At 37.6% G+C, this 132,916-nt stretch overlaps 8 protein-coding genes and 1 long non-coding RNA gene across 14 annotated transcripts; 4 read left to right on the forward strand and 5 right to left on the reverse strand.

Moving 5' to 3' along the window:
* Positions 1-459: 459 nt before the first annotated feature.
* On the reverse strand, positions 460-6,550 carry nsun3 (NOP2/Sun RNA methyltransferase 3). Of its 3 annotated transcripts, none has more exons than XM_041994640.1 (7): positions 6,099-6,550; positions 4,928-5,031; positions 4,728-4,851; positions 4,331-4,631; positions 3,655-3,809; positions 2,865-2,986; positions 460-1,095 (listed from the first exon to the last, which is right to left on the reverse strand). In XM_041994640.1, exons 1-7 carry the CDS (start codon positions 6,207-6,209, stop codon positions 762-764), a joined length of 1,251 nt encoding a protein of 416 aa, XP_041850574.1. In that variant the 5' UTR covers positions 6,210-6,550; the 3' UTR covers positions 460-761. The 3 variants fall into 3 exon arrangements, with proteins under 3 accessions (XP_041850574.1, XP_041850581.1, XP_041850567.1); XM_041994647.1 differs by having other exon boundaries at positions 4,331-4,851; positions 6,099-6,151; positions 6,256-6,549; XM_041994633.1 differs by having other exon boundaries at positions 4,331-4,851.
* Positions 6,551-7,103: 553 nt separating this feature from the next.
* LOC121644811 (ATP synthase F(0) complex subunit C3, mitochondrial-like) lies at positions 7,104-10,997 on the reverse strand. The gene is made up of 5 exons (XM_041993028.1): positions 10,904-10,997; positions 10,538-10,630; positions 9,898-9,966; positions 8,542-8,741; positions 7,104-7,491 (listed from the first exon to the last, which is right to left on the reverse strand). The coding sequence occupies exons 2-5, from the start codon at positions 10,574-10,576 to the stop codon at positions 7,377-7,379; spliced, it is 423 nt and encodes a 140-aa protein (XP_041848962.1). The 5' UTR covers positions 10,577-10,630; positions 10,904-10,997; the 3' UTR covers positions 7,104-7,376.
* Positions 10,998-14,719: 3,722 nt separating this feature from the next.
* On the forward strand, positions 14,720-17,602 carry rrad (Ras-related associated with diabetes). The gene is made up of 5 exons (XM_041984821.1): positions 14,720-14,807; positions 15,055-15,445; positions 16,032-16,105; positions 16,228-16,432; positions 16,645-17,602. Exons 2-5 carry the CDS (start codon positions 15,073-15,075, stop codon positions 16,920-16,922), a joined length of 930 nt encoding a protein of 309 aa, XP_041840755.1. The 5' UTR covers positions 14,720-14,807; positions 15,055-15,072; the 3' UTR covers positions 16,923-17,602.
* Positions 17,603-18,412: 810 nt separating this feature from the next.
* Positions 18,413-49,857, forward strand: cdh16 (cadherin 16, KSP-cadherin). Its single transcript, XM_041990113.1, has 17 exons — positions 18,413-18,444; positions 18,560-18,658; positions 21,730-21,864; positions 22,120-22,276; positions 22,587-22,745; positions 24,644-24,840; positions 31,281-31,406; positions 32,934-33,084; positions 33,969-34,181; positions 35,308-35,384; positions 37,288-37,479; positions 42,660-42,901; positions 45,578-45,708; positions 45,861-46,100; positions 48,800-48,916; positions 49,424-49,540; positions 49,757-49,857. Exons 1-17 carry the CDS (start codon positions 18,424-18,426, stop codon positions 49,855-49,857), a joined length of 2,475 nt encoding a protein of 824 aa, XP_041846047.1. The 5' UTR covers positions 18,413-18,423.
* Positions 43,278-70,387, reverse strand: LOC121643002. The gene is made up of 3 exons (XR_006011021.1): positions 70,376-70,387; positions 62,121-62,127; positions 43,278-43,384 (listed from the first exon to the last, which is right to left on the reverse strand). It is a non-coding gene; the product is annotated as an uncharacterized LOC121643002 (long non-coding RNA).
* A 1,365-nt stretch (positions 70,388-71,752) lies between these two features.
* Positions 71,753-79,194, reverse strand: ca7 (carbonic anhydrase VII). The gene is made up of 7 exons (XM_041972998.1): positions 79,116-79,194; positions 78,461-78,658; positions 76,655-76,773; positions 76,342-76,437; positions 75,899-75,961; positions 75,644-75,799; positions 71,753-72,950 (listed from the first exon to the last, which is right to left on the reverse strand). The coding sequence occupies exons 1-7, from the start codon at positions 79,150-79,152 to the stop codon at positions 72,831-72,833; spliced, it is 789 nt and encodes a 262-aa protein (XP_041828932.1). The 5' UTR covers positions 79,153-79,194; the 3' UTR covers positions 71,753-72,830.
* A 1,839-nt stretch (positions 79,195-81,033) lies between these two features.
* On the forward strand, positions 81,034-86,475 carry nae1 (nedd8 activating enzyme E1 subunit 1). Its single transcript, XM_041993426.1, has 20 exons — positions 81,034-81,139; positions 81,545-81,648; positions 81,739-81,799; positions 81,937-81,967; positions 82,136-82,207; positions 82,466-82,545; positions 82,656-82,765; positions 82,913-83,022; positions 83,122-83,184; positions 83,309-83,372; positions 83,460-83,551; positions 83,661-83,720; positions 83,826-83,959; positions 84,118-84,193; positions 84,352-84,391; positions 84,907-84,993; positions 85,125-85,217; positions 85,660-85,774; positions 85,859-85,908; positions 86,034-86,475. The coding sequence occupies exons 1-20, from the start codon at positions 81,060-81,062 to the stop codon at positions 86,141-86,143; spliced, it is 1,632 nt and encodes a 543-aa protein (XP_041849360.1). The 5' UTR covers positions 81,034-81,059; the 3' UTR covers positions 86,144-86,475.
* Positions 86,476-107,801: 21,326 nt separating this feature from the next.
* si:dkey-56m19.5 (uncharacterized protein KIAA0754) lies at positions 107,802-112,746 on the reverse strand. Its single transcript, XM_041981351.1, has 2 exons — positions 112,574-112,746; positions 107,802-110,240 (listed from the first exon to the last, which is right to left on the reverse strand). Exon 2 carries the CDS (start codon positions 110,230-110,232, stop codon positions 108,346-108,348), a length of 1,887 nt encoding a protein of 628 aa, XP_041837285.1. The 5' UTR covers positions 110,233-110,240; positions 112,574-112,746; the 3' UTR covers positions 107,802-108,345.
* Positions 112,747-116,261: 3,515 nt separating this feature from the next.
* On the forward strand, positions 116,262-130,292 carry dync1li2 (dynein, cytoplasmic 1, light intermediate chain 2). Of its 4 annotated transcripts, none has more exons than XM_041984117.1 (13): positions 116,262-116,412; positions 117,213-117,286; positions 117,884-118,000; positions 118,120-118,350; positions 121,741-121,901; positions 124,284-124,377; positions 124,551-124,686; positions 124,865-124,976; positions 125,083-125,142; positions 125,860-125,904; positions 125,985-126,099; positions 127,112-127,243; positions 128,450-130,292. In XM_041984117.1, the coding sequence occupies exons 1-13, from the start codon at positions 116,327-116,329 to the stop codon at positions 128,497-128,499; spliced, it is 1,413 nt and encodes a 470-aa protein (XP_041840051.1). In that variant the 5' UTR covers positions 116,262-116,326; the 3' UTR covers positions 128,500-130,292. The 4 variants fall into 4 exon arrangements, with proteins under 4 accessions (XP_041840051.1, XP_041838431.1, XP_041840754.1 ...); XM_041982497.1 differs by having other exon boundaries at positions 116,263-116,412; positions 128,991-130,292; XM_041984820.1 differs by having other exon boundaries at positions 116,263-116,412; positions 128,996-130,292.
* Positions 130,293-132,916: the final 2,624 nt, after the last annotated feature.

The following is a 132,916-nucleotide window of genomic DNA, read 5'->3' on the forward strand; positions in this document are numbered from 1 at the left end:
AATGCAGTTCAACAATTGTGTGCAATAATGTCTGTTCAACAAACTTAAACATGAAGAAAATGTGAAACATTCAGCCCTTTTTATCCATGGCAAGCAGCAGAAAGCAATGTTGTTACATCACCACTGTGCGCGTAATATGCTAGCATGACTTATTACAGCAAAATGATGTGCAAAAACTGAGACTTTAGAGATATACCTTACTTGATATACAGTCCAGCTTTGCATGAAAATATTGTGTAAGAACAGCAGCTCTTCCCATCACTTGTACAAATGAAGTGGGTTTAATATTAATGCAAAAATTACCCAGTGAAAGATTAAATTGACTGAACAGCTAAATATGAGCTGGCTATAAAGACATTTAAAGTTAAGAGGATCTGATAAAAAAGGCAAGATTTTTTTCTAGGTATATTACTAAACGAAGTCCCTATTATAATGCGACTATGTTTTAATTTTTTTTTCTACACTGTTAAAAATATTTATTGTATGCATTCAGAAGACATTAGTTAGTAGGCAAGCATGAAACACTACAGCGGCAACACAAAAATCCTCCAGATGATTTGTGTAGCAGTGATGAAAGTGCAGAGAAGAGCATCACTCCTGACATTTATAAGGTATGTGTTGACACTGGCATGTTTATATCTGCATGTGTTAACAACTGCTGCCGCTACTGCCAAGTACATGACTTTGTATTGAGGTTATCTGTCACTTGCATTTTTATTTAATTTCATTTCACACATCTTCTCTGGATATAAAGATCCACCTCATTCCTTTCTTCTAATCCGAGACAAAAACATGGGTCCCCAGGTCTTGCCAGGTTGAGGAACGACTAGAATGCCAAGTCTGTGGTGATAAGCGGACGCAGCGCTGCTTTCTGGCAGCAGGGATGGGTCAGGACGTAACTGGCTATGACCAGGGTAAGAACTAAATTCAAAGTATTTTTTTAAGGAAATGGCAATCTCCTCCCATAGATCTTCGGGTTCAGCCTCAGGAAAGTCTTTTAGCACTGTCTCAACAACAGCGTAGTTCTCAAAGCTTGAAAGTGTGCAAGTTGAATAGACCACAACACCCCCCGGGCGCACTGCAGATAATGCAGACCTGCAAGGAGAAGACAAACATTCCTTCATAGCAATAGACTTTAAAATTGCACTTGATATATCTTCTGTTTTACTATCTAAGATGTTTTTGGGCTGCTCTGCAGTCAATGAAAAGCTGAAATGATGTTGAAATGGTTTACTTTATCAACCAACTTCAGAGCACTTTAAGCTGCAGGGAGACCACCTATGATTGACTGTGCAGCTCTCTTTACCCTGCTGTATGTTGACTTCTCTCTCTCCATCTATGAATATGGCATTGTAATTGTGTTTCAGTCTCTCTCTCTCTCTTTTTTCTTTAAGGAAAGGTCTGAAACACAAAGCAAGATTTCTGACTTACGGAGCTACTTTGAGCAAAAAAAAAAAAAAAGTACCATCCGTTAACAGATTCTTGTCCTGATGTTTTCTGTCGTGGACAGAAATATTTATGTGTGACACTGTAGCAAAACTGAGAGTAATTGACTTTAAATAAAAGTTAGATGGTCGATTAACTGACAGAAAATTAATCATTTAACTGTTATCTTGACAATCGATCAGTGTCACACATTTAGACATTGATTAAACTACAATACAATCTTGATTGAATGACATCTTTCCTGGATTTAATCTAGTGTTTTTGACCAAGCAACGATTTTAATCCCAACTAATCATCACTTCTGACAGGAACTCAGTGTTGGATTAAAACGTTCTGATGCAGATTTTTAGATGAAGAATGAAGGTAAATATCCTAAGCAGATGAAGTTGACACTGTGCCATCAATAAAGCTTTGCTGCTACAGCATAGCAAAATGTAGGCTTTCTGTCAAGTTACCATGGGAACCATGTTTTCAGTTTATGATCCAGAATAAGTTGCATCTTTCTGATTTGTGAACAAGTTCATTCTACTGCTGATATAATACTTCAAGTCAGAACTTCAAGAGCTTTGTGTAAACAGGCATGTAATCACACATTAATTACAACAATAATTTTCTGGCAAATTTCTTTGTCTGTCTTAGTTGCAGCTTTTCTGTTGTGATTTTTAAAGTTTTTGTGCTTCTTCATTCATATAACCTGCTTATCTCATAAATGATGGCCCAGGTATTGATGTATTGGTTTGCAGAAGAAGCATAAAATGATGAGCCTCAAAAAAGAAAACATCGTTAAGACTTGCCTACACAAATAAAGTATTCTGTGTTTAACATCCTTCATCGTACACCCTTCTAGTGTCCATTTTCTAATGTTACAGTGCTTGTTGATATCTGCCCTGTCCTTTCACAGCCAACCAGTTGAGGCAGATGGCCGCCTTTTCTGATTCTGTTTCTGCAGTTAGTCGCTTCCTATTAAAAAGGGGTTTATTAAGGGTTTACTGTTTTACCCCATTCATGCTGAGGAAGTGAGACTGAACCAATAGGAAGATTTGGTACAATCCATCGGTTCCCTTAGGTAGGCTGCTTTTTACGCAATAGCAAAGTAAGAATACAATTACAACGACTGCACTGACTTTAATTATAATGAAGTGTACTCCTCAGTTGAACTAAACTGGATTATAACAGGCAGGTCCGTTTCTACTTGGACTTCCATCAACTCATTTGCTTTCTGCTTTAAATTAACTGGAATCACTTGAATTGGTGTTATATGTAACCTGAACTGAATTAAATCCCACCCAACTAAATGTAATTCACTCTTGTAGCACCATACACATGTGCAGTGATTATATTAAGTGTATAATAAAGTTTTATTTAATTGCCCCATGTACCATATAGCAGGCATTTTCTATGTCTGGGACTGGGCTTACCTAAGCAGTTGAGCCTGTAGTACAGGCAGTCTGACTCTGTCTTTCAGCCTCTGCGCCACCTGCTGGCTGTTGCTAGAATACAACCAGCTCCTGTCATTGGAACAAGGAGCATCAACTAAAACCTGAAACATAAGAGTGGTGAAAGAAATGTAAGTAGTTTAAATGTATGAGTCTAAGAGTTAAAGAATGCAAAAAAAAAAAAAGTCAGAAATGTGAATGCTAATATTTAAATGGTCACAGCAGATTAAAAGAAAGATCATGGATGACTTTCCAAAATTATGGTCAGTCATGGTGGAAAAAGGATTTCACCCTCCTCAAAATCACCCATGCCTCGCACAGTTAATTAAATAGAAGACAACAGCTTCTGAAACTTTTACACCTCGGCTTACATTACCCTTAACAAATCCGTCCTTGAAATTCAAATCATTGCCAGACTACAGCTTCTGTGTGATCTGCCTATTGCCTTTCTCTTTATTTCTTTAATAATTCAGTTCATAGTAGACCCTCTCATTCTGAATGTTTCCTTCTTTTTTAATGCCCTGCTCCATTATCAGTCACTCTGAGTTCTTTGATTCTTTCCAGCCATTTGTCTGCCTCTTCTCGGCTCCTATTTTCAATAAACACTTTTCTTTTCTGCTGGGTTTATTAGCTTCTGTTCAAAGGCCTACTGTTCTCACTCATTTATATCCTTGGCCTTGGAAAACAAGAAGTGCATCACCTTAATTTGCTGGATGCTGAAAGGAAATTCAATCACAAGCGGCCATAAACATGACAGAAGTTCTTTGCCCACCTTGTCATAAAAGCCTGCTTCACTTTGCCCAAAAGCCTGTCCATCCTGTGCAGACACAACCACTCTGTTGTTTAGTGAGCTGGGCAGAAAAGAAGCTAGGGTTTTGCTCAGCCAGTCCCGTCTGTGAGGATCTGGTTCATTACAGCAGAGAAGCTCTGGAACATCACACAGAGCAGAAATACTTATTACTAGTGGTTAATGGGATCGTAAAAAGATTGTTCATGGAAAATGAAAATATTACTTTCAGTCATGTGAAGCAGCAAAAAGAGCTAAGAAAACTTTTTATCTAAGCTGCATCATTTTTTTAAAGTATAGCCAAACTCTTTTTGGCATATTTTTGTTAAAAGGTTGTTAAGTCATTTCATATAATCTGTGTTTGTGTGTATTGTGTGAGTGTATTATTATTTGGGGTCACAGGTTAAATGAAGCATAACTATTAATATTTATTGCACGATATTAGTAATACAAACACTTGAGAGCTGAGTATTGTAAACATAAAATACTAGTATATGGCATTTTACTATAAACTTATAATTTTTTTACTTCTTTGAAATTATTAAAGGTGAAATTATATTAGCTTTTTCAAATTTATCACTTGTGCAAATTCCACAGGCAAATCTGTTTTTCTAACATATCAATTCATTGTATATAAGACAGCTTAAAAGGATGTGTTCACCTGGAGTTGCACTCTGCATTATGGCTATGGCTTTGCCTCCAGGAGCAGAACAAAGATCCAAAACCTTGTCTCCATCTCTGATTTGCAGAGCGAGCACTGGTAGCAGGGAGGCAGCATTCAGGAGGTAGTACTGCTTCAGTTGCCCAGGTCTGTGAGCCTGAGAGGGAAACCTCAGTGGACTTGAGTGGATGTAACACTGCAGTGAAGTATGGGGTAAAGTAAGACAGGGCTTTGACTGAGAGCCCTGAGTGAGAGCATGAGAAGTGATGTATGGCTGGAAATCTGAGTCCTCAGGAGAGCCCTTGGAGGTGTGGTGACAAGACAACAGATTATCTTTTCCTTCTTTGTTATTGGAATTAGACACAGTGGAGGCACCATTACACATGAACTGTGACACCTGTGTTTGCGGCAGCAATGCTGAAAAACCCTGAGACTGAAGAATCTGCATGATGTCTGTCACAACACTGAAGCGATTGAGCATGACTCCATACTGCCAAGACTGAGGGTCCAGGAAAACTGCTCTGTGGGACAGAAGCAATCACAGTGAATAAGATAAAGAACTGCTGACTAACCTGCAGTAATAATTTCAAAGTTTACCTTGCAGATGTCCACAAGTCTCCAAGTTCTTCACTGTACTGCTGGTCAAAGTGACTGAGAACTGCTGGACACAAGGATCTTTCTGTTTTCTGGGTTTTTCTTACCTATTACAAAACATAGATATTCAACTTAACTTTATAATAAATTCAACATCAAAACCAAAAAGTATGACAAAAGTATCAAATTTCAGATAACACTGAAAAAAATTTTTTAAAAGACTTGCTAACATTTCAGGATCAACTTTTCTCAGCAAACTTTCTGAAAACACATAAATGCTTTATGAAATGTCTGTGTTTCATTTTCTGTTTTGCAAAACACTCGTGATTTTTTTTTCTTCTTTTTCTTGAACATTGTGTTTTTGTTGGTTTTGATTGTATTGTTTTCTGCAAAGTGATTTCTGAAACTGTCTAACCCTAACCCTCTCTGGATTTTCTTTTTTTTTTTGTAACATTCATGTAAAGTAGTTGTTTTTTTATACAGTATACACACACACACACACACACACATATATATATGTGTGTGTGTGTGTGTGTGTATATATGTGTGTGTGTATGTATATATAATTTTTTTCAGTATTGTTTTTGTGTTATTCTATCGTCATATCATGTAAGAGTTTATTCTAAAACTACAGCAATACTTTCAAATTTCAGGTTAATTTTCTGTTTAGGTTGCTTCACTCAAATTAAAAGGGGGAGTTTACTATTTTATACACCAGCTACCCCTACTGGATATTAAGTGTGAAAACACTCCTGATGGGAACAACGGGTTTGGGATGTAGATCTGAAACTGTTACTGTCTGTTTACAAATACGAGTCGGGTCAAGAAAACTACTACATTCCCTCAAGTAAACACTGTTCTATTCAGCAGGAAACTATATAAATAAACTGTTTTGACATAACTTAACAAAGAAATTAGAACAAACTCTGACTCAAGGTACTCTTCCCCTTTGGCAAGATTTTAATTACCAGGCATCAGCTTGGGAACAAGAAATTAAGAGAAAACAATGCTTATAAAATTCATTAAATTATAAAAGTACAACAAAAATTGTCAATGAGCTGAAAGCCAATGATATCCGCTGCATTAAAATAAATAAAAAAAAAAAAAAAAAAGAAAAAATTCGTTTTGTTTTTTGTTTTTGTTTTTGTTTTTTAAAGTCGTTAAGTTTGATTACCTCGTTATTCCGAGCCCCTTTTCCTTTAATCGGCTGTAAAACTACATTGGGTCCTGTGTGACAGTTAGACGACCATAAACACCATAAAAGCGTTGGCGTTAGCTTTTTCATTGCAAACCAGATTTTCCACGATTTACTGTAAAACTGACGCACCTACATCTGCGTACTAACATATCCGAATTTCACCACCTTTACAATTCCCTACCAAAAATGAAAAAACGCTTTGACATTGTTGAGTACGTTATTGAAATTCCTCCCCTCCACAACATGAACTGTGCTTTAGTTCCGCCAGAGGTCCGAGTGGGGAAAAATAATGTTTCGTGGAACCACGTACGTATATTCAAATAAATTAGAGCGTAACATTATCTGAACACGACAGCAGCAATCCCTGTTACGATGTTCTCGGATGGACACATAGGGTTCTTGAGCAAAACTGACATTGAAATTCAATGGGTCCTCCTCTTAAATAGTTTCATAAAGTAAATGCAAGACTTTTAAAAAAATGGCCAGAGTTTAATGTTTATATAACTAATGTTACTTCACATGCATATTCAACTCAGTTAATGACAAGATGACGTTCAATGGATTTTATTGTTTACGCAGGATTCTCACGTAATCTGGCAAGGATCCGGTTGGGTAACAAGGCTGGTTGGCCTTGTATTTGAGAGAGGTTAAATTTAAAAAAATACTTTAACATATTAATCTATTTGTGCCAAAACAGAAGATGTAGTTTTACTCCCTCAGTGGAAATTTAAATGAGTTTCATTATAAATCTGTGTGCATGTGTGTATATAGGTCTAAGGGAAGTCATTCTGCAGGTTACATAATTTCCTCTGGGATTAATAAAGTGTTGTGATTCTGATGTTTCAAAATATCTTTAAATGTTAAGTAAAATGAGATTTTCTTCAGCTTGTGCTCATAACGTGGGGGCACGCACAGTTCAAAAGGGCAAAGAAATCAAAGAGAAAAACACAAGGTCCAAATATAAAAACACCAGACTACAAATTTACAGACAAATGAAGAATTGTTTTACTTCTGTTATTGGTTGCATGTTTTGTTTTTTTCCTTTTGTTTATTAACAAAAACTTTTGATCAAAAATACATTATGGTCAAACCCATAATTAAAGTGATTTGAGTTTAGCAGAGGTCCTTACATCAAATTCATAATCTCTATGGAAACACTGACAAGAATAAGCAACACTCAGCTGATATTATCCTGCTATTCAAACTGCTGACTTGTTGACAATGTAATGTTTTTTGTACAACAAATGCCGAACATTACATGGCAAACAGAATAAGGAATGCAACCATCAAACAGAAGAGACCCATAGCTTCAGACAGAGCAAAGCCCAAGATGGCGTACGAGAACAGCTGCTGCTTCAGAGAGGGGTTCCTGTTGAGACAAGAGAGGCCAGATAAGACATGGTGGAGATCACAGTACTAGTAACAGTACAACTGCTGAAAGATTTTGAGGTTTTTCTAACAAATTCTACCGCAGTTTGCTTTAAGACATTGGTTATGGCTGATAATTAACAAGATATTTTTCCAGCTATATTTTCATAACTGAACTTATTAAGCCTGGTACACACAACGATTATTGGGCTGTTTTTGTCCCGATTTTGCCTCATCCCGACCTCAATCAGCAAACGCCCAATCATCATGAGATTTCCCTGTCCAATTATCATTTGGTGTGTGGTGCGTTACGAGCAGATTTTTCCCAATAATCCGCTCCAAAACGGGTCATAGCCGACAATCGGGAATATTGAACACGTTCAATATTTAAGCGCAGATTTCTGAGGAACGGTGACATGGTAGGGAATGTAGCCAAATAGAGAGAGAGAGCTGGCTGGGGAACAAGGAAGTAAGTAAAGTCCGTGTTCATGCCGTCTCCAATCTGTTATTTTTTTTTTTAAATTTCTGGCTTTTTCTGTTAACAATAGTCCCAAGACCACCATCATTCCCTCGTCCTATATATCCCCTTCCATGCTCTGTGTTGTGTTTTCCGATTATTAGCATGTTTCTTCTTTGTTTTTTGCCGGTTGTTGCTATGGTTCTTCTACATATCAACGTTTGTCCGGCTCGGAGGACTAGATTGTAGACTGTAGATTGAGGTACAGCATCATTATGTGTGTGTTGTTCTGTGATTAGATTATCGGCGCACACCACACACATTATGATCGAAACTGTTTAATGCCTGATTTTTTATCTTCACGTGTGAGGTCTCAAACCAATAAAAAAAATCTCATAAGATTAAAAAAATCATTATGTGTGTACTAGGCTTTAGTTGAGTATGTTAATATACCACAGAATATATGCTTGCCTAATCAAGTCTGGACCACTGCAAAATTTTGAAACATGCTGGCTTAACCAGCCCACAAATATAAAAAAGGCAAATGGCCTTACTTATTGGGGGAAGAAAAAGAAGAAGAAAAAAAAAAACTACCTGGCATATCCAATAATAAGGCTGCCAAACACAGTTCCAATTCCAGCTCCAGATCCAGCCACTCCCACAGTGGCAGCTCCTGCTCCAATAAACTTTGCGGCTGTGTCGATATCACGGCTCACAGCGCTGGTTTGGAATCCTCGCACTGCCACCTGCTGCTGGGAGGCTGCAGTACTTAGTGGTGCCAGGAGTGAAGCAGTCTTTATACAAATACAAAAAAATAAAATTAATTAAATAACCTGAGTACGTCTTTACAATGCATTTCTTTAAAGTTATTCACAAACTCAAGGGAGCATTTAGCCTGGTAAGCGGATTAAATAAAATTTCACTAACAACTCATAAAATTGATTTGCAGAATAAGTCTTGCACTCCCCGATATTTTAACAGATTTACTCTGACCTTTACTCAATCAACTACATTTATGCAACATAAGGCAAATTATTTTAGTCTACCCTTGATAACAGCCCTTCAACCTTGAACCAATTAAAATTAAAATCTTGCCAAAGGGGTAGAGTACCTCGAGTCAGTTTGTTCTAATTTCTTTGTTAAGTTATGTCAAAACAGTTTATTTATATAGTTTCCTGCTGAATAGAACAGTGTTTACTTGAGGGAATGCAGTAGTTTTCTTGACCCGACTCGTATTTGTAAACAGACAGTAACAGTTTCAGATCTACATCCCAAACCCGTTGTTCCCATCAGGAGTGTTTTCACACTTAATATCCAGTAGGGGTAGCTGGTGTATAAAATAGTAAACTCCCCCTTTTAATTTGAGTGAAGCAACCTAAACAGAAAATTAACCTGAAATTTGAAAGTATTGCTGCATTTCTTTAAAGTTATTCACAAACTCAAGGGAGCATTTTGCCTGGTAAGCGGATTAAATAAAATTTCACTAACAACTCATAAAATTGATTTGCAGAATAAGTCTTGCACTCCCCGACATTTTAACAGATTTACTCTGACCTTTACTCAATCAACTACATTTATGCAACATAAGGCAAATTATTTTAGTCTACCCTTGATAACAGCCCTTCAACCTTGAACCAAGAGCTGTAAGACTAGTTTGCATTTTAGCATCTATCTGGTAAAGCCAGGCTACAAAACATTAGTGCAGTTTTACAGAGAGTGTAAGGAAACCTCACTTACTGATGCAGAGTTGGCATTTGTTTCAAATAAAGCCGTGTTAACCTTCCAGTCTAATTAGCTAAATGTAGATGTGAATACCACGACTACTTCTGCAGAAAATTCCTAAATAAGAATAGGAATGCGAGCAGAAAAAGGAGACCAATGGAGCTGTAATAGCTTCAGACAGCCCCTAATCTCTGAATATGTTTACAGTATCTTGTGTTGGGTGCTCACCTCTGCTTTCCTGTCAGACACTACTGCTGCTGAGAGTGGTCTGTAGAGTGCCCGTGATCCAGCGCGGACCTGTAATAAGGGAAACAAGCAAACATATGGCACTCATGGTCTGATAAGGTGATTACCAGTCATTTAACCCCCTATATTTGTTACTACCATCTGGTCTGAATCAATGTATCTTGCTTAAGAAAGCACTGAAAGGAAGTTGTTTCATTTTTGGCAACATTCAGTTTGTCAATCTAAACCTGCCATAGGACAACAACGGTGTGTTGCTTGAGCTGTTTGAGTAGCTCAGTTCCTCTTAATAATAAGTCCTCTTATTAATATTCCTTACATTTAGATGATGTTTGTTTAAATAAGTTTACAAAAGAAAACTGTTGTGCTAATGCAATGTGCCGTTTTCTATTAGTCCTGACAGAAACTACAACGTCCTTGCAGGCTTGTACACCAGCTGACTTTAGCAGAGGGTCAAAGACGGCTACACGGCTCGGCTAACTCGGTGACAGCGTTAGCAAGCTACTTTGAAGCTACTAAAGATAGATTGGCAGCAAATAACATTTCTGTACTCTCTCCTGTTGTCGTCATGCGCGGTTTAGAGCTTGTAACAGTGATTATTCACCATTCATTCATATAAACTCACCAGAGAGGGCGTGGAGACGAACTTAGCACAGGCATACATTACGACTGGACGTTCAGGTCAGGTCAACTAGAGCAGCAGGTGTGTGTCCGATGTCTGAATAAACATATGGGAAAATGTTAAAGTTAGGTTTGCTGAGCCTGTTTTCTCCCATGAAAGAGTACAATGCATGCAAAGTTAAGTGGACAAATATAAGGTCAAGATCAGCTGCAAAAATCGTACAATGTCAATAAAAATTAGCTAGTTGAAAACTAGAAGAAGACTGCAACACTGCAGCGAATTAAAATAGGCCGATACCGAAAATATAGAAGCGTTAAAAGTCTATTTTTCACTAAAACACGGTTTGTAACATAGGAGGTTAGCTCTCACCGGTCTGCTGTAAAGGTCGAAAGCACGAGAGGTAAACGCATGCGCAGTTTTACTTATTGAGAGTGCATTTCCGGTTTCCTGGACTGTCATAACATGAAGGTTAAGCGTCTCTTCAATAAAGTTCCACCCCTGACGCACACTGAACTCTGGAGGTGAAAATATTTTATTCTTGTCCAAGAAGCAGCTTATCAGCAAGCAAGTTAAATCAGAACCAGACCTCATTTATTGATGCTAAACTGGGAAACTGCAATGTTACAGCATAAACACACACACACACAAAAATCCAAATCAAAAGTAGAAAATGAAAAGAAAAGAAAATACTATTTTACAATTTACAATTTTAAATTAATATCGAGGTTAAAAAAAACAATAAACAAGAGGAAATGGACTGTATGGAATATAAAATACGGTGCCTTAGGAAGAAAAAAAAAATAAAGAAGTAGAGTTAATACATAGGAATTATTTATAGACCACCTGTTACAGACCAGGTCATTATGTTTTTTGTATGAATACAATAGCATTTAAATGTCCTGGCATTCCTGGCCAAAATGTCACTGTGAACAGGTCAATTATTGGAAGATTAACTACAGCCTTTAAAATGGTCTATTGTTTCAACCTTTTAGCTCTTAAATGGCTTTTTACAAAGGCCCATAACTTTTTCATCTCAAGGGCTTGTTCATGATTATCATTTAGAGTGGAATATCTTATTAATAGCCTGTATTACTATTCTGCTTCTCAAACTTTGTCCTAACAATCAACTGCACTGGGCTCTTTTGTTGCATTACTGTGTAGCTTCAACTGATTGTCAGAAGTTATTAGTATGTAAACAAAACTGATGTAGTTTGATAATGAATACTCCTAACAACTTAATTAATTAATACTATAATAATAATAATTAGGGTCCGAGCCATACAAAGTATGGCAAGGCCCTATTGTTCCTGAAATGTTTATTCTCCTTCTAAGCGTTTCGACCCCAAATTTGACCCCCTAAGCACCCATGAAAAGTTGTGAAACTTGGCACACACGTCAAGTCCCGCGTAACTCGGATATTATAAGGTCCGCATACACTTCAATGCAAAATTGGCTCAACAGCGCCACCTAGACACCCCAAAATTCCCCTAATGAATGGGGTCCCAAAACTCTACTTCGACGTAGGAACACGAAACTCGGCACACATGTGTAACACCCCGAGTCGAGCAAAAAAGTCAATCTAACACCTGTTGCCATGGCAACGTGGTGCCCGCCATCTTGGCGTGTACGGCCATTTTTTTGCCATTTTTGGCACTTTACACACATCGTATTTGAACGAACTAGTCTGAGGGGATTCGTGCGACTGACTCCAAACTTGGAGGGAAACTTCCTGACAAGTTGGGGACCAAACGCTATTCAAATCTTTCTAATAGCAGAAAGCGTGTTACCGTGGCAACCGAGGGAAAATGACCTTCTCGCAATGAAACACGGTTTTCTCATATCTCCATAGAAAAACATGGGATCTGCACCAACCTTATCAGTATTCATATCTGTGACACCCCAAGTCCAGCAAAGAAGTCAATCCAACACCTGTTGCCATGGCAACGGGGTGCCCGCCATCTTTCATTTCACTTCTATTTGAACGAACTAGTCGGAGGCGATTCGTGCCACCGACTCCATACTTGGTGGGAAGCTTCCTGACAAGTTGGGGACCAAACGCTATTCAAATCTTTCTAATAGCAGAAAGCGTGTTACCGTGGCAACCGATGGAAAAAGCCTTCTCGCCATGAAACACAGTTTGCTCATATCTCCATAGGAATACATGGGATCTGCACCAAACTTGACAGGATTCATACAGGTTGGGTCCTTAACGCATTACACCACCTGTTGCCATGGCGACATCGGGTGGCGAGGTCCAGGAAGCTCGGACCCGATGGATGCCGCTTGCGGCTTTAATTATTATTATTATTAATATTATTATTATTAGTAGTAGTAGTAGTAGTAGTAGTAGTAAGGCAAGGCAAGGCAGGTTTGTTTGTATAGCACAATTCAATGACAGGCTGATTCAACGTGTTTTACAGAAACATTGAAACATCAGAAAATAAGAAGTATAATTTAAAATTATGAACAAAAGCGAAAGGGAAAAGAAAGAACATTAGATAAAAAAAACTATTAAAAACATCAAGTTTAAACATTTGAGTTTAAAAGAAAGAGTGCAGATTTTGACTTTTTTTTAAGAACTATTCAAATGCAGAAGAGAACAGGTCTTTACCTGGATTTAAATAAAGTGAGTGTTTCCAATCCCCAATATTTAGTATTAGTATTAGTATTAGTATTAGTATTGTTGTTTTTAATCAGGTATGTTATTTTTATTCACTTGTTAACATCATCTTAACTAAATATTATCAACTACATTATATTTACTGTTTCACAAGGCACCTGCATATGTTTGATGTTCAAACCATTTATTTCTTTACACAAATTCACTTCTGAAGATGACCATAGATGTATGTATAGATATAATGGGTGATTAAAATGTGAAATTCTTCTGTACTTTAGGATTTCTGTCATCACAGGTAATTCATGAGTGATTATTTGACTGCAATCACGCAGCACTTCTAATTTTTTTTCTTTTTGTTTTTTATTGTAACTAATTTAATTTATTATACATAATTTATTTTATGCTTTTTTATTTATCTTTTAATTTAGTCTTTAGGTCTTTGTTTCATTTTACTAAAACATGATGATTTGTCAATTTGACAAATAAAGCTAGTATCACAATATTTGCATGATATTTAGCACATCAGTCAGCAGCTTCTGTCATTGGGGTTATGTCCTGAAGTTTAAGATGTTTTCCTGTTGCAACGCACCTGCCTCAAATAATTGATCTCCAACAGCCTGTTGGAAAGTTTTGCACACGCCTGTTTATGACCCATTAATTTGAATGATGGCCACACGATGGCAGCAACATCACAGTCTATTTTAGAAAGTGGGAGAATCCCCTCTGGTTGTGCTGCAGGCCAGATTCCATGCAATGTCATAAAGCAAAAAAAAAAAAAAAAAAAAATGAAATAAGAGTAACACGAACTTGATCTGATATTCTTTCATTAACCTGCTACACAGCCGAGGTATTTTAAATATTTTAAAGACTTTCATTCCTGGCTTGGATCAGTAAAACCAAACCTTACCAAGATTAGATGAGTCAACAGAAAGATTGCAGCTACAAGGGTGACGGTGTGGCAGCGTCGTCCTCATTTTTGAAAGAGATGGGGATGAATGATAATCTGATGATACGTGTGTAGAATTTCAATGTTGTAACATGCTTGCATGTCGATGTCAGGTAAATGAATTGGTTTTTCAAAAGAGATTCCTCAAAATTTACCCATATACTCATATTTATAATAAGAGTAGCACATCATTTCATTTCCATTTATATTGTGCAGCGAGCTTCACCTAATTTGGCAGTGAAACTGGAAAGGGGTCAATATAAGTGATCATATTTAAAAGAAAAGCTTATGCGTAATTCAGGCTTTCTACCTATGAGTCGAGCGGGTTGATATAACACTGTTTAAACTTATCTTATTCTTATCAAATATTTATGATTTAGCTGAAAGTGGGCTTTCCCTGTTCATGGATTCATCTCTGGACGCCCCCTCAGAAGTGAGCTCCATTTGGCGATGCGGAAGGGAGATTCCTCAGCCCTTGCAGTCATACACCCCCTCCTCCTCTGCATGATGTTGCCGTTACGCACCACTATAATAAATGGAGACGTGACTCTCCGGGGCGAATCCCTACCGACGTCACTCTTGTTCTTTATAAATAGGCTGAGCTGCAACTCTGATCAGACTCAAGCAAAATCGTCATTTCAGCTGCAGCCACTTTTCAAACCAAGGATTATTGGATTGCCTTCGTTGGATTTAATTGCCAGCACCGAGTAAGTGTCTTTAATTCCAATAAGGAGATTTGAAGCCTAAGCTTGTCGTTTTTGTTGGACGTGTAATACAGCTTGTGGTCTTGTGGACAATTTATAGTCCAATTAGATGACTTTTGAAAAAAAAAAGAAAAAAACTTGTAAAACCATGTTGTTATTCTTCACATATAATGTGCCGACAATAATATCCATTCTGTAAATGTGATTTAACTTGAGATCACATTTTTACGCACGGCGCATCTGTCCACAGATCATCATTATAAGCACAATGACTTTGAACAAGGGTGACAAACTGCGGAATATGGACAAAAGGAGGGGAAGCGTGCCCTTTCCCATGAATCTACCCAACCTACACAGAAGAAGCATGCCCGTAGACGATCGGGACCTGCGCACAACGATCCCACAGACTGGACAAACCGACGAGCTGTCCAACTTACTGCGCTGCACGTCCTACTCCCCGAGCGAGCAGCACCGGGGCAGTTGCGCGTCGGACTCCTCTGATTCTGTGATCTCCACTGGCAGCGAAGCTGACTCCCAGGTGTATAAGGTCGTTCTCCTTGGGGAACACGGCGTGGGCAAGTCTAGCCTGGCTCGGGTCTTCGGAGGAGTGGAGGATGCCGGTCACGATTACGATGAAACAGGTAAATGGTGATGCTGAGAATGAGTCATCAGCCACCACTCATAAGACACATTGTATTTGAAGTAATTGTTTGATCATTTAAATATTATCTCTGGAAAAAGACACAATAAGACGATATTTTAATTCTTTTAAAAATGTTAAAGAAAAACTACATTTAAAGACAGCATTTTAAAATGACTGACATCTAACCATTTTAAAACCAAATCTGACCACACAAAACACACTGAGACATATGATTTGAGTATTTCAGAATATGCATATGAGAATGGGGAATGAATTTGGCTACTTATTTTAAAAGAAACGCCATTTTATTTTTATACATATGGACATGTTTGCATTTATTATTATTTTAATCTCAAGAGAAGCAGCCGTCTTGTCATCAGTAGCATACTACATCTGTCAGAAGCAAACCATTAGCATTACTTGAATAGAAAGTCTAAAAGGCCAGAGACGATTCAGTCACAGACAATGATAAATATATTGATTGATCAAAGCAGCAACACGTGTGAAAAACAAAAACTATTGAGAATAAAGATTCGTTGCTTCTCTCCGTCAGTATGTAACACAGTATTTAATTTTCTCACCAGGAAACACTTACGATAGATCTATTGTGGTGGATGAAGAGGAGGCTTCCATTGTGTTGTATGACATCTGGGAGCAGGTGAGAGATTTTTATTTTATTTTATTTTTTATAAGGTGTATGCTCGTTGACGTATAGTGCAGTTTAAAAGAAAGGTGTTTGGTCGTGCAAAAACTGAGGACCCTTTTTTTCTTGTCCTGAAGGATAACAGCCAATGGTTGAAGGAGCAGTGCATGAGGATGGGAGACGCCTATATCATTGTGTATTCAGTGACGGACAAATCGAGCTTCGAGAAGGCATCAGAGCTCCGCATTCAGCTGCGCCGGGCCAGGCAGTCAGAAAACATTCCCATAATCCTTGTGGGCAACAAGAGTGACCTGGTGCGGTCCAGAGAGGTGTCTGTAGATGGTAAGTTAGTTTTAATGAACTGGGAAATATAACAGATCTAGTTGTAGTTAGTTGAATTGGCTTTTTCTCAGATTCATGTTGGTCCTATACGCAAATGTCACCACAAGCTAAAGAATCCGCCAGTTTTCAAATTTTATCAATCAGGGCTAATATAGACTTTCTCAGTTGTACATCGCTCTAATGTTATCTTCTCCATGTTTTCTGGATTGCAGAGGGAAGTGCGTGTGCAGTGGTATTCGACTGCAAGTTCATCGAGACATCCGCGTCCCTCCATCATAACGTGCGGGACCTATTCGAAGGCATAGTCAGACAGATTCGCTTGAGGAAAGACAGCAAGGAGGAAAACGCGCGACGCATGGCCAACTGCAGGCGCAGAGAGAGCATCGGAAAAAAGGCGAAACGCTTTCTGGGCCGCATAGTGGCACGGAAGAACAAGAAGATGGCTTTCAGGCAGAAATCAAAGTCCTGCCATGACCTAACAGTTCTCTGAGCAACAAAATGGGACAGAAAGACTTTTTTTTTTCTTTTTCTTTTTTTTTTTGCTTTACCCTTTGGCCTCTGAAGACCAGATGCTGTGTGTGTTTTAACACTAATCCTAAAGGACTAATAGAGCTGTACAGAATATATTTTTGGTTTCTAGACATCAACCAAAAGCAAAAAGGATGTAGTTAAATGACGTTGTGAAGTCATATCATGATAATGGTGATAACCTGCATGAAGCTTTTCAAGCATTTTATTATGTTATATTGTTTGCCTTAAACATTTTGCCATCATGATTTTTTTTTTTTTTTGGGGGGGGGGGGGGTCTCATTCTAACGAGTTGCAAAGATTGCCTTGCTGGGTTGTTGTGCTCCTTTACTGGAGGAGATTGATGTATATACTATAAATATGAATGATGTTAAATGCAACATTCATCTCATTATGCTATAAGATCACATTACTAGGTCATCTAGGGTCATAATTACTTGAAATGCGGTGCGCGGGTTCGTGCCTTGGCCATGCTAATGAGGACTACTCAAAGCTTAGATAAAACTTCTGTCATGTGTTGCTCATCCAGTTCAGATTGTGAATGTATGAGTAAAGCAATAAGTTATATAAGTTTTGTGAACCTTGACCTTATATGAGAAATTCTTTGTTTACAATGATTTCTTTTTTCAATAAAATATAAAATGAAGCATTACTTCTTGACTTCTTTATTCCTGCAGCAACATATTCAGCAGAATGTTTATAGGAGAAAGTAGGTGTTGTCTCATGAATATTCATATGATCCTATCAGTGGAGTGGGACCCCACTAGCCATTGGTTTCACAGGAAGGAAACAAGGTAGTTAAGCATGTTTTTCTGAAGTTGTTAACCATTAATCCATCTAAAGCATACAAGTACACCATTTTCCACCCAATTTAAACTTTTCTCAAAGCTCCTAGAAGTAGCACACCTACATTCAGAGGAGGTAAGATGGAACTTCTTTGTTCAAAATTTTTATAGAATTGAATAGTTTTTGCTGTGTAAATGGCAACACGTGTTTTTTTTTTTATCATCATTACCATCTGCTTTTGGTGAGATACTATTTTCAAAGTTTGGTGCTGCACGTTGGAGGCTTGAATTTGTACCTAATGGAACATATAAGACGTTACTGTGACCACCAAACATTGCTATTCAGTATTCTTAAACAGTTTTATCTAGATGAAACTCGGCAGACATTAAGACCTGTATAAAATATTCTTTGCATACAACTTGATTTTTAATAAATATCATTTATATTTTTAACTCAAATTTTTCATTATTTGTTGTTTGTGCTGCTGTGGTTGGAGATGCTACTTTAAACTGTTTTGTACCTGGTTATTCATTTAAACTGTCAGATCTGTAGATATGAAAAAAAAAACAAGGTAGTGAATAAGTAACAAGACAGAATTAGTTGATTGTTGTTTTCTTTCAAACAGTGTGAGTGTGTCACATTTATAAGGACGCATGGCTGACAGAGGAGCTGCATCAATGCTCATCAAAGCCTTCATTGTAAGATGTTTTATATCAAACCAAGATATTTTATTTTGATCATTTGCAGGTTCAATGTACTGGATTATAAAAGGCATTTTAACTGAAACTAACTTTTTTTTATTCTGTTTCACAGTTGGCATTTCTTCACACATTTGTACCATGTTCTAGTGCAAATGTTAAAATTGGTGTTCCTGAAAATTATGATGGTATTTTCCCATGGTATCTAGCAAAGGTAGGCAATTAGTTTATTTGAAATCAACAAATGAATGTAAGTCTTGCACTTATAGCATTTATCGAAGAGATTAGATGTTTAATATATTGATATTTGTTTTTTCCAAATTCTACCAAAGTAATTAGTAAATGATAAAAAAAAAAAGAAAAGTGAAAATGCAGGTTGACAATAACTGTAAATGTAAATTACAGCCAAGCATCAGTAAGCTTAAAATTCTCATGACTGAAAAAGTTTAGATTAAACCATTAAGATAAAAAAAACCTCTTCTCCCAAAAGTTCTTTTGTAAAAAGGAATATGATGAAAAACTTTTTACTTTTTTCTTCACTCAAGGTTGAAGCTGTACGAACATGCTGCCGTCACCATTACTCTGTAATTGGCATTTTCACTGTGCTTTTCTGGCATCAGACCCAGACTCTGCTTTTAGTGCAGCTCGGAGGCAGCTGGGGTGTTTTATTCATATATGTCAGTCAGACGCGTCTGGGTTGTGCAACAGATGAGTGTATAGCTTTTTAATTGGCTTTATCGTGATGTAATTTTTGTTACTTAGTCATATACCCAGTCTATTTGCCTGACCCAGCGACAGCGTCATTAACACATCATGATAATAACGAATATGGAGGATAATAATCCCACTTTGTGTTATAAATGGAATGGACACAATAATTGATTCAGAGATGTTCAAGGTAAAAACCTATTCATGGAGCTCTGTTCGTCAAAGAAGGGCCCACTTACGAGTTCTCCTATTTAGATTTCTTGAATGAGAAATTTTTTCAATTTTGTACTTTAGTAGAAAAGCACTGCAGATGTTTTTAGCCTACGTGTTTTTGCTTTGAAAAGACCTTGCATCAATTATTTGCACTCACTTTTATCCTGTTTGGGTTGATGGGAGCCTTTCCAAATTAACAGTAGGCAAGAGGTAGGCTAGATCATAGACAGGTCACCAGTCCACCCCTTGTTAACACAGAAAGATGCGTGTTCACACTCATAGCTGCAGTATTTGGAATCAACCTAGTTCTCAGACCATCAAAACAACACTACTTAACTCAACAACCTTAAACCAACATGTGGCTTTGACTCATTTTGATGGCACACTGATATTAATTATGTACATTCCTGGAGCTGTCATGGCCCTGCAGTGTCCCCGAGCTTAGAAACCGCACTCCACAACATTTTTTGTCCATCCTGGAGCATCACATTACAGCTGCATTTTGCTTTGGCACCACATCACGTGGCAGCAACTGGATATCCACACACTGTCCATTTTCAATGTGCACCAGGACAGATTCAGCAAAGAAACACAAGAGCACATTATTGGATGAAGAAAGAGAAAAAGAAAGAGAGAAAGTGACAGAACATGAGATAAGACATGAATCAACATTGAGCTGCCTGTCACTGGCTAGAGAACTCAGAGAAGAGACAGGATGCATGGTGGATGCAGAATTGACCATCATTAGGGGGTGCCAAAGTGTGAAACTCTGCCAAAGTTCAGTAATGTGGCTTGAAAACATTTCAACTTTGCAGGTCTGTAATTGTTATGTTGATAATTTGGACAGAATACAGGTTCCGTTTCAGGTTCCAATAACATCTAAAAAATTATTTGATGTTTTCTTATTGTCAGCCAATATCACAAAAACACTAAAACAAATTGTTTATGTCTTTGTGTACTTTTTAAATATCTCCTGCACACTGAGAGATTTCAGTTATCCTCAAAGTTGATTTCAAGTCAAACAGTGCAACATGGATCTTACAAACATGGAATACGATATCATGAATTGCTGGTGGAAAACACAATCATAACTCCTGACTTGTCAGTTGTGATGCACTGCTGCAATTCCCCAGTTATTTATTCCATTATTTTTATTTCTTTGGCATAAATACGACCACAGCTACAATGCACATCAGACCAGAATTTCTTCTTGGATGGAAACCTAAGTGTTTAGTTTAGCAATTTTTACCTCTGACTCCCTAAAATGACATGATGATGACATAATGACAAGTCGTTGGCCCTATGTGTTCACATTCAGGGCATGCACTATTCAAATTAGTATTGTAGTAGTGGTAAACAGATCACTCATGAACTGAGACCTTGTTTCTCAATGAGATTACCCTCTTTAAATAAAGTTTTAAAAAAAATTAAAAACTAATTAGTCAGTCACACTTTGTCTTTTACAAATAATTCCCTAAATATTAAACCAGCTGGACACAATCAGAAAACAGCATTTGCTAATGTATCTGGGATTATTTCTAACAAAAGATTGAGATGGTGAGTAAGCACATTTCAGAGAGCTATGAAACCCGAGTCTCTAGGTTCATACTTAAGAGACTCTGATTCAAAATCATTTAAACATTTTTAACGATTCAGTTCAATAAAATATAGTTTTGGGGAGAAAGGTCTCAGCAGTATGTTGAGTCTCATATGCAGAGAATAAAACAAAGAGCATTGCTAATCTGACACCAAATTTATGCATATTTCTTTACAAGAGCAGAAAACAATACACAAGAGCAGCTCATTGGCAATAATAAACAAAAACATGGTCTGCACATGCCCCAATTGATTGCCCTCCAACCAAATATTGATAACAGATAAAGTTACAGCCTGTTCCAAACCTCAGTATGCAAATTCAAAGTCAGTAGGGTGTTCTGAATTAGTTTTATTGTAGCATTAAATATTAATGGATTTTCAAAACCCCTCAAGATCTACATTTACTTGAAATTGGTCTCCAATCTTCTTTGTCATGTCAGAAAGGAGAGATCATCTATGACTGCTTTTGTATAAACTCTTTAAACATTTCACTACATGGAGTAATCAAGTTTTAGTTTAAAAATTTGGCTTTTGAAAAGAAAACTACATAACAGGAAGGACAGAGTACCAGTAACGTAAAATGTGAAAGAATAAAGAAATAAAGGAAAAAGTTTTGCTGCTGCTGTTAAAATTGTGCTTTAAATCAAACCACTGATGCTCGTGCTGACAGCCATGTTTTATTTTCTGCTTACTCGTCCTCTGCTTTATTGCTCTCTACTTGAAAGCTACAATAACTGATGAGTCTGTTTCTGTTTTTTATCTGTACAGCTCCACGGCCTGCCAAGTAATTACACTGACCTGCTGTTAACAGGAGACGATGAAGGGATTTTTGGGGTTGATGCTCAGTTTCTGTATGCTATAAAACCACTGGACAGAGAGAAACAGCCATCTTACTCTCTGCAGGTAGCATAATATCGTGTTAGCGATGGCAGTTTTTTGTGTATAGCTAATCAGCACATTCATTTACAATTATTCTAATTCATATTCAAAATTTACATATATTGTATTTATGTGTGTTCATATTACAGTCATTCATATGCTTAATATTCTATAAATGTTTTCCCCTCTTTACATTGTGATTAGATTGATGTGTGAAGATGCAAACTGATTCCTGCAAGGTATTCTAGGGAGCTCATTGGTTGTTTCTGTATGCTGCAGGTGTCCTTCAGACCTTCAGGTGTCCTTCCAAACATCAGAACTTCAGCACATCGACAGAGCTTCACTGTTGAAGTGTGTGTCATCGACAAGAATGACAATGTACCTACATTCATAGAGGAGAGCATGAGAGGCAGTGTGCAACTCGGGCTTCTCAAAGGTGCAAGAACCTTGAGCTCTGATGTGTCACTTTTATTCTATCTACATCACATTTGTCCTGATATGTCCAATACAAACAAAAAAAAAAAGAAAAAAAAATATACCCAGCATTAAAAAAAATTCACAACATTCAAAATTCAAAAACTGCGTTCACTTGCACACATCAGTCCAGGCACAACCCATGTTCTGTTTCGACTGTTTGTATCCAGAAGTTAATGTATCTTGTAGGGGATTTAAATTTTAAAAAGCTTAGACTTCTTTGATAGATTTTATTCTGTTGTTTTTGTCTCTGTGTCATCTGTTTCTTTCAGGCATCCCATTTATGCAAGTAGAGGCGCTGGATCGTGATGACCGTGACACTGCCCACGCTGAGCTGCGGTTCAGCCTGATGGAGCAGACACCCAGGATTCCCTCCAGCCAGATGTTCTTTATTGACTCCATCACTGGAGAAGTTTCCCTCACTGAAGAAGGTTGGTCCTAGTAAACTGCTGAAGGGGAAAATTTAGTATTATTATTTTGGTTTAGTTCAGTTCCCTCAAATTGTTACATTACCTTAAAGCTAATGAGTATATATGTTAAATAAATTCAACTGAAAGTGCAGTGAAAGAGTAAAACTTGTAACGGTATGGAACTCATATTTTTATTGGTTTATATTCAGTTATATTCAATTGATTGATCAGTGGGTGAAAGACAGTCAACCTTTTACCTTTTTTTTTTCTTTTGTTCTTTTCCCTGTATGTTTAGCGTTTGGGTGATGCAGTGGTGCCATGGTTAGCACTTCTGCAAGGCATTTTGTGTTTGAACCTGCTGGGCACCTATAGCCTTGCCGTGTGATAATTTAGTCTTCTTCTTCATACCATAAACATACTTTTTTTATTTTCTCTTTTTTAAATTCTTTTTACAACCTGCAGCTTGGCCTGTTAGCAGCTTGTAGTAAATCTCCTATGGTTCTGTTCATGAAGCCTTCTCTTGATTGTTACCGTGGAAACATAATTATCTTCATCCATGTTCACCCTTCAAATTATCTGAACTCTTTCCTTTAAAGACTTTGGTCCACTAATTTATTTGCACTTTCTATTTTTCTTACTATTCTTTCCTATTCATATTATTGACTGGAAACATGTGCTTTTTCATAATATTGATCTCATTAATACCACTGAATGTTGGTAGATTTTCACATTTTGGCACCCCCTAATAAAGGCTAAATCAGCATCATGTCTCTTCTCAGAGCTTTCTCTAAACCATTAAATTCAGTTCATTGTTCACCCTTTAGTTATTTCGTGTGCTCTGTCACTTTCTCTATTTCTATTCTTCACTTACTCCAGAAATGTCATCTTGGGTATTGGGCTGAATTTCAATGAATAAAACATTTTGGGGTGCCATGTTGGAGGAATAAGCAATCATTTTATTGATAACAGAGAGGATTTCAACCTATAATAGGATTTGGTCAAATTAAGAAATATCATAAATACATATAGTGTTATAAATCCACCATTAGTCAGACTGTTATAAACACTACACACAAAAGCAAGCTTGAGGCTAAATCTGGTTCCTGAATGTGTCAACATAACCTACAATAGGATATATATATATATATATATATATCCTATTGTAGGTTAGGTTATATATATATATTAGTTATTAGTTATAGGTTATATATAACTAATCACAGACAGATTAAAATTAAGAAACCAAGCCTCAAAACAAAAAAACTTTAAAAAACTATCCACTAATTAGTCTTGCAAAGCCCACTGTGAGACTGTCACATTCAATCTTGCTGCATTTTATAAAACAATGAATCAGACACAATTAATAATATTACAATTAATATTTAAGATGCAATGCTAAATTTAATGCGTATTCTTTTAAAACAAACAGGCACAAAGACATTACAAATAAATACAGTAAATTTATGTGTGCTGGTGCTATTTCTGTAGCTCTGGTATTTCCCTTTGTCACAGTTAGAAAGGAGCTGGATGACTTTCCATTTGGCCCAGATTACTGCTGATTTCCAAACCATAAGCTTTTCATGTCATTTCTTCATTAATGTAATAAAAGCATCCACCTTGTTTGCACTTGCACTTTGCAAGTATGAAAAAGTTCATTTTAATACGTTATTTGTGGTGACACATTTATCATCTGGGATGATTAGCCATAGATCTTTTAAGTTACCATTAGCTTTTAAATCATTTTTTTGTGTATTTGCATGTCTTTATTTACTTTTGTGTTTTTCAATTTTTTCTTTGCTGAACTTGTTTCTTTCAGACTGATGTCATAAAACATGGAACATCCAGATTAACTCTGAAATTCAAAACAAATATTTCTGAATTAAAGTATTCTTTTTCATTCATTTCAATGTGACCACCAGGAGCTTCTACTCTAGACCCTGAGATGTGTGGCCGTTACAAGCTCTTGGTGATGGTGAAGGACATGGCTGGGAAGGTGAATGCTTTCTTCACCACGGGCATCGTTACTGTTGAGGTGACTGGAAACACCTGGGCATCGCCTGATCCTGTGCGACTTCAGGAGAACCTCCCAGGCCCTTATCCCATACCCATATCGCAGGTGAGGCTGGGAAATCTGATCACCATCCAATAATTTCCTATGTTAATTTCTATTTTCTTTCATGATTTTTATTTTTATAACTTATTGTTTTAAATAGATTTTCTCAAAAATACTTTTGCATTTAACTTCTCGTTCATCTAAGTGTACACATGATTATTCTTTTTGTTATTTTTCTTTGTTTATTTTTCTTTTTACAAATTAATTTAATCAAATTACAGTAAAATAACCAATTGTAGTAGTCTATACTGAGCAAAGTGGCATCACTTTGCTATTTTCTGGTTTTAGTATCTCTCAGGACCGCCTAAGTGACCAGATCTAAATTATTGATGCTCTTCAAATGCTATGACTCAGACTGACTCCTGACTGAGTCTCTTTACCTCCTGCAATCACTCACTCACTACGACTCATTGTGAAGCATATGTTACAAATTCTAATGTGTTTGAATCTAAATCAAACAGTGTTATTTTAATCCTATTGTAAAACCCAATGTAAAAGGGGGAAACCCCTTTCTGGTCCTATTCAATAACAATGGCTTTTTATTAATTACTTTCAAACATGTCATAGTTGCTTTGGCTTAAAGCACAACATACAGCAAAATGTTAAAATCAAATTTCCTAGGCTCCAAAATCATTGAACACATATGTTTGCCTTTTTAAAATTACATGCTTAGATTTTGCATCATGTGAAACACTGTTAAAACTGATAATACACAAATATTATGTTTTCATTTCTGTGTGAGTTGCAGTTGGTTTGGATTATGTGAGGAATATTGTAAAATTTGGGTTAGATGGTAATAAATCAGTCAGGTAAGAGATCAAAAACCACATGGTTCAGTTTGAAAATGAATAAATACTTGGTCAATGTTTATTGTGACTATCTTTGGAATTGGAGAAAAAATGCATTGTATACTTGCAAGACTAGGATGATCAGACAATTTTTTTCTCTCAATTTTTGATCAATGCAAAAACAACACATTTAAGCTCTGTCAGCAGCAAAACGTCAGACATATGAAGGTATCACCCAAGACTGTGAGGGGATTTGACAAAAACAGTCATCTGACTTTAACAAGCTATATCAAAAACTCACTAATTTAAAAATAAATGGCAAATTAATCAAAACTGAAGAATAATTTTAGTTGCCTGTTTAAATAAAAAATGGTAAATTGATTACACCACAGACGCTGCAACAGTTTCCATTGAATTTCAAAATTCAGTTTATAAAATTAAATTTGATACCATCTGCCCCTTGAGTTACACTAAAAATAAACATTTTCTTTTTATAGATTAACTGCCCTCTACAAGTGTGGCAATGCAATGTGAGTTATGTGTAAAGCTTTCAGGTTGACTAAGCTTGTGTCTGTCCCTGGTCTCACTAATATTAGTCATAAGAACCACATTTCTATAAATAACTCAAAAGCCCTCCGAGATTTTATAAGACATGGCGAAATAAATCACCTTGAGGTAGGAGTTGTTCTTTTGAAAGGAAATTTCTAAAAATTTACATATGCATGGTGAAAAAAAAAAACAAAACAAAAACAAACAAACAAAAAAACAACAACAACAATATATATATATATATGTGTGTGTGTGTGTGTGTGTGTGTGTGTGTGTGTGTGTGTGTGTGTGTGTGTGTGTGTGTGTGTGTGTGTGTGTGTATACTCTGTTGTTCAATAAACAAATGCAACAAATGCAGGTTATATATATATATATATACAAAAAAATGCATAAATGCATTGTGCCGATTCTGATTGTCGCTGTGGCCACAAGGTACTGCACAAAACCTCCCCCACCTCCTGTTTCTCCCACCTCCCCCGCACTCGCCCTCAGCCTCTCATCTCTCCTGTTCTAACATCCTTTTCCACCCACTGAAAATGTGTGGATTCACAAGTGTGGGCACATTCAATCATTTTTGCGAATTAAAAACTACAACAAATACAACAAAGAACCTTTTGTTGTATTTGTTGTAGTTTTTATTTGGTATACATGTTTATTTTTATAATTTGAAATTAAAGAATTTTCTTCTGTGTCTAACTATAAATAAAACTGTCTAGAAACACAGATTTTCTCTGTATATTTGCTTTACTATCTAAATAAAAGTGTTTTAAAAAAAAAAGATAGAAAAAACTGTCCATTGATATTTTCAAAAACCAGTTAGTTTACAGTTTCCCAGCAGTCTTCATTCAGAATCTTAATCACACAAAACCAGATTAGCTTGATATTGTGCATACTTGGGGGAAGCCTCATTTTGCCCACACAGTGATTGCACTGCTGTGATCAGTGGGTGGTGGGACTAACTGCTGTTATGACACATGCAGAGATAGTCATGTTCACAGAACCACTCTGTGGATCCCACCTCCCTCACTGTCTAGTATAAATGGAGCAGTTATGTGCACATATCCACTCAGCTGAGACAAATGTTGTATCTTTCTTCTCACACCATGCATGGTGTTTCAGAGGCTGAAATCAATCTGATGCTTTCCAGATTTTCTGCACCTTCCGGAGGAAATGTCAGAAAATGGGTCAAGTTGGCTGCTCTGATCATTTTTCTTGATTATTCAATCAAATGAATAAACTACAAAAATCCCTGGCTGTATATTTTAAATATTACATCCAGGTACATGCTATGCTTTAACATGGGCCTATGGACGGTAATTTAAGTCTGTCACTTTTTATGTGTTTCTGATGGTCTAAAACTTTGATGATGCAATGCAACCAGCTTAAAGACTTAATACAGTGTATTGAGGCTTAGTGGGTGAGGGACGTCAGTGCCTGTGAATGAATGAGTCAAAGCTTTTAACTGCATTCAATTGTCACTTATGCATTTGTGTGAAATGTGATTATTTTGTTGTGGATTTAGTTTTAGCCTGACTAGACCTTCGCCAAAGCCTCATGAACAATGCTCAGTGTTACTTGTGTCAACATGGCACTTCAGGAGACATTAGTCATCAGAGGTGATGTCATTTTATTAATAGCAGCATAATTAAATTCAAGAATTACTTTATGGTAACAGTTCACCAAATGCTCATATTATATGAAAAGCTGTCTTTTGTCGTGACAAATCAGTAGAAAATTATTATCAGCTCTGCAGAGCCTCTCAGCTTCTTACAGCTCAGACTGGTTGCAATGACGCTTATTAGTGTAATATTTTTGCATAGAACAATTTTAGATTGGAAGAGTAAGGAGCATGATGCAGGAAATTAAGCACCCCAAGAAATTTGAACTCTGATAACATTTACTTAATTAGCTTATTTAGACCAATAGACACAAACTTCAAAACTATGATTCCTCAAACTAATACCTTTTATCTAAGCAACAACTCGGTTCATCAAAGCATCAAAATAATTTATTCCACCAAAGCAAGTAAGAAAGAGAGGAAAGAATTATCAGGTGTGTGTTTCTTCAGACAATAATGCAGTTTAAAAAGGGAAAACATTGGTGAGGAGTAAATCCCAGTGGATGGGTACAGTCTTCTGACTTCAAATCCTCATGCAAAAGAAAAAAAAAGTGGACATACCAAAAGAAAATACATGAGTGCGTGTACAAAATCAATCAATCAATTAATCAATCAATCAATCAATCAATCAATCAATCAATCACATTTTATGTAAAAAGCACTTTTCATACATGAGTAGCACAAAGTGTTTTATATATTAAATACAACTAGGAGTCACCATGACTACAGAGGCTGCCACCACAGGAACAACCCAGACCTGTGCATGCCGGGGGGCACACACTCCTGAACCCCCCAACCAGACTATAACCATCCCCATGGCAACAACCCTGCAGACCAAGCAGGCAAAGCTCCTGGCATACAGGATCCTCATGAGGAAAACACTGGAGCTGAAAATGTTACAAGTGGGAAATCAAATAAACCTAAAACCAATTAGCACAAATAAGTGTAACAAGGGTGTAAAAATAAAGGCATTAATGAAAACAACGTGCTTTGGTGAAACAAAACCATTAAAAACAAAACTGAAAAAGTTACAAAAATGTGTGATTTTTAAATTATTAAGTATATGATTAAATTAATAAGTAACATAAATAAATAAAAATAATAAAAAAGAAAGATTGGGAGATTTTTCTATTAAGAATAGGTGAAAATAAGCTAAATAAATGGATGTAAAACATGCTCATATGCTGTGATATCTGACCATGCATGGTGCCAAAATATTTGCTTCGGTCAATCTTTACTCTTTTTCCATCTTTGATCTTGTTTAGAAATTTAAAGATATAAGCCACCTCTAAGTATGTGGCCTGTAACTTTCACTTCTTAAGGCATATTGTTGTATTTACAGATTGCGGGTTAATTTTAAACCCTTTCTTTCCCTTCATTTCTGCTGAGATACATCTAATGCCCTGCTGATCAGACAAAACACACTGAGGCTTCCACCAGTCTCTCTTAGTCAGCAACAGATGTTACTTGGAGATTTGTTTAATGTTTTCCTGAAGCCAGTAGAGAAGCCTCTGCTTCATTTCAGTGTTCATATATTGTCTACATTAAAAAAGACTGAATTATTAAATGCTGATTATTGTCAGTAATTATTTTTGTTGTTTCCCATTTTGTAAATATTATTTCTATAAACTGGTGAGTTGTCGTTTATAATCTATCTGAAGATTATCTAATCATCTTAAATTTAATAATAAAATATTTTTATTCATACAACAAATAGATTTATATTCTGCTTTCATATTTCAAATGTCTCTGAAGTTGTGGTTTGATGCAGGGCATTGTGGTGATTTCTGTAATCCAACAGTTGATTCCCATCCAGCTCACAGTGTTCACAAGCTCACGCACACATACAATCTGCTGTTTACATTAGCTCAAGCTCCGGCTATCAGGGAGACAGAACATGCTCTTCCAACTAAAACACTGCAAAGGCAGAACAGATGATTTCATAGATTTTTTTTCTGTGTAACTTTATATGGAGTAGTAAGTGAGCGTTAATCTAATTTCTTTGAAGTTCCAAAGTCTGAAAACACACCATAACATTGAGATGCAACCAGATGTGTGGAGTGCCTTTGTATATATAACAGTCTTGCATTTGGGCAGTTAAATCTAAAACAAGGTAGGGGGTGTGTGTGACACTTACATGAGAAGATTCATATGCATGGAGTGTGCACCAGCTGTGCTACAGCTAGGCTCTTATCCTTGTTGGGTGCTGTTTGCTGGCTACTTGGTTTCTTCTGCTGAGCTGCACAGCTTTCTGTCAAGGGTTATAAAGCTGAGTGGAAATTCCCCTTCAGCCTGCATCGTTAGTTTTGGCTGTGCTCTCTGTTCCCCATCAGTGTCATAGCATTTAGCTGGCTTTCTGTCATGTAAATAAATAGTAGTTTTGCTGTGCTTTCTAGGTTTATGTCATACTGTAACATACTGGGCCTTCTCTCAAAATGAAGTAGCCTGGATGGGAGCATCGACTGTAAAACTTTTATAAAGCTTACCTTTGTTCACTTATGTGTAAGTTGCCATTTCCATAGGCAATAATGCACCTCCATGCCATCAAAGTTGAAGGCTTTGGAAGTGAGCTGAGTGCTGATAACAAGCTAGATGTTCTCTCTCTACTTAAGTCTAGTGGACGCAGTCTCCATGATTTCCAAAAAGAATTTCAAATTTTGAGTTTTGGTTTGTTAGTTGTCCGCTGTTAAAAGAACTTTGGCCTGGTGAAAAAATGGTTTTTCTGGATTGTGTTCGCACACAGCTTCATCTTTGCATGATAGAGCTTTAACCTGCATTTGTTTATGGAACAAGAAGTTGTGTTCACACACACTGATTTCTGGAAGTACTCCTGAGCCCATGTAGTGATTTCCAGTAGAGAATCATGCCTTTTTTTAATGCAAAGTTGCCAGAGGGCCCAAAAATCATGGCTATCCAATACTATATTTCATCCATGTCCCCTGAGACCACAGCAGTCTCCAGATTCCTGAACTCATTTGATATAGTTTGTTTGTTTTGAACTAAAGATAATGAAATATTCAGTCTTTCCTATTTTACACTGAGCATGTTTTTTTTCCCAAAAATATTTCTACCCATCTTTAAATCTGAGCGACTCTACCTCACTAAGGTGCTCTTTCTATACTCAATCATGTTACTGACCTGTTGCCAATTAAACTCATTAGTGGCAACATGTTCTCCCACCTGTTTTTTTTTTAATTATTACTATTTTATTAATTAATTAATTAATTTATTTATTTATTTATTTTTGCATGCCACTTTTGTTGCCCCCATCCTAGGTGTTTTTTGGACGTGTTGCATTGAATTCAAGATTAGTTTTGTTTTTTTCATTAAATAAAATGGTTTCACTTTCAACATTTTTTTTCTTTGTAGTGTGAATATTATAGGTAATCATATTTATTTTTTATTTACAGCTTACAGTGTTTTTTTTTTTTTTAACTGGGGTTGTGAAATACATCAACATGTTTTGATGTGTGTCTGTGCTGAATCAGGTCAAATGGAGTGGAAGCCAGGCAGAGTACAGTCTGGATGGAGAATTTCCAGAGATGCTCTTCACCATCAGCCGAGAAGGAGTCATTTATCTTAACGCTCCTCTGGACAGAGAAACACAAGACCAGGTCTGTACTATCATTGTAAGCTAAACATCTCCAGTACCTTACAATAAATTTAAATTCAAATCCCACTGAACCACTGGGATGTAGATACTGCACTGTTCCTTTAAGAAAAACTGAATTAATTATTTTCTATTTTTAACCTCTGTTTTACTATGTTTGCTCAGCATATGATTTTTCTTTGGATAAATTTAACTGATTAAAAACTCATTACTGTGTGGTTTTTAAATTATTGACTGAATTAAAACCAACAGAAGTAAAGCCATTACTTTGATTATCTCTCTTAACATGACTAGCTTTCAGTTGAAGAGATCCTGGTACATCTTGCTGCTTAAACGCTGGGCACTGAGCACTGGTTCTATTTTTAAAATGAACAGAGGTAATTAAGAAAACAACCCAAAACCTGAGAAACACAGCTTTGTTCCTTGAACATGTCTTGCCTGTGGCAAAGGATTATTGTTTATGGCAAGGGCTCCAAGGCAAAATTTTAAATCCTGCTCACTTGAAGAAGGAGTGTGTGTGCGTGTGTGTGTGTGTGCGTGTGTGCGTGTGTGTACGAGAGAGAGAGGAATACAAATTAAAGTCAATTTGTTCGCATTTACACTCTTGAATTGCACATAACTTAAGCTCCTGAGAGCTATGAAGGGGTCAGTGAACAGTACACGATGGCACAAGAAAAGCACAGATAGACTGCACAGGTAGTTGTGAGGAGTGTTAAAACACATGCCTGTAGCACTTTGAATTTTGTCTTCTTCAGTGACCTTTTGATGGAAGATTACAAATGCTCTATCAGCTGGATGCCTTGTGGGTTTAGTTTCATCTGTTCTTGACAGGAAAACAAAACCAGATGAAATGAGTTCTGCCGAAAAGCGGTGCTACTTCGTAACACATCGAGACTGTGTCATGAATTAGGTGTTTTGAAAGGTGCACTTAATGACACACACACACACAAAAAAAACAAGACCTAAAGGGAAAGGTGAAGGAATAAAAAGCTTTTGGCCACTTTGTGACTGAAAGGTTGTCGATAGATTGCTACCATTACTCCAGAAATGATGATGAATCTCTGGAAGTGTAGTGGACCCACTTAATGTCCAAAACCTTTAGTCTCAGTGCAACTCCATGAGTTTGTGATGGTGCTCATGGAGCCTATTTGTGTGAAAGTTTTGTGCCTCTGTCTGCCATAGGCACAGGAAGATGAACAGGGAAATGTTCGTCCATCTATCTACCCTTCCAAGCATACATGCATGAAAATATGCATGCATATTTTTCTTTGACCAATGTGCCTCTGCTTCCTAAATTTACCTGATTATACACTGTTCAGGCCCAGAACTTGCACTGCATTCCAGTGTACAGGGATTATCTTCCATTCTATATAGATATAACAGGAGCTATCGAGTTGAACTTCATGGCCGACCTGATCTTCAGCCACAGAGCGAGAGAGTTTACTACTTTCTAACTTGTAGAAAATATGTTTCACATGGTATTTAAATTATATGCATATTAATAATATGTTTCTATTTTTGTTCTCTTCAGTTCCAAATCAGCATTGTGGTTGAGCGTCCAGATGGCAGAGAAATTGCAAAGCCTGTGGAGTTGAGGGTGATGGTGGGCGATGCCAATGATAACAGACCCACCTTTCCACAGGCACAGTACCACACCGTAGTCAAGGAACTGGCTCCTCGGGGTAACTGACTGCTTTTCAATATTTCAGAAGTCTCAAAAGATATTTCCAAATGCTATGTTGTTGTAAATTTAACAACTTAAATTTCCCAGTTTCAGACATGTTGGTTTGTATTTGATTAAATAAATGGTTAAAGTGATTAACAAATCATTGCAATTACAAAATTCTCTTAGAAAATTATTTAACATGAAATATCTTCTTTTAAACACATGAATCACTGATGAAATGATGGATTATTCGTAAAACACACTAATATGACCAATCCCTTTTCAGATTTATGTCATTTGAGAATATTGTTTTACAGCATTGTGCAGGAGCCACAGTTTTAAACTTACCATGATAAAAAGCAAGTGCAAAATACCTTTCGTAAAAGCCTTTTGGGATTTTTGCCAGGAGACAGGGGAAGCACCCTCAGTCCTCCCCATGCTCATAAAAAGCACATGGTGTGTTGTGACATATGAGGTCCCTGCATAAAAGCCTTCTTGTTGATGCTTTTAGAACGATTTGATTCTGGGAAATGAACTAAACCGAACAATCTGTTAATCTAAATGGAATCACTGAGTGGGGATTAAATGAGAGGCGCTATTGTTATACCCTTCTCCTCTTATTCTCAATCAATATGCAAGAGACTGCAAGTTATTACAGAGAGAAAAACATTTCAGGTTGTTTAGTTATATTACAGAAACAGAAATATACAAGCATTAAGATATAAACAAGCTTATATGTTTCAGATTGTTCTCCAGTGTAAATTTCTAGATAATTGAAAACTGTAGTGAAATAAAGAATAAAATTGTTTTCCAAAAGGATCTTATGACAAATCAGTTAGAATGTTTTGCCTTTAACAGATCTTACTTTTCCTGCACTTTACTGGTGTCACGTCTCCCCAGGAACAGAAATCCTGACAGTGCAGGCAGCTGATAATGATGATCCCAAAACAGACAATGTACGGATCTTCTACCGTTTAGTCGGGCAGATTCCAGAGAGTCCTCGTGCCCTTTTCCGAGTGGACCGGGACTCGGGTGTCATCTCTGTCCAGGCAGACAGTATGGAGGGTACAGCACCACAGTACACCCTGACCATCACTGCTGAGGATGCCAAAGGTGAGTATGTGTTTAAAAAAAAAAAAAAATACAGCCCTCCTTATACTGTAGTATAAGGCAAAAATGACAACTGTGTAACCTACTTTGGTTTTTGCCCAAGAAGAGTTTTATGTTGAGAGGGAAAAAACATACAAGATATAATGTGTGTGTGTGTGTGTGTGTGTGTGTGTGTGTGTGTGTGTGTGTGTGTGTGTGTGTGTGTGTGTTTTATCATTACTAAAACTGCAGTATAAACAAGTATGAAAACTGTAACTGGATTCTTTAACAGTTTTATTTACATATTTATATGGTGACGCATAAAGAAAAAACTACAAAACTAAGAGAAGTATTTATCATGTTAGCGTTCATTGTGCAGAGTAAAGTGAGCATGTTTAGGAGTTTAAAAGGTCTATTTAAAAGGTTTTGTTAAGGACACTTTTATTTGGTCTACACAGCTCTAATCAAGCACACAAAAACTGAATAAATTCTTGTAAAACTGTTAATAGACTAATACATTCTCTTTTTGACTTCTTTCACAAATTGTGATTATTTAACTTCTTATAAGTAATATTAACCATTGTACGTTTATTTTGTAACATATTTTTTGTCAATACAGTTTTTAATTAATAGGTGATTTAATGTTGCTTAAATGATGACATGATGACTAAATAATGACAAAAATTTTAATATTTTCATATGTTGAAAAAAATCAGAAGTGGGGAAAAAAAAAGCAAAAAACAAAACAAAAACAAAAAGAAAGCAGCAAAGAAAAGAAAACAAATTATGTCTGTTCATGAAAAAGAAATCGCTGTCAGTTAAGCAGCAAGTTGTTAGAATAGCGAGCGGTGAAAAAACACTTAATCCAGTTACTGGTTCAGTTACAGGATGATCACAATGAAAATTGCAGACTGTCACAAATTTTATTAGCTGTCTGAGCTAGTGCGTCAGTAGCTTCGCTGATGTGTTGGGTCAAACGGATGTATACAGGTTAGCCTCTGGGGGGACAAGTTGATGTGGTCTGCATGACTCATGGATTCAGGATGTGATGGAAGCAAGATGAGGCACTTACTGTTCCTTAAGCATATTTTATTTGTGTAAAGGGTTGATCCTGAGTCACTAACAGAAGCTGTGATGATGTCCCTGGCAGGTTTAAACAGTTCCTGCACTGTGGTTGTGACTGTGCAGGATGAAAACAACAACCCACCAGTCTTCTCCCAACATGAGGTACGGCAGCACATGTTGATACTGACACAGCCCTGATTCATCTTCTTGAGGCTTTATAAACATTACCTTTGGAAGAAAGGCAGAGTAAACATCATAAGTGGCTATTGGACTTCAGACTGTGAGTGTGTGCTGAATGTCACTGATCTAATTTTCCTGGCAGGGAACAAGATATGGCTACTAATCTCAGGTTTATAGTCTTTTGTGCTCTAAGTGAACAGTGTCTTTAGAGTTTAATCTGATAAAGCTTCTTATGTAGACTAGTTTCCACAGATTTTTTTTATAGCTAAACTTGCATCATAACTAACGCCATCCATTAACATGACAGGAAATTTGCAAAAACCAATGAGACTATGGCAATGCAAACACAAAGAGATGCAGAAATGGTATATAATATAATATGTATATATATATTCATTCTGTTCCTGTCTTTATGTCATTCAGCAAGATGTTATTACTGCTGTAGCTCCAAGCCCACTATGAACTGAAGCAGTGGTTTCCCACTTTTTAGTGTAGTTGCTAGAGTGAAAACAAAAAAATTTACAAAAAAGCCAGTTACAGAAAATCCTTTCACTTCTACCCACATGTACTGCATAATAGAGGAGAGGACAAAAAATCATGACGGCTGAGAATTATGTGGGAGAGCCATCATGCTGTGATAATTGTGAAGCAGTCTCTTGCTGTTTTCTGTCAGCCCAAAGTGGCACTAAAAGATGGCACAGGCATTATAAACTGTGATGAAGCATTTTATGTTAAGTGGGAGAGAATGCACTTATTTGAATTTTAGTAGTGGATAATGACTGGAGAGCTCAAGCATGGATGTCTAGACTTTAGACTTTATTTAGAATTTGTATGTAGCCACCAAGTCTGAAAAGTAATGTCAATTTAAAGTCACTGGGACCACTGGCACAAAAAACTGTTTCTTATTAAGATGCAGTCAGTTTAATTCACTTATTCTTATTAGTGTGTTTTTTGTGTGTTTGTTTTGGTTTTTAATAAGTCCATAAATTAAATCTTGTTGATTCAAAGGTCATGTCTCCATAGCAGCCCAGTTAAAGAGGGCAAACCAGCTACTTTTTCACACCTTTGCTCTATCGAATGCGTGTCCCTCAAACATCCTAAATGGTCATTTTCACGCGGTTAAAAACAAATGGACACTTGTTCAGATAATGGTTACCACAGCCGCGCTCATACCCACATAAACACAGAGGTGGAAAATGCTCTTGAGCAGGTCACGCCTGAGGAGAGCAGCTTTTTCCATGGCAATGTGAAGGCTGTGGGGGGTGATGTGGGAGGTGAGTGGTGACAAGACTGGGTTCAGCAACGCTGTGGATGGGGCAGCCAGATCACAGGCATGGCTGCTTCACTGGAGGACATCTGTGAGTGGCAGATTAAATGGCTGTCTAAACACACAGAGGTTCCTGGATAAAGGTCAGCTAGCACTGGGAGGGCAATAGGGGGAAAGCATATTCTCACATGTGAAGTTACATTCCATCTCAGCAGAAAATTGGACAGTCAGTCATCTGTGACTTTTATTGGCAACCACAATATTGTGTACACAGCTCACTGGCAAAACCTACAGTGTACACTGTGGGGAAACTGAAATAGATATTATAATTTGATGCTTAATGTAGCTGTTAAAGAAGAGAAAGTTGATAATAATTTTATTTAAACCAATTATGCATCCTCCAATACATTGTGCATCTCTTTGTAACACTAAGAAAACCTGTAAAAATATGGTCAGAATCACTTTTGTGAATTTATTTAAAAATACAAGTATTATTTTTTTCATAATATCCTTTGTCAGCCTGTTATTGTGAACACAAACTGTATTTTACAGAAGAGAGTTATTCAAGTGAGAGCTTTCTGTTCAGTGATCACCTGTTTTCTTTTTCCCTCTTATCAGTACGGACCCTTTCACATTCCAGAGGATGCACCAATGGGCACCACAGTGACAGCTGTGCTGGCAAGGGATGCAGATGTTCGAGGTGGAGACAGCTGGCAGGTGGACTACCGTTTGGAGTCTGGAAACGAGGAGGAGGTCTTTACATTAGTGACAGACAAGCAGACTAATGAAGTCTCGCTTGTGCTCTCGAAGGTGAAAACCACACATCATCTTGCAGCCTCTTCCCACATGTTTGACCTCTTTAAATTATTAACTGCCACATATACCAAGATCAGTTAATAACACATCATTCTTGTCAGGGTTGAACTAAATCTAGAAGGTAATATCTCACCTCCAAGGTGCAAATGTTAAAATCAAGGACATGTTTCAGGACATTGGCATGTATTTGTCCTTGATGTGTGTGCAGTCCTAAGACATTCAATGGTTGACCATGTCAAAATAGCTGTCATGTAAACTCGTCATTTTATGAACATAACTTTAGTGTGACAGCGTGATCACTTGAGAGACTGAAAGAAAATATTCTAATGTCAGTCTGTCATTCTCACATGCCTCAGTTAAAAAAAGAGTCCTGATGACAATGGCATGCTTTCACCCAATAATCTCCCCATGGCGCATTAGTCTTTGCCTGCCTCCCTTAATCATGCAGCCGTTGTAGGGACGCTTGTAGGAATGAGTGTGTGTCTCTGTGTTTGTGTGTTACTCTAATAATCTACTCTGTGTAAGCAGACAAGGCTGGAGATAGTCTATTATATTCAGCCTCTCTGTGGGAGAATAAATGTGACTAAACTGTTAGTTGCACATGCGCCTTTGAAATAAAGCAGATGTCCAGAGCCTAAAAATGGATCTTGATGTATTATTTGAGATTGACACACAAGGGGCTTTTTCTTTTTTGTTTTTTTTTTAAGAAGGAAGTTTTAGAGTTGCTGTGTTTGATGCTCATGTAGTGACCTTGTAATATATCACTATAACAAACTGTTAGGCTTACTGTATTAAAAAAAAAAATAATAATAAGTCATGCTCTGGTGGATTAAAATGAACTTGAGCAAATCCTTTAATTTATTGAGTTATAGTGTGAGGTCAGTGCCTGAAGGCAGACACGCTTAATCAGTTGAATTTCACAACACACAAAAAACAAGAGAGCAAGTCGAGTATGTGACCACACAGACTAGAGAGCAAATATATAATTAACACTAAAAATTTGTGGTATTTGACTTTATGCTAAACAGCAAAAATTTTATTAGAGTATGAAAAAAAAGAAGAAAATGGGAACGTCTTTCGACTGGACTGATGACATCACTAATTACTTGGACTTTTTCTGTCTTTATGATATTATACTGTGTGTTTATGCACCATTACAATATGCCATATGGAGCGATACAAAAACACTACAGTCATTTTTTAACTACCTAGTAATATTGAATTCACTATACTTATGAACTCCTGTGGTGTTTTCCTAAAACATCTGTCACAGATGAACTGTACATTAAAATGGTGCATCTTCAAAACATTACATACTGAAGTGCTGCAGCTGCACCAGTCTAAACAACAACCAAAACCTGCCACAGCTTCATCTTTCACAGCCAAACAGAGCAGTAGGAGCACAACCAGCTGTTGGACACTGTCACAGATCAGCCTTTTAAAATGAGTCATGAGCACTAAGTGCATGGTGTACAGTGTAATATTATATCTCCTTTCCATAATGCCCTTTAACTGACAGTGTAGTACAATGGAACAACGCTCTGACCTGCTATATAAATCAAGAGAAATGTAGAACAAACTGTAAGAGAATTTTTAAAAATGGGTGAGGAGAAAAGCAGGAATATCTCACCGTGATCTAGAAACTAAATTTGGAGAAGTAAATTTTAAATTGCCAGATATATCTGTCACTTGTAGTGACAACATGGAAATCACTGCTGTTGTCACCATCATACAGGGAATTCTACTTCTGGTTCCTGGTGCACCTTGGTGTTGTTTTGGTCCATCTCTGTGCTTCTTTATTGAGACCTGGCAACCACGGTTACAGCTTAGTACATTTCCAAAGCGACCAAGCTGCAGCCATAAATCTGTGGAAAGGAACATATTTACAAGCAACTTTACAAGCAGTTGATGAAGAAACACTGAAATTCCAAGATGGGATGGAGCATGTGAAGGAAAACAGCTGCAAGATCTTTTCTAATACTATTCCAGTAGTTTATTGGAGTACCAGACCAATAAGATAGTTAAATGAAATGAAATAAAATTAAATTAAATTAAATTAAGGCTGCATGGGGGTGTGGTGGTTAGCACCACAGCCTCACAGCAAGAAGGTCGCTGGTTCAAATCTTGGCTGGGAGGAGGTTCAAACAGCAAGAAGGTCGCTGGCTAGAGGCTCGAACCAGGGGGAGGTTCAAACTGAGGGGAGGTGGCCTTTCTGTGTGGAGTTTGCATGTTCTCCCTGTGTATGTGTGGGTTCTCTTCAGGTTCTCCAGCTTCCTCCCACCATCCAAAGACATGTGTGTTAGGCTAACTGGTCAGTCTGAATCCTCTCAAGGAGTGAGTGTGTGTGAATGGTTGTTTGTGCCTATCTGTGTTGGCCCTGCGATGGACTAGTGACCTGTCCAGGGTGTACCCTACCTCTTAACCTGTTAAAATGCTGGGAAAGGCTCCAGCTTACCTGCAACCCATAATGGGCAAAGCAGTACAGAGAATGAATGAATAAATAAATTAAATTATTAAATTATATAAAAAAAATAATGAAAAGAGGTAAATATGATTTGCATTTAGAAAAAGACTGCAAAAACTCCAGCATGGCTAAAGTCCTACTCTATATATCCTAAAGTTCTACTCTTTATGTCCTCATGTATAAGGATGTTATGTCCTTATTCATTAGATCAAAAATCCACTTTTGCCTTTTACTCATGCCAAATGGAAAATGGATCAAATTAGTCTGTCTTTCTGCATCTGTTGGAAGTTAAACTTAGTTATATTATGAGATATATTATTATTACTCTGAAAAAGATTGTGTACAGTTTATGGAACTATGAGTACTACAATTGAAAGATATATATGGGATAACTATATGTATCGGACACTTTGTTTTGTACCCCTGTTCAGTTGCTTGTTTGCACAAATAGCTAATCAGCCAATCACACAAAGGCAACTCAATGCATTTAGACATGGTCAAGATGACTTGCTGGCGTTCAAATTGAACATCAGAATGAGAAAGAAAGAGGATTTAAGTGACATCGAATGTGATGTGATTGTTGGTGGACTGGTTTCAGTATTTCAGAAATTTCAGATGTACAGGGTTTTATATTAACAACCCTCTTGAGGGTTTACAGAAAATGATTCCAATTAGAGAAAATATCCACTGAGCTGCGGGTGTCTGGATGAAAATGCCTTGTTGATGTGAGAGGGCAGAGGAGAATGGTCAGACTAGACAAAGATGATAGAAAGACATTTTACAACAAAGGTAAGCCGAATACCATCTTTGAATTCACAACACATTCAACCTTGAAGCAGATGGGCTACAGCAGCAGAACACCATACTGGGAGTGTTCTTGTCAGCTAAGAACAGAAAACAGAGACTACAATTCACACAGACTCACCAAAACTAGACAATAGAGAACTAGAAAAATGTTGCCTGGTCTGATGAGTCTCCACTTTCAGATGGTAGGGTCAGAATTAGTTATGAATAACATGAATACATGGGTCCATCCAGCTTTGTATCAATGGTTCACGCTATTGGTGGTAGTGTAATGGTGTGAGGGAGGTATTGTCTTGGCACACTTTGGGCTCTTTAATTTCAATTGAGCATAATTTAAACGCCACATTCTACCTGAGTATTGTTGCTGACCATGCCCATCCCTTTATAACCACAATGTAAGCTTCTTCTAATGTCTACTTCCTGCAGGATAATGCACCATGTCACAAAGCTCAAATCATCTTAAACTGTTTTTTTAACATGAGTTTACTGTTCTCCAGTAGCCTCTACGACCACTAGATCTCAATCCAATAGAGCACCATTCTAATTTGGTGAAACAGGAGATTCTCAACATGGATGTGCAGCTGAAAGATCTGCACCTGTGTGATGCTATCATGTCAGTATGAACAACGATATCTGAGTAATGTCTCCAACACCTTGTTGAATCTTTGCCATAAAGAACTGAAGCAATTATGAAAGAAAAAAGGGTTTGAACCCAGTACTAGCAATGTGTACCAAATATTGAATCTAAATTAACTGAAATTACAATTAAAGCAAAAGAAAATAAAAAATAAAAAATAAAAAATCTGTGAGGACTTATGTTTCAAATGACTGACTGTAGCCAGCAGCAAGTCATGTTCTGATAAAATGACACACACTGAGTTGTTGGATGCGTCAATTTCATTCAACAACAGGTTTCATTTATCCTCCAAGGTTTGTGTTACTTCTCCTTGGCAACAGAGACACATCCAGCCTGAGCAGCATGATGCCAGACAAAGCCAGTTTTTTTAACGTTTTGTTTTATGAGAATACAGCACATACTGTTAAGCCTGACAGCAAATGCAAACATCAGAGAAGGAATCAGAAGATTATATTTGACTAATTTAATTAGACGTTGCTTTCATCTGCATTCTTTTTAAGCATGAGCCAAGCATTGAAATCACATTGTTACTACTATAAAACCAGAATTTTTACTTTGCAGATTCACAATGAAACTATAGTTTTAATCCTTCAAAAAAGTCCCCGTGCCACTGTTATTATTAATGATATTCATATTACTCTACTCCTATCACCTGAAATATTTTACTCCCAATTTTACTGCATCTGGACTTAAATATATTGCATTCTGTATATTTTAGAGATGTAGAAAATGTGGTAAGTTGTATGAATAGATTTACCCTTTGTTCTTTTTGCAGTAAAGAATTTAAATAAAAAACATTGCCGTTTCAACAGTTTGTCCATCTTGTATGGAAGCATTGTCATGTAGCAGCTGCACACATGCAGCATCATGGAAAATGTTTCATCAGTGACACAGTGAATCTTCAGCTTTTCCCCATGACTACAGTGTCTGGTTCTTATTAAAAATACATCAATGCCAGTAAATCCATATTTCTTGGAAATGAGATAAGCAGAGTGGACACAGGGGACTGTACTGTGTCCTTCTTCTGCTGCTGGCCACATGCTGTTTTTTAAATCCCTAGAAATTCCACCAGATTCTTCTTATTTATTTTAGATGTTGCTTCTGTTTGTTACCATTTCTATTGAGAAGACCCCCACCCCCACTTCTAAACTGTAGAGAAATCAATCTGATCTGATATATCTGCATTTCTTCAGTCATGTTTTGTGACTGTGTGTGTAATTGTATTTGATTGTGTGTAATCCTGTTTGTGACTTGTGCATGTTTTCACAGGTGTTGGACTTTGAGCGGGAGAGTGAGTACATCCTGGTTCTCAGTGCCCAGAATCCAGTTGCTTTGGTCCATGGCCGGTACGGCCCAGCATCCACAGCAACTGTTTCCATTTATGTTGATGATGTGAATGAGGGTCCAATTCTGTCTCAAAGCCATTATGAGGTGACCGTCAGAGAGGGGGAAGAACCAGGCAGAGTCATTGCCACCATCCGAGGTTATGACCCTGATTCTCATCCAATAAGGTAACAAAGGAAGCATAATTCTTTAAATTCAAAAAGAGTTACATCTTCAGGCTTCAGACAACTTTATAATCCCTTTGGGAGGTTCCCTCAGAAAAACTGAAATTCCTTTACACCCCACACTGTTATACTATCAGGAAAATAAAAATAAGAAGAATATCATAATGTGAAAGTATAAAAAAATATATGACAAGTATATATGTAAGGGATAATGCCCGAAGAGGTGGCCATTATCATAAATTAATGGATGACCCTTCGCTTCGGGCGGTTCACAAATTATGATAATGGCTTCCTCGGAGGGCATTATCCTGCTTATACCATGGTCCATTAAGAAAGAAAAAAACATTAAATAAACTATTCATGCGTAAATGTTGTTTTTTACCCATAAAATCCTAAGTTTTTCACAAGAAGCGGCTGAGTGGACTATTTCATTGTGACGCGTTACCAAGGTAACCAGCTCTGACACAGAACCTGCAGCTCAGTCAGCTGCAGTTATGTGACGTGACACAAACATTTCAGAGGGCAGGTTCAGCTCTTATAGCTTGTGTGTCCAGAGGATGATGTTACATTTTGTTTCAAACTGTCAAAGTCCACAGGCTGCTTTCATAGGGACGCCCTGTCACAGACGTGATCTGCCGTGTCTCCAGCGGCGACTCTTAACCTGCTGTTCAATTAGCCTGCAGGCTGCTCTGGCATCTGTAGCCCAGCGTCTGAGTTTCTGTTGCCATGGTTACCAACTACCGTTTAGTCAGCACAATAATCTACAACAATAAGTCTATTTGACCGGAACTTCTTTCATAGGTGCCAAATATCACTTTTTAATGGACACCTTCCAGCCGATCAGAATTGAGTATTCACCCAGACCATGGTATAAATGTTAGTGCTGGGCATGGTAACGTGTTAACGCACGTTAATACAACGCTTAATTAATGCCTTTAATTTTTTTTTAATCGTGCGTTAAGTTGTTTTTTTTTTTTTTTTATGATGGCCACTAGCTTTGATGACAGAAATATGGCGTCCATGTCTCCCTTCCCTGCTGTAGCGGTGCATCTGATGTAATCAGGAGAGAGCAGGTTTATTAAAATGAAGAGACATTTTCTGTCTGGAAGTAAAGAAAGAAGAAGAACCGACAATTATCTTTGTCTATCAAAACTCATGCAGATAGCAGAGCATCGTGATTTTTGGACGGGGAACTGCTCCCAAAAGACAATGAGAAACTTTTTAAATCTTTTTTTAAACTTTTTTTTTTTTTTTTTTTTTTTTTTTAGATATAAATGCGGTTTTAATTTATTCAAGACAGCAAAGGAAAGCCATGCTTTCTGACTTTTACAAGCGTAAAGCATAAAGCGAGCCTTCTTCTGCCTCTGGTTCGGTGAATCTTGGTCATAACGAGATGAAACTTCCAGCTGTGGAATCTGTGAGATGTGAGCTTTCAGTAGAGGAGTCGTTTGTCAGTGTTCATGCCATCGGGTGGACACAGGGAGACATCATCTGTGTTTACATATTTTTTGGACTTTCTGTACCTGGTCTTTGAATTGTTTGTTGTCTTAACTGTGTTTGGTGGACATAGAAAGGATTTTGCTGAGCTGTCAGCTTTGATTCTGGACTTTCTGGACCACACATGTTTATAGTTACATTTATACATCTGACGCTACACCCGGAAACGAGATGTTAACCCCTTAAATCCCGGTAGCAGAGGGTGCAGGTGCAGTCAAGCTAAAAATGAAAGTTTAGAGAATTTATAGGCCAGAAATCTGGATGATGAAGCAGTGAAGGTGCATGGATGGAAGTTATTGTGCATATTGGGAATATTTATCTCTCCTCACCATCTAGAAGCTGTGAGATTCTAATCCTGCTTTCTGTCTGTTCACCTGATGCTGATATTCATCACATATTGTTCCTTCTGTGTTTAGAAGGAAGCAGCTTCACAGCTTTAAATTCATCCTGCTGACTTTTTACCTTTTAGTTAGTAAATCCTGAAAATTTCATGCTTCTTTCTCATAAATATTTGATTTTCTAAATATATATGAAGACATATTTAACTGTTGCTATTTCAAGAGAAAACTGCTGCAGTATATATATATATATATATACACACATGTATATACTGTCTTCTTCTTTTCCTTTTGGCTTTTCCCTTTAGGGGTCGCCACAGCTAATCATCTGCTTCCATCTATCCCTATCCTCTGTATCCTCTCACACCAACTACATTCATGTCTTCCCCCATAACATCCATAAATCTCCTCATTGGTCTTCCTCTAGGCCTGCTTCCTGGCAATTCCAACCTCAGCATCCTTCAACCAATATATACACTATTACTCCTCAGTACATGTCCAAACCATTTCAGTCTGGTCTCTGAGAACCTCAACATTTTAGTCTCTGCAACCTCAAATTCTGCCTCCTTTCTTTTCTTTAGTTCTACTGTCTCTAAACCATACAACATTGCTGGCCTCACTACTGTCTTGTTCACCTTTCCTTTCATTCTAGGTGATACTCTGTGATGCTATCATGTCAGTATCATTCATACACACATATACTGCACGCATACAACATGCAGGCATATATGTGTGTGTACCTAACTGTTATATATATTGCACATAGTTTTCGTGTTGTTGTTGTTGTTATGTTCTCTCGGGGTTGGGCAGGTTTGGGGGTTAACACATCTGATGTTCTGTTTAGGTATTCTCTTCAAGGGGACACCAAGAAATACTTCTCAATTGGGAAATATTCTGGTGAACTAAAAACTGTTCAGGCTTTGGACAGAGAGGAAAACAGCACATACACCATGGAGGTCATTGCAGTGGATGGACGTAAGATCATTTATATAATAAAACTAAAAAACTAAAAATTTTAAATGTTTGTTCACAGATTGTATAGTTACATAGAAACAAACTATACAGAGTATGTTGTTATTAGGGGATGTGAATTGAACCAAACAACTGTAACTGTATGTCCACCCAAGGAAACTCCTCCCTATCTGCATCTACCCTGGTGACTGTCCATATCCTGGATGTGAACGATAACAGTCCTGTGCTGGTTGGAGACTATTCCTGGAAGTACCTATGCACGCCTCGCTGGGAGGACCAAGCTCTGGTTCTGGCTTCACGAGACAGCGATGGACCGCAGCATGGAGGCAGACTTAATTTCTCCCTCCGCAGTGATACCATAGTTCGGCGTAACTGGAAACTAACACCTATTAATGGTGAGGAAAATGTAGTTACAGTGAACTGAATTTAAAAACATAAGCCTATTCATTCATATGATAAGGCAAGGGGGAGATTAACCTACTTTTCTACATCAGTTTTAATGAAAGTAGCAGAAGTAAAATGCCTGCCCGTAACAACTTGTTCTCACTCCCATCTCATCACATACAGACTCTTACATACAGAAAAGAAGCTGCTTTGTCAGTTTTGAACAAATAGTTATTGCATAGCAATGTTTGGATGTGCAGTGTTTTCCATGCTGGTAACAGTTTCTGGACATCTGCAAACTAGAAAATGTCCACAGAAAAGTTGATTTTTGTTTAGCATTTTTATTCCTTAAAATGATGCTTTTTGAACCTAACATTCATTTTAATGCCACGCATGAACAAAGTACTTTTATCGTCTAATCTGACTTGAAACTTCTATCTATCATCTAACCCGGTACTTCTTATACAAACTGAAGTGTGACAGTAGTAGGGCAAAGAAAGTAAAAATAAAAGTTTCTAGGCGACTGTGGTTTAAAAGTTGGACTTGAATGCAAGACACAATTACTCCTCCACTCCAACATCCTTACAGCTTGCAGACAAACAGCCAATCTCCAGCTGTAGAGTAGTTCTTTATATGTTGGAAACTATGAGACAAGTTGGGAGTAAAAACATGTGGCTGATCTTTATCAAAATCATGTTCTAATCATTTGTTAAAGTTGATGATTTTCAATCAGGTCATGTTTTAATTATGGCCAGGTAGTGTCACAAAGCCAATAAAAATAATGCTAAATAGGTATTATAATCAGCTCAAGTTAGCCAGAAAAACGTTCCAAAATCTGGTATCCATACTGTACATTATGAGCCAAAGCCCTGTAAGAATTAATGTGTCTCAAAATGTGTCTCCAGTAATAACGAGACAGAATTTCACCTTCACTCTCAAAGGTTCTGCCAGGTAAACATATTGGGCAACTAATATGACATGACACGGTTTTCAATGTTTCTGCAGTATACAAAATTACATTCACTGACCTGAGCGATATAACAGATTAACACCCAGATCCGTCTGAGTCATGTTGGTAATATATGTATATAAGACAAATATATAAGATATGTTATGTAATAGATTCTATTATTTTTTCCCTTTAAAATGAAATAAATTTATACAGTGACCAGTGCTTTAATGATATTTAAGATCTAAAATCTTTGTGTTTTATTTTTTTATTTATTTATTTTTTTAAACCAAGTAAACTGTGAAGCTGTTCTTCTGAAAAATAATGATTTTAACAGATTGTTGCCATCTAGCCACAGAGTCATGCAATGTGATGTTACTGATAAATTGATTTTCACACTGAGCCAGTGGACACATATCATGCCTGCCACGGTGTACTGGATGTTTTGAATTACCTTGACTGAAGCAAATTCATGAAAACCTATAATTAAAGAAAGAGAGTGATCCGGCTTCTTTCTGCATCTTTTCTCCAGTCCTGAACAGAAGATATAATCTAATCATGCTTTTTTTGGAGTTGTAAGCTGCTAGTGTTGGGTTCATTTCATGACAACTATTTACAGCTATGACGTCTGAGTCAGTCAAACGATAAAACTGCTTCCCTCTCAGGTTTTTTTCTTTTTCTGTTTCTCTTTCACTCCCCTGTTCCTGTTGGTATTGATTGAGCCGAGCTGTAATTATATCTTCTGTGTAATTTCTTTGGCGTCACCACTGGTTTCCTGACAGCTAATGGGAGCTAAAAGAAGCCTCTCCCAGAATGCTTTGCACCTGGTCACAAGCAGTAATGGCTGTACTTGTGTCAGTATAATTTGCTGTAGAGTTGAACAGTTTGTGTGTCACAGCCACAACCTCTTATGAAGAGAACTTGTGTGTCTGGGTGTGTGTTTGTGACTTATCAGTATTCATCTTTCAGGAACTTGACTGGCAGATCTTTTTTTAATGCAGAATCTCAATTATAATGTGGTAAAATGCTCTTATTTCTTTCTTACTGACTTTTAATAGCATCAAGGGAAAAACATGTATCCAGTTTGCATGTAGGTTTAATGACATTTAAAAAGAAGAAGAAAAAAAACACTTCTAGGTGGGTGGACACACGTCTATCATGTAAAATGTAAAGTGCATTACCATTGACAGCCTCTATAGAAAGGCTGCTCAGGTTATGTTTCCCTGAGTGGCAAATGGAACTTGAAGGGGGGTGATGGTTAGGTGCAAGTGCAGCATTAAAGACCCTCAGATAAGGGTTCAAACAGCCTGATAAAATGCTTCTCCTCGTAGGGCAGGGTTTTGTACGTCATACAACCAGGCTTGTATTTTAGACTGATTCAAAGTGATAAGATAAAGAGCCACAGGCTCCAGACCATTCCATCCACAGCTCCATTAGTCTTTCTCTTTCTGTTTGCTGTGTAGCTATGATGTTATATGGGTGTGTTTTTAGCAGAAATTGTAAAACCCATATGTGAATAATATGAAGGATACTGTTATATGTCTCTTTTTTACCATTAAATCCAAGTATTAGGCAGTGCATGCTTCCTTTGATTAGTTATCTTATAATGCTTTTATGGCAATTCATCATAAAATTAATCATAAGTCACCATGATGAGCTCTACTACAACAAGCAGGACAAGAAAATCTGTTTTTCTTCTGTATAAATCTGTTTAATAAATACAAATAATACTAATTTTAGGTATTACTTTCTAACATTCAGATACTCACACCAACCTGTCATTAAACATCCCATACCTGGCCCCTGAGGTCTACACTGTGCCTTTCACCATCTCTGACAGCAGCTCTCCACCCAGGAGCACCTTAATAAACTTGCCAGGTAATGCTGACACTTCTGCTCACAAGTTGTAGCGAGTGCAGGGAGGTTATTGGGCAGGAGCATTGGAACAATCAATAGAGATCAACCTCTGCATGCCAGCTTGTCCTAGCTGTGTTCTTGTTTATTAATGATGCAGTGGGGCTTTACAAATGATTTTTCCAGGCTTGTGATTACGCAGCTCTCTTAAGACTTTGTTCTGCCTGATGCAGCCCGCTAACCTTTTTTTATAAAAACAGAAGAGGACACCTTCTTGTGCACTGGTTATGGCAAGGAGAAAAAGGTGTGGGTGCAGAGTTTTGTCTTGAGCCTTGAGACTCTATCTACTTAAGATATAACATTAAATATGAGTGTTTGGTGTTTTTAATGGGAGTTAAAATTACTTGTTATTTATTTTTATCTTTAAATTCCAAAACGGTGCATCGGTCGTAAACATAAAATGATCTATGATATTACTGATTTCTAGACTGGAAAAGATTGAGTGCCTTCGCTTTTTTCCTCTTCTGTCAGTGACAGTTTGTCCCTGTAATGTCAGAGGGAACTGCAAAATGCCAGCAAAGCCACTGCAGGGAATGCCAACTATACAGTCTGCTGTAGGAATTCTGCTTGGCACCTTTGCAGTCATAGGTAAGCAGAGTGTTTTTCTTAAACACTTTAAATCTATTATGACAAATTCTGCACACCCATCCAATCTAGAATGCATTGTATGCTTCATTACAATATGTACAGAAGTACTTAGATCATATGTGTTGCAGGACCTTTGGGTTATTATGTGTCTATACTGTGAACCAATAAGTAATAAGATAGCTTTATTATTATCTATTCATTTATTTTTAATTTCAGGAACCATCCTCATTGTTGTATTTGTCAGGCTGTCATACCAGAACCCCAAACAGCCGAGCAGAACTAACCAGGAGTGGGTCCCTCTGAAGATTTCAGTCTGATTACCATATATTATTATTATTATTATTTTTAGTAGTAGTAGTAGTACTAGTAGTAGTAGTAGTAGTAGTAGTAGTATCTACCCATCTATCTGCACCACTGCAATGTTGCTTTAAGTGCACTTGGATTTTATTTCAGTCATTTAATCATAGCATGTAAAGACATTTTAGGTCAGCCTAGTGTTTGCAGAGTGCTCAGGCCTGTGGCTTAGACATAATGTTTGCTTGTTTTCAATTTTGCCTTTTTTATTACCTTGGAGCTGTTAATTTGTGTTTGAATGTTTTATATATTTACCACCACAGTTAGAACCATGGTATGGAAAAATGTGAAGAAAAAAAATAAATAAATAAATGCATGTTAGGAGTAAATCTATGGTTTTTAAGAGAGTAAAAAGAAATAATAAAATTTCAACAGTTACAACTTTTCTTATTAGTTTTGAACTTTTCTTTCTTCTGTTTCTTTCTACTCTGCCGTTTTTCAGACTGCATGCACCTGTTAATCATTTAAATTTCACACAGGTGTTAGGTGAACTAGCATTATCATGATTATGTTAAGATGCTATAAAAAAAAACATCGTTTTTACATAAAAAAAAATGAAAAATCATCCCTGTAAATGATGTGATCTGATGTAATTTCACACATCAGTAGAATTAAAACACACTGAAAGCAGCGGCTGTAGTATTTCATTACATTTGCTTCATTATGTTTGTTGTTTTCATTCATTCTACCAAAAGTAATTAATGTATTGTTGTTCTGCAGATGTGAACTTCTCACCTAGATCAGTAGATCACGATGCATTCGCTGCAGCTACCTGCTTTCTCTACGTACGTACTAAAACACTTTACTCTTAATCTAATGATTCAGCCTGAAATACGTAATAGCATTAGCAGCGTGCTGCATTCTCCAGATTAAGGCTTTTCAAACACTGACCCAGACGACCTAACCACCAAGCAAAGCTATATTCAGACCAAAGTGTTGCTATGAATAGCTCGCAAACTGAAGGTCCACTGAATGACATTCATCCAACTGTGTCCAATGAAGTAATCACCTCTCAATGATAAAAGACAAAACTTCATTAATTGAATAAATCATTTTATAGCAAAAGTGTAATTCATTTTTATAAACCTACTCGTGTAAGGAGAAAAGAGGGCAGGCACATCAGGATGCTACTGGCAAAATTGTAACAGTTTCTATGCAGGTAGATGCAAATAATTTTTGTCAATAAATGGTTAAATGGTTAGCAAATGAAGATGCTGACAGTTTATTAAAACAAAAATTAATTTAAACCCATATAGGTCAGTCAGACAAACTTTTACAAGACATAAAACATTCAGTAGGATGAGCTACTTTGCTCAAAAAAAAGATCCTGAAACTAAAACAAATGAATGGAATCTGTTCATGTTAATATTTACACATGACCAAACTTAATGTAAGCTACTTGTTCTTCTATCAAAACAACAGTTCTTCATAGAACAGTCCTGATTCAGATCATTTTGAACATAGACTCATTGAAACAAGATGATATGAAAAGTCTCCACATTAGTAGGTCTCTTTTCTGTAGTAATGACAGCCTTCATTTTCTATCTCCCAGGTTAGAATTTAGCAGATGCTTCTTGCAGAAAATTAATGAGCAAACACATCTTCAACATTAACTGAGAAGGGTAAAGTGACTCAATGGAAAATACATGTGCGTAAAGATCGAATGCTTACTAAACTGAACGTTTTCAATATGCAATGACTGACTCACCACCACCACATCTACAGACAATGCAGCTGATGGCCTACACACACACTGCCCATTTATATTAGGCTATTTATATCTCTGGCTAACTGTTCCAATCAAAGCAAGTTCCAAGTACAAAAAACAGAATACTGAAAAGCACCCTGAGGGAGATGAGAGAGCAGTGGGGAAGGGATTAGCTTATGACATGGGGTCAAATGTTACATTTGGGAGGTAATACGCCTCCAACTTCCAGCCTTGATGTGTTCTAACAGACCTTGAGAGAACAGTTATGGTTCAGCTGGTTCAATTGGGGTACAAGGTCATAGAGACAATTGGGAGTGAAATTTGCAATCCCTTGAACATCTTGGTAAATGAAAGATAACTCACCACATATGGATGGATGCTAGGGGACGGGAACAGTTGAGCAGTGACCGGTTTTCCCCCAGTGGCTGGTTTTCCATTGCTCATTTACCAATGCAGAACAGTGTTTTTCCTAATCGCTGCTCCCTCTGGACTGAGTTTCCCCACAGCTTTGTCTATTTTTAAGCTTGTTTTAAGATTGCATAGTTTCACTTTGGCTCCAAACTTGACAGTTCCCCCACCAGATACTGGAGTCTTACTGGGTAGCACTGCTGCTATAAGTCATTACTGAGACTTCTTCTCTTATAAAAACTTTCCACAACGATTCATCGGCCTGACAGGATCCGCATTTCCACCTGAATTGTGTTAGATAATTTAGGGAATCTTGAATTAATATTTTAATAATAATATTTTTGTCATGTGGGGGTGGGTCGCAAACACCAATTTATGTTATTCTGGGGGTTAATGGTTCAAAAAGTTTGAGAACCTCTGTGATAGAGGACCTATGACATGAAAAGCAATCACACCCCACCAGAGGAGATGGGAGAGGGGGGCATTGTCACCATCTGTTTGGGTTTTAAAGAGTTCACTTAAGTTCAAATCAGTTTGCCTGAATGAAGTTGTAGGGATAATGAATTTTGCTTTACAATAATCATGGATGTTCTTTGAGAGACTATCACCCCTCTAAAATAATGCTAAATGTTTTGGTCCACACCTGCAGCAGTCTGTTCAACTGAGTTACACACAGAACACAGCCAAACAGCCAGAGGAGAAATTTATGTATTTCCCAAAGAAAGTGAAGTCTCGATGACAGAAAAGGGAAAGAAAATAAACACAGAGTAATAAAATGAAGTAAGCAATAAAAAACTGTTCTGCTTATAGATTTTTTAGCACTTTCCTAGTGATCAATCATGTGCCATGAATCCGAAAGTTGCTCAGCCTGCATGTTACAAGACACAGAGTAGAATAAGTTCACAGTATGACAGGAGGTACAATAGAAAACATGACTCATGTGTTTTTTGGTGTAACCTAGCAAATGGTTTATTGCATAACAATCCTATATTTTGAACCTTTCAGCACCACTTTAACATTGTAACATCAGTATTAGCAAAGCTTAACATCATGAAACCCATGGTCCTCAGTTTCAGACATAGCAGAAGCTGCAGGTCCATCATAATCCAGATGATCATCGAGGACGTGATACAAGAAGAGCTCATGGAGGCAGTTAAGTTTTTTAATTTAGACACAATCATCTTCAGTTGATTCAAATGCATTTTATTGTATGTTCTGCTATAAATAAGTTATGATAATCTTGTATCTGTCTAGCTTTTATGGGGTCTGTCCTTGTGGCAGAGAGAACAAGAAAGAGAGCTAGAAGATACAAGTGAAGAAATGGGGAGTGAAGGTTGCTCTGAAGGTAGTGAGGAGGTTTAGGAGAGAAAAGAAAAGGAACAAAAAGACAGTGCGAGGATGATAATTGCAGAAGTCTGCCAGATGAATCAGGAATATGGCCAGAGAAACTATTTGCCATTTAGAAGTTAAACTAAGGTGGCATTTATTACCTCTGTTTGAGGACTATCGATCAAGTCGACATAGATGGTTTGTACATAGGGCCTATAATTTTGTACTACACCCCTGACCTTGACATAACAGCTAGGACATAAAAAGGACTTCTGCATTCCGTTAATGTTGTTTAAATGGAAAATGAATGAGTTCAGGATTTCCCACTAAAATAACCTCAAGGAATGCGTCATTAAGCTTAGTTCTTTCAACATGCTTACCAAGCAAACTGTCTTTGACTAATGTAAAGTGCCTGCAATTAAGGGACGGTTGTATAAGGCTAGGGTCTGAAAGGGTTTTCCCTTTGCACGCTAAACAGATTCACTAACAGGAATGGTGCTGCAGTAACATAGTGTACTGGTGAGTTGTGTTGCATAATTGTGACTGATATACTCCAGCTGTCCAACATTACGAGAACTGCACTTTAACAGTTGATTTGGCCAAACTCCTAGGTTAGCTGTGAGTCCAAACAAGAGGGGCTTGTCATTTCAGGGGTTGTTTTTTCCAGCCTTCCTTCAACTGTAAAAGTGGGTTGAGTGGTGCTGACTTGTGATTCCAGGAGGTTGCAAAGCTGTCTTGTTTCAGATAACACTAATCACTGGCAGCGTGAGAAACCATTAATTCGGTATGCTGCAGCTCTGATCCAGCAGGGGTATAATGTGATTAAACACATGAATTAAAAAAGATTTGAAGTAATCAATTAGATCAATTACTATTTGTTTCTTAGCATGTATTAGCTATAGTGCTATATCTTGTATGAGATACTGTTGTAGATCATTGGTACAATATTTCACAATTCTGCCACAAGTATGAAGAGACAGCAAAGCTGTTCTTCGACATTTTGTTGACTTGTGTATATATTTATATATTTTTAAAACCATTTTCAAACTGATAGAATTACATAATTTCATTTAGTGTAAAGTTATTTATTAATTTATCATTTTAATTCCCTTTATGTAGTATCCTCTCCTCATAGAATTATACAGAATATAGTAAATTCCTTCTGGGTTTTTAATATGCTTTTTTATGTGCCACTGTTACACCTAAGTACTGGTATACATATTAACCTCCAGAACTGCTATATATATGTGTTTTAGGTAGAACATTTTATTCACCTTCTTTTTTAGGCAAGGCAAGGCAAATTTATTTGTATAGCACATTTCATGTACAAGACAATTTAAAGTGGGTGAAGAGAGGGGCGGAGCTGTCAACTGATCACCACCTGGTGGTGAGTTGGCTCAGATGGTGGGGGAGGATGCTGGTCAGGCCTGGCAGACCCAAGCATGTTGTGAGGGTGTTAGCCTTAGTGGCGGACCACTATGACATTACATGGCCGAAACAAAGTCGGAAAAAGGAACTGAAGTCATTAGTGGTGGCAGGCTTGGTGGAACGGCAGGTGCTTCAGGTGCCTGAGGTTGCTGGGAAATCAGAGGATTCTCCTGATGAGGCTGTTCCCTCCACCAGTGTGGGTGGGGTGGAAGCTGAGCAGAAGGCTCAGCTGGGTCTGGTCGATGTGGATGAGGAAATTGAGGACGGTGATAGGCCTGAGACGCCTGTCACGCTTCCCCGTTTTGATCCTCTCCAGTTGAACAGCGACTCTAGTGCCTCAATGCTGAGTGCACGTTATAGGCTGAAGCTGGCCAGACTTTAAATGGAAACCCAGGAGAAGGCCCAGCAGTGACAATTTCAGCTTGAACTCAAAAAGCTGGAAATTGAAGCCGACAAACCTGTGCGCTTGCGGCAGGTCAAGCTGGCTGCCCAGGCCAAGGCCACCTTACCGTGGATCTCTGCTGCACCTTCAGGGTCTCAGAGTCCCATGGCTCCGTATGACATCACAAAGTTCATTCCTTTTGTTCCGGTGTTTGGTGAGTCAGATGTGGACAGCTATTTTTTAGGCATTTGAGCGCATTGCGCTTGTGCTGCACTGGACTAAAGAGTGTTGGCCATTACTGGTACAATGCCGGTTAACTGGTAAAGCTCAGGAGGTAGTAGCAGCGCTCCCTCTTGCAGCAAGCCAAAATTATGAAATTGTGAAAGCCACGGTTCTCAAAGCGTATGCGTTGGTTCCGGAGGCATACAGACAGAAGTTTCGCGCCCATAAGAAAGAGTCCTCTCAGACTTTTGTGGAGTATGCGCAAGAGAAGAGCACGCTCTTTGATCGCTGGTGTGCTTCGTGTGATGTAACAACTTTTGAAAAACTTAGAGAGCTGATTCTGGTTGAAGAATTTAAGAGTCGGTTACCAGAAGGGTTGGTGGTGCATCTTAATGAGCACCGAGTGGATAATGTATCCTCTGCGGCCACCCTAGCTGATGAGTATGAGGGGGACATAACACCACCTCAATCCCACCAACACGTCTTCTGATGAGGAAGCAGAGTCTGGGGTAGCTGGTGCTGGCTCTCCTGTCTCTGGGGCTGAGGTCGCTGAGGTGGTTAAAAAGCTCCTCGGTGACAAGGCCCTGGGGGTGGATGAGGTCTGCCCAGAGTTCCTTAAGGCTCTGGATGCTGTAGGGCTGTCTTGGTTGACACGCTTCTGCAGCATCTCGTGGACATCGGGGACAGTTCCCCTGGACTGGAAGACTGGGGTGGTGGTTTCCCTCTTTAAAAAGGGGGACCGGAGAGTGTGCTCCAACTACAGGGGGATCACACTCCTCAGCCTCCCCGGTAAGGTCTATTCAGGGGTGCTTGAGAGGAGGGTCCGTTGGATAGTCGGACCTTGGATTGAGGAGGAGCAGTGTGGTTTTCGTCCCGGTCATGGAACAGTGGACCAGCTCTACACTCTCTTCGGGGTCTTTGAGGGGGCATGGTAGTTTGCCCAACCAATCTACATGTGTTTAGTGGACTTGAAGAAGTCATTCGACCGTGTTCCCCGGGGACTCCTGTGGGGGGTACTCCGGGAGTATGGAGTGCCAGACTCGCTTGTATGAGCTGTCCAGTCCCTGTATGACCGGTGTCAGAGCTTGGTCCGCATTGCCAGCAGTAAATCAGAATCGTTTCCAGCGCGGGTTGGACTCCGCCAAGGCTGCCCTCTGTCACCAATTCTGTTCATAACCTTTATGAACAGAATTTCTAGGCGCAACCGAGGTGTTGAGGGGATCCGGTTCGGTGGACTCAGGATTGGGTCTCTGCTCTTTGCGGATGATGTGGTTCTGTTTGCTTCATCGGGCCGTGATCTTCAGCTCTCACTGGAGCGATTCGCAGCCGAGTGTGAACCGGCTGGGATGAGAATCAGCACCTCCAAGTCCGAGACCATGGTCCTCAGCCGGAAAAAGGTGGAGTGCTCTCTCTGGGTCTGCAATAGGGTCCTGCCCCAAGTGGAGGAGTTCACGTATCTCGGGGTCTTGTTCACGAGTGAGGAAAGGATGGAGGGGGAGATCGATAGGCGGATCGGTGCGGTGTCTGCAGTGCAAGGTACCCTCACCTATGGTCATGAGCTGTGGGTAGTGACTGAAAGAATAAGATCGCGAATACAAGCGGCCGAAATGAGTTTTCTCCGCAGGGTGGCCAGGCTCTCCCTTAGAGATAGGGTGAGAAGCTCGGTGATCCGGAAGGGGCTCAGAGTAGAGCTGCTGCTCCTCCACATCAAGAGCCAGATGAGGTGGCTCGGGCATCTGGTTAGGATGCCTCCTGGATGCCTCCCTGGTGAGGTGTTCCAGGCACGTCCCACCAGAAAGACGCCCCGGGGAAGACCTAGGAAACGCTGGACGGACTACATCTCTCGGCTGGCCTGGGAACACCTCGGGATCCCTCCGGATGAGCGGGTGAATGTGGCCGTGGAGAGGGAAGTCTGGGCTTCCCTGCTTAGGCAGCAGCCCCCGCGACCCGACTCTTGATAAGCGGCAGAAAATGGATGGATGGATGTACAATTCAAAGTGCTTTACATAAAACATTACAAGCATTGCAGCAGGGCGCAGGAAGCAAAAACAAGTTAATTAAAAAAACAAAAAATAAAAGAATTCAGTTAAATTAAATTAAAATGGAAAAAAAGCTCAAATAAAATAGATAAAATGCAAGAAATAAAGTTCCATTGTAGGGAAAATCAGTATTAAAAAATGATCATGTTTCAAAATTCAAGCTTAAGAGAAACATGCAGATTTGAACTTCTAAATAAAAACTAGAATGCAGCAGAGAACAGGTGGGTCTTTAATTTGGATTTAAATAAACTGAGTGTTTCAGCTGATCTTTAGCTGTACTTCCATGATTTTTCCATTGTAGTCTAGACTTTACACATACTTGACTCAGTTCAATTTTTGCAACACTGTCTGCCTTCTGATGACAGGATATTGCTGATGTTTACACCACTGTAACCTCCAAATAAGGAAAATAATGGTTTTTTGTATGTAACACACATGGGAATTAAAATGCATGCACATGTATTTTGTTATTTATTAAATGCAGTAATTTGATGTTCTAGACAGGAAAACAGCTTAAACTGCTTGTCAACTAAAATGGATGTTTGACAGAGTATGTGCGTCACTCCTGCTATTTATGGCATTTCAGAAGCTGCAAACACCCGTACATTTCAGAGTATCAAAACAGGAAGCTGGAGATGAACAATCTCATTTAAAAAGCAGCTGGAATATAAACATGGAAGTTAACTAGAATCTATCACGTTGCAATGTTTAGGTGTGACTTTGTTATATTCTAAAAGCATCTGAATCTAGTTCAGTACAATCAAATTATTATTTTTAAAACTGCAGTATTGCTACTGATGGTGTGTGTGAATATATATTTTAAAATGCTCAAATAAACAACATAAAATAGCTGCAACATTAATATATCGATTTAAGTAAATGAGTTGGATTTGTTCTTTTTTTAACATAAACTGTCCATTTGTATATGTGATTGATGATGCACAAACAGAATTTAGTATTCAGACAATCTACAGCCGCAATTCAGCACAATTTGGCACAGTGCAAGAACATGCATGCCTTCAACCCCCCCTCCATGACATTCTTTAGACAGCGTGCTAATGAAATACATTTATTTAATTAGCACAAATCACCTGCTCAATAACAATGAGCATAATATGACAAGCTAGCAGCAGATGTTAGCTAACAGATGCATACAAAAGATATGTTATTGTCTGTGTTTTCAGTCAAAGAAAATTAATAAATACAAAGGTACTGTAAACTCCAGAAAAATGGCCATTCCATTTCTTCTGGCTTGCTTGCTCTGCCATCAACACCAAACCAGAGTCACAAAGAAATAATTCAATTTATAAATTGGCTCAGTCATTTTGTAATGCAGCTGAGGACATCAGTTTCCAGCGAATGTTTCAAAAGGACTTTTGTTGCAGACTGTTTTTAGCCCTGGATTTAAAGCACTGTTGAGTACTTCCAGCAATAGAAAGCTGGGTCTGCAATCATTGCACTTGTGAAGAAATTATGTGTTGCCCAGAACCGCTCTGTACAATTAAATGAATTTGTCAGTGGGATCAAATAATTTTTACATCTAATGATTTTATCTGTTAGCAAAAGCATTAAATAACACATAGCTTCTCTCTTTTTTATCAGACACACAAACCAAACTAAAACCACCATTTTGCTTGGGGCACTTTTGATTAAATCATGAGAAGTCAGAAATGCTGTTATTAACAACAGCAGGGAATCATGAAAGTGAGGATGCAAAAACTTCACCAGAGAAATCAAGGCATTTGCTGATTAATAAGATAATATGAGGTACTCAAAAGAGCTTCATTCAAACTATTCTTTAATCCTGAAAAAGCTTCTCATGTCATCCTGGACACCACGTGTGAGAAAATGGAAGGACATGTTACTGATGACTCAAATTTCAATTGTAACTTGTAAGAATCTTTTCTGTTTCTAAATCCAGGTACTGCTTATACTGGCCTGTCAATGCTTTATCTACCTATGATAATATAATTTGTATTTTGTTAAAAAATAATAATAATAATAATAATAATAATCAATAAAAAAATTACAATGCATGATTTTAATGATAATGGAATATTAACAGTCTAATCTTTCTGACATTTTTATAAATGATACCCCGACAAGAGATTTAAATGTTTAACTGACTGGTGTTTTGTAGCTTTTCTGGGACCTTCTATGACATCCGATTTATTTATTTCATGTAACCTTCAAACTTATGTTTTCAATTGCTTGACTTTGAGGTATGAACCGTCATTATAAAAGATATTCACATAACAGTGCAAGATTGCATTTTGTACATATAAAGAAGAAGAACATCCTCAGTAATGAAATGAAAATCTTCCAATCATTCATTGCTTTCATTGCATTCGTCCCACACAAGGCATTTGCATGATACCACTCCTCAGACTAAGTGCTGGTTTAAATCAGGCATTACTAATAGAAATCATGACCAACTATTTGTTTCATGATGCAAACCTAATAAAATCACTAGAAGACCTTTAACATAACTGCTCCAGTCATAAGAGCAAAAAAGGCCCACAAATGTAGACATAAACACAGTCCACCTACAACATCTTTGTTCATTGTGAATCTGACTTCTGCCATCAGTCATGAACTGAAGCTTGAGTGGGACGAGGCCTACTGTCCATGTGTGGGTAAACCTGCTCTGAGCTATACTTGATGAAACACATAAGAGAAGTGCTGGACAGAGAAGAAGATGAGAAAAGGTTTTGGCAAAGTAGTAACACACTCAGTTTTTCCACTGGGAGGAATGCACTCTGTCATTCTCCTCAAAGTTTTGTTTTTTTTTGAAGTAGTGACAGATGGCATCTCCCAGGAGAGTTTTAGCACTACCATAGTCCCAGCTATGAGTGCTGCGTCACCATTTCACTCATTTACATTTTATTTACACTGTATTACAGTATGGCCATAGTAAATCAGCAGGTTAGTGGGAAGTTCTTAAACTTTTCTGGCCTTCACTTTTTAATAAATGGACACACCAAAAAAAGTCAAATTTTAAGCTTTAAGATATGATCCATACTATCTGTAAATACTATATTCTGCCATCATTCTTCTGATACAAACAATTTAGTTTAATTTAGCCAAAAATAACCTCTTTTTCTGTGGGCAAATAGTCAAAGGGGTTAAAGAAAGATGGTAGGAGAAATCTGAAAAACTTGAAAGACTATCATCCTGCAATGAAAATCTGACCACATTTACACTAAACTGTGAAGTGGCTCTACGCCAAATTAAACCATTTCCATCATATGTATATCCATATAATACAGAAACACAAAAACAGTAATAGGGGGCAGGCCTTGTGTTATGCCCACACCAGTCTCACACCCACTCCTTCCCTGCATCTTCACTGTCAATCTCCTGGGTACTGATCATCCACACCTGTGACCAATTTACCTACCAGGCTTTATAATCACCAGCGCCACACACACTCTTCGTTGGACCTCGTTTTAGTATTGATGGGCCTTCCTTTTCTCCCCTCCCTGGCTCCGACTCACCTGGTTTTCTAAAGCAATGGTTCCCAACCTGGGGTCCAGGACCCCCAAGGGGGTCCCCCAAGAGCACAAGGGGTCCACAAGGATTTGAACATTCAGAGCCATTGTGATTTATGTACACACATTGTCCCTTTATTTGAAAAAAGGAAGGTTACATGTTGTTATTTTAACTTAGGCCAGGGGTGCCCAAGTCCGGTCCTCGAAATCTACCATCCTGCAAATTTTAGATCCAACCCTTCTCCAACACACCTGAATCAAATGACTGGCTCATTACTAGGCCTCTGCAGAGCTGAATGACATGCAAATGATGTCTGATTTGAGTGTGTTGGAGAAGGGTTGCATCTAAAAGGATGGTAGATCTCGAGGACCGAACTTGGGCATCTCTGGTCTGGTGTATCCCATGCCAAAGGAGATGACGGAAACATTGGAGCTCCTTTTCTTAGAATATGAAGATTTTAAATAGCTCTTGTCATGGCTTCAAATTGGATACTTTCGAGTCCTTTAACTTCTTCTTTTTATGTTTGTTTAGCAAATCCCACAAGACCAGAAAACGTGAGTCTAAGATGTGACCCCAGATTCACCTTATCATTTAAACCCCAAAACTTGTGGAACATTACCCAATGGAACAACAATAAAGTTAAAGTGTCAATTATCGTGTGTAACAATGAGAAAAATTTGTGAAGAAAGATACAAAATATTTTTCATTGTGTAGTAGAGAATCATTTTACACTATAATGACCATATTACTACCATAAATAGCACACAGAAGAAGAGCAGTGCTTAAAAGCCAACAAAAAGTAGGAGGACCAGCAGTTTTGTGAGAAGTTTGAGGGCATGTAAGGATCATATTTAATGCATAATTCAAGAGGAGGCAACAGGAAAATAATAAAATACCTAAAAGAAAGAAAAAAATATTAAGAGGTGAACAGAATGTGGGACAGAAAAAGTTGAAAGGCATGATTAAAGGTTGGTGTAGCATTCACAGATGGAAAACCAATAATGAAGAAAAAAAGGCTTTAGTAATATTGAATGTATTTGATTTCTCTCATAAAGATCAATAAAAGCTATTTTTTAAGCTTGTGGACAGCGTGTGAGATGGATGTCGAAAATTCTAAATTGTTACTCAAATCAATCAAAATTCTTTCATCCTTTTAATTTCCAAATGTATCTTTTCTCAATTGATCCTGTGCTTTAAAAATGTCTACATCTATTTAACCTATTGTCTAAGACTTCCAGCAGCTGCTAAACACATTCAATCATCAATTAACTAATTATCTTAAAGAAGCACTGCTTAACTTAAGCAGAATTTCTCAGTCAGGTACCCCCGAAAGATGGATAATTCAGCATCCATCTTGCATCCTACTTGTATTCTCAGCTCTCTCTCTAATAATTAAAAATCAGTTTGTTTGTGACTCTTGTCTTATCTCTTGCTTTGTCCCTTTCTTCTTTCTTTTCCTCTCTTCCGCTAATAATGTCCTCTTAAATTTCTTTGATGAATCAGCCATGGTGCACGTTCAAAATGGCCACTTTGTTGATATCCAGTTGCTGGCATGTGACATGGTGCGTGAAGCAAAACTTCCAGATGAAAAAGTTGTGAAGTGCAGTTTCTAAGCCTCAGGACGCTGCTGGGCAATGGCTCCATGAATGTACATAATAAATGTCATTGGGCCATCAAAACAAACATGAAACAAATTTTTAAGGTCAGAAAGGTGCATAGTGCTAATTTTAATTAGTGAAAGAAATGTCAATATTTCAGTTTTATGGACATAAAAAAAGTTACAAAAACTGAATGAAATAATAATTTAAATTACATTTATCATTTCGAAAGAACTGTAGTATTATTACTATTCTTCATTATGCTTCAGCTTCAAAGTGTATCAGAAATACAAAAAGTTTATATTTTGCTTTTTCTTCTGTGGGTTTATTCAAATTTACTTGGATAATGTTTGCAGGAGTACTCAAACTCAAACTGTGACCACTCGAAGTCATTGACTCAGTTTGTCAGAAAGAGCATGTAAATTAAATTGTGTACCTAATAATGAAGTCAATCAGTTATCCCGTACGTAGATAAAAAAAAAAAAAGTCTCAGGCCTTAAATCTACCAGGGTCCAAGTTCTACATTATAAACTAATTATGTATTAATTTGTGCATTTGATATATTTCCAAACTGTTTACTGGGTTAAGCAACTATTAATAGCTAAGATGCATGTTGACAGTCTACCATGCACCTATGTATTTAATATTTGTTTGTATTGATCCTGCATTTTTTTACAGGATTCTGCTTCTCATTGTCCAAGCTGAAGAGGCTCCCACTGAGAAAGCCAGGGTTTATATTGTATGAATAACACAGATCTGCAAAAGAAATGTGACATACATTAGTCAACTAAAGCTGCAACTGCATACTTATCTATTTTTACTAGATGTCATTTCATGATAATTCTTGCACATGACAATTATAGTAAAATCATGCCAATCATCTTTAAACAATAGTGGACGTGCTTATCTGCCATCAGATGAGAGCTCCATAAACACTAAGTAGATGGAAAGAATCTGAGGGCAAGAACCATCAAGCCGTTAACTCAGCAGCTGTGGGGTGGTTTGTTTCTCTAAGGGATGCAGGCTTGCCAGTGCCATGGGCTCACTGATTACAGTTTCTCTCCACGGTGATTTCCAGCATCGGGCCGAGGCCTCGGCACACATGTGACGGTGACTGGAAAGCTTTGCAAGTGGTGCTGTCAACACTAGGACATAAATAAAGCTAAAGATAGGGTGATGTGGCTTTAGCTGAGGTTTCTGGTCAGCCAGATGCTTTTTATAGAAACACTCTGATTTATAAAAGGCAAACAGAGACTATTTTTGACCCACTGGACCTGAGGGATAGGGACCTTTGGAAACTTGTGACACTTTTGGGTGCATGACTGACCCCTCTGACTCAAACGTGTCAATGGTGGTTGGTTGTGGGAATTGCAGCAGATAACAGATGCGGCAGGGATCAAACTGGCCAGAGGCCTGTGATGTTTTTGGAGTCAATCCAGAGGGACAGACATAGAGATGATCACACGGGTCTGTCCCAGTTAGACCTGTATAGTTATTATCAGACTGCTTTTTAATGGGGCTGTCTGGAATAAAGTCTGGCAGATTAACTTTAATTCAAATTTATTGGATGATAAATTTATCTTCTTGTTATAATAAATATGTATTAAAGCTCTTTTAATAAAGAAAGCTTACATGTCCGAGTCCCTGTCCATTTTATCCGCATGATCTCTCTATTTGGGGTGTATTTGTAACCTCGCAGAAGTGTTTTATAAGTGCCATGTTTGCTGTTTGGCTCTGGAAATTACAAAATCAGTCCACAACTAACATATCCAATCAACTAAACTTAAAACAAAAAGAAAGGAAATCTGGTTGATTATTTCACCCCTTTATTAATACCAGTTGGTGTTGTACTTCACATCATTGGAAAGCCTGATTAGTCACCTTTACACTGAGGTATAACTTGTTAGAATTGTGCTTTTGCGAAAATGAACAACAGAGCTAAACATGTGGATTGTGCTCACAAATAAATGTGCCAAAATGCCCGACAATTTTCTCCCATTGATATTCACTCTTGTTTTGAGTTGCTTACTGAATTGGATGATTACAGTCTCCCACAATAATATGGAAAAAACAACACATATTGGTCATTTTCACACTTTATTCATTTTACACTGTCAGACTGTAGAAGATCCATACACAGCCAGAACAGCTTGGCATATCCTCCTCATGCTGGTCCATCGTCTTCACTCCCAAACTTTGGAGGTACTCTGTGATGATCCTAACTGTGTGGGAGATCATTGTCATCTGGGACGATGGAATTTTTTTTTCAGATTCTATACATATGGGATCTCATTCCGATATGTCTGTCTTTCAGTTAGTTGCCAGTAAGATTGCAGTCAAACAACTGTAACTGGCACACACTCGGCAGCACTTGAATCTCAAAACAAATGAATATTTAAAAAAAAAAATAAAAATAATTAGCCAAACACTAATTTTCTTACTTCTTGTGTCAAGTTTAAATCAAATCAGGGGAGTGCCTTAGAAATTAATGTTGATATTCAATAACAGTGGATTATTCCCCCTTATGAATTTAATTATCTTCTTATTGGACATTTCCTTCAGTACTAGCATGATTTTAACACATATTGAATTTTCTATAGTTATTTTAAGCAGATCATGTTAACTTAAATAAAAATAAGTTTGTCATTTTTTCTGAAAGTGTCACTTTATACAGACTGTAATGTACACAGAATTGTGAATATAATCAGCTTTCTTTGCTCTTATTGCTTCTAATCAGTTTCTGTAACTGCCTCTTCACTTGTTGCTATGGTTACATACCTAACTTTACAATACAGATTCTTCTGCATGAAGATGGGGCTTATTTATTGTCATGAATTTCCTTCTAACTAATTTCATGATAATGAACCTCTGGGATAAGTGACATACATTAACTCTATCCTCTGTGACTGAAATCGCTTCACTAACTTGATTCCTAAGACTACAGTTGGTTTTATGTATCTTCTCTATCAGCCAAATGTTTATGACACTAATTTTAGACAGACGTGCATGAAATAAATATGGGTTGACTAGTGTAGCACTGACTGTGTGTTGCTGTAGAGACTGTGCAAACACTAGGGCTTGGATGTGCTCAGTGCTCTTTACAGGTCAATGAGTAATGAAAGTTGAGCTCCCTGCAGACTATGTAGGAGTCTGTTTCCCCTCAGAATATGTCATGGCTCTATGATTTGGTAACCCTATACTGGCAAGATCAAATGGCAGGGGTTAGGGTGACCACCATTACCTACATAGTGACTCTTTGATCGAACATTTACTGATTATCTGCGAAGCAGGACCAAAATCAGACACCAAGACTAGAGGAAACTGTTATTTCTAATTAAAAGTTCCACAGATTAAAGCCTTTAAGGAATTTTAGCTGACAGACAAGGACTGAATTACAGATCAAGACCTCTGTCCTTTGAAACCAAAGCTCTATTTGCTTCAGTTATCGCAACAGACCACCAACAGTGTGGTCAAGGAGAACCTCATCTTTTTTTCTGCTGTGACTTATAACACACCCACTGAATCAGAGTCACTTCCTGACAACTTTAATGCTTTTGCTGTAAACGCATAACCCATAAGATCTGTATAATATATCTGGCAGGTTTTGATAGTTGTTACCTCAAACTTGACCCTGAACCAGAACAAATGCTACATATTATCAACCAAGAAAGACTGGTGGTGTGTGTATGTAATGTAAGAATAACAAGATCACAAAGTGCCCACACAAAACAGACCTAGATAACACAAAGCTAAATAAAGGTCTGCAATAAATGGAGAAACACACACGTGTCGCTGTGACAGGAAGGGTCTCTGGGGGAAATAAGCATAAGATATTTTTGTAGTATAGTTTTATTTTCTGACAGGGTGATGGCGATGGATCACTGGCTCATAGACAAGTAGGGGAGATATGAGCTGGCCAAGCATTTGTTTTGCAGTGCATGTGCTGTTTGTATCCATGGCAACCGCACCATGGCCATGTCCTCTGATTGCTAGATTGAATCACTGGCCTTGGTAATATTGAGATTTTTAAAACGATTTAAAAATTTAGCATCCTGTTTTTCAGATTTAATGCTGAAACAGAAAATGTGACTTACTCTACGTGGACTGTGGCATCATAAATCAGATTAGAAGGTTAGATTTAGTAGTTTGGGTCAGAAGAAGCAGTTACTGTGGCTCAATAGCTGACATGGTTTTAGCCTTTGTAGCTGCATGGTAGTGAAAAAAAATTGATTTTCTACCAATCAAATTAATTCATCAACAAAATAATTTTATTTAAGAATGAAATAAGATGATTGCACTGCTGAAATGCAAACATTTAGCAAAGGCTAGTCTTTAGGGTTCAGAGCGTCACAGTAGATATGTTACAATCAGAATGATCAAAATAAAAGAAGTAGATTTCTTGGGGATTCTTTTGGATCAAGCTCCAAAAGAATCCTTAACTCCTGCACTCGGATGTAGGATTTTTCCATCAATCTCCATGATGCTGTCTGTGATAGAAAGCAATTAAATAATGCTCTAATGTACAATTCTAAAATATATATCTAAAAAATATTTTTAACCTTCAGATTTACTTAAAAACTAGAGTTACGAATCACCAGATTCTGTTGCTGTTTATTGATTAATTTCTCCATCACTTAAAACTATTATGAATTATGGATGAAATAATAAAGGTGCATTCATGTGTCACAGATATCAATCGAATACTTCACAGATAATGATTTCCGTAGCAGCTCTTATGACCTGAAAACTACTTTTTAATATTTCAAGTACACATTTTCTAAAGAGTGAGATTTCATTTTAACATCACATTTCTTTTTTTAGCTCTGATGTAGATCAATAATTTATACACCAATATTCAAGACACTTGTAATAAAATAAATATACAGACATACTCTACGCTTGACCCCATGTGGGTGGCCACCTCGTAGTTTAATACAACCCTAGCTGTCTCTAGATCACATTCTTCTGGACAGAGATGGTGTTCCTGGTGGAACCAGCTTTCTGGTTTGGAGGTCATGACCACAAGTGCTCCGATTACCTCTGGCATCACTGTTGCCTTCATTTCACACATCTCTTAAAACTTCCTGTCTGTATTTTTAGAGCTTCCCCTAGTGATCTTTACTTGTATGTGTGGTGACAGCTGCTCAGGTAGTAGCGCAGGTCGCCGATATGAGAAAGGATAGCGGATCAATTCTCACTCCCCCAGTGTCCTTGGGCAAGACACTTTACCCTCCCTTCTTCCAGTGTTGGCATTGAATGAGGATATGTAGATAAATGTTTGGTGGTGGTCGGAGAGGCCGTAGGCTTGGGTTGGCTGCCACGTTTTCATATAAATATATATATATATATATATATATATAGAGAGAGAGAGAGAGAGAGAGAGAGAGAGAGAGAGAGAGAGAGAGAGAGAGACAAATGGCTGCATTTCTTAAATACTATTTAAAGAATTATGCTATTATATTTGCAGAATCATTAAAAAATGTGTATAACATTACTTACATTTGCCTTTTTGATAGTCAAATTTTCCTACCTACAATAATATTAAAAGCTTCTCCATGACTGACATTTTGGATTTCTGAGTTTTCTCTCACCAGACAACAGAATAATAAAAAAATCTTTTTGTAATTTTTGTAATCAGAAAATTTTAAATGACATAATACAATAGTAATAGTATATCTTTGAAAAAAAATGTTTTGTTTTTTTTTTTTTTGTTTGTTTGTTTTTAGGGGGAGTTGCTGAGCAGTATTCTAAGATGTAAATAAACTCATAGAAATTCGCAAACATTACTTAAAAGCTAACACAAGCTAATGTTTGTGATTCTATGGGAGTTTATTTGAGACTAGAAATACCGACAAGTTTAGGTATATTTTATTTATGTAAAATATCCAAGTTGTATTCAAGTTGTAGCTGGACATGTCTGGAACTGATAAAATAACTGTGTTTTATAGCAACAAATGAGGCTACCTTAGCATTTTCTCCTCTTCTAAAACTCTGCGGTATGATTGTCCTGCAGGTTTGTATTTCACAATGTCACTCAGATATTGCTGTGTCTGGAAAAAGAAAATCACTACAACAAGCAAGTAGATATCCCAGTCCTAAAAATACATGTGACTGACTATTTCTGAGTCTGACTGTAAGCTCATATTACATGGCACATTGATTGTGGCTGAGCATGAAGCACCTACTCAGGTATTCTCAGTCTTAATAAAGCTCACTGATACTATTTTGGAACGATTATTTGAGAACATATGTTATATATACTTCACACATCCACAATTATTCCTGATTCATTGACCCACACACTATTTTTTTTCTACTGATATCAGATGCAAATGCCACCAGACAAGGTAATGTAATCTCTACATTTAAGCAGGAGTTTCAGACAAAGGCAAGGTCAAGTGTAATTGATTGAGAATCCAAAAACAAAGCTGCCAGTTGTTTGCAAGTTCTGTTCCTGTCAGCCATAATGCAGAGATAATTTAATTTCTTAATCTCCTCATCTGTTTCTGTGTATTGTTATAGCTTGTTTTTGGTTAGTTTTTTTTTTCTGCAAACAAAATTACATCTGGTACACAAAAAGCTGCTCACACTGTAAATTATACAAAAAAACAAATACTGCCACCTACTGGATGATCAACACAAAGGAAGAGCTTCAAGTATAATCATGCAAAAACAAGTTTACATGTCTAATGTGCTCAAACATTATAAACATTAATTAATTCAGTTATTATCATTCTGATGAGGGATATGCAAAAAGTAAGGGAATTTATATGGAAAACTGAGACTGCCAAAATAAAAAATAAATACAGAAATATAAAAATGCCTCAATAAACAAATTGATTTACCAATAAATTACACAAAAATCTAAAAAAAATGTTCTCATTAAGAAACTTGTAAAATGTGACATGTATATATTTATATTGTCATTTTCAACCGTTTTAATTAAATTTTGTGGTCTCAGTCTGAACGGTCATGTTGCATTTTATCCAACTTTGACATCATAGAAGTGAGAAAAACAGCAAATACCATTCACACTTAAGTGTGATGAAGGCCACATTGAAATGATAATGTCAACAACCACACAAAAAATTGGGATTTTGGAAGAAAATATTATTTGAGCCTTAAGACCTGCAGTGTGAACGTAGCCTAAGTGAAGGGGGGAGGTCCGCCCCAGCTGCTGCTGCTGGAAAAAAGCAGCTCCCTCTGATTATGAAGCCTTTCTTAATTCTGTAATCATATAGGTTTTCCTCACTTATATATTACAAATATACAGGAAAAATGAACGTGTTTGGTGGTTATTTTATTTTACTAATCAATACAGCTCTCATTTAAAAGTATCAGCAGTCACAACAGGGCTGACTGACTGAATGCAGTGACCCATTGCCGGTGGCATCCTTCAGCTCTTTCCTAGCCAGTCAGGACCATCATCTCCTCAGTTTTGTCCAGTCTGTTTCAGGTCTACATGTCTCAGCAGCGTTACCCAACCATCCATTATCTGTACTTGTTTTATGGAGTTCAGTTAAGGGAATTAAAAATAACTCGTTTGTTTGTCATGACCACTGGTACTTAACAATGAGAGCTGTATTGAAATTTTTTAAAGTGAATATTACATGGAAAAGTAAATAAATAGGAGTATTAATACAAAGTTAAAATTAAACATTTTAAAATGACAGAAGAAATAAACATTTGTCAGGTTGTATAGGTTTGTCAATAGAAAAACACATTTTGTATAATTTATTGGCAAATCAATTTGTTTATTGAGCCATCGTTATATTTCTGTATTTATTTTTGATTTTGGCAGTTTGAGTCCTCCATAAATATTGAGGTCTTCCAAGATGTTAATTTTCTCTGAATTAAACTCACACATTGTTTTACATTAAACCTGGTTAATTCAGTAAACTACCTTTCATTTATTGCATCTCATTTTGATTAATAAAGTTTTTTTGTAGCCCTCCCCCATTAAGCCATTTTTGTTAAAGACTTTGTCAGACCCTCTGTTTTTTTTAGGATTTAAGCTTCTGGCTCTATGTTGCCATCTGCTGGACAAATACTGCACCACATAATTTTTACAATCATGATTAGACAGTCGCAAGGATATTGTTTTACAAAACCATTTCCATGGGTATCTCATTCTTTTTTTTATAATTTATTGAAATAAATCTGCCTCTACTCAAAAATGTTGTCTTCCAGTCTTATTTGGAAGTTTAGACTTCAACTAAATTCAGTTTAATGTATTCACAAAAACAACTTTGGTCTAGTAAAATATGGAAACTTGAAAGAAAGATGTTACACCAAACATTTACCTATTTCTAAACTGTAGAGACTTTCTCACCAATCTTTGTTGTATTAGATTTTTCTTCCAAGCATTTTGCCTGTTGGTAAATCATTGATAACAGTTCATGTTACCTTCCTCTGTCCTGCAATCCTTGAGGCTAAAACCGGACTATTAATTACCCTGAATCTGTCTTGCTTCTTCTCATCAGCATGTGCAGTTAAATATTTGCTTGAATGGCTCCGTCTTCAAAAATGTGCTGTGCAAATGAGAAATGAGGTTTATATATAGAAATGTGCACTAAAAATAAAAATAAATAAATAAACTTCTAACTGTATTTTATCCATGTAAGGGTTTGCATGTATTCAGCAGTTTGCTTTTTGCCTGTCCTAAAGCTAAGTTTGGGGTTGACTGCTAACAGACCATCAATTTGTCACATATAGGCTGGGCTAGTGCTATGTCATCATAGCTGATCTATCAGCTGATCCACAAGCTGTAGCCAGAGTACTACTTGTACTGTCAAAAGACATCACATCTCACCAGTCTGGACATTCTACACTTGTTTCCCATTAATTTTAGAGGTGAATTTTAAAACATTGCATTCAATGCCTTTAATGGCAAAACTCTGGTCTGAGAGATCTTATCTATTTGTTCCATAAATTTCTGGGATTATAATAAAAGGCAATGTCTTCAGTTTTTAGGCTCCTCATATCTGGAAGCAGCTCTCTGCTTGTGTGCAAGTTACACACAACTTCTCTTTATTATCTCTTTCATCTGATTTTGTTTGTCATTTTTATATTTTTAGTCCTTTTGATTTAAATTTGACTTTTTGTTTCATTTGCCAGCAGAATTGCTTTTATAACAATGTCTTAATTTATAAATACTTTTTCTATGATTACCCACCTTTCATAGTTATTAATCTGACAATTTTAGCACCCACTCATACACATTATGATATATTTAAATATATGAAAAAGTCAAACAATTAGAATTTTATTCTATTAAGCAAACATTGCAAAAATACAAATGCATTACAAAAATATTCAAAAGACCAATAAGTTACATTCATAAATCAACAACTAAACTATCTGTGATATCAATGTTCATTTGTGCGTTGTTCTTCCATGTCAAGCAGCTGTGTTAGTAAAATACCAGCCCATCTACATCAATGACCAGCATTACACAAAGCTGCCATAACTCACCCAAGTGCAGCACCTATGTCTCTGATGGGCATTAATATGAGACTGTGCAGAAATGAGCTGCAAATTTAAGTGTGAATTACATCATTAGATCCTGCATAGTAGGGAAAACCAAAAGAAAAAAATACACTTACTCAGAATGCATAATTTACAGGACGCATCTGTTAGAGTGATTTTGCTGAAAATTTACTTCAAATTGTGACTGCCAAAGTCAAATTAACACCAAATACCCACCCTGTTGTGAATTAGGGGATGAATATCTCTTGAGCTTAAAGGACAAGACATTTATGCCCTCTGTCGTGGACAACAAATGAGTTAAGATAAGAGCAACGCTAATCTGACTGCCTTAAGGGCTGGAAATCCACCAGCAGTAAGGCCAGCAGAAGGGTATCAATGTGAAAAGCAGCAATAAACCTGCAGTGCAATGAACTAATCAGATGCATATCACAAATTGAAGACTGTTGTTAAATCTTGTTGCTTTGGCTATGCATGTCTTCCTTAAATAACTATTGGAGCCTGAGCAAATCGAGCCTTCAAATCTTCAGTTTATAGTTTATAATACTAGAATAATGACAAAAAAATCTATCTTCTATTTTTTGATCATTTATCGTAATATTCCATTATGATTACAATGGTTCACAAATTCCCTTTTATGCATCATGAAATCATCAAAAAAATAGCTTGACACTGACTTCTCTGACCAGTAGAGGGAAACATCTAAGTTTTCTAGCAGAGAACTTTCCCCTCTCTTCAGGACAAACTACAGCGAATGTAAAAGCACATTCCCAGCCACTTAATGTATTCACTCTTTTTTTTCTTTTTTTTTAACCTATGACTTCATGTGTCTTAAAAAGTTATATTAATTGGAGGAACGCACTTTCCTGCCTTTGAGAGGCTGTGGAGGTCTGAAGTTGTTCTCCATGCGCATCCTTTGATCTTCTTCCTCTCCAGAGAACAGGAGCATTCTGAACTTTCCTAGCTGCATTGTGGGAGAGAGAAACAAAATCACAGAAATAAAAAGAAGTTAAAAAAGTATTTTCGTTTTATTAAACAAGTTCTGTCCTCTACCTCTTCTTTATATTAAATATTTTAACCATGTCATAGAATAAAACTACTAGAGTAAAACTAACAATACACTAATAAGTTGGCTTACAAACCACAAGCCCATTTATTGCTGCAGAGTAAATAATTAAAGTAATTTAGTTTCAGTATGACTTGAGGGTAACACACTTAGCTGAACAATGTCTATGGAATTAACTCAAACTACAACCCTGATGTATTTTGCAGGTAAAAGAGTCATTTTTCTCTTACAAATATGTGATTGATCATCAGTAACATCTCTTTTTTTGTGTGTGTAAAAAAGCTGTAACTTTTCTTTACATTTTCAAATGTTTCTGTTCATTCCTACCATGTTTAAGAGCTTTATTACCAACAGTAAATTGAGAACAGCTTATTAGTCAGTAACAAGTCAACGGTTAGAACCACCTGATTCAGATGTGTCTGCTATAAATACAGGGAAAGGCTATAAAAACCTATAAAGCAAAGTCAATGTGCTTTCAAGAGCCAATGATCTAGCAAACCATTATCAGAGCGTAAAAGAAGGTCCACACTGGAAAAACATAAAAAGATGTTGTAGGAAACCAAAACTGACCGCTATGCTGACAGGATTGTAAGAGCAAGAGGCCAAAACAATCAATAAATGATCAACAAAAATAGATCAGCACCGAGGCCATCCTGAATCTCTGCAACTATGATACAAGCATCACAATTAAGACTCTACAGTCATCACTTCACAAAACCAGTCTCTATGGAAACCGCTGACTTGTTTGCCAAAAGGAAGAAGGCAAAAATCAAAACCAAGAACAGCACCACCATGGTAAAGCATGGTGGTGGGAATGCAATCCAGTCCTCAAAGAAATGTGTCATTCAGCAGGTTTAACATATTTTAGTGTCCCAGCAATAGTCAGGACCTGAATCCCATTAAGAGTCTGTAGAGGGAACAAAAGAGCAGAGTAATGGCAAAGAAACCCTCCAACCTTAAAGAAAGTAAAGATGTGAAGTTCAAAAACTCAGTGGAAACTTAGTTACCAGCAATTTTAAGAACTACTGGTTCGCTGTGAGGGAAAATAAGTCATTATCATGTCAACTTTTATGGCAAGATACATCAGTGGAATGAAATTTGCCCCAAATCAAAATGGGTATGAATAGTTTTGGGCTTAACTGTACATCAAGCCAGGATATAAGAGAAAATAAGAAGTAGTGGGATAATTTACTAAGTTCAATGATTTAACATAATTTGTTGACAATTACAACAATTAAAACACTACCATTAATTCAACAATCAATACACCTCCAAAACTCAAAACAACTCACATTTTCCCTCTTAGTACCATGGCTACCATTAAGTGAGAAAAAGACAAAACAATTCCCCATAAGGGCTGTTCCCTGCTAGCACTTCTCAGTTAAAGCCCTGCATCAACCCTGTCATCCATGCATCAGGATAATCAGATGGAGGGGATCAAAGGCTTGTGGCTGGGTTGTTCAAATTGTACCTCACATCCAGCTATTCCACAGATTTACAAACAACTAGACCATAAGAGATCAGCAAATAGTGAGTGTATAATCCAGAGACTGGCAGCAGTCACCACAGGGGCAGCTCACCAGGGGACCTGGTCTGGATGTGCTGCAGAGGTCTAGTACATCAGCTTAACTTGTTGACAACCTGGAGTTATCAGACCTTGATTTTCTGATTAAATTCAGTGCTAGCAGGGATGGGTGAACTTGACCCAAACATGGCATCCATTATGAAGGAGTTTCTACACATAGAAATGTGTGGTAAATACAACCATCACCCCTTTTGGCACACTGACCCACTGATGCTGAATTGTGGTTTCACAACAAAAGAGGCTATGAATCCTTGAAGCCAAGTGGAGCATAGCCTCATATTATTTGCAGGTCAGTAGATATAAATTTTACAGATGACTAAGCATCAGAGTTTTAAAATCCGCTGTCTTATAAATTAATAAATATTAAATTTCTTTTGTGCAACCATATACTTTAAAGCACAGACAATTTAGAAATTCTTCATATTTTAAAACAGAATTTTGTTTCTGTAACACAAAATCACACTTAGGATGGAAGAAATCTGACAGCAGATAAATGCCTGTGACAGCTTATAGTAGTGCACATATACGTATTAAGGGATCAAGAAAATATAAAAGCAATGTTCACAGACTTTCTAGCTCAGTTAAAAAAAAAAGCGCCAGTGCCAAAGAGGTCTCCCATATATGGGTTGCAGCCAAGATAGTTAGACTGGTGTTAATGCTCAGTATGTGTGGCAGTGCCACGTGACTTGGAATAGTGTGCAACTACTACAGATAACACAAGATGATAGTGTGGTTTGAAGTTCTACCATAACATAAAAGGTGGAAATGGTTGGTGACAAAACTAAAAACACAACGCTCCCTTTGTCCCTCTCACTTCAATAAATAAATAAACAAGTTATGGATGTTTTCTTACTAAATTAAACTGCTGAAACTAATTTCTTTTATTCAACCATTGAAACTAAGAAACTGGCCAACTTATCACAGCAGAATGAACATGATGTTGTTATTATGTGAACTAAAAATAAAAGCATCATGTCTGAAAGGTTAGCTAGGCTGCAGCTCTCACCTGTTTTTCAGACACAGTGATTGGTTCCTTCAGAATGATCCAGGTGACACTCTCATGTAAGGGAGGTGTGGTCAGAGAGCCCAGGTAGGTCCAGTAGTGGAGGCTGCTGGGTAGGAGGCACTTAGGGTTGAAACCTTTAAAATCTGTGAGACTGCCCTGTAATGGAAACAAAGACAAAAACCTTTCTATAAAACAGCAAATATACAGAGAAGAGGTAATAAATATGTGTATTTATAATCAAAATCCAGCATTCACCTTATATTTCACCATGTATAGAGAATCTGTTATCATGTGGAGCAGTCTGTGGCCATCACCTGTCTTACATGACAAATGATATGAGAGATTTGGAGAGAATTCACACATCCTTTCTTTACACAGCATAAACACACACACGCACACAAGTTTATTTGTAGCACTTAAAGGGGAGATGTTTGGCCTGTGAAGGAAGCAGCTTTGAGCTGGACAGCTTTTACAATTTATCCAGATCACTCTCATAGATTTATTCCTTTTTAATCAAACAGTAAATCTAAAGAAAAACTTCAACCCGAGTGCCATGTCAGACACAAAAGATATCAGTGGTGCAAAGAATTAAATGGCAGCTTAACAAAAATCTGAATTCTTCCTTGGCAAATAAAAGAACTGCTACTGAAATATGGAGGAAGTGGGCAGTGTGATAGAAAATGCACTTGGGACATTACCTCTAAGAAAATACCAAGAACAGCGAGACCATCAGGAGCTGTTGATGCATCCCCAAATGTCTTGTACTTGACAGCATTCCAATGAACTAAATGGAGCTAAAGGAGGAAAAAGGGGGGACACATGCTTCTGATGATCAATTAAATGAAGTCATGTACATTATATTAACACATTCTAATGTCCTGTAAAAAGCATTTACTTATGTAGAAAATAAATATGGGCAATATAATACATCTATCCAGCTCTCAGCCATATAGTGCATATCTTTTTGTAGAAAAGTATGTATGAAACACTACTGTGATCCAAAATACAGACCTCCGATGCATAGCCATTTCCTTCAACAGTGTGCTCAGAGCCATCACATCCCTTTCCACCCCAGTGGAAGTGAAACTGTTTCAGTCTGTAGGGGTTTTCAAGAGGGCCTCCCTGGATCACTGTGCAAAAGAAAACCAGAAGAAAAAATAAATATATAATTCAAAAGTCTAATGCATGCATCTACTACACACCCCATTTACTGTGAAAACTGTTTTTAATCAATGAGCATTCTGTGAGTAACATCATCCAAAACAGCTTGGCATCTCTCATATAGACACCACAGGATGAGTCAACATGTTATCACCCAGCAGACTTCATCAAATTTCTCATTAAAAGCTGAGACACATGCAGACACACTGCCTGTCTAACCAGCAATCAGATCATTCAAAAGCTTTAGTTTAAGACGCAAACAAGGGTGCAGAATTTAAGAGAGGAATGTTCCTACTTTTGTCCAGCAAGTATTGAACTGACCCTGGCAATCACTTTGAACAGAAATTTAAATGTAACTATTTTAGTTGGTGATTGCACTGAATGGGTTGACAGATTTAATTCTCTTCTAGGTGTACCACCTGACTGACGCAGCATCACTAATAGGATTCCCTCTGTTGTCACTCACTGTGTGAGAGGCAGTAGCTAAATCAGGTTGTAATGAGGGCCTAAGCTTCATCAATCATGTTCATAGAGGTGAGGTGGAGAACATCTTCCTAACAGTTAATCCACTTCAAAAACAAAAGGAAGAAAAGACACTTAAAGACTCTACACTTAATAAAAAATCTGCTAAGTAGTGTGTATTAGGTATGATGGCTTAGCATTCTTTTTGAGGTGATTAGTAAAGAGTAAGACCTGTATATGCTGTGCTGAATCAGGTAGTCAAAGTCATATTGTTGTAAATCCTGATCTTAGCAGAGCTAAGATGAATGACTGCTGCAAGGAAAATGATGCTGACATTAAATAATAATTATTAGTGTGACTTAGATTCAGTCAGATCTTTAAAAGTAACACTCAAATAGCTCTTGATGGAAATTATTTTTCCCACCTTACATTTCTTTCCAAAACAACTGTAACACGTACGAGTGTTGACAAACATCAGGATACCACATGAATGTCTCTTTCTTTTTATTAAATCAATTATTTCCAGGGATGTTTGCATGCTCTATGAAACTCATGGAGCTAAATTGCTCACATTTCCAAGCTTATCCTTCATAATAATGGCAGGGTGGGTAATAAGTATCCACCCAGTGATAGAGACAAATATTGTCACAATAACCACTGAGATCATCTACAGGTGATTACATCTTTGTCCAGCAGACAGATACTCATACAGGTAAGTGTTGGATGCACTTTCCTGCAGCATAATCAGGCATTTACTTGCAACCTTTTATTACGGTCAGTTATGCACAAGGTTTGCACTTTCCAAAAAAAAATAAAACTCAAAGTAAACTCACTTTTTACAAACTTTTAGCCCAGATTTCCACTGCGTGTGGCTGGCAGCAGGTATGACAGCTGGATTATCTCTGAATGGTGACCTTTTTCAAAAGTTAAAAAGCAGTCAATAAGCATTAAATAGTGTAGGATTCCATATCAATGAACACTGGTCACAGCCAAGACGTCTCTACAACAAATGTCTGTTTCACCACATCTTAACATAAGTGTGAGCTCTAACTGTGCTCTAACTCTAAAACCAGAGTATTAAGCTATTTAAAATGACTGGCTGGTTTGTCTTTTTGAAAGATGTGTCATTGTTTTCTTTAAAATAAAAAATAAAAACCTGACAAAAACAGAAAAAATTGGACAGCTTTTTCTCACCTGAGCGGTCATCAGAGTCATCGAACTCCACAACTACAGAGTGTCCATTATTGGAAATGTTAATGGAGGTACAACGATCATAGATCAGAAGAATGGGGCCCAAACTGGGGTCACGGACAGCCTGATGAGGGACAATGTCAATCGGGGACTGCCGATTGCCCTGTGCAACTGGATAGTTTCTGTGCCACGCTGAAGGACCTTAAAATGATAGGAAAAATAAAATCATAAATAAAAGGAAATTAAGAGAATATATATTTCAGTATACACTAAATGTCTGATAAAATAATACATTTTCAAAGCCAATTTAACAACAATCTCAGACAGTGAATCATTATTGATAAATGCCCCCCCCTTGCAATCACCTCCAAATCCACACCAAGTCTTTAAGTACATTTAAAACGTTAAATACATTTGACTAAAAGACAAAAAAAATGACACAATGGAAATTTAACACAGCCAATCCATCCCGCCTACCCATTCCAAGACAAACGTTTAACATGACAATCGTCATCCCTTTAACCGTAGAGCTAATCTCGCATTAACAAGCATTCCCATTTTAGCAGGAAACACACGCAGCGCCTGTCAGTTCCAGCCAATCATCTGCTCCCTCCACGTGGGGAAACAGCAAATATTTTATCAAGTGTTTGAATCTTACCGTCTTCTTCTCCGTACCCCCAGTGATGTCCCGTCATTGTCCTGGTTCGCAGTTCTACTCGGACCAACTTGTCCGTGTAGCTCCGTGTCGCGGACGTGAAAGGCGATCACAGATTGATGAGGATTATTTACCTCAAAGGGGAAGGACAATTATTCCTGCTTGACACGCCCCCTTTTCACGTGTACATCTACTCACACACGCGCGCACACACACACACACATAATATAACTTATACGGTATATATGTTCATTTTGCCTATGCCGGTTTTAAATTTTGCCTTATTTAATTAAAAAAATGTGTTAAATATGTCATTTATAAAAGGCCACAATAAGCTCACCGTCTCGCTCTATATGCCATTAGATTATTTTTCACATTGGGTGTGCCCTGCTAATCAGATGAAAATCATCAATATAGTTAGGTGCAAATACTTAAATAAAACACATCTAATAAACTCTTTAAAACACTTCTTATTTAATCTGCCCACTTGCATTTAGCATGTAATGTATCACCTATGTACTGCAAAATTAGGCTATAGTTGCTATGGGCCTTTTAATAACTGTAAGTGAATGTTGTTTGTTCATGTGAAATGCATTTTTGTTCATGTGTGTTGTTATTTTTGGTTTAAAACATCTTATATGTACATATACCTGACGTATAATTAATACACTGCATTTAACTCATTTAGTTCTACTCATTTTCTTTTGGCATATTAATTTATATATGTCCATGCACAAGTTTGGATTTGCATATTTTAATTTAGTCCAGCGAGGCAAGGCAAGGCACATTTGTTTATATAGCACCTTTCATACTCTGAGGCAATTTAAAGTGCTTTACAGAACAAGAAAAAAATGATAAAAAGACAAAGAGATAAAAAGAGATAAAAATACATATGATTAAAAAGAAAATGAAAGAAAAGCTATACAGGTGAAACCATTCCATATTTGAAGGTGGCTAGAGTCAGGGCATATTTGAGGTCATCAGGAAGCTGGTTCCATCTGTGTGCGATTTGGTTATGACCTTGATATGACTGGTGAAGTTCAGGTCTGAGTCAGTCATGACCCCAAGATTCCTAACTTGAGTTTTTGTCTTTATACCTCTGGACTCAAGCAGGTAATTAACTTCTGTCCTTTCCTTATTGTTGCCAAAAACAATAACTTTGGTTTTGTTTTGTTTAACTGAATGAAGTTTGATTGCATTCAGCAGTTTACTTACTCTAAGCACTGAAAGAGCAAGTCTAGGGGACCGTAGTCACTCAGTGCATAACTATGATAGGCAACATTATTGTCATGTTTGACCTGAAACAGGGGGAGCATGTACAGGTTAAATAGTACAGTTAAATAGAATCTAACCCTGGGGGACTCCACATTTCACGGTAATCCGGTTAGATTTATGATCGCCAATGAAAACAACATAGCTCCTACCTTCAAGGTACGATCTGAGCCAACTGAGGGCTGTACCTGATAATACCACCCACTTTTCCAGTCTGTCAAGGAAGATTTTATGGTCCACAATATCAAAAGCTGCACTGAGATCAAGTAGCACCAGAACTGATGTTTTACCCAAATCCGCCTTAAGTCTGTATTGACACAAATGTCATTTAACACATTTGTCAATGCAGTCTCAGTACTGTGATGTTGTTTAAAGCGAGGGCCACAGTCCTGCAGGTTTTAATGTTTCCTGGTGCCAACACAGCTGACTCATATCAAATGGATCTGTCAGCGTGTGTGTGTGTGTATATATATATATATATATATATATATATATATATATATATATATACATATATATATAATTTAATACTAATAATAAATAATAAATATAAAAGCAGTTTTATTTTTAAACGTCTTTTATAATCGCAGTTTGTAGTATAATTTATAACGAAAGTGCGCGCGTGGATTTCCGCGTCGCTACATTTGTGTCGAATCTGGAGTTGAGGTAGTAAAAATGCGTTCAAAGACGTCACCAATTGGAAAGATGGCAGCAACCAAAGCCTCCAAGGAACAAAAATACGACAGACAACTCAGGTAAAACTAAACAATATTAGAATTTGGGCAAAGAAATTATATTAATTTAGCTAAAAAATAAAATAAAAAAACGAGAATATTTCATTTCAGAGGTTACAGCACAGACATTTTCGAAGCCGCAGTGCTAACGTTAGCTAGCATTAGCTCGCTAGTAATTTCACCTAAGCATCGTTAGCTTTGAGGTTGATGGGGTGGCTTGCTCATACCTGTTTCGAGTTTGCTCGTCTTTCAGAGCTCCTAGTTTTTGCATTAACACCCCATTTCAGACAATACTGGTTGTGTTTGCTGTTTTAACAACAGTAAGAGCACAGGATAGTCGGAGTTATCAAAAGTGTATTACTGTTTATGTAAAGTGCCTCATTGTGTTGTTACACCGGCTAATCAAGGAGATTTGAACATTTTCAGATTGTGGGGTGACCATGGTCAAGAAGCATTGGAAAATGCACATGTATGTCTCATCAACGCCACAGCAACTGGTACAGAGTTACTGAAAAATCTAGTACTACCAGGCAAGTAGATGAGGTTCTGTGTTGCTGATAGTGCTGATGGAGAAAACATGTCTGATTGAGTGAACTGAGTTTTTTTTTTTTTTTTTACAGGGATTGGAGCATTCACCATAGTTGATGGACACATAGTAACTGGGGAAGATGCAGGGCACAAGTAAAACTGTTTTTTTTTTTTTTTTTTTTTTTATAGATGATCTTTGTCTAAATAATTAGTCACTATTAGTTTTATTAATAAACTCTCACTATTATTAGTAAATAATTAGTTTCCAACCTCTTAATCTCGTTTTGCAGCTTTTTCCTCAGCAAAGACAGCATTGGGAAAGTAAGCATTCCTGGATTTTTACTAATCAAATTAATCTTGCTTGATCTTGGTCATTTCTTTTTGACCTCCATAGACAGTAACGCAATGACCATGCATTTGTCCATACCTGTTCATCATTTTTAATCTCTTTTAAGTAAAATATATTGTGTCTTTGGTGTTATGATGCAGAACAGAGCACTGGCTGCCACTGAACTGCTGCAAGAACTGAACAGTGATGTGTCAGGAAACTTTGTTGAGGAGGTTAGTATTTCTTACGTTTTGATCCACTGCAGAAGAATTTTATTAGAAATGAAATCATACAACTCCTTTATTGCCATTTCAGGTCTTTTGTATAGATAATAGAAAACATATGAAAGATACTCTGCAAGGTTGAAGGACCTTTTAATCTATAAATGCAAGATATTCTGTGTAAATATAAGATGAAATCCTCGAAGATGATCACCAATGTGATAGTGACAGAAATTTGTTTTGTAATCTGTCTCATTTTATTTCCTACAGAGTCCAGACAAGCTTCTTGACAACGATCCAGAATTTTTCCACAGGTTTACCATTGTCATTGGTGTCCAGTTGCCAGAAAGGTATAAGATAATCTATCTGCGCTCCTGCTTTTGATCCCACTTAAGTTTGGTCAGCTTCATTTGTTATGTTTTCTGTAAACACAAATTTTCCCTTTTGTAATATTCCACAGCATGTGTTTGAGGCTTGGCTCAGTCCTGTGGAGTGCCTCTGTACCTTTTCTAGTCTGTAAATCTTACGGCCTCATAGGCTACATGAGACTGGTGGTGCAGGAACACACAGGTTGGTGGCTCCAGCAGTTTTATATATTTAAACTTTTTTTTTCTGTTTAGTTATTTCACATTACCAAATTTCTGACATTTTATAAATGTAAGTAACATGTTAAACATTTTTGTATATGTGTTGATGTTTTCCTGTTTTCCTCATCAGTGGTTGAATCTCATCCAGACAATGCTTTGGAGGACCTAAGATTGGATCAGCCTTTTGACGAATTTAAGAATCACATTGAGTCCTACGATCTTGACAGCATGGACAAGAAGGTTTATACTTTATTTGAGCATACAAACTTCTACAGTATTTTAACTGTTGCATTTGTGGAAAACTAAAATATTCCTCTCCATTTTCCATTTAATCAATAGGATCACAGTCACACACCATGGATTATTATCGTTGCAAAATACTTGGAAATATGGCTCAGTGAGGTGTGTGTGATAATTCTGTTGGCTTTCTAATGACTAGATGTCCATCAGAACATCTCATCACTTTTATTATTTTGTGAGTGTTATTGTTTACTGTTAATAATAATGGTCTTGTTTTTTGATGCAGCACAATGGTCAGCCTCCAAAAAATTACAAAGACAAAGAGGCCTTCAGACAAATGATTCGTACAGGTATCTTTGCACCTCTGGATTGTTATTGCTTTATTCCACTGACTTGATGGTGCAATTTATCTTAGATTTCTTTCCTCAACCTTTTAGGGATCATGAAGAGTGAGAATGGTGTCCCAGAGGATGAAGAAAACTTTGAGGAAGCTATAAAGAATGTCAATACAGCTTTAAATCTAACCACGGTGCTGGATTTTAAATGCTCTCTCGCTTTTATTGTCATTTTGTAAATCAACTGCTCTTCAGTGAGTCTGCTCTTCTTCTTGTAAAGTCTCTTTTTTTTTTTCTCTGCAGATTCCAAATACTGTTGAAGACCTCTTCAATAGTGAGCAGTGTAACAACATCACTGCACAGGTTGTGCTTATATTTATCATATTTATGTAAAAAATATATACCTAGTTCTTAATTTTTAGAAAAAGTTTTAACAGTAGGGGATTTTGTTTTTGCCCTTTGGTGTAGAGTTCACCCTTCTGGGTGATGCTGCGAGCTGTGAAGGAATTTGTTCATAATGAAGGTAGTGGAAGTCTTCCTCTTCGTGGAACCATCCCAGACATGATCGCAGACTCTCAGAAGTTCATCAACCTTCAAAATGTGTAAGTGGGAAATATTAGCATACTGGCTAAGCTATGTAGATGGGTTTGTTGGGTAGTATGTGAGTAACAGAAATGGACATTTCTCTCAGCCAATATTGAATCTGATTTTAGCTTTCTTGCAGGTGAATTGTGGTTTATTTTTGTATGTTTTATTGCAGTTACAGGGAAAAAGCCATGCAGGATGCTGCATCTGTTTCTAAGCAAGTAGAATATTTACTACAGTCTGTTGGAAAGGTATGTAGAACCCCCAAATCCTCTGAGCAGGATCATTTGCATGTCTTTAAAATATAGGTCATATATATTTTGTTGCATTTATCAAATGGTAACAGTTTGCTGCTCAGAAAGTTGATAAATAAAAAAATTATCCCACAAATTATTGTTTTTTTTACTAGTCACCAGAATGCATCTCAGAGAAGGACATCAAGCTGTTTTGTAAGCAACACTTTCTTTAATTAACTTTCAATATATTCTCTATACATACATCTGATCTGTAAAAACTCAGAGGCCTATATACAGTGTGCCTGTGTGTTTTTTGTAGAGTTAAGTCTAACCACATTTTAAACCAATTTATGTGTTGCGTTTTTAAGTTGGATAAATAACCTTTATTTAAAATATACAACAACATTGGCTAATATGTTCATGACATTTTATGCACTGTGCATGTAAACAGACCCACTGAGGACCCTTTTTGAGGGAGATGTATCAGGCAATTCAGCTGCGCTTGGAAGCAACATGTCTTTCATGTGTTGCCCTCATACTGCAGCACTTCCTTTTCAACATCAAAGTTTTAATTCATGCAAGTTTTCTGCTGTTATGTGTAATGGCTTCATTATGTGCAAACTCACCAGAGCTGATGAATCTAGACCATGATGTTCTTTTTAATTAGGACTGTTGTACCTGCAGCAGATTTTTTTTCCTAACTGAGGCCTTTTATTGCTTGTGTCCAGGTAAGAATGCATCCTTCCTGCGAGTGGTACGCTGCAGGTCTTTGGCTGAGGAATATAACGTGGATTCAGTAAATAAAGATGAAATCAGTAAGTTTTCAGATTAGATTTTCTGTTCAGCTTTGGTCATTTTTATTGTGTATGCTCAGGCTATCTTTAGTAGTGCTTGTTCCGTTGGTAAGCATGAAGCACTTTCTCCTCTCACTGCGTTGTCTCCTCAGCCTCATGTATGGACAGTCCAGACAGTGAGATGGTCTTCTACCTCATGCTTCGTGCTGTTGATCGCTTCTATCAGCAGCACTCTCGCTACCCTGGTATGACTTATTTTTCTGAGAAAGATTTGAACTGAACAGGATGTGAATCTCTTCCATTTAATGTCTCACATCTTCACAATATTACAGTGTCTTATAAGTTAATTAAGCTGGACATTTCCCTACTTTTCGAAGATTTTTGGTGATTATCATGCATAGTAAAAAATGTACTGTTATTAGATATGTTAGCAATTAAAAGATGCACGGTGATGTGACCAAGATGAGTAACACAAAATTAAAATGAGTAAAAAGCTCTGAGGAGAATGCAAGTTTGTATCATTAGAGCTGGCTGAGGTGTCAAGAGAAAATACTTTGAATTGCCACATATATAGGAAAGACTTGTTAATTCACACCATAATATGATGACTTTACCTCCTCTGAAGCAACACACAGAAGTGATAATTGTCTCACTTATTTTTTTGTTTGTTTCCCTCTTTCATGACAGGAGTGTATAATTACCAGGTCGAAGAGGACATCAGCAAACTGAAGCTGTGTGTGAACAGTCTGCTGCAGGAGTACAGCCTTAATGTCAACATCAAAGACGACTATATCCATGAGTTGTATGTCCTGGTCACTGCTGGATTGACTGATCAGATTGACTATTTAAAATTGTCGAATAATCTGTAACTCTTTTACTCCTGCAGCTGTCGGTACGGTGCAGCAGAGCCACACACAGTTTCTGCTTTTTTGGGAGGTAAAGTCTTAGTACTCATTACATTCATTGATTCCTGATATTTAAATACCTCATATCCCTCCTGCTAATAATGTATCCTGCTAATAATTGAAAAATGTCTGTAATTTTTTTTTGTGTGTGTGTAGGATCAGCTGCTCAAGAGGCTATCAAGATCATCAGCCACCAGTTTGTGCCGTTCAACAACACTTTTATTTATAATGCAATGTCACAGACTTCTGCAACATTTCAGTTATGAATACTATCAGCTTGTCAGCAGATGCATCTAAACTGTCCTTGAGATTTTGTAAACAATGTATTTAAGTGCTTCTTGTGGAAAGGATGGTAGGGAATCACGCACCCATGGTTGTTTTCTTTAGTGTTTTTATTTTTCCATTCTTGTTCTAAACAAACCTAGAAATGAAACTTGCAAATACATAACCTTCATGTAGTATTTTCATCTGTGATGATATATTACAAAATAGCAGCACTTTGTTTCCTTTCTGTCTTTTATTATTTTGTGTTTGGAGCAACCTCTGTAAAACATGTAGTGTTTAACTGCCGTATTAATATAAAAGATTCAAGAATTTACCCGTGTTTGTTTTATTTTTTAAGTGAAAGGGGACACCAGCACTCGAAACAGAAACTGACCTTGGCTCATCTGCCAGTTTTACCTCTGCTTAATTACACTCGGGCAAATCAGCTGGAGAAATATTTTACATTTTGAAATTTGTAATGTGTAAAGTAGTCATGAACACTCATCTTCCCTGCAGTCAGTGCTCAGAGCTCTTTTAGTTTCATCAATTGGGGAGAAAGGGATGAGGCTGAACTATGAGCTACTCAGACAAGTGGCCACAGAAGCAACAACTCAAACCTAAAAATTATAGCAAATTTGACTGTCAGTTTTTTAAACAAATATTTAACTATCACAATTTCTCAGCAGAAAAACTACCTTCTTGCTTAGCACCTTTGTGTGCACAGTAATATGATATGCTGTCTAAATAACCCTATAAGCAGCTAGGAGTTATTTAGTATTTATTAGAGGGCACAGTTATTTATTCTTGATAAATTATCACTGAAAAGCACATGTGCTGCTTGGGAAGCCTGTATTGTGACTTTTCTCTTCATCTGACACTAGAGGGCACTCCTCCTTTACTATTTGGTGATCAGAGTCCTACACAGTGACCTATGAATGTTGACTCGTATTCATGCAGCTTTTGATGTAATCAAGCAAAAAAACTTGGAATGTTAACTATTAGCCAGCACGCTGTTTCTCGGCAGCACCGAGAGATACTGTTTGCTCTTCATGATGAGTATGGTGGGATGTGCTGCACAGATTCTTTCCAGAGTATTACAAGTGTTGTTATGATGTAACTGTGGGGCAGATGAAGTTTGCCTGTGTCTTATTTCCAGATTAAGCTGAGTGGAAATGTGTCCTGAACAAACCTCACTGTGCCACCTTCATGCCTTCCAATACACTATCTGTCTCACATTTTCTCATGCACACACACATGCCATCTCCAGCTGTCTGAGAGGGATCAAGCAGGTTGCCAAGATGTACTCTGGCCATTTCCTAAATCAAGAATTTGTCCTCTGCCTTTTAAAGATTATCATGTCTCCCTCCATCAATCCCTGCCTTTTAAGATTACCATGTGGCGGTGCCAGGTTTGTCGGCGCGAAACAGAACATCCTCCTTTACATAAAGTCATCAGAAACTCAAATGACCTGGAATCTATTCATTTTTACTCACTGCTGCAGCTTTTCTTTCACTTGTTCTTAACAGCTTCTGAGGAGGCATGAAACCATAACTTGGAACTATTTTTGAAGGCCATTTGTCCAGCTAGTTTATACACACCTATCTCCACATCCTATAACACAGGGCCACTCAATTTGGACCCACAAAGGCCGCAGCCCTGTAGCTTTTCAGTGTCTCTGTCTCCATGCGCCTAAATACCTGATTCAAATTCAGTGAATCCAACAGCCTATCAAGTTCTGCACAATGACTCATTTATTTGAGTTAGGTGTGCTGGAGCTGGGAGACATTGAAAATCTGCAGGGTTGCAGCCCTCGTTGGTTTAAATTGAGTAGCCCTAGAGCATGAATCTTTCACTGGTGATGATCCAAAACTTACCAAAATGGGTTCAGATGTGTCTCTGTATCTGCTTCATACAGAGACTCTTGAGACTTTTTGCATGTCCTTGTAACTCAACACCCCGACTCCTGATAAGAGATAACATGGTAACAAACAAGCCTTTTCTGATGCAACAGACCTGCTACTCTTCTTTTTGGGAGATTTTTCATTGAGGCATTAACAGCAAGCAAAGTCAAGTACTGAAAGTAAGTTTCTAGCAGAAGTTGAAAATGAATAAAATGACATTAAAAATGTATGACGTTTCAACATTATGAAGTAGCCTATCATCTGTTGTAATAATGTAGTGTTTAACTGCACATATGTAAACATATAAAATGCTCTCAAATAATCTCAACATCAGATAAAAAAATCTAAAAAATACCAAAAAAAAACAAAACAAAAAGAAAAATTCACACCATTAATGAATTAATTCATTAATTATCCACTTAAAACCAGTGGACACAAATTAAATACTCACTTCAGTCATGTGATACTGGATTAATTCTTTTTACATTTCTAATGTATTGCTTATGTATCGTTTGAATGTAGACACTCTTTACTAACTGATATATGCAGAAGTAGATATGTCCTGAAAAATAAGATTAATTTCTCCATCAAACCTATTTTCATCCGGTCAGCACTGTGGCTTTCACATGACTGCAGGTCGTGACTTGGCTTTGTTGGGACTTGTGAGGCACTCATCCAAGACCATGCTTCTCTTTGGGACTCAAAAATTGAATAAGCAACACATTCTGGAAAAAAAAAAGCATGGGAGTGTGAAAGTTTAAAGACTGAAACAGCAACAATATGGAGGTCAAACCTTTCTGTTGTTCCTACAGTTATGTCATTATAGTGAAACACTGTCATTCATGCAAAAGAAACACAGATTGGAACGAGTTAAAATCAACTCCTTAATGCCACTTTCACCTAAACACAAACTCCTGAGGGAGCTGTCTGTCTTCTTAGCTTCAATAAATGGTCTACTGTGTTCTCCAACACCTTGTGGTTTTCTGAATATAATGCTATGGCAGCAGTGAAGCTGAACCGAATCTGCTTATTTGCATATAGATTGATAGACAATGAGCTGCAACACTTATGCTGTACACTTATGGAAAGCCTTGCACAGTTGCAGATACATGTAATAATTCTCTGTAGTTGCATCACAGCAAGCCAAAAAAAAACGAAGCTCAAAAAAGCCTTTAAAGAATATTTTTGCTTTATAAAAGATGGTAGCTTTCCTACATTAAAGGAAGTAGTTGTAGAAATTAGAATTTGACCATGCATTATTAAGTCATCAGCTTCCACACTCAGTTTGAAGCTGCTTTATCTTCAAGGCAAAGCAGAAGCTATACAATGGATACATATGCGTGTTCAGGGGCAGTTGCAGGGAGGAGGGTAGTTGTTAATGGTAAAATCAATCAGTAAATCAGAAGCAAAGCCTGCAGAAGAGCCACATTGCCAATGATGATTCTCGCTGGAAGCTTCTTGTAATAAAGGGAGAGAAAGTGGGGAGGGTAGTAGATGAGTCAGCGTAAGGAAATGGAGGAAACTGCACAGTAAAGGTGGCAGATTGATAGACATATCTTCCTCAAGGACAGGGGTTGTATGTCCCCTAGTTGCGCCCTGCACTGAATAGAAAGTGCATTTTATACAGCTCAGTGTAAGATGCCGAAGACGTTGAGATCAAAGGCAGGCAGAGGTTGAGAGTGATGTTTTCTCAGTTTGAACCATCTAGCTGGCTGGGATCTGACTAGTCCTCCTCCCCAAGAGGCCCAGGCTGAATTAAAAACCAGTCTGAATTAAAGCAGCATAGAGTGGAGCATTTCTTGTGTTTGCAGGGAGACTGCGGGAGGCCGGCATACTTGAAACCTCTCAGGGTGTGCTGAGGGCCTCTTCATTCTTTTTATGAACAGATGGAGCTATGACTGCTCTAAAATCTAACACCTGTGCTTTCCAAAAATTATAAGTTTGTTATTCATGTCAGCATCATGCTGATTTGACTAATACCATTTAATTTAACTGCTTCATTTTGATTAAAGAACTATAAATTTAACTTTAGAAAAGCAGACTTGTTTAATGGTACGTCAGTGTGGGCTAGTGCTAACATCAGCTAACACTTATCTATCCACATTAATAGACATTAATAGGACATACAGGTGTGTGGGGATTTAAATGAAACAACAAAGTAGCAGCAGTTCTTTGCTCACATTGCCTTGATAATTATAGCAAATTATAAAACTGAATGACAATAAAGCTAATTACCTTTTTAGGTTGAAACTCTTTGGTCATTGCAACATTTTTGGCAGATTGCTAAATTTATTACACATATGCAGCTAACAAGTCAGATATGTTTCATCAATATTTACTGTAGTAAGTATGCAGGCAGCTCTGTAAGGTCTGAGATTTATATGGACTCAGAGCAGTTTTAGCCGGTCAGAGCCTGTGAGGGTGGAGCTGTCACCCAACCTCCAAGCCTTAATATTTATATTCCTTCCAGATGCAATGATAATGAATTCACGTAACACACAGACCCACAGGACAGTGACTGTCCAATATACTAATAAAAGAGGTGATATAATCATGACTCCCTCCAGAACAGAGGAGTATTTGAGGAGGACCGGTCCATTTCTGTCCTAGTTCTATCCAAAAATCAGAAGAGAAGAAAACATTATACACAGATATGCAAGAGAGAAGGGTGTGTTCCTGCTGCTTTTCCAGCTAAGTAATATCAGTCTGTAGATTTTAGAGGAATCAGATCATAGGAACTTGAAGCGTTAAAGATCTCTTTACAGGGAGTTAGTGGTGAGGAAAGCTGGAAAACTGGAAACTATATAATTAAGTCCAGGTTTCTCAGCTAATTGTGATCTAAATATTCACATTTTTGAGGACTTACACTGATATTGTAGCTAAGATTAAACAGTTTACACTTTATAACATACAGTCAGTTTAGTTTAAACATAGTTCATCGAAGAACAGACATTGTCAGATAACACAAGTATCTGCTTGCAACAAATTCTTTATAAATACAGAAGATGTCCAAGACCACATGTTGCTATGATGATGCACACATAAAAACACAGGCAGACTCACAGATTTAAGAAAAAAATAACAGCCGTGCAGTCATGGAAGGTCATTTTGGCAGACCTACATTCCCACATGACAAATCCAACCTGTGTGTATCAGATGTGCAACGATGTAACATATCTGACATCATGACTGCTTGATCTTGATAGGCTATACAGGTATTTTAAATGGGTCTCCACAGGAGGCAGAGCAGTGTTTTGAGATGGAATATTCAGAATATTTTTTTTTTAAATTTAAGACAATGGAGGACTATTATTGCTTCTGTTGTAAGGGTCCTATGTGTGATGGGTCACCAGTGGCTCAACTGGGACACTCACCCATTGTTGTTGAGTTTTCATCTGTACAGATCTACCATCTTTTAATCTGGATTTTTGTTCCCTTTGCAGTTAGGTTTATAGAGAGCCTGGAGGAATGCAGATCCAGATGGAGTCAGAGATTCGATCTCCCCCTGGAAGACTTATGTTTCATTACCCTCCGAAAAATGCACAGTCACACACACATTTACACTCACTTTTATAAATGTATGCGTACACACAGGAGATGAACGAGACAGACAGATAACTCTGAAGCACACTATGAAGAATGCTCAAATGATTAATCATCCCACCTCCCAAATTTCCTGTCTCAGACTGAACAAGAATATGAAAGTATTTACAATCAGTCGATGCTCCTATCTTCTCATCTTTGACATGGCTGTGTAGAAATGTCTGTAACAGTGTTGCATGTGGAAGTATGTTTGCTGATTTCTCGCATATCATTTACTTCAGAGGTGCACAAACATTCCCCAGAGTACATTCTCCAGGTGCCATTCCTATCTCTGCCGCCACACTCCGACATTCTTCTCATCACTGAGATCAGTCCGAAACAAGGCAGCTGAAATTCCATTGTGGAGAAAAACACTACGTTTCTCTGTGCAGCCACATGTATTTGTGTTTTGTCAGATACAAATCTAACCTACTGGAGGTAGAGACAAATATTTTCCTTACTTCAACCGACCATTATCAGCTCCTGAGAATCCTGAGACTGTTTGAAGTGTCCTGTAAGGATTTTCTACAGATTTGATCTCTTACTCATGACTTGTATCATAAAGCAAAAGCACTACACTGGTAAGCCATACAAACGCAGTGTTACTCTTTAACTGTACTCATATTTCACGGTAACTGTTAATGAGTACCACCTTTTGGATGAGGCCATGACATGAAACACAAAGACTGAAAAATGAGCAGTTTATGAAAGTTTCTGGTGGAGTCTTTAGCATTGTGTAGAATTTGCTCAACAGATTCTGTTTTAGTTCTATTCTCCTTTGTTTAGGTTTTGGTTTCAGATGTTCCTGAAGCAAACTGGCTGCACAGCGGGTAGATTCAGAGGGGTGTGTGTGAGAAAGACAAAGGCAGTGTGAGAGGGAGGGATGTGCTCCACAGGGGAGTGTTTATGAAGAGGAGATGGTCAGGGTGAATTCCTCAGATAAGTGACACGGCCTCTTGCTGTCCTGGATGGAGAGCAGAGTACGCTCCAGGCTGAATATGGTTAACCTCAGAGACACATGCATGCAGAACTTGGAGCTCATGGGCGTAGAGCATTCTGTGAGAATGTGAAGATTAAAATACTCAACCTCAAAATAAGCAACTTTGGTGTTCTGCTGTTTGATTTGTATATGTTGGAGGACTCTATAAAAATTACAGATAACATGTAATTTATGACAAATAGAACCAATAACACCAAGATCAGAATCTAACACGTGCATCCATGCACTCACAAACACACTGGGAGTGGGAAGATCAGCTTCAAGGGGCCCTATATATGGTGTCAGGCTCAGTTCGGATCACAGCATTGTTCAGATTCCTGTCGGCAATTATACCAAGAAGCCTTATTCAGCTTTATATTTTTATGCACATACTGGGAAGATGGTTCTGATCATTGTTAAAAAAAAGATCTCTTTTCACCACACGAACACATGCAAAATCACTACACATAGAGAAAAATCAGCTTACGAGAGAAAAAGTTGTGTCGTGGTTGTTTAAAAGGAAAAAGCATGGAATTTTCTTTAGGTTTGTGTGTTCATATATGAGTTAATGTACTCATGTATATGGGTTATTAAAGGATTGTTTGTATGTAAATGTTTGTGCCTTGCATGTGTCAGCAGGCCAGGAGACCACAGAAAAATTACAGAGACCCATAAAAACAGCAGCCAGTGTGGCTTTGCAGAAGGGGGGAGGAGGAAGAGACAGAAGGCAGAGGGAAAGGAAGGGGTAACCTCAACAAGGGATTGAAACAAATATGTGGAGTCTAATCCTCTCATTAGACAGCAGGGGGGGTGCAGTGCAATCAAATTCAAGCAGAGAGTTGTGCTGCCATGTCAGGAGTTTAAGGCCTGGCAGAGCACAGGGGGAAGATGTCTAAGTTAGTAAGGATATTATCTAAGGCAGACATAGACAAACACAAACCGACTCAGATGTATTTAGCCAAAAAAAAAAAAAAAAAATCTAATTTAGCATGCAGGAATCTAGCACACATCAAGAGCTGAGCTCCAGATCTCCTTGTCTGTGTACATCTCTTTCATTTTCTTGAGTGACAGCTTATCAACTAGTTTAGTCGCTTTTTTATTGCCTTTTTATTGAGCTAATTACTAATCCAACTTGTAGCAAGGAACATGCAAAAGCTCATTTTTAGAATATCACATTAGGGGTTAAGTAGACAAGTAGTCCCCCGAAGAGCCTATTATTCTGTTGTAAGTTGTGTTCAGCAAAGAAATTATGTTGTTCTGATGTTCTCTGTCTTTTTCTGCTCTTCATAATCTTTGTCTGCCTATATTTTTACACTACAAGCTTCCTCCCCCCTCCTCCTCACCCCTTCACCTCTTATAAGCATACTTTGAAGAAAAACACAAGCCGTCTCGTCTCAAGTGTTTTACATTCCATCGTTGCTGAAGTTGGTGTTCACCACTTTGAACAACAGAATATTGTAGAGTTTTCTCCAGTGAGCTCTAATTCTAAGTAAAGAGGGTAAGTTGGTTGTAATCCTGTATGTTAAGTAATGTAAGTATAATACTACGTGCCCAAATGTTTTGCACATGCATGCAAGTAATCTTATCATTTTCCTTAAGCCTCTATGTTCACTAAGCAACATAGTGAGGGGCAGAGGAAAGTAAGGAGCTTGTAACTCTGGAAAGGAAGCAAGTCTATGAAGGATAAGTCACTGTTTTGTTTTGTTTTTTTTCCCCCTTTGCGGGTTAGGGGGGCATTTATTGGATAAACCTTTCTGGGAGGCTACCTATTCAGAGCTGCACACATACTGTAAATCAACACACATACTTAGACAAATGCAATGTAGCTCTCCTGCCTCCCTCCCTCCTCGTTCTCTCTCACTGGATTCCCTGGAGCATCAGCTGAATTGGCCGTCTTGTTAAATAATGCCAAGGAAGCTGTTCCATCCTTTTTTTCTGAATGTCAGGAGCAGTTTGGGGTGACAGCACCACCTGACCTGCTTAGTTTGACGCTTGTCAGTTAACCTAAGTAGTGGTGGATCTGGGTCATTTCCCAACAGCCTGTGCTGAGTCACTCTACCGGCTTTACCTGCTCCAGCTGTTGTCTGGTTACGCAAAGACAGAACTGTCCTCTGGAGAGGAGGGAAATTCATCTTCATATTACACTTACACAATGCATCACTGTGCAGCATTACTTGCCAATGTAAAATAGTTTTCACGTTTGTTCCCTCTCCAGGTTACAAGACAATTTTCCTCTTATGAGAAGTTATAATCGAATTCAAACCCCAAGAAGCAAACTGAAGCAATAAACATCCACACATTTAATCGCTGAAACATTAATTAGACTAATCTGATTACTGAAACAAAACTGATTGCATCTGTGATTTCTTTTGTCAGTTTGCTTAAACATGATTATAAAATGACCTGTTACCACCAGAAGCTCCTAAGTTTTGCATGTGCAGGTTATCATGTTTACATCATGGCTCTGCATGAAAAACTACACTGTAAAATCTATCAAGTAGGCTTTACTAAAATAAAACTGGTTGCCTCAGAAATATTAAGCTTTTCATTAGCTTGAGTTACTGGGTACAATTAGCTCAATTCCAGGATCCATTTTAAATAGCTTTTATTTGTTTTTAAGTGTTTTAATGGTGCTGTCTGTTGCTTCTCTGTCCTTAAATGCCTTTTTGGGACCTCAGGTCAGCTGACCAACTCTATATATCTGTTTTTAAATCTGTTCACCTCAGCCTTTAGCGCCAAATGTCGTGGTGACATTTTGATCTGATTTTAGTTTGACCTGATTTTATTTTGATCTGATTTTAGTTTATTTTAATTAATTTTATTTTATTTAAATACATTTCAAATTTTCAGTGTCATTTCTATGCTATTTATTTTAAATATTTGAATGTTATGTGCACATTGTAGCACTGAGTTCAACTTGTTTGTTTTAATAATTTATAAATAAAGTTGCAGATGCAAAATCAATTGAGTTTGTAGAGCTTTTCTGAACTTGATAAATCTTAGGGGCCGACTCCACGGAGCCGAATTGCAGTAAAACCACATAAGTATTTTAGCGGTCCACCCTTTTACCAGGGATTAGCCTCCATGAAACCGATCATGTCTGAAACCAGCTACCAAGGCAGATAGGTTTAAAACCTCTACCGTCTCTGTTATGTGAGGACAGCGTACCTGCAATGTCAACGTGAAGAACACGCGTCGATTCCTAATCCACACCTTCCTCATTTTTTTTTTTTTTTTTTTTTTGCATTGTAGTCTAGCATTACAAAAAGAAGCTCAACTTCTCCATCAGTCCAAACAAATGTTTTTCTATGCCATGCAGTGAATCCTCAGCCACCTTCTCTTCTCTTCTGCTCTACTACTTGTTCTAGCTTTGGAGTGTTACTCTTTAGCGCCCCCCAAAGCCCTGTAGTATGTACTACAGCTGTTTCGTGTGGACAATGAAGCCTTTCTCCTAGTTTTTGCCACCGGTTTCACACCTGAACCGGCTTCAGTGCCGTGTGGACATAGCTGTAAGGTTGTGGGAAAAATTTATGTGATAAATTCAACATAAATTAGAAGATATACTTTACAAAAATTTGGTTTCATTTTTAAACAGAAATAATGATTTTAAGTTCATGGCACTTAAAGTAATTAATAAATTCAAATTTGTTCTTGCTTAGCAGCGGGAACTTGTGGGTTTGGTTTTTGTTTATTTAATGTCAGACCATCTCTGTTACAGTGTAGCACCTGCTTGGATGATTGGTTTAAAAACACTGACCAGTAACTGGATAGCAGTTACATTACACTACCAAAATTAATTAAAAATCCTTCATTTTCATCATCAGTCTACAGTCTAATGTATTTTTATGTTTATAACCTGTGAAACTATGGTGAAAGGTGGATTATTGCTGGTATGAGGTCAGCATGGTGACTTAAAGATGTTGTGCCGTTGTTTAGCTGTTTAGCGGTTTAGCTGACACGTAATACTTCCATGTGTCTTCAGTTGCAGTCTGAGCCTGGTAAATATCTGAATTTTCTTAGTATTCCAGTTTTCTCTGATTCATTAATCCAATTACTTTTTGTCTCACACCCAGTTCACTAAATATTTTCAAAGTATGACTTGAAATGTGCCACATCAACAAATTTCTTCTCAGATTTTATACCAAGAAATTCCACAATTTCAGATATTATGTTCCTATTTTCGTCTTTCTTTTTCTCCTTTAACGTTGTCATGATTTAAATGGGTCTTCACGCAACAATTAACCTTGAACCTATGTATGAACCTATGGAGAATTTAAAGCAGAAGTGTTAAGAAGTTGTAAGAAAAAACAGCCTCATACCATTTTAATCAAGACATCAAACTGCCAAATTTCTTTAAATTTTTTTGCTGTAATTTAGAAGATTGAAACAAGACTGTACTCTCCAATAACCTTTCAATCAAACATTTAACTCTTAAATCCTCTTTTTAGTTATTTCACATCTCATTTTAAGCCAAATGTTTTGTTCAGAATCATAAAAGACAAAAACCCAGAAATGTTAAGTTTTTTAAACTTTTTTCAGTCGTTGGTTGCATTTAGATATATTGAAAGTGTTTTTGTTTAATTTAAAATGCTTTTCTCTATTTAACACCTGTATACCTGCATGTGACCCATCAATGACACAAAGAGACATTTTGGAGGTTTTCTTAAAGAATGTAATTCCTTGGAAATTGATTAAAAGGTTTAGTTGACTCATCCTGCATATTTGTATGTATCCTGTCTTTGTTTCCAGAGGAAACATTTTCTAAACTTCCAGATTTTAACAGAGCGGATGTGACCAAAATACCTATTATACATGACAGCCACAGAGACTTCTAAGACTGTTACCTAGACTGTCGTCTGAATCAAATTTGTTTTCCATCCTGAAAGTTAAAACTAAACAAGGTAAAGAGGTATTTAGTTTTATATTTGGAATAAAACACCACAAACCCTGAAGTCGGTCCCAAACCTTATTCCTTTAAATAGGGTCTCAACACATTTGAATTTACTACAGCTTTTAATAAAGCTGGGTAGTTTTTGTCTTTGAATATTTCCTTTTGAATATGTACACTGATGATGGTGATGATGATGATTTATCTGTTATATATAACTCATTGTATGTACTTTCTTGTCTGAATTTTTTATTTCATCATGTATCATGCAACACATTGGGTTGCCTCACATGTGGGCTATATAAATAAATTAGCCTGGCCTTGCATTATTTGGGTCTATATTGATTTTTCTCTATACTCAAAACAGCAGAAAAATGTTTACCAGGCAAGCTCTTCACTTACAGATAGTGAATCTCAGCATTTGTCTTTCTTTCGTGTTAAATAAGGAACAAACACTGACAGAAAAACAAGTGCAGAAATCCTACAACTCATAGTAAATAAGTAATCCATTAACTGGTCTCAAAACCTTTGTGACATTGAGTTTTCTATGATTAGTAGTGTTAAGATCAGTTTCTGATACCTTATAAAATAACTGAAACCAACAGTTTGAAGCAACAGTGGGATCTGCAGCTTTCACAACAGCCTGGAGTGTTTTGTATTTGCCTTTCAGTCATTCTTCAAACCCCCTCACATGGTGAAGGAGGTTTAAGTGTGTGTGCTTAGAACAAAGCAGTGTGGAGCTGCCTGAATCTGTGTGCTGGACATATGGCATTGCCCTGGGCCTGGGGCATCATGGGGGATGGAGGCACAGAGCACTGTGTGTATTATATTTGAGTATATGTGTATTGGGATGGATCTATGACAAAGTTAAGGGATTTAATGAAGCATGTAAGGGGTCAGTGACAAAAGGAGACACCAGCACTTTCTAAGTGATTCTCTGTAAAGAAGGGGCCATTTTGAAATCCTTGTTTCTCCAATACAATGACCCCCCAACCAACTCACACCATTTCACTTATTTTATCCATTTAGTCTTTAATGGAAACATTCGCACTAATGCAGACACCCAAAATACTTCTATGAACTAATAAACACTTGATTTAGTATCTAAATATTTGAATAATAACTATAATGATCAGCATGAGACTGAAAAGACTCAAGTTGTTTGTTGAGGATATTTGGGGGTGGGGTGTGTTTATGTGTGTATGTGCTGTGTGTCCAGGGTGGAGGGATTCCTGTTTTATGAGTTCTTCCTGCTTCATGCTGAAAACATCAACTTGGATCTTTTCAAATAAATAAGCATTCATAGAGATGTCATCTTTACCAAGAAATGCAAGTGCCATTGAGGTAAAGTCTGTACATAATCATTCATGTGGAGCGTTGCTGGATGAGAGCAAAATGTGTTTTGTTTTGTTTTGTTTTCTGACAAATGATCATTGTTCTCTACAAGATAATAAAAATAGAATAAAAACAACAGAAATTAAAAAAAAGTCCTACTTCAAACTAGTTTATAGTCTTTTTCTTTGTGGCTTAAACCCCCCAATAATACAATTCTAATAGAATTTGACCTTTCTTTGCATGTTGTTCTCTCTTCTGTTGCCATAACAGTTTTTGAAATGCTGGGATGATGAACTGTCACGGCTCTTTCAAGTCCTCCACAGTTAAACAAATGCTGACAGGCCAAAACAAAAGAAACACAAAGGACTCTACAGCTGAAGTAAAATAATGTTAACTTTAATTAGGGCATGGATGTATTCAGTTTACTGAGTACTGGGCCATTCCTTTTTGCCAACAAAGTTGTAATTTTTCTGGAATGTGTTTATGGAGCCTCTCTGGAGGACTAACACAGCATAGACACTTCTCAACTATTGTGGTAAAATGTAGTTGTGCAACTGTGTGAAGTCAACTGTGGAGTATTTTGTTAAAAAAAAAAAAAAAAAAAAAAAACTACAGAAAAATGTACCACTTAAGGGCTTCTGGCACATTCTTCTGCAGCAGGTCTGTGACTGCAGTCCACGTGCCTGGAGAAACTTGACTGTATGTGACAAATACCTTGAGCTGCTATTTCCAGTTGTCTCCTCAGATAGGTGCCTTTAACATCTACTTGTCACAGAACAATGTGCAATAACTAATGAGACATACTCTAGAGTAAAATGAAGAAAAGTAGTGATCGGTATAACTAGATTGGATTTATAAAGATCCACACATTTGCACTGTCAAGTCTCATTTATTTCTTAGCTTGCACCCACAAACATTAGTGTGTGCTGTGAGTTGGAAGTGAAGGAAAATGCAGCATTTCAAGCCACCATGCCAGTCGATCAGTTCCTGTGTCAGCTGGCCTTTGATCATGTTGTCAAACACTGCAGCACTACCTCTCCTTTTCAAAGACTGCTTCCTGTTATGTTAAAAACTTGCTGCCATGATTTCACTCGTAAACCCTTTTTTTGTGCAACGATATGATTAGTAGATTTACATGTAGGAAGTGGCATCCATTTGATAATAAATGTAAGTAATACATTCCTGTGTCAGATTCTGTTCAACTTTGAACGTAAGCCATATAAGAACCATAAGACCAGCTACACAGGCTGTACAGTCTGTCTTTCAGCTACATAAATCAAATGGCTGACAAGCAAGCTGTCAAGCTGTCAGTCATTCAATGGGTTTGCAGGCGATGGAAATAGTGGGTGCCTGCAACCTGCCAGTGCTTTAATCAGCTTTAAAATCCACACCAAGTGACCGTTAATGTACATGTGCAGAACATAAAGTTGGGTAAATTATTTGCAGTTTGGATTATGAAGTTCCTCACGGCACTAACAATCAAAACCAATACTATAAGAGTATGTAAGACTCAGTGAATTGTCCACAAACTAAAACTGTGTTGTTAAAGTGAGGGAATTATTAGGATAACTATGGTTAAAATACTGATGAGTAGTATGAGATATAAACGCAGGAATCAGAAATAAAAAAAAAACAACTCCCCTGACCAATCTCTTTACTTTCACTGTGCAACATAAACTTCCACCACTCACCACTGTCCTGGCCCCAGAATAAATCACCAATTAATCATTTTATGTCAACAGAATTGTAAGATTAAGGACTGGTCTGTATTTGAATCTATTTGTTTACATGTGTTCTGCGATAGACTGGTGACCTGCTCAGGGTGTACCCTGCCTCTCAACTGCTAAAATGCTGGGTTAGACAACAGTTTCCCTTCATTGGACAAAGGGGTATAGATAATGGATGGATGTAAGACACACTGGATTTCACAGAAACAGGCAACCAGAAACACAAACATATACAGTCAGAAAGCAAGTTACAGCTCCAGCCAATTGGGAAATAACTCAAATTTATCAGCCCCTGCAGGTTCTTTCTGAAAGATGAGCTATCACTTTGTCTCCATCTTTCTGTTTCTATCCTTTCTATCTGATGTAATTTTAATTAACTGAATGTTCACAGTATAGAAAACCCTAATGTTTCCCCTGCAACTTCCTCTGCAGCCACCTCCTACATGTCTCTCAGCCCATTTTGTCCTTTCCTAACCCCTGTTAGCTTAAAAGTGCTGGGGGTCATTTCAATTCACATATAAATAATTCACCAGGGGCAATGCAGCCAGCATACAGGCGCTGCCCTAAACAAGAAGCAGCTTTGATTTAGTTTTGTCTCTCACCAAAGGCAGAATGAAGGTCATCTCTCCCCAGTGGACATTCCTCTGCAGCCTTACTGGCTGGTGCTGAAGTGGTTTACAACAGGAATTTTATTACAAAGGCACAAACAGCATCAGTATATGATTTCAAAAATAAAAAAATAGAACAGCACAAACTGCTTTCTGTATTTTTATTTTTATGCCTTTGTAAATTAAATGAGGAGCACTAATGTCAAGGTTATGGTAAAAGAACATAATTTCCAATTATGTACACAAAAGGCTTTAAAGGCAAAATGGAGGAATGAACTTTTCACTTCGTGCTTCCAGTAGCCTACAGAGCCCAGAAGCATCAAGGTGACCGCACACAGAATTAGTTTCCACCTCTAATTTATAACACACGCTGTGCTTACACACTCCCTGTCAACAACCTCTCTTTCAATGACAATGAGATAACAGGTAGAACAGTGTTTAATGCAAAACTTCTTCTTTGTTGTAAAGATTGTTTAAGAAAAAGGTTGAGAGCACAGAAAATGGTCCTTAATTTCACCAGATTGTTCCAGTTATTTACAGGATTGCTAGTAGAAACTCTGCAGTTTTCTGTCGTTTTAAAAGGTACAAAGTTTGTAGTAGAACAAGGAGGGAAGAGAAAAAGTAATAAATTCAACTTCCTGGGTCAACGACAGTTGAAACTCGTGTTAGTTGTTAGTGATGACAAAAAACAAACAAACAAACAAAAAAAAACAGATCTTGTCTTTTTCACACTTGTAGCTCAAAAATGAAGCTTGCTTGTATAATAATCAGTGGAAAACAGCTGTTTTCTCATATTAGATCTGTTTGTGAATTTAGTCAAAATCTCTCTTCTAATGTCACCGAATCTCTGCATGTCAGTGGGAGTGAGTGTTTCTCCATAACTGCTGATCTGATCCATTTCATATTCACAATAAGTTCCAGTGCTTTTTAATGAGCATTGCTCAGCAGGTGTTTTCATGTAACTGTCCTTTCGACATAACAATAACATGTGCATTTGTGTGTGTGTGTCTTTGTTCAGCACCCTCATATGGGGCTTTTTTTATGTTGTTATATACACCAACACAGCTGCAAGCTGCCATCAGCTGTGTCTGTTTTTGTCATACATCATGACCATATTCCTATAGTGAAGGTATACATGAAGTCAAATACCAATACCAAAAGATGCCTTGTATGTGATGATAAAACCTTAGTGTTAGATGGTTTGTAAAAAAAAAAAAATAATAGACTGGCTCATTGTAAGTCTTCTATGAATATTGTCCTCAGGTGGCGAGGTCCTCTATATAGAAGATAATGAAAGGTATGGTTAATGCAAGAAGGGAGACTTTTTTGAGAGTTTTCTCCAACTGTTTACAGCTGTCTCAATAAAACTGGGGTGGAAGGTTTACCAAAACTAAGAGGGCCTAAATATGATAGAGTTGAGATCAAACAAGAAAAGTGAAAACCTTGCTCTCCATTATATCTCTGCATTTCTTATCAAGAGATGGCTGTAGCATAGGGATGCCATCTCAACTTTCATTTTGGTGCTGCCCTGCAAACACTGCAACATTGAATAGTTGCTGATACAACAGCCTGGACACTGAAAATCTCAGCAGGGGCTGAGCCAAAGTAAAAATTGAGATGGCCAACTCACTAACTCTTGATTCATATTGCAATATCAAACACCAAAAGGGTTTTAACACAACAGCTGTCCCCTGTGTGTATGTGTGCCTGTGCTCCTCTATTTAGTTATTCTTGTGTCAGTAATCTGTAGTGCTTCGTAAAGAGCATGCAGGTACGTCTTAAAAATATATCTGCCTTGATACAGCTTACACAACCAACCCCCCCGCCCCACCCAACACACAATAGATGTGGAAATTGTAAAGTGCTCACTCAGTGCAGCAGCTGCATCAGCAGAGTGAGAGAGAATAGTTTGCGTGTGCGTGCATGTGGTTGGATGAAAGTGCGCATGTGTAAGGAGGTAAGGGTGATGGGATCTCTAAACAGACAAAGAGGAATCATTTGTGCTCTCAGCATCCATTACACTAACCCAGTGGATCAATATTGATCCTTACCACCACTGAGCTCCGTCTAATAGGCTTCTGGTCTCCCTGATACAATGACAGCATTAGTGCACATGCCCAGATGGATGGATTCAGGGCTGGGAGGATGCACCACAGCCAGTAGCGGAGCGTAGGAAAAAGATAAAGGTGCTAGTTTGCCGATTTGCAGGTCCAGAAAAAAAATTAGTGGAGTCTCTGACTCTAATAATGTATGAAATACAGACAACAAGCACGAGAGTTCCACAGAGACAGGAACAACAGAAAAAACACATTTTGCTTTCATCAGCACAGTTTAAAGCAGGAAAATAATCAATGAGAAACTTTCTGTTAATCTTGTAGCCTTTCATTTAGTGCATCTACCTGTAAATGTTTTAGAAAGGGGAAAGACAGGAAGTCTGTACAGTCATGATAATAAAAAGCATCATGCATCAGTGTATGAGTGTGTGCCTCTGTCTAAGTGTCAGAGATGAGAAAGGGTGAAAAGGGAAGAATGACTTGTTTGTTTTTGGCCATGTGTGTGTGTTCCTGTCTGTACTTCTGCTCTTCCTAAATAATGATTAGCAGTTGCTGTGATTTAGCCACCTGGCTCTTATTATCTTCTCAGCAAGCTGAGTGAATGGAACGAGGGTCTTAGATCAGAGAGCATTTCCGTCTGAGAAGTCTTCCCTCACGCTCTCATGTCCTCCCATGATTGTTATCTCAATAACAGCATAGGTGAACCTAACAGATAAATTCACAGAAGCACAAAGGGCTTCAGGGCCTTTTAATATTTTCTGCCCTATATTGAAAAAATGCAACTAATAGAACCACCTTTTCCTTTATTGTAAATGCAGCACATTGATGGTGCAATTGCAGAGAAGTATTTTTCCTTAACTAAATTGTAAAATAAAAATATGTGTATCTGTGTTTTTACACTGAGAAATGGTACAGAAGAACATTATACTAAATCAGACTGGTTCAGTAAGTTAAAAACATAATGTGGATCTTTTTGTAGTAATTCTAGCCCACATTCCAGAGAGACTCTGTTTTAATTACTATTCATTTACCTGGCAGCTCTGGTTACTGCTTATTCTCCAAGTTTTACTTAAACAAACAAATGTGACGCACATAAAATGCTGCATACAGTTAAAGATTAAACCATGCTACAGAGGGAAATGTTAGTTATCTAAGGCAGATTGCCTCACAACTTTTTAATACATGTTTTATACATTATTTCTTTTTAGTAGTTTGCTATAAAAAGTAGGACTTTTTCTAAACTGAAAGATGTGAATGCTTCTTTCATCACAGCATTAAAGACATACTAAAGATCTGAACTCAAGTTTTTGGAAGATTTAAATAGAAAACATAATAAACAGCTTTGAACTTATGAAAGATAAATCACTGACTATGTCATTTCATTGACTTATATAACTATAATCCTGTAGTTATACTGCTTCAGATAAATGTGAGCGCACTTAATGAAAACATGAACTCTATGTGTCTATGGCTGTGCTTCAAATATGCTCTAGGGACTATAAAGAAAGTGTTGTTTCCAAACTGTAGGTTTATGTTAGAGGCCGTTAGTTTTTGAGCCCCCCCTGCCTCACTACTTCTCTTACACATTCACACATCAAATACTTAGCAATCAGCAATGTTTCTTCAGCATGTGGCTGAGTTTATTAACAGTACAGCAGTTATTTGTAGATGACTTTTGATGATGCCCTGCCTAGAAGATAAAGAAAATAACACATGTTCTGGTAGCTCAAGACTTCACAAATTTCTTCAAAACATTGTGTTTGGATTTAGCTCACATTTTCTTTTTCCTTTTCCTTCTCTGAGGCATCATTTGGGAAAAGCAAAAGCCTTGGCTAGTCCTAACACAAGGAAAAAGAGGCTGGAACACAGTCTGAGCTTTGTGTAGGAGCTTGCATATAGAGCACATAGTGTCAGGGTAACCAGGCAGTGCAGCTGGCCTTTTACAAACATGTAACTTTAAGGCAGTGTGTAAATCAAGATCCACAGCACAAGGACTCTGTTCTCCTACACAAACACACACACATACAAGTGAAATAAAGATACACAAAGAGAATTGAGACGCTGTGGAAATAATGAGCTTTTAGTAGTAGATTTAAACAGTCTCTATAAAGCTGTGACGAATCTTGTAAGAATTATTAAGAAACATAAACAAAAAATACTTTAAATTTTAAATAAATCCTTGCCATTCTGCTTAACCCGAGGGTCTTTTATTCATTATCCTAACTATTTAAAAGAAAAGCGATATTGGGCATATTTCTTTGGGGACAGACTTTTCAGCATTATACTCTGCTAAAAGATAAAGAGAAATTGTTATCCTTTTGATTTTATAACCAACACTGGCCTCCTGATGTCAGTGAAAGATATATTACGTAAATTAGTTGTAACTCCATGAAATATTTTGATTTGCCTTGATCATTATATGGGGTGTGGTGGTTAGCATTGACACCTTACAGCAAGGTTCCTGGTTCGAGTCGGGCCTTTCTGTGTGGGGTTTGCATGTTCTCCCCATGTATGCTTGGGTTCTCTTGGTAGTCCGTCTTCCTCCCACAGTCCAAACACATGCATGTTAGGTTGATTGGTCACTCTATATTGTCCCTTGGCATGAGTGTGAACATGATCAGTTGCTGGCCCTGCAATAGACTAGCAAGCTGTCCAGGGTGTACACTGCCTCTCGTTTGGCAGCTACTGGGATAAACTCCATCCTCACTGGATTGGAATAATAATGAATAATTATATGGAGAAACAAAGTATTTCTCTAGAAAACTGCTGTGTCACTAACTCTTGGAATATTAAATTTTAGTATAAAACTTTTCCCAAACCAGCAACCAGTGACATCAACCCACATGGAAATTAAATATTTTGCTGTATGATCCACAAGAAAGAAGAAAAACTTACTAGTAAACTCCCTGCCTCTGCTCTTAAAGCCTCTATACAACATTCCTGTCATAAATGTGTAGTGCTGGAATATTTTTGTAAGAAACTAGAGAGAGCTGGTATGCGGATGGATCCATTATGGAGCTGCTTCTATGGGAGGTTTCCATTATCGTCACTAAATCTCTTCTCATGCTCTGACCCATGGTCCAGTAGTTTTTTCAAGGTTGGATGACTATACCCTGCTAATATGCCCCTTCACCTCACACACACATATGCACATACAAATACATCCACCTCCCCTCCACCCACACTTGTACTCATAGTTTAGTAGAAACAAAAAAGAAAAACAAAAAGTAACTCCCCCCTGTTAATGTATACACATTAGCACTTGCTTGGCAAAGTCAATCTACTATGACATTAGTGTGAGCAGCAGGCGTGGCAGCATTCTGCACAAGGGCCTCAGGTAGATCTCAAAACGTGTTTATCCCCTGCAAAAATACCATCTAACTGTGATCCAATGCTATCTGTTTGTGAAATAATCTGAAAATGTCCAAAGCTAGAGAAGAGTGTCTTGTGTTCTTTTGCTCAGTGCAGCATCAAAGGTTTTGATCCCACAACATTTCCCCAGCCCCCTCTTCCTTTTCTCTGCCTCCTGCATGCATTCCTGCCCCTCCCCCCCTCCTTGAGCTCCCCTTGACGATATGGAACTGTGAAATGTTAGCAGTGTGTGCTGCCATGGCATCGAGCCTCTCCAATAGGCACAGAGATGTAAAAAAGACACAGGCAAGGGTTAACCCGCATGACTATCCTCTCGGTATAGTGAAATCTTGTTGTTAGTGTAATGTGCTGCCAACTTGATGGCCTATGTACACAAAAATTACCAACTTAACTTTAACTAGCCTATGCAAGCAGTAGGGGAAGTAAATGCCAACAAGTTGTTTGAAATCAAAAGAGCCTTGAAATTAAATAAAGCTGCTGTGCTTCTCCTGCAAGTGCCGCAACAAAACTGTAAGTCAGTGATGGATTTTATGGTTTGGAAGTGAGTTAAGTCACTGCAGCAGGTGCTCTTTACAAACTTATACTGCAAAACCAATCAAAAGATTCAAGCACACATCCCAAAGTTTACCAGACAGGTGATGTTTGTGGAACGTATACAAAATATCTAGACTGTTCCCACTTGATAGCATGTTTTGCACTTAAATCTAAAAAAGAAAGTTAAAAAAGTATAATAATGCAAGTCCATTGGTTTATGAATGAGCCACATGTGAGAATGAGAACAAGAGGACAAGATTATTAAGTAAAATTTTGTATTTTGGGTTAAAGTCCAAGTTGAATAAGTAATAAATCAATATCTTGGACCCCGTGGTTCTCAAACTCAAACACAACTTGTCCCCACCCCTGACTGAGTGGTTCATTGTGTGATTTATCACATGGGTCATGCTGCGGTCATCCTCTAAATGTAAGGCTTGAAAACTGTGTCACAACAGCCATATTCTGAAAATCAGCTTCTCTCACCAAGATAATGTCAAATTCTAATTTTTAAAATGGCTAATAAAAATCACCAATTTGTTTAATAAATGTACGCTATATTCTTTTTTTTACAATGATTTGGCGACCCCCTGAGATTGATTTGGGACCCCCAGGTTGAGAAAGGTTGACTTAGACAACTGTGAAACACTTGATGCTAAGAAGATGCATGAAAAGAAGATGAGTATGGGCTACAGCAATCTCTTTTTATTATCTATTCTGAACAATCATTTTAAAATGAACAGTCCTTACAGGTACCATTATTATAAAAGGTCAAACATTTATGTCATGATGCTTCATATGGTAACAGAAAGGTTATATGAAATTCTAAATCCAATAATATGCTAGTAATTAATGCTTTTCCAACGACCCACTTTGCATTTGTCAGCCTCAATCATACAGATTAATTTATTTATTATTAATACCAGATTTACTGTTTGATTTCTTTTTTTCATGCTGTCCAGCTTCAAACTACCAACACAAGTCTCTTCTCTGCACTTCCATCTCACTTGCTGTCAGTCTGTCTGTCTGTCACTCTATCCTCAAGTGGTTGTGTTTCATTTTTGGTTACTCAAGAGAAAAACACCCTTGTCCTGAGTTACCACTAAAGACATTGCAGTGGTTACAGCATTTCAGAAAGCCTAGCTGTGTATGTGATACCTTGATGGCTTTCTTTCACCATCGAGGGGGCTGAACTGAATTCACAGTGACGTAAAAGACGGCTTCTTTTCAGACTGCCTGGGTGACTTCAGTGCTGATACCCTCCACCATGTCTGAGACTGCATCAGGAACTTCCTGGACATCCCCACACAGGTTCACGTCCTTTTTCAGTTCAAAGTCACTCTGCTCTTGGATAGGCGTCTCCTCTAGCTTTTCATTCCCATTAACACATTCATCTGCATTTGTGGCCGTGTTGATAGTGTTATCTTTGCACTCCCCATTCACTGCTAGAACTGCATCTGCCACATCCTCTGTAACAGAAGGACTCTCTAAATCTCCATTTTCCATTTTGCTTTCCACCTCAGACACTGGACAAGGCATTTCTTCCACAGGGGCTTCAGCTGCCTTTTCGCTTTCAACAGTCATGTCGCCTGCAGAGATAGACTCCGAGATGACTATCTCAGGGACCGGTTCTGCTGCTTTTGGCTCAGCTGCTGCCTCAGAACCAGAGACTTCTGATGAAACAAATTCCTCTTCAGCAGGCTGATTTTCAGTGGTGGTTATCTCTGCTGCAGCTTCCAAGACCTCAGAAGATTCTACATTCACAGTCTCAGATTCAGTAGGGTCAGATGTGGATATGGTTGGTTCTGGTTCACTTTCTTCTACTTGTTCCTCTGCCTCAGGCTCAGGTTCTGGCTCTGGTGATGGGGCTTTCTCTGGCTCTGTGGGTTGCTCTGGTTCAGGTTCTAGCTCAGGTGCTTCCACAGACTCTGACTCTGGTTGTTGTTTTGGTTCTGGTTCTGGTTCTGGTTCTGGCTCTGCCACAGTGTCTGTTGCTTGATCTGCGTCTTGTGCTGGCTCTGCCTCTGGGGTTTGTTCTGGTGTGGCTTCTAGTTCTAGCACTGGCTCTGTTACTTGCTCAACCTCTGGCTCTGGTTCAGAGACAGCAGCAAGAACTACAGTTTCTCCCACAGTGACTTCAGGCTCAATAGCAGTCTCTGGGACAGGATCTGGCTCTTGATCCTCAGACATTGCCTCTTTGCTGGCTAGATCAACATCTGGTTCTGGCACAGATTCTGCATCTGCTGGAGGTTCTTTTACCAGGGACTCTTCAGGTGCATCTGCAGACTCAGGCTCTGCTTCAACCTGCACAGGTTCTTCTGCTGCTGGAGCAGATTCCTCTGCAACCTGCTCCTCTACTTCTGGACCTGGTTTCTCTACTGCTGGAGCTTTTTCCTGCTCTACTGGAGCTACTTCTTCTGCCGGTGCAGCTGGTTTTTCTACAGGAACTGCTACTTTTAATATTTCAGCTGCCAGTTCCTCTACTGGTGCTGCTTCCTCTGCTGCTGGAGCCAGTTCATTTTCCACTGGTGCTGCTTCCACTTCTGCTGCAACTGGTGCTTGTGGCACTGGAACTACTTCCACTGCTGCTGATTTCTGTTCTAGAGCAACTTCCTTTGTAGCAGCAGGAGCTGGTTCCTCTGAAGCAGTACTGGGCTCTTCTGGAGCTTCTATAGTCTCTGCTACTGGAGCAGCTTCCACTTCTACTGCAGCTGGCTCTGCTGTTACTGGATCTGCTGTGACTGCTGCTATAGCTTTTTCCTCTACAATGGGAGCTGGCTCCTCTGTTGCTGCAGTTGATTGCTCAGCTGCTGCTGATGCCTGCTCTGAAGAAGCTTCCTTTTTAGCTGCAGGGGTGTGTTCTTCTGATGGTGCAGATTCTGAAGTTACATTTATTGCTGCCTCTGCTTCAGTAACTGCTGCCGCTGCTGCCACAGTAGTCTCCTCTACCACTTTGTCTGCCCCAGCTGTTGACTCAGCTCCTGTGGGTGGGGCTCCATCTTCCACTTTAGCAGACTCTTCTGCACTAGCATCCCCTGCAGAAGTTTCTTCTTTCTTATCTTTGGGGTCGCTCACATCATATGTTTTTCTTTTCTTGCTCAGTTTGCCTCCCATGATGTCTCCTAAAGAAACACACAAGATGTTGTCATTTAATCTTTTGTCTCAATCCATTAATGTTTAAATAATGCTTAAGAAAATTTTGACATATACAGTACAAGTTTCCAATTCACCCGACTTACATACCTTTGAACTTTGGCAAAAACATCTTTAAAGGGCTGATGCTGGTTTTTGACCAGGACTATTATATAAGGCAGCTCCTAAACCAGTTTGACACACCAGTACAGACCTAAAGCTTACTCATGTAATGTAATCAGTTGGTATGTGTCATACCATTGAACTTGTCAAAATGATCTAATCACTTTGTTTTTTTATTCTGCTAAAAAATAGTAAAAAAAAAAAAAAAAAAAGAGGCAAAAACAACACAACAGACCATCTATTTGTCATGGGATTTCTGTCATGGCCTCTTTAAATCTGATCTAGACATAACAAATAGCATTCAAACCTGTGGTAACAATATAAATATTGATTGCAGTTTTGTCTAAAATGTTGTGTAACTTTGACTTAGTTGCTTCAAATGTAAATGTTTTCACTTCCATAGAGAAGTCTCTTTGTATGGAAAAGAACAAGAAGTTAAATTAGGAAACTGCTGCCTGCCAAACAGTTTGGCTGGAAAACAAAAGTTAATGCATGGGAACTTTACTTTAGGTCAGACAGCCCCACAGACGCTCTATCCTTCCAGGAATGTCTGTGAGGCTTAATGCCAAATGAGCCCACAAATCCTAGTTAAAAATCTGTGATGTACCTGCTCAACTATTTCTCTCTCACTATGACAAACTACAAATGATTTAGTGTAGGTTCCTCAACACACAATGAGAAACAATTCAGAGCTTATAAGACTCACTATGTCTTAATTGTTAAATTGGATCTTTTGTAAACTCCTGTAAAATTGCTACATGAATATGAAACACACTTAATTGAGCTAATATGTGCTACTTTGAGTCAATTTCACAACACTGTTGAGGCTGTGGAGGAAGTGCATACTGCAGTGATTGCCACAGAATGCAGCAGTGACTAAATAAAGAACAGTAAGTTCAGCTTTGTTTTGAGGAATGTATTTCAGCAAAGTTTGAACAAATAAGCCTGTTTGAATGCAACCTATCACTTTTGCACTGGTTAGGAGGCATTAGATGTTTAAAGCCCCACAGACTCATCATTTTAACAGCTTGGAAAAGTGTACTTTGGTACATTGTGTAGGTTTCAATGTTATGCCCAAAAAGCATCAAGCAGGACTTTTAACCTGCATGGCAGTACAAGGATACAGGTATGAACAATCGGGAACTGTCCGTAGTGCTGCAACGGAGCAATAAAACTAGGATGCGCCATAAAAACCAGGCTGGATTAAGCTGGATACACCCAAGACGCCGGTTTGAAAAAAGTCATTATATCTGCTTTCATAACCTCTATTTCATCGCAGGTATACATCTAATTAATAACAGCCTATTGTTCATGATCGTTTGTAATCATTTTTCCTTCCATTTTTCTGCGTTTTTTCCCTCACCATACTTTACTGTGTCCAGCATTAAGACAAAGCTACAAAAAAATAAAACTTCATATTTCAAAATCCAACCATTTCTAGATTAATCATTCACAATGATGTCAGACGCATTTCAGACTGAACGTAAAATTTAAAAAGTAGACTCAGCTCTTGACGTTAATATTTGAAAGATGAAGGACACTCGTGCAAATGCAAATGGGGTCTCCGGAATGTACCGGCCCCTAACAAAGGACGTGTGTGTGTGCGTGTGTGTGTGTGTGTTTGAGGGTGTGTGTGTGTGTGTGTGTATGGGGGGGGGGGTCTCATCAAGAGCAGATTTCACTTACAAAAACAACGCTAAAGTTGGTATAAAACACTGACTCCGAGATCTAGCTACTACAAGGAAGACCAGCAGGTTTCTACATGGTGGAATTAAACCATACACGGGCACGAGCGTTGAAAGCAGTGGAAATCTCCATCCCCCATCTCAAGCCACCCACCGCTGCTCTTCCCTCAACTAACTGCTCAGCCCTTTTTTTGTTCACGAGCTCTTGAAAATGTTAAATGTAAAATTAAATATTTTTATGGACTAACAGTTTTTTTTCTGATTCTAGGATATTATATTCGCACCACAAATAAAACAAAAAATAATTAAATTTAATTAAATTAAATTAAAACGCCCTTATACCAACTTTTATACACAAGGAGAACGGTGGGTAAAATAGTCTTTCGTTCTTTCTTTCTTTCTTTCTTTCTTTCTTTCTTTCTTTCTTTCTTTCTTTCTTTATGCATTCAACACGTAATAGCATGAAATACACCTTTAATCGTAACATAACCACAAAAATACTTTTCTAGACTGACCTGTACTTTGTTTTAAAGGAGTAAGTTGGTCTTCTTTTTCAGTCTCTGGCTGGATGTGATAATGGAGGTAACCCTTTGGAGTGACAGCTGCAGATTCCGCCCCTGCTCTCCGAGGTGCAGTGTGTTGTAACTGAGGAGTGCCCCTCGTAGTTTTCTGGACATCTGTCGCTATCACAATCCAGCCAACCGGACGACTGCTCTGTCTGCAATCTATACCCTCCCAATCTCTAACCCCTCCTCTCCCTCACACACCCACTACAGCGCACGTTCCCCTGTCGCAAAAATATTCATCTGGGGTTCGAGGGTGATTATGTACGAACCACCAGTTACTGCTCTTTATTATTTAATTTTTTTTTAAAAGAAAAAAATCGGTTTACCAGAAATAAATTCTTTGGGAAATCGTGTTAGTGGTCTCCTCGGGAGTATTGCTGCAATATAAATTATGCATAAGAGGCATAATGTCAGTAAAACCACTTGAGCACCACACACTACATAACCAAACTTGTCAACAGAATAACTTGCATACTTGTTCATAGTGGCGTTACAAATACTAAAGAGTCACGCACACAAAGTTTTAAATATTTTTTATTTACAAAACAAAATTATTTATTTGGCCAAAAAGTGCTAAAAGTCAGTTGCAAAATTCTTGAGCTGCCTTAATTTGTTGGTATATGCCATGACATTTCTAACATAGAGAAACAGTCTGTCCTAAATATTTATGAAATTATTATAAGGTTGCCAGTCACATCACAATGGGTACTAGAAGCATTGCACTTCTTTGCTATTTGCCTTCTATGTGTTAATGGGACAAGCTGGGTCAGGGCGAGACTTCATGAAATTCAACAACTGACCTTTCCAGATAATCATGTTGTCAACTTTTAAGAATTTGATCCAAGCTGAATTACACAGGAGACTTTACGGGGTAGAGGCGTCTGAAAGTGTTAATGAGTAACACATGTATTGAGAATATTACTGAAACAATGTCAACAGCAACAGTGAAATGATTCCAATTGTGAATTACTTGGATAATCTAATTTAAAACTGCTAAAACGCATATAAGCAAAGTTTTTAGCAGTAGAGCCTTTATGTGTAGAGAAATGAAAAAGTGGATTTATTAGTCTTTATGGTTTCTTTTAGCGAAATTGGAAGAAAATACATTATAATCTATATTACTGAAAAGGCAGTTTGATTAGATCACTCAGAACTGTCCAGCCTGCTACTTAATCACAAATGAGTTGGCATGCAACCAGACAAGCAGATCTTTCCTGCTTCTTGACTTAATCATGGGTGATTTTCAGTTTCACTTAAATAGAAGAGGAGCAGTTACTGCAGATTAAAAAGCAGGATGCATCAAAGCAGCAAATGTATTAATGTTAACACCTTTACATTTGACAGTTTCAGGTTGATCAGATGTTTTTTTTTCTGGTTTTTCCATTGGCCATTACGTTTTGTTTAGCTTTTTTAACAAATTGATGTTCTTTTTCTAATAAATACATGTTTCACTTTAATTTTTTAAGTGAAAAAAGAAGAATGAAACATGCATAATATGAATAAACATGTCCCACTCAGGTTTTACAGAATTTAAACAACTGTATTATTGAACAGACAGCGCCCTCTCCTGTTAGTAAAGTTGACAGCACAAGACATCCTTTATTAAGATGGAGAAAACTTGTTGCGTATTTGTGAGATGTTTATCTAAATGATGTGTCTTACTGTCCATGTCAACTCAAATATAACTCTCCTCATTTTAGATGACCACAATAGCCAGATATTGTATATTTAAAGAAGTATGTATGTTAAAGAAATAGTATATTGTTAATCTAGTTATGTTATTTAAAGTATTTGCTATCTTCTTTTCCAGTTATAGAAAACTACCCCTTGTTAGCTGTTGTAGAAACCATGAAATATACTCCATTTTGTTTGTTTTTTCCTGCTGACAGCAGGGTGAAACAGTGACAAAGGGGCAGGGAAGGCTGACTTTCACATGATGCAAAAGCTCTGGAATGCACTCCCAGGAGTGTAACCACCATCCCAGCCAACCACTCTGTTCCACATAGACAAAAACCAAAGACATGATAGTAAGCCTTGGAAAATCCCCCAAAGTAATTGTTAACATCTAAAGCTCATTTGTCTGCAACTCCTAGTCCAGATGACCCAGACTGACATAATGCAGGAAACAAAGAGAAATAAAGAAACAGGTGTTTGGTGCTACAACACACACTATGGGTCTATAGTTCACCACCACAGTGAGGGTATGTAGGAATGTAACAAACTGCTTGGCCTGTGTGCAGTTCCCAGAGACAGGGTAGGGACAGACTTAGAGGGACCCACTTGAATCTATGATTTAATGGGAAAGTTAAGTGATATTTGTGGTGTGCATATTTGCCGTGCTTTTTCTTTCAAAGGCAAAGAACAAGTCAAAATGTCTAAAGTATTATTAAAGATCAAACTAACCACTGCTGTGGATGGTTTTCCATCTAAAACAATGTATTGTATTAACACAGTGCTATATTGGCATGACAGTGCTGATCTCATTGGAGTAAATTTTGAAGCTATGTCTACTGAAGTTTAAAAATACCGGGGTGCTGAGGATCTGATCTGCAAGTACTTCTGCAACCACAGTAAATGCCTGTGATGAAAACGGCCTCTTTAAGTCCTTTTCGTAATTGTGTCTTTTAGGCAACAATTAAGTATCTTATTTCTCCTGGTAATACTCATTAATTTAATACCTGATATTCTAATCTTTCAAAACAAATCATAAATACCCACAATAACTTGTTAACAACATTGAAGGAGAGATTTCCAACTTTTTCAAGAGTTTTTAAAAAGGCCTAAATAGCATCATCTGCTGGCCGGTTAAAAGTTTGTTATAAGTTTTGTCTGATCTAAATTAAATTAAATTAAATTAAATTTAGGTGTGAGCATACCTACACTTTTTATACACAAAAAATGCAAAAAGAGCTGCCCATGAAATTCTCCAATAAAAACTCTACATTAAGTTTGTTGTCTGGTGCAAACCTTATGGAATGGGTTTAATATGACCATATAAAATAACCACAAACTGACAAAAAGAAAATGAAGGCCGGGAACACAGTCAGACATAAGCTCGTTAATTAGAATAAAGTAATCTTATTGAGCTTATACAAAGATTTAAATATGCACAAGTGTCCATACTCCTAATGTTTTACTAATGTGAAGACTACGCATGTGCTGACTCATTCAAGTATAGTTCAGGATTAGACAGACAGATCTTATCCATATTTCCTGTTTCTGTGATTTTGTTGCACATAAATTAATATATCGTAGCAAAATTAGTTAAACTGAAAGTCTATTAAAACTTGGTTTTATTGGCATTTCATGTGCTTTAGGAAAGCTAGGAGCCACGAGGTCATAAATTAGATCACACTGTTATTCGCCATCAGCTGTTAAACTTGCTATGACATCACTTGCTGGGGATGTGGCCAGAAGTGCTGCTTCGTAGTTTGGCCTCAAGTTTTAATAAAACGGTCAGTGTGTGAAAAGCACGTATTTGATATAAATGTAATTATCATTCCAATTCATAAAATTATTCTATAAAATAATCTGAAAAAATAGCCAAAATCAAATTTTATTCTAAAAAAGAAGCTGTGCGTGCTGAATTCCGACGCGGCGTTGCTGTCAACGAATGTAACGCACCCTCGACTACTTGGATAAAGGCGGCGCTAGTGGTTCCCAAGCAGCAGGGCCTTGCCTTTGTGGGTGTAGAAAGAGAAGATGGCTCCCGTTCTGGAGAAACAGCTCCCGGGTGCAGCCGGGTCAGGCGACAATAACAACGAAGACGAAGAAGGACAAAACCTTTGGCAAGTTGCGATGTTCTTTTAAGGCTTCTTGTCAGTCGAGGCCGTTGCAGGAAAAGCACAGTCGTCATGGTTCTGCTTTGTCACTGCCGGTGGTTTCCTATCATACACCGCCGGCCCGGCTAGCAGTAACCTTAGCACTAACTGAAGCTGTGTGGTCAGTGTGCTAACGTTACTTGTGCTAGCAAATCGGCTAACGTCAGCTAACCGGGCAACTGCTGATTACCTTTCGCTGAGTTTCAATTAACAAGCTTAGATAGTTCAGTGGTGATTTATCTTTTATTAAGGATTTTTTGGGGGGATCCAGCAAGGTTTCAAGTAGTCGTCCATATTACTAAGGGCTTTGACAGTTTATGCAGAGACAAGAGCCTTAGATAGCTGTTTTATGGGAGATACAGTTAGCTAACAAGAACGGACAGAAAGTTTTTCATTATTATTGTTATTATTATTTATTTAATGATTATGTCATGTGTATCCCCAGGGATCACACTGTTAGGATAGTCTTAACTTGACGTATTGCATAAATTCAGATTATTATAATTATTTAAATAAATAACCAGTCTGCTGTTGAACAATCATTTCCTGTTTTTTGTGTGTAGTCGTGGGCTCATCTCTGGGTCAGCTTCAGTAATATTAGTGGGGTTGCCTGACCTCAGTAAAGTATGCAACCTGCAACGTTTTGGAGCAGTTACTGCTCCGACAGCAGCTTCTGTTCAGGGGATTGGGTCGTTGATGCTTCTTGACAGTCAATCTGATTTCCAAAGGACAGCTACCTGTTACTGATGTTCTATTCCTTCTTCTAGGTCTTCAATTCTAAGTGAGGTTTCAACTAGGTCGAGTTCAAAATTGCCATCAGGAAAAAACATCTTGGTATTTGGTGAGTATTTGTTGGATTATTACACCTGTGAAACTTTCTGCAGTGTATTTGTGATGGTTATCCCTGAGGGGAATGGAGGGCAAGCATTAAAACCATTATGAGCTGGCAAAATTGAATCACTGCACAAATAACTCTTTCTGTTTTTCAAAGTTTGTAGAATTATCTTCTTAACCTCACATTTTTGGTATCATAACATGATAAACACAATCCTGAGAAGTCAGGTTGGGATGGGTCATATTTATTGAGGTTAGCCTTATTAAACTGTAAGAGACTTTGCTTTTCTATCAGGGACATATGAATAAGACATTGTAGTCCTCTCTGTACTTGAGATCTTGGTTTGCTTCAAGGTTTTAAGACAATAATCACTTGAATTTTAAGACCTCTGTGAGATATTGTTCTGAACTGTACTTGGAAAACACCAACCTAGTAGTTAGGCTGCACCCCAAGAAACTCAAGAACCAATATTATGCCAGTTAGATACTTTTTGTAAACGCTTTTCTTTATTTAGCATTATAGAATAGCTACTGATGTTAGAAATGATCAGTATTACCATGCCTACTTCAGCTACGAATGACATGTGCATTAAATGTCTTGCAGGTGAGGATGGCTCAGGAAAAACAACACTTATGGCCAAACTTCAAGGAGCTGAACACAACAAGAAGGGAAGGGGACTGGAGTATCTTTACTTAAATGTCCATGATGAAGACCGAGATGGTGAGTTTGCCTGCTATGACTTGAGCAGCCTTTAATAAAGTAAATAAATAAAAATAAAAACTGTAACTTGCAACTACATTTTGTCTTTTGTTTTCCTACCTTTTTTCATTCCAATGCAGACCTTTCTCGCTGTAATGTGTGGATCCTGGATGGAGACCTATACCACAAAGGCCTTCTTAAGTTTGCTGTGACAGCTAAGTCACTACCTGACTGCCTAGCTGTGTTTGTTGCGGACATGTCACGGCCCTGGACCATTATGGAGTCATTGCAGAAGTGGGCCAGTGTGCTTCGTGACCATGTGGACAAGCTCAAAATTTCCCCAGAAGACATGAGAGAAATGGAGAAGAGGAGTAAGTAATGCTTATATTTAAATACTTTGATGGTAGCAAAATGGATATTCAGCTAAGTACACCTTAGTTCATAAAAATACTGGTAATGGACAAGACTTTCATTTGGAAAATGAAGCGCTTGTCTAAGTTTCTGTTTCTATTGTATTTAGCTAGATGGTGAAACCCTGGTGTCACCAAGAGCTTTAATCTGCTGCTAAAATTTCTCATCTTATTGTACAGTGCAGGAGTGTTCTTAGATCTTTTTAATCAGATTATCAACAACAGAAAATCATGATGAAAAATATCAAGACTGAGAACTAAGTTGAATTTGATCAGTGGAAAATTTTAGTGAAATTTTTTTCCCTTGTTATCCAAAATGTTAATGAAAACTTTACATGAAGTACTAGTCAAATGGGAAAATGTAGTCAAACCTTTGACTGGTAGGTCACATACATGTTCTCTGTTTGGAGATGGCTTAAATAGAACTGCCAACAGTAAAGGTGCCTGAAGTATCCCAGGGTGGAAGCAATGTGAGTGTTGCATAATAAGACCAAGGCTCCTTGCTGACTGGCTACTGGGGATAAAAGAAGTGCTTGGTTAATGTGCAGCATGGAAGGCAAGCGCTGTATAACATTACACATTGTCATGGATGATTCTAGGTCATCATCAGAGAGGCCCATGATCCTCAGCTGTGTGCTCTGGCTGGAGGCGAGTTCTGCAGATCAATGCGTGTGATGCACTGAGATGTTGTTCTGTTAATTTTAGAATTGGTCATCTCTTGCTTATGAACTGATCTTTTGTGTTTGGAAACATCATTGCTTTTCTGGCTGCTTAGTTCAGCCTGCAGGGTCTCTCTTTCTCTTTTTTTTTTTTTTTTTTTTTTTTTTTAAAGGTTCCTATATTCTCCCCAAGTTGCTGTTTTTTGCTTATAAGTCTGAAATCATTTCTTGCATAAACGGCTATTTTTTCAGGTTAATTTGACCTTATCAACATATGCTAAATGGTAGTGTTGCCAAGCAGTGGTTCACATTTTAACCTAGATTCACTGATCTTATTTGCTTATAGTAGATGTGTTGATAGTCTCATTTCATTTTATCTTTTCTCTTTTTCTTAAAAAAAAAAACATTCATATGGTCAAACTTTAAATTTAGTTGAGGCATGTGGACCAGATAAAGCATCTTTCAGAATGCCCACTGCAGTATCTGCAGCACATTGGTCAGACTTGGATTACGTAGTGCATATGTGTGTGAATGGCTTTTGTCCAGGGAGTCTTGCAAGCGTCTTGCATCATGGTTGCCTCCTTCCAATTGAGAGCGCCAGAGAACAGAAAGGAAGTAAACTTGGTCTGAATTCAGTCAGTGGGCCGGACATTCTGTCTGCTGCGTTGCTGGAACTAAAAGTAGGCTGGATGTCTGAAGTCGACTCGAGTCAAATTACAGGATCAACATACTGCTGCCTGACTACATGTTATAAAGAGAAATATTTCACTCTGACTTCTTGGTAGTGATTATACAGGGATTATTTTAGCAACAGTACAAACATGTTGGACTTCTGTTGTAGTAGCAAGAAAATTAAAGTTTCACATTTGACCGGTAGCTGGTTAGAAAAGATTCCTTTTACCACAGTTCAAGTTGAGCTTCAGATTTTCTTGTCATTTTTGTTGTTTTTACATGGAATATGTCCTAGTTGAGGTACAGTTTCAGTACTTCAGCTTGTATTTTATTTAAAGGAGGGTGAGTGCTGATGCCTTTTTGCCTCACCTTTGTTTATAGAACAGATAAGTAGGTCTTGATAGGTCAAAGTCTATCTGGCATTGTCACTTTATTTAAGTGACAATCTAAATGCATCCTCTGTAATCAGATTCAGATGTTTGCCTTCCGTATGTTCAAATCACAATAAAACCAAACATTAAAGCATCTGTATAAGCTACTCTGAGGGTTGGCACAAGTCCCATCTTCCGCAGACACTGCTCAAGTGTAAACTTCACACCATTATGAAACGCTCACATTAACATATGTTTCTTGCAGTTTTTTTTTCTCCTTGACCAATGAAAAAGACACATTTACGTACATATATGTAGGTGAATGCTGTTTTTGTTCCTTCCTAATTAGACTGGGTTCTTGTTGTGTTTTTGTTCAATACATTTCCTTATTTACCTAAATTCATGTCCAAAATGAGTAAGAAAGGACTACATGACATGACTGTTAAATTAAACTCATACACCCCAAATTTCCCTGAGGACTCTCCAAAGGGATTAATAAAGTATTTCTATTCTATGTAGACATATGAACTTGACTCACGTTTTTATGAACATGGTGTTAAATGGGCCTGCAGTAGTGACTCTTGTGCCGTTGAGTATATACTTTAGAATTTTTTTATGCATATTCACTGGATTTGTGTAATTCTGTATTCCAAGCAGGGTTTTCTTTTAGCTAGCTTAGAACACCAGTTTAGCCCCGTGTAAGAAGAAAAATAAATTCCATGTCTCAAAGTAAAGGGTTTGACTCAATGACAAGCCAATCTGGCTTTGTGGGCTGTTCTCCAACTGCATTCTTAATGCTCCTGAGGAAGTAGGCCAGAGCTTCCTGCTTATGACCTCCCACCCCCCAACTTTCCACAGCAGCTTTGAAAACAGCAGGACAGCCGGGCCAGCACTGCAAGAGAGTCAGGAATGCCATTTATTTATCTTTTTTCCACCTTTCACCCAAGACCTGTTATGTAACTGTGGAAATGTAGAATAGTTCTGTTTGATCCCGCTGGTTCTACATTACAATTGGCGGCGACACCTAGATTTGGGAAGTTAGCAGGAAGAAGCTGTTTATTTCAAGTGTATGGATTAGAACTGCTTCTGCTCAGTTATGGGATGCTTTATGGTGTCAGGGACCAGATTTTCTCAGGGACACAGTCTGAAATTGCACAGTGTTAAAAATGCACCAGGTTTCTCGTTCTTACAGAATCTGTAGGTTTCTCAGCACATTCAGCAAAGATGCTATCCAGGTCACAAGTGACTGTTCTATAGAGGACAAAAAAAACTGATTTCTTTTAAACTTTATGTTCTGTTACCTAAGGCACCTAAGTTTATTTGGGGAGAGATGAGGCTTTAGTAAAATTTTCATGAAAATTGTCATTTCAGGTTTTTATTTGTTCCTTTACAAATCAAACGAGTTCATCTTTAATTATTCACATTTCTTCAATAAATTAAATAAATAAGAAGAATATGGCATAAAATAACAATTTAACATGCAAATGTCAGAGAAAAATATATATAGGTTCCTTGTTCACCTGTTCCACTAGACAGGATTTTTAATCATAAAAGTTAGAAGATGAGATTGATTTCAAAGGAAACTGAATAAATGTTTTATGGTTTATTTGAACTATGCACTCTCTATACTCCCCCATCCTCACCACCAGTGGTAAAAGCTTTCCAAGAGTACACAGAACCAGAGGACGCCATTCCATCCTCTCCACGACGAGCCCCGACATCGGGGGAAGATGAGGCCATCGTTCTGCCGCTTGGGGACAACGTACTCACACACAACCTGGGCATTCCGGTGCTAATAGTTTGCACAAAGGTACTACTTTCACCAGTCTGTCAAAGCTGTCTCTGTTTCTGTTCTGTGACCAATACTATGTTATAACAAAGACACCAAAAAAGAGGAGACGGGGGGGGGGGGGTAAATCTGAGTTTATGCCGTTGCATAATATACATTTTTTTTCTTTCTTATGCATTGTTGCACATTGTAATTTACTCTTTGCAAATGGGTATATTGCAGACAGTAAAGTTACTTCTACTTGTGGGTTCAGATTGTCAGACTTTGCGCCGCATTTCTACACAGATGGGTCACAATGGAGTCTTCATAAGATTCAAAAGCTTAATTCTGCATATATTTTCTTGCTCATTTTACTTTATTTTTGTAGGTACATTATTGATGTTCATCTGTTGTTTGTTACCCACTATTACTTATGTGATTACTTCAATTTTGCCTTTCATGACTGGTTTAATATGCATCACTAACTTTCTCTATGGGCTTCCTCAGCTCTGATGACTTAATCAACAGCTTTCACAACCTAATTTTGTCGTCAGGCTTTATTATAACCTTTGGTTTCCAATACGAAACAATATATGCTGAAAACCTAGCCAGTTTAATGTCGGCTCACTTGAACGCAGTTGTTTCTACCACTCTGTGGCATACCTATTGAGGTGTCGAAATTAATTGGTTGAGCTTCCACCTTCGATAGAAATGGTCTTTAAATAGATTTAGCAATGCTTCGTTACTTGTTCCAAGTCTGAGGTCGCAAAACTAAACCAGTTCCAAATAACTAATGACACAGTGTCGTTTTGAGAATGGGCTCCTTGTTAGTTGTTGTGTTTAGCTTTGTGTGTATGCATGCATGTGTGTCTGTGGGATATGAGCAAGAGGAGAGCTAAGCTCACTGTTAACTGAGGAAGCCCATGAAGAGATTGGTGATGCATATAAAATCAGTCATAAAAGGCAATCTCCGAATAATTGATAACTGATAAAATCGATTATCAAGTCCTGCTGGCTATGCGTTTATTTGTTAGAGTGGGGAAGTGACATCTGATCACATGGTCACTGGAGACACGAGTGCAGATGTATGTTAATACATTGTAATTTGAAGCACTTGGATCTCTGTTTGTGTGTCGATTACCTGAGATGCATGTTAGTTCCAGGAGTAATCAGCCTCTTGGTGTGATGAGATGATACAGAGAACGCCTTTTGATTATATCTTCTGGCAAAATGTTACGTTTATATTTGCTTTTTAATCTCTCTGGGAAAACCTAGTGCTGGAAAATCAACAGTGTCACATGTTATCTATGACTAGAGAATGTGGCTTTTTTTATTATTAATTCCGCTGTCTTTCTCTAAAAAAAGTGTTTTTCATAGTTATTATGTGGTATTCATCATGTTTTTATTTATTTTTTCTATGTCCCTGGTACTCTCACCAATTCTCCTTCTAGCAATGAAAGCTCAGTCAACAGTACACATGACAATCTCCACCAAGAGCCTCCTATCGTTATACAATTCCTAAATGGTCCCTGCTAGGTTAGGTAGACGGAAATAACAAGAAAACTTTGGTCTGTTAACTTCTTTTCAGTTGTATCCCAAAGTAAAAAAAAACAAAAAAAAACCTTGAGATATTTCATGCTTTTTGTTGTCAACTTCATTCAATTAGTTAATTTCAATCAATTTTTTTGCATTTATGACCCCAACACATGAAAAAAAAAGAAAAGGAAAAAAAATTAGAATGGGGTAGTAAATAAGTTTAAATTAAGTAATTATATATTATTTCACTCAGTTGTCATAAATATGTAATTGCTGTGATTTGGTACGAAAGCAGCATCCATAAAAGGCTGAGTCTTTGATGGAGCTAAGTGGACAGAGGATCTCCAGCTGGTCAACAGATGTGTGAGAAAATAATCTAAATGTTCTTTAAAGAAAACTTTGGACGAATTTGCATATTTCTCCCTTTACAGTAAAAGCTATTGAAGCAATCTGGAGGAATGTCAGTGTATAAAGGAAAAGAAAATAAGCCGAAGTTAAACCCCTGTGATCTTTGATTTCTTAGAAAATGTATCAAGAGCTGCCATTCACTGTTACAACCACATGGGCAAAGGAATACTGTGGTAAACCTATTCCAAGCACTACTATATAAACAGCATTAATGTAGAAAAATTAATTTAGCCTTTAAACCCACATCCTACATATATTACTAAAGCATGGCTATGGAAGAGGAGGATGAAGGTACTAAACGGTACCACCTGTGGCCCTTAACTATCCCAAGTAGACTATGTGGAGAACTTTGTTGATTCATTTGGAGCCTAAAAGCCCTCAGGTGTTAGTGTATTGATGGACCTATGGCTCTCTCAGATGCTATGTGGTCTGTTTTTACTAAATAACAATTTCCCATCTCTTTAACTGTAACTCTTTCAGTGTGATGCTGTCAGCGTTCTAGAGAAGGAGCATGACTTCAGAGAGGAGCACTTTGATTTCATCCAGTCCTACATCAGGCGATTTTGCTTACAATGTATCCTTCTAATGCATTATGGTTTGTCATTTATAGATGACATTCAATGTAATCATTAAGACCTTTTTTAAAGAGAAAGTGGTTGTACTAGAGCAGTTTTTTTTCCCCTATGACTGTTTTTGTCATTAACTATCTGACGTTACTGCAATTACTCCTTTAACTAACTACAACAGATGGAGCTGGCCTGATCTATACTTCAGTCAAAGAAGAGAAGAACCTGGATCTGCTTTACAAATATATTGTACACAAGATGTATGACTTTCAGTTCGTCACACCTGCCTTGGTGGTGGAGAAAGATGCAGTGTTCATGTGAGTAAAGCTAGACATTAGCATATTTTTCATTCATGGCTACCCCAGAATTAATTTTGTACTGTTTATGCCAAATAATATTGTAATCCCCATTTTCCTTCAGTTTGTGGTAAACCCTATTATACAACCACATACTACACTTAGACTGTACTTGAACAGTTGTCTCCATCCTCTTCAGTCCGTCAGGATGGGATAATGAGAAGAAAATCGGAATTTTGCATGAAAACCTCACAACGATCAGACCAGAAGATCCATTTGAAGATTTTGTCACAAAGCCTCCAGTACGAAAGGTAAATGCTTGCAAACAAGATAATGTTATGGTTGACAATGCAACATTAAAGCAGTGGTAAAACTTTATTGCTATTTATACTTGACCTTCTCTTTGTTTCTCATCAGTTGGTTCATGACAAAGAAATAAATGCAGAAGATGAGCAGGTATTCCTGATGAAGCAGCAGGTAAGTGTCAGTCTGTCGCTTCCTGACCCCAGACATATTAGGTTTATTTTTTTACTCTAAAATAAGCCAAGCTGTCACTACCTGATTGAACTACATAGCGTTAAACAGAATATTAAAAGGTCATTATTATGGCAACAGAAGTGAATAGAAAATGTGAAGCGTTGCATGCTGGGGTAATAATCTGCTAATTCAAATTTTATTTTTTGGCAGTAGGAAGGAATGAATGGTTGAAAAATACTTTGAGATTTTATAGGCAGATCCTAAAGTTTGAGTATAAAAACGTTATCCTAAAATGAAATTGAGACAGCGTCATAGCAGGTAGGAGCACCATATGGTATCTAAAAAAAAAAAACAAAAAAACAACTTCATATTCTATGACATTTTCAGGTATGCACTTTTTTTTTTATCCATGTTACATGTTTTTATATATACATTGCATTGGTATTCAAATTATCTGAAACTACCACATTACTAATAACATTAATTCAGCTTTTTATTTTAGAAGTGGGGTTTAAAACTTTTTTTTTTTTTACTACAAAGTTTCCTTCCTTTTGTATACATCTTAAATCTTACCTTTGCTTATTTCTTATGCTTGTTTATATGTTGGTAATGTGTTTGGTCCACCCAAAAAAATGTAAAGCTAGAGAGATAAAAAAAAAAAAAGACCTGTTGTTGGAAGTGACTCTTCTTAAAAAGTTTTTTTTTTTTTTTTTGCAGTCTTTGTTAGCAAAGCAGCCAGCCACGCCAACAAGAGGAGCAACAGTAAGTGTGTTATGGTCTCACGAATGTAGGAATTTTTATTTATTTTTTTTGACAAATTAAACTGCATGTGTGTGTTTCAGGAGTCTCCTGGACGGACAACCTCGGGGTCTCCCAGGCCTGCAGGTCGTGCCGGCCAACCAACCATCACCAGCTCACCGATGGCTGCTGTCAAAAAGCCTGACCCCAACATGAAAGGTTAGAGAGGGTATTTTTTCAGATCTTATTATTGTTTTTATATAATCTTATTATTGTTCCTGTACTACCTAGACTGGCTGATGTCCCGATCAACTATTAAATAAAATAACTGTGCTCCATAACAAATTAGATTCCTGTTGGTTTAGTTTATTTTTAAAAAGTGGTGGTATACTGCCTCCCAGTGGTTACACTGGAACATTTAATTCAGCAGTCTCCTGTTTGTAGAACATTTTTATTAAATATAGTCAGAGAGTACTCTAACCGAGCACAATAAAAATGGACTTATGTGTTCATCCTTTACTATACAATATGTAATTTTGACATCGGTTCTGAGGTTAAAATATCATATTTTGTTTTTCAAATCCCTTAATGTTGTGAAAGATCTGATCTTGAAGTGTCTCTTTGAAGCAAGTTATCAGCATTTTTTATCCTTGTTGAAGAACATTTTGTAGACTGTCCCTTTTTATTCAAATCAGACAGATGGGATTATAGATTCAAGATTCAACATATGAATATAAATTTCTAAAGATGTAATTGAAGATATGCAAAAGTGCTAATTGGGAATTATAAATTGATATTAAGTTTTTATACATTTGCACAAGATTTTTTTTTTATTGATCAGTAGCCTAATTTTAACAAGGTAACTTGAAATGCCGTCATTAAATGTTGTGGCCTATTGCTACTCATAAAAACATCTTTACTTCCACCAGGTCTTGTATTCGGTGGCGTTGATTTGTGTCTGTTAGCAACATAACTCAAACAGTTGTAAATGGATTTTGATTAAATTTTCTGGAAATTTCAGTAATGTAATAAGGAACAAGTGATAAGATTTTAGGGTTTACCTGGATCCAGGACGACTTTTTACAGGATTCTTTAGTATGGGGATAATGTTGCCATTAATGTTTCTAACTCAAAATTAATGCCTGCAATCATTGGCACAAAATTACAATGGCCTGGCCGAGATCTGTGCTCTCTGAGTGCTTCTAGTTTCATAATGTTTTTTTTTGTTCAGCAGCTGGTGCTGCAAATGAGGGAGTGCTGGCCAACTTCTTCAACAGTCTGTTGAGTAAAAAGACCGGAGCCCCAGGAAGCCCAGGATCTGGAGCTGTTGGAGCTGGAGTTCAAGGGTCCGCCAAGAAAACAGGTAAAACTCGTGTGTGTGTGTGTATATATATATATATACATATATATATTAGCAGTTGTTCTTTTACCAAAGCACTTACAAATAATGTTGACATCATACCCAAATTAGGACTGTAATACCTTCCTCAAACAAGAACAAGTTTGTTTTGTTTTTTCTTCTTCCTCATTTTCTGTAACATAGGGAAGAGCCACCAAGCAGTTTTAACAAGAACAAATGGATCCACACAGGAGTTTTGACAGTAAAAGATAAAACAATGTAAATGCATGTGCTAATAGGAGACCATCCTATATTCATGAGCCTATTAGGTATGAAAGATACCAGGGTGAGGATGAGGATTGGAGGAAAGCAATTACAGGGTAATGGGGTAGTTGTTTTGGAAAAATCTGTGAAGAACTGAGCAGGGCCTTAGTGGTTTACAGACATTCCTACTCTTGGTTTTGTCTTTAGATATCAGATATGAATAAAACTACAGCAGACAGAGCTGGAGACACATACTTACATTTCACTTTTGAGGGCAGGTCACAATTTAATTACATATTTACCATATTTGCTAGTCTGATATTCCTGATAGTCTGGTATTCCTTGTACGAGTCTGCCAAGTTGTTGGTGTTCGCTCCCTGGGTCTGTGAAGCTTGTAAATACCTTTCACAGATGAGGCTTTTTGATGTCCATGGACTTATTTGCTGTTGGCTAACTTAGTAAAACGATTCCATCTTTCATTTTAGGTAAAGTATAATCCATAAATTGCTGGTGGCTGGCAGCAGCACTAAGATTTTCAGCCATGTCTTGTCACTAAGCAAGCAGGGAAGCTAAAGCAAGCAGGGAAAGTGCTGCCCATCTACACACTCACATGCAACCTCCCTGCTGTGGCACCCTTTACGAAAACAATCTTTTCATATGTGTTTTTTTTTCTTTTAAACATAACTGTACCATTAAAGTTAGAAATGGTACACTTAACTGTAAGGTACAATGACACCCTCGTGGTAACCAAGCAACGCTAGCGAGTAAAGAATAATCATTGACTGCAGCTTTTAAAGCTTTGAGATCCGTCATGGAGAACCAGCTGTGTGCATGAACTTTGATTCTTAGAAATTTTGGACCATTTTGCTGTCTGGAGTTTTACCTCTACAGTCTGATTTAAGAAGGTTAAAGCGAGGGGAAAGAAAATGTGTCTTCTTCTTGTCTTCGTCACTGAACAACTCACAGATAAGGCAACTTGTGACAGGCCTGTATATACTAAAAGCTCCTGCATGTAAACAGTCTCTTACACCATTTCATATCCCACAGCTCTCTTGCTCAGCTATTTTTTTTTTTTTTATAGTTACATCATCTGTTATTGACATCAGCAGTTCATATTTTCAGCTTTAACTTATTTGTTTTTCATTTTGTTATATCTGATATAACAAAATCAAATGCTGCAATGTCTGGATGCACACAGCTGGAGAAGCTGTTGCGTAACTCATCTCTCTGCCAGAAACCACTGACATGAACCTTTTGTTCCAGCACTGAGCACTGGTAACATCTCTGTGACCCAGTTGAAAGGATAATGCATGTGTACATGTTGTTTTGTCTGATGAGTTTTGCATGTGTGTCAACTGTGGAAGCAAACCGCCAATAACCAGCATGGGAGCGCATTACCATCCAAACTCCTATCGTCTGCTTGCTGGCCACAAAAACCTGTTATTTATGAGCACACACAGAAGCTACAGGAGATTACCTTTGGGCTTTGTGTCCTCTCTTTTTCAAGGGCAGAAGCCGGGTTTGACTGACGTCCAGGCTGAATTGGACAGGATGACTCGCAAGCAAGACTCCATGGTTTCAGCTAACAACATACCGCAGACGGAGAACGAAGCGTGAAGGCAACAAAAACAGCTGCATCGTCCTCTGCGTTATTACTCTGGAAATATATATGTACGTGTGAGCATTTAAAAAAAAAAAAAAAAAAAAAAAAGACCAAATTCCCAACACCTTTATCAGTCAGCACACAGTGGTTTCACAGAATGAGCTTCAGATGCTATCAGATGTTTTAGGTGAGATGGGAAGAGACATGGAAGTGTTAATGCGATGAGAAGCAGTGAAGGCCTGGCTTCATTTCTGTCTTCTCTTCCACTGTAAATGTTATTTTCTGAGGGATGTCAGTTTATCGAAATGTGTGCACACTCCCTGGCAGTCAGGCTGATGCGCCGGACTACAGGTCCCCCATTTCTGGGGTAAAAACGCTGTCCTCATGGATTTCATGAGTTACATACTGGTCCTGTAGCTTCTGCTTCAGCTCATCTCATGGAAGGAATTTGGTTGTGATTGGAAAGGTATTTAAACATTTAAATATTAAGATAATACTTATGTATTTATACAAAGGTCCTCCTTTTTATTTTATTTTGTGCACCATTTCTTGGTTTAAGGAAAAATTTATCTGTATCACGTAACATGTTTAAAAAGCCACTGACATCATGACACTAATAAAAAAACAGTCCTGATAGCTGATAGCATATCATTTGCCCTAGTCATCTCGGAGGATTATGTAAATATAAATGCAAAAAAAAAAGACAATATTCAGGTTAACTTGATTTTGTATGAAACGCATAACTGTCCAAATTGTGAAAATGACTTCTTTACTAAATGAGACTAGTTGGGATTTGACAGGCTTAGAGGCTGCATCTGAATTGCTTCTTTAGCTACAGGTGTGTATATGTAGAGGGGAGGCTGGGCAGCATCTTTCCTACTATAACTCCTAAGTGCCTCGCACAGGTTAGTTGTTTGTGTCGTAGTAGAGGTGCTTGTCTACACTAGAGGAAATGCACTGTAGAACCACCGCTTAAAAAGGTTTTTGTTCACTTCTCGTCATCCAAATAATTTATTTTATTTTACATTTTTGATAATGTACAACAAGCCTGTGGTCTGTTTTTGAGAAATAAGATTTCTGTGGCCTAGTTGATGGGGTTTAATGGATTGAATGCCTTCATAGAAACTGTATTGGCTGCTGAAATCAAGGAAAAAAAAAAAAAAAAAAAAAAAAAAAAAAAAAAACATGGAGCTTTTTTGTCCCCAAGACCTACTGTGGTTGAAACCACTCGTTTGCAGCCAAAATACACACAATTCTTTGCTGTGGTTAGAACAAAACAAGCAGATATATCATCAGTGTTTGACAGCACTTTTCCTCCTTCAGTTTCATGTTTTTATCAACATTGTACTCCGCATGTCAGTTAAAACATTCCCAGTTTCTACGTGAAGTAGCTGTAGAAACATCCCAGTAGAGGAAACCTCTTTTGACCTTTTTCAGTTTATTTGTTGCTTTATTGCCCATTTAAAATGACAACCTTGCCTTCAATGTACAGCTTACAGTTTGTCACACTAGGCACCCTGCCTTCACAGGAATGCTCCTACTTTGTGTCTTTAAGGGGTTGCTTGATTGTCTTGTCATTTCTGTTATGTTTTAATTACAACAGTTATACTGTACCATATCAAATAATCTGTTATATTTCTAGTTTGACACCATAATCGAGATGAATTAAGTGTACACTTTCAATGTTAACTCCATATGAAAGGCCCTACTTAATCCTATGGATACATTGTAGAGTGGCTTTTACAGAATTGATGGCAAGTGTGAAGAGAACAGCTCTTTGCTATTTAAATAATAGCAAAAAGGAAAAAATAAACAGGAGTGAATTGGAACACTGAACCAAAGATGCATATTAGTCACTATTTTCTGCATTTGTATTTTTTAGTCTTCCATAAGATTAACCAGTGGCCATTTTCTTTGTCCTACTCTTGCATGGAGTCCTTGCATTCCACACATCAGACCTGCCTTTAACGTGTGATGACACCCTATAAACTTCTAGAAATGGCTTAATGTGCTCGATTACGTCTGGAGTTTCAGCAGGATGAAAAAAAAATACAATGAAACTTGATGCTGTAACTTGGACTTAACAATTACAAACTGGTATAGAAACGTGTTGCCAACAGGGTTTAAATTCACTTTAAAATAACATTTTCTGTAAGGGAAAAACAAGAAGACCTTATTGGTGTACATTCTGCTTTATACATTGTCAGGATGATGCTACTTAACTGTTATTATGTACTTTGATTAAAATGAAGCTCTTACTGTTTTATGTTTTGTGACTGGGTGGAATGTGCACCTGAAGGTCTGTCAAAGTGGACGAAGCACAATTTTTGAGCAATCTCAAACAGACATGCCACATGTTGAAGCGAGCACTTTTCCTTGGACACTCGGTTCCCTTTTGCTACAGTTAAAGATACAGATTTCATTTGCCTTTTTAGAACATGTAGTAATGGAAAGGAATTAAAGAAAAATCTATCTGCATTAGCCACTGATGTTATGAAAGATACCTGGGTGGTTAACTATGGAATTACCTATTTCTGTTGGTGACATTGTATATTTAAGTCCTCTAGTAATCACTTTTCCTCTGGATGTTTTGGACATCTTGAAGTAGATGTAAAAATAATTTTCAGGTTATTTTTTTTTATTTTTTTTTCTAGTTGCCTATGAATTGCCCTATTGTTTACATTCAAACAAAGCATCTCTTTGTTATGAAATTATGGTATTATCTTTCTCAACTTGGTTTAAAATTTTAAATGTCCCCCTCTGATTTGTGTTGGATGATTAATTGCCCTCACTTGTTGAATTTGGCATTTATCTGAGTGGAATGGAGTGCTCTCACACTGCTTGGTGTGTGCACTCGCTCATTTTAGAAATTAGAAGTTGCTCCCTTTATTGATAACTTTGTACTCATATATTAATTGAACGCAACTGCCTCTATACACCTTAACTGAAATGCCTTCAACCACTATTGACAGTCTACATCTTTATGAGACTTTAAGCTTCTGCTTCCAGTCCTTTTGTATTCAGGATATCAAGACATTTTAGGCACGTGGCTGGCTGCTTTTTTTTTTGTGTGTGTGTCCTGGATTAATTCAGAAATTTGATTGTATGTCTTTAACACAGTTCTGTAGCCTCTTAAGCTGCCGTGGATTCAAGCTTCTTATGCCGACAAAGATAAGAAAATTGTTTTAGACCCCTGGCTTCAATAAAACCAAGAATCCAAACTTTGTGGATTTTTTTCCCCTTCATTTTTGTGTCTATTATCTCATGTATGTTAGGAGAATAAAAGGGTTGCCAAAACAGCATTCTGCCGCTTTAAATAAAAAGATATATTATGGTTGTCTCCCATACATCAGCTGGTACTAACTGTAGTTTCAGTGGATATCAGCAAAACGCTGATCTAAGATTGTAGTTGGAATCAACTGTACTTTTTTTTGTCATAACTGCTTGTTTTAAATACTGTATTTAAATATGTTGATTTTCTCTGCTTATGTGTCTCCATTATGAAGTCTTAAAAATCTGCACCCTATATTTTACTAAGCTGAGCCAGTATTTGGGGGGAAATTAAAACGTTTGAATGTTGTCTGAAGTGAAAGTGCACAATGAAATCACTTTAGTTTCCTACACCAACGCCTGTTTTAAGTAAAATAGATCTCCAACTGCTTGTTAAGTTCTACACAAGATTGTAAATAAGCCATTAATTTGAATCAGGTGTTTAGCTGCAGGGACACATCCAATACCTGCGGGATAGTTGGTGATCCCTGTCCTACAGCATCTCCACGCCGGCTATCACCGTGACAACCTTCAATATCACCAATGGCCACGGAAAGGCA

Source organism: Melanotaenia boesemani, chromosome 1 (genome assembly GCF_017639745.1).
Source record: "Melanotaenia boesemani isolate fMelBoe1 chromosome 1, fMelBoe1.pri, whole genome shotgun sequence".
NCBI classification, from domain to species: domain Eukaryota; kingdom Metazoa; phylum Chordata; class Actinopteri; order Atheriniformes; family Melanotaeniidae; genus Melanotaenia; species Melanotaenia boesemani.

Bases quoted from the DNA above. Each gene is read 5' to 3' on its own strand.
- ca7 (XM_041972998.1), bottom strand. From the start codon at position 79,152: ATGACGGGACATCACTGGGGGTACGGAGAAGAAGACG. The intron at 76,438-76,654 runs GTCTGTATTTTG...TTCCTCCTTTAG, and splicing joins GAAATGGCTATGCATCGGAG to CTCCATTTAGTTCATTGGAA. The intron at 72,951-75,643 runs GTGAGAGCTGCA...CCCACAATGCAG, and splicing joins TCACTGTGTCTGAAAAACAG to CTAGGAAAGTTCAGAATGCT.
- dync1li2 (XM_041982497.1), top strand. From the start codon at position 116,327: ATGGCTCCCGTTCTGGAGAAACAGCTCCCGGGTGCAGCCGGGTCAGGC. The intron at 124,687-124,864 runs GTGAGTAAAGCT...CATCCTCTTCAG, and splicing joins GAGAAAGATGCAGTGTTCAT to TCCGTCAGGATGGGATAATG. The intron at 125,905-125,984 runs GTAAGTGTGTTA...TGTGTGTTTCAG, and splicing joins CGCCAACAAGAGGAGCAACA to GAGTCTCCTGGACGGACAAC.
- LOC121644811 (XM_041993028.1), bottom strand. From the start codon at position 10,576: ATGTATGCCTGTGCTAAGTTCGTCTCCACGCCCTCTCTG. The intron at 9,967-10,537 runs GTGAGTTTATAT...CCCTTATTACAG, and splicing joins TCGTCTCCACGCCCTCTCTG to GTCCGCGCTGGATCACGGGC. The intron at 7,492-8,541 runs GTAGTTTTTTTT...TTGTCTCAACAG, and splicing joins CTTATTATTGGATATGCCAG to GAACCCCTCTCTGAAGCAGC.
- rrad (XM_041984821.1), top strand. From the start codon at position 15,073: ATGACTTTGAACAAGGGTGACAAACTGCGGAATATGGACAAAAGGAGG. The intron at 15,446-16,031 runs GTAAATGGTGAT...TTTTCTCACCAG, and splicing joins TCACGATTACGATGAAACAG to GAAACACTTACGATAGATCT. The intron at 16,106-16,227 runs GTGAGAGATTTT...CTTGTCCTGAAG, and splicing joins TGTATGACATCTGGGAGCAG to GATAACAGCCAATGGTTGAA.
- nae1 (XM_041993426.1), top strand. From the start codon at position 81,060: ATGCGTTCAAAGACGTCACCAATTGGAAAGATGGCAGCAACCAAAGCC. The intron at 83,960-84,117 runs GTAAGTGGGAAA...GTTTTATTGCAG, and splicing joins TTCATCAACCTTCAAAATGT to TTACAGGGAAAAAGCCATGC. The intron at 84,392-84,906 runs GTAAGCAACACT...GCTTGTGTCCAG, and splicing joins GAAGGACATCAAGCTGTTTT to GTAAGAATGCATCCTTCCTG.
- nsun3 (XM_041994633.1), bottom strand. From the start codon at position 6,209: ATGAAAAAGCTAACGCCAACGCTTTTATGGTGTTTATGGTCGTCTAAC. The intron at 3,810-4,330 runs GTGAACACATCC...GTGATGTTCCAG, and splicing joins AATGCAGAGTGCAACTCCAG to AGCTTCTCTGCTGTAATGAA. The intron at 2,987-3,654 runs GTGGGCAAAGAA...CTTATGTTTCAG, and splicing joins AAGCAGGCTTTTATGACAAG to GTTTTAGTTGATGCTCCTTG.
- si:dkey-56m19.5 (XM_041981351.1), bottom strand. From the start codon at position 110,232: ATGGGAGGCAAACTGAGCAAGAAAAGAAAAACATATGATGTGAGCGAC.
- cdh16 (XM_041990113.1), top strand. From the start codon at position 18,424: ATGCTCATCAAAGCCTTCATT. The intron at 18,445-18,559 runs GTAAGATGTTTT...TCTGTTTCACAG, and splicing joins TGCTCATCAAAGCCTTCATT to TTGGCATTTCTTCACACATT. The intron at 31,407-32,933 runs GTCTGTACTATC...TGTTCTCTTCAG, and splicing joins ACAGAGAAACACAAGACCAG to TTCCAAATCAGCATTGTGGT.